Raw genomic sequence first — 139,816 nt, 5'->3', positions numbered from 1 at the left:
ATCCAGACCTCAAGGCCCAGCAGCCCCGAGCCCTGTGTCTGGGCCCCCGGGAGGCAGGCGGGACAGGCCGGCGTCCTCCTTGGCCCTCTTCCTGCCCAGAAAATTCGGGCTCCAGGCCGTCATTAGGGAGAAGCAGGGATGGGGGTGTCCCATGTGGGAACAGGACACAGAGCAGCTTGTGCACGTGGACGTCCACGCCGGGAATGGGGGTCGGTGGGACGCGGGCACAGGGAGGGGCAGGTGGTGGGCCTGAGGAAGCATGGCGGGGCCGGGTGTCCCGGGGAGGGTACGAGCTTTGCCTGTGCCGGGCCTCAGACTCCCCGGGGCTTCCCTCCCCTGGTCACTGGAGAGGAGGGTCCGAGCAGCGTTGGTGGAGGGACCCCTCACGTCCCCAGGCCCTGACAGCATCAGCCCTCCAGGCTCTGGGTCGGGGAGCCTGAGGGGCGCAGGCCCAGCTGTGCCCGCAGGGAGGCCTGGAGGGGTCAGGCAGGAAGCACGGATGTGGTCTCACCTGTGCAGAAGCTCCCGAGCCAGTGTCCAGTGGGAGCCTTCACCTCGCACGTGGGTTTCAAGTCCACGGCTCAAATCCGCTTCTAGCGGATTTTTTCTAGACACAAAGTCCTAATATCTCCTATGTCCCCTGCCCGTGAAAAGCGGATTTTTTTCTAGACACAAAGTCCTAATATCTCCTATGTCCCCTGCCCGTGAAAAGGCACGTCTGATCTGGCACCAGGTGCTGCCTCTGGTCCCCCCTGACTGGACGCCCAGCAGCCAGTGTCACCGCGTCACGACTGTCAGGGGTGTCAGGCGTGGGGGGACGAGAGCACACGGTCCAGGCCCACGAGGGGCCGTGCCGTCCAAGGGGCCGGTGCTGTGGCTGTAGGTGTTCCCTAGCCCACGGGCAGAGACCACCGTCCCCTTACAGACTGTTACCAGGTGAAGTCATGTGGACCCTGCTCGGGCCCCCGCCTGCGAGGCTCTGTGCCTCAGCGGGGAAGGTTTCCTTTTTGCATGTGGGTTCAAGTACGCAAATAACAGAACCAAAGCCGAGACCAACACAGCACAGGCTCTATTCAGTGGCCAAAGAATGGAGAAGCAGGAACTAAGTTCACAGATCACCTTCTCGCCCTCCTGGAGACAGTGGTTTAATTTTAAAGAGTAAAGACAAAGGGAGGAGGAGTGAGGCTAGTGGTGGGATGAAGAGGCCTTCCGGGGAAGGGGCGGGGCTTCTTCCAAGGGGCTGGGGTACCACCTCCTTTTACCCGTTTCTGGTCCTTCATGTCTATTCATGGCCGCCAGTGGGTGTGTCATCTAATATGCAGATATAGTAAATTCAACACGTGATGAGACTCGGGGTCGGTTGGAGGTCACATTCCTTGCAGTCTTGGTCCCAGCTGGTTCCACGTTTGTTTGTTTGTTTGTAGCTTCCTTTCTTATCTCTGGACCCCTTCACTTAAACACTTAGGTGAACTCCTGCTGACGGTGGGGGTGCAGGACAGCCCTGTGAAAGGTGGGTGCACGGGGCTTGAGCAGGGCCTGGAGCAGCTCTGACAACAACAGGAGGCTGAGACGGGTGGTCAGTCTGACGCCCGCACTGGGGCCTGTGCTCGGCATGCGGAGGGGGTCGGCCGGGGGCACGTGTCAGGGAAGGTTCTCGGTGTTTACACAGAAGATGTGAACGTGGGTACAGATGCAGAGCTGCCTGCAGATGCTGCTACAGAAACCCCTGATTCTTTCCTGAGAAAACTGGTGGGCGGTCATTCAGGCAACAGGGCAAACTGCTTGCTCTGGAGGCTCTTGTGGGGAAGTGGGGACTTAGCAACAGGGGCTCAGCCTGCATAACCCCAGAAGCCCTCCCAGGACAGCCCCAGAACCGCTTCTGGAATGGCAAGGAGAAGTGGGTCTTCCACCTACTAGACGTGCAGGAGAGGGCTGGGGTCTGCAGGGCCGCCCTCACCTTCAGGTACCGGCTGGGAGGCTCACAGGACCCAGCACATGCTTGTGGCTTGTGTCCTCACAGCTGAGGTGGGTCACAGCACACAGTAGGGATGCCCGGGGGGGAGGGCCCCGTCTCCGGTCACCTCGTGACCCTTCATGCCCCCTTCTTCCCTCGAGGGTCTCTAGGGTGTCTCTTCCCCCAGCGACGAAGGGCAGAACCACGACAGTTACCCGCACCCCCGTGCCCCCAGGGAAGCTCATTAGAGGCTTGGCACCCGGCTGGGGGCTGGTCACGTGGTGTTCTCTGCCCTCACCCTCCAAAATGCCGGTGCCCAGAAGGGGAGCCGGGGTTCAGCATGAACCACATGGTTTGTGCAAACAGCACGGGCGCAGGGGGCTGCCCCTAACGGGAGGCGGGAGGGTTTAGATCAGGCCAGGGAGCTGCTCACCAGCTGCATTAGCTTCCCAGGGCAGCTGTGACGAACGACCACAGAGGCTCAGAGCAACAGAAACCTGTCCTCTCTCAGTCCTGGAGGCCAGACGTCTGAGATCAAGTTGTCCCAGGGCCGCCCTCCCTCTCAAGTCTCCAGGGGAGGGTCCTGCCTGCCTCTTCCAGCTTCTGGGGGCTCCAGACGTCCCTGGGCTTGTGGCCGCATCCCTCCCGTCTCTGCCTCCATCTTCACATGGTGTCTCCTGTGTGTCTGTGTCTCTCCTCTTGTCTCTTCGAAGGACACTGTCACTGATTCAGGGCCACCCGGATCCAGGATGACCTCATCTTCAGATTCGTAACTAATTATACCTGCAAAGACCCTACTTCCAAATAAGGTTCCATTCTCAGATTCGGGGGGGGGGGCAGGACATGGATATAAATTTTGGGGTGACCCCCCCATTCAACCCACTATAGCACCCAGTTCCCAGATGCCAGCCGACCTTCCTCAGGACAGCATCAGGCTGGTGATGTTCTGTCTTTCTGCACGGAGTTGTCTCTTGTTTCTTGTGGTAACAGTGAGGTTGGGTGGGGGGCACTTCTGGCTGACCTCCCGGTCATTCCAGGGACCATGCTGACGTGTCCTTCCCGGGAGAGTGTGAGCACGGCCGGGGTTCCCTGGGAATACTCTACACTGACCGCTCGGTGGTCAGACACCTGCATGGGCTGGACCGGTCCCCGGACCTCTGCACCTTCTACCACATCCACAGCCTGGTGGACTCTGTGCGGGCCTATGACTGTGAGGTATGGACTGGCAGTGTCGGTGGGAGCCCTCCTGCCTGCCACGAGGCCTCCAGCCCACCACAGACCCTCCAGTCCTGCCATGGACATGCCCATCACATTAACCCCCAAGAGGGCTTCTGGGAGGGGTGAGAACTTGACCATGAAGAAGACAGGGCAGGCCCTAACTGCAGCAGGTGGAGGCAAGTACTGGGGGTGCCTGGCTATTTGTCCCCAAAAGACCCCGAATGTGGGCTCTGACTTGATGGGTCCACCTCCACCTGGACTCACCTGGGGGGTCACTGCAGGGAGAGTGTGTCCTAGGGTGATTTTCCAACTCTCCCCACATCAGCCTCACTCCCTGGGCCCCCCTGGCCCCATTAATAGTCTTTAAATAGTGTCTCTCACCCATCAGGCCTGCGTGGGAGATTTTAATATTGTGCGGGAGTCCAGTGACCAGCGCCCATGTGTCCTGTGTGTCTTGGGAGGGGAGGGAGCCTCGCTCTCACATTCCTGCCCCAGTGCACCTGGGGTCGGGGGCAGCAGACCCAGGCTCTGTTCCGGCAGAAGCTCCCTTTCTGTGAACAGGTCTTCCCCCACTCCCATTATCCTCACTGGAGACTCAGGAGGCCACAGCATCGGGGCACCTCCAGCACCAGGACCACACCCTAGGGAATCTCTCAAGAGCAGGGACCAGGCCTGCAGGCGGAGGGGAGGAGGGAGCCTGCCGCTTTGGGATCCCCGGGGCTAGGAAACCTCTTACGCAGGAGGGCCTTGGACTCAGCTTAACTACCACCCAGGGTCTCCTACCCCTCCCCTGGTAGGGGGGCCCTTCAGATTCCAGGGCCCCAAGATCCTCCCCACCGACTTCTGACCCCAACTGCAAAGTCGGGGACCCAGAGACCCCCTCCGTGGCTTTTTTCTTGGAGGCTCCCAGAATTCCCTGAAGCTGTTATACTCAGGGTTTATTATGGTGAAGGATGCAAGTTAAAATCAGCGAGGACAGGGGGACGAGCGGGGTCCAGCCTCCTCGGCTGTGGCAGCCCAGGGAAGCCCACCTGAGTCCTGAGGTGCAGGGCTTATTGGGTCTGTCAGGTCGGCGTGAGGGACCCAGGAAGCCCCACCAGGCCTCATGCCATCAGCACAGACCAGCCTGGAGCGAGGCCCACGGAGCACAGACACTCCCGTCAGACTCAAGGTGACGTCCCGGAGCCAGGAGCAGAGGCCCGGCCTCTCTGTGGGCAGATGAACCCACACCGCACGGGCCCTGGTGCAGTGCCCGTTCCATGTGGTCAGCACGGGTGCGCACAGGTCAGCCAGTGTCACTGTTCTTCAGCCTGTGACCGTTGACCACACTGTCCCGCTCTGCTCACAAGAGTGAGGCCAAGTGGAGGGACAACAGGGGTGGGAACAAAGCCAGGTCACGGTCCAGCTGGGTGAGAAATGGTCAAAAGAGCGAGAACCCGGCTGCCCTTGCCTGGTGAGCCGAGAGTGGACGTCCGCCCTGTGGTCGGTCTGTCTCCCCACATCCCGCAGGAGGGCTGGTTTTCCTGCACCCTGGGGCAGGGTCATGCCTGTGTATACAGCAGGACACACAGCAGAGCATGCAGCAGACCTGATGCCCGCCCTTGCCATGTAGTTGGGGGCTTGGTGAGGGTGGAACAACCTGACGGGATATGGGGCCGACCCTGGGGAAGATGTTGGGGTGAAATGTTTGGCGCTTCCAGAGGGAACATTCACCTGTCCCCATGGGAGGACTGAGGACACAGACCAACGGTGGGCAGGCGGGGAGCCCAGGGAGGGTCCTGGACCATCCATGAGGCAGGACCAGGGGTGTGGAGCTAGGGTTGGGGGCGGTGGGGATGAGAGGCTGATCGCCAGACAGTGAAGGGACGGACCATCCGAGGCAGGGGGGAAGATGGAGACCGTGCCTGACGGGAGGACGGAGAGACCAGCAGGTGGCGCTTTAGGCGCGGGATCAGGGCTGCTCCCTGCAGGGTGGCGCCCGAGCCCACACCGCTGGAAACCACCCGGTGCCCGACCAGACACCCAGAGGATGGGGGACCGTATGGGCGGGAAGAGATTGGAAAAGTCACCCCATCTCCACATCTGCTGGTGCTCGGGTTTCCCCTCCAGCCTCTTTCCTTAGAGTCTCCCCACCTGGGGAAGTCAGCACCTTCAACAGCCGGATGCATGGCTTGGAATTTGTCCAGGGGATGGAGGGGAAGGTGGGGAAGGAATGAGACAAAATCCCTACACGTTTGGACAGGCACATGCCACTCTAAATTCCAATCAGGAAGAGGAATTTCCCTAAGGCTCAGGTTGCCCCAGTAACCAGAATGGGGATTGAAGCAATATTAAGGAAAAACCCTTACACCTTTTTGGGCCAACCAGACATGCAGGAAATGCAAATCAACACTACAAAGAAGTATCACTTCCCACCAGTCAGAAGAGCCAACCTCACAAAGTGTAAACACAAGAAATGCAGAAGAGGGCATGGAGAAAAGGGAACCCTGCTAAGCTGATGGTGGGAGTGTAAATTGCTAACAGCCACCCTGGAGAAGTGTATGGTGTTTCCTTAAAAATCTAGAACATAGAGCTACAGCACATATGGCACTTCCACTCGTGGGCGTATACGTTGGGAAAACCATAAATGGAAAGGACATGTGCACCCCAACGTTTAGGGCAGCCCAGTTTGCAAGAGCCTCGACTTGGGGGCAACCCAAATGTCCTTGGAAGGAAAATAATGATAAAGAAGATGTGGTACTTATGTACAATGGAATATTACTCAGCCATGAAATGAATGAAATAAGGCCAGTTGAAGCAGCTCGCATGGGACAATATAGGATCATAGTGACATAAGTCAGACAGAGAAAAAGACATCATATGATGTCACTTATAAGTGGATTCTAAACATGGATACAAATGAACTAACATACAAAACAAACAGAGTCACACATTCAGAAAACACACTTATGGCTGCTAAAGGGGAAAGGCGGGGTGGGGGGAGGCATAAACCAGGAGGTTGAAATGAGCATAGATACCCTTCCACAGGCAAAATAGGTAATCGACAGGGACCTACTGTATAGGACATAGAAGTTGACTCAACACACTGTAATCACCAGAATAGAATCTGTAAGACTGGTAAGAATCTGGAAAATAATACGTAGATGTCACTCTGTAAGTGAATCAAGGGCATATACGCTGGAGGGAGACACAGCATCGCAAATCAGCTATACTCCACTATAAAAAAAAAAAGATAATTAAAGAAGACAGAGAGAGGGAGTGAGAGAGAGAGAGAAATTCTTAGTAAATTCTTCAAGGGCAGTGACCGAACCTAGTGTCGCATCTTGCAGACGCATAGCTGTCTAGGCCCCTAACAGTGGACACTCGTGGGGCTGCGTGACCTGGTGAGGACGTGCCAGCAAATGCAGCCTCACTGCAGCTGTACTGCCCCATCATCACTCCATGAGCCCTAAATCTCCAGACACGGGGAGCCGACCTACAGCTAAAACACGCGTGGGACACCCAGAGGGTGGTGGACCATCTGGGTTGGAAGAGTTTGGAAAAGTCACCTCATCTCCACATCTCCCGGGGGTGGGGTTTCCCCCTCCATCCTCTTTCCATAGAGTCTCCACACCTGGGGAAGGAAGCCCCCTCAACAGCCGGTTTGCACATCTTGTAATAATTCCGGGTGATAAAGAGGAAGCAGGGGGTGGGGAAGGAATGAGACATAAGCTCAGGTGATTGGACAGGCACATTCTACTCTAACTTCCAATCAGGAAGAGGTGTTTCCCAAAAGTTCAGGGTGCCCCTGACACCAGAATTGGGCGTGAAGCAATCCTGCTCTTTTGTGGTCGGTAACAACAGTGTGAAAATCGGTGCTCAGGGTCACTGCAATTCACAAAGCCTGCAGCGATGTAAATGACACCTAGTGTCGAAAAATGTCTCGGGGTACTTAAGAAAAGGACTTGAAAACAAGGCCCAATTGCTGGAACATGATTTCAAGGGGTAGATTGGACTGGCCATTACAGCACATGAAAAGCTGCTCAACACCACCGCCGTGGCCAAAAAGGGCTTAAGGAGTTTTCCTTAAAGCCGCATGCACTTTTTGCGCAACGAGACAAGAGCGAAAAGTAAATCAGCACTACAAAGAGCTATCACTTCACACCACTCAAAACGGCCCTCCTCACAAAGTGTAAAAACAAGAAGCGAGAGAGGGAGTGGAGAAAAGGGATCCCTGCTACCCTGATAGTGGGAATGTACATTGCTAACAGCCATTCTGGAGAAAGGTATAGAGTTTCCTTAAAAAATCCACAAAATAGAGCTACAGAGCACACGGCATTCCACCCCTGGGTGTATATCGTGCGAAAACAATAAATCGGCAGGACACAGGCACCCAACCTTTAAGGCAGCCCCGTTTACAGGAGCCTCGACCTGGCGGCAACCTCAATGTCCTTGGAAGGCAAAAATGGATAAAGAAGATGTGGTACTTCTGTACAATGGAATATTACTTAGCCATGAAGTTAATGAAGTAAGGGCAGTTGCAGCAACTCGCATGGACCTAGATAGGATCATACTAAGTGACATAAGTCAGACAGAGGAAGAGACTTTTCATACGATATCACTTATAGATGGAATCTAAAAATGGATACAAATGAACTAATCTGCAAAACACAGAGACCTAGATTCAGAAAACACACTTCTGGCTACTAAACGGGAAAGGTGAGGTCAGGAAAGACCTAAACCAGGAGGTTAAAATTAGCACACATACCCTTCCACAGGCAAAATAGGTGATCAACACGGAGATACAGTATAGCACACAGAACTCGACTCAACACACTGTATTCACCGGGAAAGAATATATAAGACAGGTAAGAATCTGGAAAAGAATACATAGATGTCTCTATGTAAGTGAATCAAGTGGATGTACACCAGAAGGAAACACAGCATTCAGCTATACTCCACATTAAAAATAAAGAGAGAGACAGAGAGGAATTCTAAGTAAATTCTTTCAGGGGCCACCACCCAACCTGGTGTCACGTCATGTACACCCAGAGCTGGCTAGGGTCGTAAGGCTGGACACTCGTGGGGCTGAGCGACCTGGTGAGGATGGGTCAGCAAATGCAACCCCGCTGGAGTGGAAGTGCATGTCCCCGCTGCATAGGTCCCTAATCTCCAGGTGCGGGGAGCCTACCTACAGCTGAAACATGCCAGGGACACACAGAGGGTGGTGGACCATCTGGGCAGGAGGAGATTGGAAAAGTCACCCCATCTCCACATCTCCTGTTCGTGGGGTCCCCCCCACAGCCTCTTTCCTTGGAGTCTCCCCACCGGGGGAAGTCAGCACCCTCAACAGCAGGTCTGCGCTGCTTCGAATTTGTCCAGGGCATGAGAGGGAAGCGGGGAGAGGAATGAGACACAAGCCCTAGGTGTTTGGAAGGCACATACCACTCTAATCTCCAATCAAGGAGAGGAATTGCCCGAAGGCTCAGGTTGCCCCAGTAAGCAGAATGGGGCCTGAGGCAATCCTGCCGCTTTGTGGCCGGTTCCAGAAACAAGTTGAAAACCTGTGCTCAGGGGCACTGCAATGCACAAACCTGCAGGACTGTAAATGACACCTAGCGTTGAAAATTGGGGTAAGTGTTTGAAAAAGACTTGAAAACAAGGCAGAACTGCAGGAACCGTATTTCAAGAGGTAGATTGGACTCTCCGTGAGAGCAGATGAGAAGCTGTTCAACATCGCCTACGATTCGGGCGGCCAAAAACACCGAACGCCCTTTTTGGCCACCCAAACCTGGGGAAATGCAAATCCACAGTACAAAGAGGTATCATTTTGCGCCAGTCAGAATGGCCACCCTCACAAACTTAAAAACAAGAAATGCAGGAGATGGCGTGGAGAAAAGGGAGCCCTGCTACGCTGATGGTGGGAATATAAATTGCCAACAGCCACTCTGGAGAAGTGTACGTTGTTTCCTAAAAAATCCACAAAATAGAGCTACAGAGCACACGGCATTCCACTCCTGGGCGTATATCGTGGGAAAACCATAAATCGCCAGGACACAGGCACCCCAACTTTTAGTGGAGCCCTGTTTACAAGAGCCTCGACTTGGAAACAACCTTAATGTCCTTGGAAGGTAACAATGGATAAAGAAGATGTGCTACTTACGTACAGTGGAATAATTCTCAGCCATGAAATGAATGAAATAAGGCCAGTTGCAGCAACTTGCATGGAACTAGATAGGGTCATACTAAGTGACATAAGTCAGACAGAGAAAGAGTCTTATCATATGATATTACTGACAGGTGGAATCTAAAAGTGGATACCAATGAACTTACAAAACAGAAACAGAGTCACAGATTTAGAAAACAAACTTATGACTACCAAAGTGGAAAGGTGGAATGGGGCTAGGCATAAACAAGGAGGTTGAAATTAGCATGCATATCCTTCCATAGAGAAAATAGATCATCGATAAGGACCTACTTGCATAGCACAGAGATCTCGACTCAGGACAATGTAATCCTCGGAAAAGAACATACCAGAAACAAACACACAGATACAGAAAGCAAACTTGCGGTTGTCAAGAAGGGGGTGAGGGAAACATTGTGAATTTTGGAGTAGCAGATGCACACTATTATACATAGGATGGATAAACCCAAGGTCTTACTATATAGCAGAGGGAACTATATTCAATATCCTGTGATAAGCTATAATGGAAAAGAATATATATATATATATATATATATATATATATATATAACTGAATCACTTTGGTTCACAGCAGAAATTAACATAACATTGTATATATGCTGGAAAGGGTGTGGAAAATAGGGAACCCTCCTGAACTGTTGGTGGGAATGTAAATTGATACAGCCACTATGGAAAACAGTACAGAGATTCCTTAAAAACTAAAAATAGAACTACCATGTGACCCTGCAATTCCACTACTGGGCATATACCCTGAGAAACCATAATTCAAAAAGATACATGTACCACAATGTTCACTGCAGCACTATTTACAATAGCCAGGACATGGAAGCAACCTAAATGTCCATCGACAGTTGAATGGATAAAGATGATGTGGCACATATATACAATGGAATATTACTGATAAAAAAGGAACAAAATTGAGTTATTTCTAGTGAGGTGGATGGATCTAGAGTCTTTCATACAGAGTGAGGTAAGTCAGAAAGAGAAAAACAAATACCGTACGCTAATGCATATATATGTAATCTGAAAAGTGGTACTGACGAACCTAGTGACACGGCAGTAATAAAGACACAGATGTAGAGAACAGACTTGAGGACACAGAGGGCAGAAGGGGAGGCTGGGACGTAGTGAGAGAATAGCATTGACATATATTCACTACCAAATGTAAAATAACTAGTGGGAAGCTGCTGCATAGCACAGGGAGATCAGCTAGGTGCTTTGTGATGACGTAGAGGGGTGGGATAGTGAGGGTGGTAAGGAGGCTCAAGAGGGAGGGGATATGAGGAATATATGTATACATATGGCTGATTCACTTTTTTGTACAGCAGAAACTAACACAACATTATAAAGCAATTATACTCCAAAAAAGTATTAAAAAGAAATTCAACATTTTAAATCATCTATACTTGAAAATATTTCCTAAATGTAAGTTTTTTGTATGTAGGTACCACAGGTTCAATATATAAATTATGTCAAATTGATTACATTGTTTTCCAAAGTCAAGTATTTTTGATATTTTACATCAGCTTCATAATATAAATGCAGAAAAACTGTATTATTTTTTCTTAAAGTTCAGAAGTAGCCACTTTGCTCATTCTGTACACTATAAACCACTAACTTTATTAAAAACGGATTCGTGACCTCTTCACCCCAAAGAAGTATTTCTCCACTCTCACAAGTTTAATAGAATGTTCCACTAGGAACTGACTTCCCACCTTAGAGACATGAGATTTGCATCCTGAAATCTCTTTCTTGCAAAAATGCCCAATTCACATCCAAGCATTACAGAAAGGAAACGCTTTTTTACAGATCTCAAATTCCATGCAACTTTACTAAGACACCATGTAGTTTTAAATTATCAACACTCACTTGAGGTCTTTAAAAATCAACAAAAACATAATTTTGTGTTCTCTTTCATTTATTCTGGTTCTAAGTTGCCATTTCTAAATGAAAGTATTTAAGTATGTTAATGTCACCTTATAACATCCTATTTCAAATGACTACCGTCTGTCCAAAGATGAAATATGAGGAACTTATAACTGGGCTCTCCAAAGTATTACTCTCTGAATCTGTCTTACCCTTCTGCTGAACTCCACACTGTTCATTATTCTCTGAGAATAGTCTTTTTCTTGTATGACCATCTCACATGGTGTTTCATTTCCCGTACCTTTTTGCTACAATTTTATGCCTAGTTTATTTCTGGGAAAATGCATTATTTCAAATTGATAATTATAGACATAAAGACTTCTCTATAATTCCCTGATTGTTTCAAGAACTCTTTTTTTTTTTAATACCTAGATTCTGAGGCTCTCCACAAAGCATTACTAAAATTGCATCTACATAAGTATCTATATATTAATCACACAATAATGCATTTACAATTGTATTATGATTTATTGCTAATTTTGGAGGATAAACGTAGCTGTCTTATTTACCACCCTCTTGTAAATCACTTTACTATTTGCACTTAGGACTTGAAAGAGAAGATAAATAAACTGAAGAATATGCAAATACAATTTATATATTTCTCATAAAATTAGGTGATTGTCTAAGCTTTATCCAGAAAAAAAGAAGAGCCCAGATATTCTGCAGGCATGATACTTGAGAACGGAGGGTCTTACAGCAGGAAAACATACAATAATCCATGCAGCAGAGTTTACCTGTGACCAGCTGGGGTTAGTGACCTATGCATTCCTTCACGAAACATATCAGTAGTGGAAAACGGAATTTGTCAGTTGTGGAAATAAGTATAATGAAATATTGTAGCAGGTCATGCTCAAACATTCAACACAGGTACAATCAAAATTATACTCAATTCTAGTAAATCTAAGTCTGTATCTGTTACTTTGTCTTTAACTATGACATGTCAGAACTGACTGACAAAAAAAAAGGTGTTTGTTTGTTTGTTTTAATTACGGTCTTGGTAAGACATAGCCCAGCACTGCTAATGTGACTTAGTGATTCTCTCATCAGGAAACAGTTTCTACTTCTTGTTTATTCTCCACATCCTGTAGTAAGTAAAGTTTCAACAAAAGATAAATCTACATGGCGAAAAGAAAAGAAAACTTACGTGTGTTGATAAGATCATTTCTGACAGGTTTTACCACCTGTCAGTGTTTCTGGCGATGGACACAAGCCAGAGTTTGTGACATTTTCACTGATGTCATTCCCCTTGATCCTCAATGTGAAAGTGGATAAAAATGTTTTCTATGTTTTCTTCTTTAAGAGATTAATCTCTCCTGATTAGAACATTTCAAGGTCTCTCCCTGTGCTAATTTAGTAAGGGTAAAAGAGAAACAAGAAAGAGCAAACTATGCAGGAAGCAATATATAGGATTCCTTTACTTAATGTATTTATCTGATATACCCAAATATTGAGAAATACAGATCCATTTCATAATGGTCAAGGAAAGAGGAGGAGGGACCTCCATGCCAACAGTATATATAAAATGGAATCAATATTGCATAAGCTCCAGCTTAAGCTTGGCTACCAGGTACTAACTCTTCTCATAGAGAAGCAATAACTCTCCGTCATTTGAAGCACACTGAGGACTCAGACAGCTGGACTCTGAGGGTGTAGTCTCCTCACTCGAATTCTGTACCTGCATCACAGAGCAATGAAATATTCCCAAAGAATTATTAAGGATGAGGTGGGAGGCCGAAATAAGAAAGATGAATCCACAGTCTGCCCTACCATCTGTTCTGTGGGATATTACCACCATCGTGGCCCAATATGACCTTCCCACTTTTCTCTGGGCCTCCCTACGTTCCACCTCCAACCTCTCATTATATCTTACCTACACTTGGAAACGACTCTAGTTTTTCCACTGATCTTTATCAACAAGTAATCCAAATAGCAACTGAATGTATAACCGCTTAGAAATCTCAGGTCTGACTCAGTAATCCATGACCTTAGAAGTCTAAAGTTTTCCTAATTCTCTTTATTATTTTTTTCCTAATTTCCATGTACTTACACTCTCAGGGTCTCCACTGTTCTCAAGTTCATCTTCCCTGCAAAATCTGTCAACCTAGACATAGACTTAAGTACCACCCTCTAATTATCCCATAGGGAATCTAGTTTTTTAAAGCGTCAGCAAGCCTTATGGACTTTATTAAACGTTCTTTAAGATGATGCACGGTGGCTTCCCGGGTGGCGCAGTGGTAGAGAGTCCGTTTGCTGATGCAGAGGATACGGGTTCGTGCCCCGATCTGGGAAGATCCCACATGCTGCAAAAGCGGCTGGGTCCGTGAGCCATGGCCGTCGAACTTGCGCGTTCGGAGCCTGTGCTCCACAACGGGAGAGGCCCCAACAGTGAGAGGCCCGCGTACCACAGGAAAAAAAAAAAAAAAAAGATAGCGCATGGGAGATAGCAGTACACCCATAAATATCTATTTAATACACCCTCAGAGTAATAGTTTTTTTTATAAAGTCTCTTCTGGCCAATGAAACTCTCAGCTCTTCTTCTTCAACATAGGCAATGTCTCACCCTTCTGACTGCTCTCTGCTCTACCCCAGGTCCACTCCTTTTCCTGATAGTACATTCTTTCCCAATTTTTTATGTTGGTAAAATCAAATAACATAAAATATAACATGTTTATTATAAAGTGCACTGTTCAGTGATATTAAATACATTCACATTATTGGGCAACCAACATCACCATTTATCTTTCTAACTCTTTTCTATCTTTTAAAATGGTAACTCTATATCCTTTAAACATAACTTCCCTTTTTGTTCCATAACCACCTGAAAAGCATCATTACCCTCTCAATTTCTGTGATTTTGACTACACTAAGTGCTCCATATAACTGAAATAAGTAGTTGTATTGTTATGACTCGCTAAAAGTCACAAAAATGGCATTTTTGGTAGCTAGATTTTCTCAAGATTCATCCATGTTGTAGCTTATTCCTAGGTCTTTTCATTCTTAAGACTGAATAATATTTACTATATGGGTATACCACATTTTGCTTATCCAGGTACTGGTGGATAAACACTTAGGTTCCTTTCATATTTTAGCTACTGTGATTATTACTGCTATAAACATCGGAGTACAAATATTTCTTTAAGACCCCGATTTCAATTCCTTTGGGTATACCTCATAATAAAATTACTGGATCATGTAGTAATTCTATTTTTCAATGTCTGAAAAATTACCATACTGTTTTGCAAAGCAGCTGCATCATTCTACATTCCCACTGACATAGCACAAGGGTTCCATTTTCCTTCACATCCTCACCAATACTTGTTTTCTGCTTGTGTGTGTGTGTGTGTGTTTGCGTGTGTATGCACGCACACAAGTAGACAAACACGCATTTAGTGATATGGAGCATCTTTTCAAGGGCTTAGTCATTTGTACATCTTTTCTTGAAGAACCATCTATTCAAGTCTTTTATCCATTTTTGAATCAGGGTGTTTGCTTTTTGTTGAGTTGTAGGAGTTCTCTGTATATTCTGAATAGAAATCTCTTGTCAGATAGATGGCTTTCAAATATTTTCTCCCATCTTGTGGGTTGCCATTTTATTCTGTTTACGTTTCTTTGATACACACTTGTTAAAAAAAATTATGTACTGCAAATTGTTTATTTTTCCTTAGCTGTGGCTTTGTTGTTCCTTCGTTTCATATTGAGGGAAACACTGCCAAACCCAATGTCATGAAGCTCTTGTGTCCTGTGTCTTCTTCTAAGACTTTTTCTCTTATTAGGTCTTATATTCAGTTTCTTGATACATTTTCAGTAATTTTTTGTATATAATGGTAGCTAAGGGTCCATCTCCCTTCTTCTGCATGTTGACAACAAGACTTCTCAGCACCCTTTGTTGAAAAGACTACCCTTTCTACTTTGAAAAGCTTTGGCAACTTGTCAAAAATCATTTGGCCATATATCAGGGTTTATTTCTGTATGTTCTATTCTGTTCTATTGGTCTTGAATAAGGGAGAAAATAGTATAATCTATCCAGGTTGATGAAGAGCATAAAGACAGACCAGGACTGAGAATTAGAAGGGCAATATAAAACAGCAGGGAGTAAAAGACAGTGTGAGAGAACATCTTGTACTTGCAAGTTCATGGAAATATGATCATGCTAAAACCACTAAAAGCCTGACTTTGAACAACAGAGTAAATGTTTTAGCAAGAAACATAACATTTCCCCACCTCTGGGAAATATAGTACGGGCATAAAGATGAACCACACACAAATATATTAAAAAAGGGAAGGGTTTTCATGGTGTGAGAATATTGTGGCATTTGAAATACAATTTAAATCTGTTCTACCACTGTCTCTAAAATTTATCAAAGTGTATATACAAGCAATTCCAATTCTGGTGATGTGTTTGACAGGTTTATATCTGAACTTCAGCAGAGCCAGTAAATGTACATTCATAGTAGGACTATTCCCTAAAGCAAAAAAAAAAAAAAAAAAAACCTGGAAAGACTATCATTCACTTTGTCAACACACATACAGATGTAATGATGGTTAACAGTCCAAAACCAGAGGGTGAGCATGGGTGCAAGAGGTTAATCCCCAGGCTGGGGTCAGGTGCAGAGTTTGCGGGTAACAGGTAGAAAAGGCTCTTGTCATATCCTTGATTTTTGAGTTATGGAAATTCACAGGTCACTACCTTCATTCCAAAATGAATGAACGCACTCTTCAATTTTTTAAAACAGACAAGTAAATGTGAGTTATAATAAATTTCAAACTGTCACAAATCAAATAGGATACTATGAAAAATTACATAATATGATTTAAGAATGAAGTGGAGAGATTGTCCAAGATGGTGGCGTAGAAAGACCCAGAGCCTTGATGTCTCTCATGGGCACACTAAAGTCACAACTGTTTACAGAGCAGCAACTGATGAAAAAGGATGGGACCTACCATAAAACATCTTTTACAGCTAAAGACAGAAAAGGACACCACAACAAGACAGGAAGGAAGGGCGAAATCTAGTATAGTTAAGACCCATACCACCAGATGGGTGGTCCACAAATGGGAGAATAATTACAGTTTCAGAAGTGTTCCCATGTAGCAAGGGGTATGAACCCAACATTGGGCACCCAAGCCCAGGGATGCTGTGCTGGGAAGAAGAGTCTCTAGAAAGCTGGGCTTTGCAGACCAGTCGGGCTTATTTTCCAGAGAGCCAGAGGACTGTGGGAAATGGAGATTCCACCCTTAAAGGATGCCCACAAAATCCCACATGCTCCGGGAATCAGAACGGAAGCGGTAATTTGAAAGGGTCCCGGGTCACACCTACCTCCTCATCTTGGACTCTCCCGGAGAGGCAGGAGGCAACTACAGCTCACCCTCAGGTCACAGACAGTGGCAGCAGCCATTTTTGGGAGCTCCTTCCACCTCGTGGACACTGGTACCAGCAGCTTAAGTTCAGAATCCTCTCCCTAGCTTATTAGCCTCGGGACCTAGCCCCACCCATTTCCACCAGTCTACAGACACAAGTACTAGCATGCTGCAGGCCAAGCAACTAACTGAGCAGGGGCACAGCCCCATCTACCAGCAAACAAGCTGCCTTAAGTCCCCCTCAATGCACAGCTGGCCCTGGACATGGCCCAGCCACCAAAAGCCCCAGGACCAGCCTCCACACCTCAGTGCACAGGCACTAGACCCAGGACCCCCAGGACCTTCCAGCCAGAGACCCTGGATCTCAACTCCACCCACCAGTGGGAAGGCACCAGCCCCAGAATCCCTGGTCACTCAGACAAGTGAGCCTGCTCTGGCCTTGGAATCAGCCTCACCTGTCGGCAGGTGATTACTGCACAGGGACTGGATGGAGCTTTGACCTACCCAACAGCAAAGCTGCTCTAGCCTTGGGATCAGCCTCATACACCAACAGGTACACACCAGCTCCAGGAATACCACAGCCCAGCAGCCTGTGTAACCAGGCCACTCAATTGCAGGCCAGAAACAGCCATGGACTCAGCTGGGTCCTGACCCTGCCCATCAGAACGCCAACACAAGTTGTGGGATACCCCAGACCCTGCAGATAGCTGTGTCAGGAACAGCGATCCAACATCAACTCTGGGACTCCTGGGCCCTGCAGCCAGAGCTCAGGACCTGTGTCTTCCTCCCAGAAGCCAGCATAGCCCCAGGAGCAGTGACTGGGCACTAGCCCTGATATCACCTGGACTGCAACTCTACCCATAAGTGAACCAGCATTAGATTTGGTGTCCCCCAGCACTGTGCAGCCAGCTGCCTTATGATTTAGTCCCAACAAGCAGCACAGACAGCCTCCATACACGGCAGAGCCTGGAAAACCAGCAGTCTGTGGGCAGCCAGGCCTACCAGACCACCCACAAGAGTCAGCCCACCACAACAGAAGAGCCCAAGCAGTCCACATAGGGGGTACAACTAGAACATATAGTCTAGTGACCAGGGACAGTGGGCTGCTGGGACACATTGGACCTCTCCTACAAAAGGCCACTTCTACAAGGTCAGGAAATGTAATGAACCTACTGCATACATAGCAATAAAAACAGCAAGTTAAGAAAAATGAGGTGACACAGAAACACGATCTAAATGAAGGAACGAGATAAGAACCCAGAAGAAGATCTAAGTGAAGTGCAGACAGCCAATCTACTCAAGAAACAGTTCAAGGTAAGGGCTGTAAAGATGATCAAAGAACTCAGGAGAAGAACCGATGACCAGAGCAAGAAGTTAGAATTTTTAAAAAAAGAGTTAGACCATTAAAGAACAACAAAACAGAGATGAGGAATACAATAACTGAAATGAAAAATACACTAAAAGGACACTACTGTAGACTAAATGATACAGAGGAATGAATCTGAAAACTGAAGGACAGAGTACTGGCCCTCACTGAAGATGAACAGTAAAACAATAAAATAAAATGAAACGAGGAAAGTTTAACAGACCACTGAAACAACATCAAGTGTACTAACATTTGCATTATACTGGTCCCAGAAGCAAAAAGGAAAGAGAAAGGGGTGGAGAACATACCTGAAGGCATACAAGCTGAAAACTTCCCTAACCTGGGAAAGAAAACAGACATCCAAGTCCAGTGAACACAGCAAGGCCAAAACAGGATGAACCCAAAGAGGACCACATCAAGACACATTGTAATTAAAATGGCAAAAAAAAATAAAGATAAAAAAGACACTATTAAAAGGAGCAAAGGAAAAACAATACAAACATGGGAACTTGCTTAAAGTTATCAGCTGACTTTTCAGGATAAACTCTGCATGCCAGAGGGAATGGCATGGTATATTTAAAGTCATGAAAGGGAAAATCCTATAACCAAAATTACTCTACCCAGCAAGGCTCTCCTTCGGATTTGATGGAGAGATCTAAAGTTTTACAGACAAGCAAAACTAAAAGAATTCAGCACCGCCAAACCAGCTTTATAAGAAATCTTAAAGGGGCTTCGCGAGGTGAAAAAGAAAAGGCCACAACTGAAACATAAAAATAATGAAGGGAAAATTACTAAAGGCAAAACCTCATTGGTCAAGGCAAATATATTCAGTAAAGGTAGTAAATCAACCATGTACGCAGCTAGTAGGAAGGATGAAAGAAAAAAGGAATAAAATCATCTATATCCACAATAAGAAGTTAAGGGACACACAAAGCAGGTAGATGTAAAACATAATGTCAAATTCAGTAGCTGTGGTGAAGGAGAGTAAAAATGCAGCTTTGTTCATGTGCATTTGAAATGAAGGGATCAGCAACTTAAAATAATCACACACACACACACACACACACACACACACACACACACACAACTGAAAGAAATCCAAACATAATATTAAAGATAGGACTCCCCTGGTGGCGCAGTGGTTAAGAATCTGCCTGTCAATGCAAGGGACAAGGGTTCAAACCCTGGTATGGGAAGATCCCACATGCCGCGAAGCAACTAAGCCCGCGAGCCACAGCTACTGAGCCTGCGTGCCGCAACTACTGAAGCCCGTGTGCCTAGAGCCTGTGCTCTACAACAAAGAGAAGTCACCACAATGAGAAGCCTGCACACTGCAACAAAGAGTAGCCCCCACTCACCACCACTAGAGAAAGCTCGTGTGCAGCAACGAAGACCCAACACAACCAAAAGTAAATAAATTAATTAATTAATTAAAAATATGTATATTAAAGATAGTCCTCACATCACAGATGAAGGGAATAAAAGGGGAAGAAAGGAACACTGAAGAAATGAGAAGACAGAACAATCAACCAGGAAGGTGAATTTACTGAGAAACAGTCATTCTTTCTCCCTCTTCCTTTTCTTTTCCTCCTTTTCCAGGTCTCTTTCGGTTCCAATCGAGAGAAGTCTTGAGAGTTCTGAGAATATTTCTTTGAGGGCTTCAAATCACCATACCTACATCCTCCGTCACAACTACACACACGGGAACAAAAATAATCCTCTGCTATCTACTGTGTAGGAGGGATTCATGCAAAATAAACTCCTACATGGAGACCGACAGGTGAGTTTTCCACCTGTTCTTTATAATGTCCTTCCATTATAGTGAATCCCACATATTATGAGGCAGAAGCGGTTATGTGGACTTTTCCTTGAAGTCAAAAAACTTGCAGTCATTTCAAGTACCTGGTGATCATAGGGTACAGCCAGGGAGGGTGCCGTCCCCCTGGGGGGGTGGGTGGATTGGCGCCCGCACCTGCGCACCCTCTGATGTACAGCTTCTGGAGAAACAAAGGGTGGTCACACCGCAGACAGCCTGTCAGGCTGCCGGGCCACTGGGCAAACCGACCAGCCTGGAAGTGCCCCATCAGATGCTGAAAGCAAAACTCTGTCCCCCCTGTGAAGCCAGGCATTTTGGGCCAGAAGGTCAGAGGAGACCAGTAATCAACACCTCCTCTCTGCTCACCTCCTTGGGGTTACAGCAACCCCATCACCAAACCCAACTCTGATCCTGGGGTGCCAAAGTGGGAGCCACAGGTGGGCTCTGACGGCGCTTCTGTGCCCTCTGGGGGCTGTCTGCTCTAATGGCAACTCTCAGCCCCCCTCCCCCCTGCTTCCCTAGTCCTGGGGGCTGCATGGCTTCTTGCAGCTGCTGGCCTGATTTCATTCCTCTTCTTCCTCTAATTGCAATGAAGTGTCCTACAGAGGTTTAGAATCTCTTGGAGAAGGAAGATCTTTTAGTCAATACACCTTAACCGTGAGAAGTTGGTTTCAAGAATGAACCTGAAATACTGTATTTTTCTCCTGATGGTTCCAAGGAGAGACAGCTCATTTTCTAAGTCATAAGAATAACCAAGTTATAAATATGATATTCCGAGCCAGAGATGAAAAAGAAGTTCTTAGCACCCTGCCTCATGTCATATGACCGGGATTTAAATCAATCAGCTGCCACTTTTTTTTTTTTCCTCTGGCTGTGTTGGGTCTTCGTTGCTGCAGGCGGGCTTTCTCCAGTTGTGGTGAGCGGGGGCTACTCTTCATTGTGGTGCACGGGCTTCTCATTGCGGTGGCTTCTCTTGTTGAGGAGCACAGCTCTAGGCATGCGGGCTCAGTAGTTGTGGCTCGCGGGCTCTAGAGCGCAGGCTTCAGTAGTTGTGGTGCATGGGTTTAGCTGCTCTGCGGCATGTGGGATCTTCCCTGACCAGGGCTTGAACCCGTGTCCCCTGCATTGGCAGGCAGATTCTCAACCACTATGCCACCAGGGAAGTCCCCTGCCACTGGTTTTTAAATCACATGACCCGACTTTAAATCCATCAGCTGGACAAAGAGGAGCCTGAACCAAGATGGCAGAGCAGAAGGACGTGCTCTCACTCCCTCTTGCGAGAACACCAGAATCCCAACTAGCTGCTGGACAAACATCGACAGGAAGACACTGGAACTCACCAAAAAAAGATACCCCACATCTAAAGACAAAGGAGAAGCCAAAATGAGACGGTAAGAGGGGCACAATCACAGCAAAATCAAATCCCATAACTGCTGGGTGGGTGACTCACAGACTGGAGAACACTTATACCACAGAAGTCCACCCACTGGAGTTAAGGTTCTGAGCCCCACGTCAGGCTTCCCAACCTGGGCGTCCGGCAACGGGAGGAGATTCCTAGAGAATCAGACTTTTAAGGCTAGTGGAATTTGATTGCAAGACTTCGACAGGACTGGGGGAAACAGAGACTCCACTCTTGGAGGGCACACACAAAGTAGTGTGCACATCTGGACCCAGGGGAAGGAGCAGTGACCCCAGGGGGGACTGAACCAGACTTGCCTGCTAGTGTTGGAGGGTCTCCTGCAGAGGTGGGGGGAGGGTGCTGTGGCTCACTGTGGGGACAAGGACACTGACAGCAGAAGTTCTGGGAAGTAATCCTTGGCGTGAGCCCTCCCAGAGTCTGCCATTAGCCCTACCAAAGAGCCCAGGTAGGCTCCACTGTTGGGTTGCCACAGGTCAAACAACCAACAGGGAGGGAACCCAGCCCCACCCATCAGCAGTCAAGCAGATTAAAGTTTTACTGAGCTCTGCCCACCAGAGCAACAGTCAGATTTACCCACCACCAGTCCCTCCCATCAGGAAACCTGCACAAGCCTCTTAGATAGCCTCATCCACCAGAGGGCAGACAGCAGAAGCAAGAACTACAATCCTGCAGCTTGTGGAAAAAAACCACATTCACAGAAAGATAGACAAGATGAAAAGGCAGAGGGCTATGTACCAGATGAAGGAACAAGATAAAACCCCAGAAAAACAACTAAATGAAGTGGAGATAGGCAACCTTCCAGAAAAAGAATTCAGAATAATGATAGTGAAGATGATCCAGGACCTCGGAAAAACAATGGAGGCAAAGATCGAGAAGATGCAAGAAATGTTTAACAAAGACCTAGAAGAATTAAAGAACAAACAGAGATGAACAATACAATAACTGAAATGAAAAATACTCTAGAAGGAATCAATAGCAGAATAACTGAGGCAGAAGAACAGATAAGTGACCTGGAAGACAGAATGGTGGAATTCACTGCTGTGGAACAGAATAAAGAAAAAAGAATGAAAAGAAATGAAGACAGCCTAAGAGACCTCTTGGACAACCTTAAATGCAACAACATTCTCATTCTCATATAGGGGTCCCAGAAGTAGAAGAGAGAGAAAAAGGACCCGAGAAAATATTTGAAGAGATTAGAGTCGAAATCTTCCCTAACATGGGAAAGGAAATAGACACCCAAGTCCAGAAAGCACATAGAGTCCCAGGCAGGATAAACCCAAGGAGAAACACGCCAAGACACATAGTAATCAAACTGACAAAAATTAAAGGCAAAGAAAAATTATTGAAAGCAGCGAGGGAAAAATGACAAATAATATACAAGGGAACTCCCATAAGGTTAACAGCTGATGTCTCAGCAGAAACTCTACAAGCCAGAAGGGAGTGGCATGATATATTTAAAGTGATGAAAGGGAAGAAACTACAACCAAGATTACTCTACCCAGCAAGGATCTCATTCAGATTCGATGGAGATATCAAAAGCTTTACAGACAAGCAAAAGCTAAGAGAATTCAGCACCACCAAACCAGGTTTACAACAAATGCTAAAGGAACCTTTCTAGGCAAGAAACACAAGAGAAGAAAAACACCCACAAAAACAAACCCAAATCTATTAAGAAAATGGTAATAGGAACATACATATTGATAATCATCTTGAATGTAAATGGATTAAATGCTCCAACCAAAAGACACAGACTGGCTGAATAGATACAAAAAGAAGACCCATATATATGCTGTCTACAAGAGACCCACTTCAGACCTAGGGACACATAGACTGAAAGTGAGAGGATGGAAAAAGATATTCCATGCAAATGGATATCAAAAGAAAGCTGGAATAGCAATACTCATATCAGATAAAATAGACTTTAAAATAAAGAATGTTACAAGAGACAAGGAAGGACACTACATAATGATCAAGGGATCAATCCAACAAGAAGATATAACAATTATAAATGTATATGCACCCAACATAGGAGAACCGCAATACATAAGGCAACTGCTAACAGCTATAAAAGAGGAAATCGACAGTAAACACAGTAATAATGGGGGAGTTCAACACCTCACTTACACCAATGGACAGATCATCCAAACAGAAAATTAGTAAGGAAACACAAGCTTCAAATGACACAATAGACCAGATAGACTTAATTGATATTTATAGGACATTCAGTCCAAAAAGAGCAGGTTACACTTTCTTCTCAAGTGCACATGGAATATTCTCCAGGATAGATCACATCTTGGGTCACAAATCAAGCCTCAGTAAATTTTTAAAAATTGAAATCATATCAAGCATCTTTTCCAACCACAACGCTATGAGATTAGAAATCAATTACAGGGAAAAAAAGTAAAAAACACAAATACATGGAGACTAAACAATACGTTACTAAACTACCAAGAGATCAGTGAAGAAATCAAAGAGGAAATCAAAAACTACTTAGAGACAAATGACAATGAAAACACGACTATCCAAAACCTATGGGATGCAGCAAAAGCAGTTCTAAGAGGGGAGTTTATAGCAATACAAGCCTACCTCAAGGAACAAGAAAAATCTCAAATAAACAATCTAAACTTACACCTAAAGAACTAGAGAAAGAAGAACAAACAAAACCCAAAGTTAGCAGAAGAAAAGAAATCATACAGATCAGAGCAGAAATGAATGAAATAGAAATTAAAAAACACAGCAAAGATCAATAAAACTAAAAGCTTGTTCTTTGAGAAGACAAACAAAATTGATAAACCATTAGCCAGACTCATCAAGAAAAAGAGGAAGAGGACTCAAATCAATAAAATTAGAAATGAAAAAGGAGAAGTTACAACAGACACCACAGAAATACAAAGCATCCTAAGAGACTACTACAAGCAACTCTATGCCAATAAAATGGACAACCTGGAAGAAATGGACAAATTCTTAGAAAGGTATAACCTTCCAAGACTGAACCAGGAAGAAACAGAAAATATGAACAGACCAATCACAAGTAATGAAATTGAAACTGTGATTAAAAATCTTCCAACAAACAAAAGTCCAGGACCGGATGGCTTCACAGGTGAATTCTGTCAAATATTTAGAGAAGAGCTAACACCCATCCTTCTCAAACTCTTCCAAAAAATTGCAGAGGAATGAACACTCCCAAACTCATTCTGTGAGGTCACCATCACCCTGATACTAAAACCAGACAAAGGTACTACAAAAGAAGAAAATTACAGACCAATATCACTGATGAATATAGATGCAAAAATCCTCAACAAAATACTAGGAAACAGAATCCAACAACACATTAAAAGGATCATACACCATGATCAAGTGGGATTTATCCCAAGGATGCAAGGATTCTTCAGTATACGCAAATCAATCAATGTGATACACCATATTAACAAACTGAAGAAGAAAAACCATATGATCATCTCAATAGATGCAGAAAAAGCTTTTGACAAAATTCAACACTCATGTATTATAAAAACTCTCCAGAAAGTGGGCATAGAGGCAACCTACCTCAACATAATAAAGGCTATATACAACAAACCCACAGCAAACATCATTCTCAATGGTGAAAAACTGAAAGCATTTCCTCTAAGATCAGGAACGAGACAAGGATGCCCACTCTCACCACTATTATTCAGCATTGTTTTGGAAGTCCTAGCCACGGCAATCAGAGAAGAAAAAGAAATAAAAAGAATACAAATTGGAAAAGAAGAAGAAAAACTGTCACTCTTTGCAGATGACATGGTACTATACATAGAGAATCCTAAAGATGCCACCAGAAAATTACTAGATCTAATCAATGAATTTGGTAAAGTTGCAGGGTACAAAATTAATGCACAGAAATCTCTTGCATTCCTATATACTAATGATGAAAAATATGAAAGAGAAATTAAGGAAACACTCCCATTTACCATTGCAACAAAAAGAATAAAATACCTAGGAATAAACCTACCTAGGGAGAAAAAAGACCTGTATGCAGAAAACTATAAGACACTGATGAAAGAAATTAAAGATGATACCAACAGATGGAGAGATATGCCATGTTCTTGGATTGGAAGAATCAATATTGTGAAAATGACTATACTACCCAAAGCAATCTACAGATTCAATGCAATCCCTATCAAATTATCAATGGCATTTTAAATTGGTATGGAGACACAAAAGACCCCAAATAGCCAAAGCACTCTTGCGGGAAAAAAATGGAGCTGGAGAAATCAGACTCTTTGACTTCAGACTATACTACAAAGCTACAGTAATCAAGACAATAGGTTACTGGCACAAAAATAGAAACATAGATCAATGGAACAAGATGCAAACACCAGAGATAAACCCACACACCTATGGTCAACTAATCTATGACAAAGGAGGCAAGGACATACAATGGAGAAAGACAGTCTCTTCAATAAGTGGTGCTGGGAAAACTGGACAACTACATGCAAAAGAATGAAATTAGAACACTCCCTAACACCATACATAAAAATAAACTCATAGTGGATTAGAGACCTAAATGTAAGACCAGACACTATAAAACTCTTAGAGGAAAACATAGGAAGAACACTCTTTGACATAAATCACAGCAAGATCTTTTTTGACCCACCTCCTTAAGTAATGGAAATAAAAACAAAAAGAAACAAATGGGACCTAATGAAACTTCAAAGCTTTTGCACAGCAAAGGAAACCATAAACAAGACAAAAAGACAACCCTCAGAATGGGAGAAAATATTTGCAAACGAATCAATGGACAAAGGATTAATCTCCAAAATATATAAAGAGCTCATGCAGCTCAATATTAAAAAAACAAACAACCCAATCCAAAAAATGGCCAGAAGACCTAAATAGACATTTCTCCAAAGAAGACATACAGATGGCCAAGAAGCACATGAAAAGCTGCTCAACATCACTAATTATTAGAGAAATGCAAATCAAAACTACAATGAGGTATCACCTCACACCAGTTAGAATGGGCATCATCAGAAAATCTACAAACAACAAATGCTGGAGAGGGTGTGGAGAAAAGGGAACCCTCTTGCACTGTTGTGGGAATGTAAATTGATACAGCCACTATGGAGAACAGTATGGAGGTTCCTTAAAAAACTAAAAATAAAATTACATATGATCCAGCAATCCCACTACTGGGCATATACCCAGAGAAAACCATAATTCAAAAAGACACATGCACCCCAATGTTCCTTGTAGCACTATTTACAATAGCCAGGTCCTGGAAGCAACGTAAATGCCCATCGACAGACGAATGGATAAAGAAGATGTGGTATATATATACAATGGACTATTACTCAGCCATAAAAAGGAACGAATATGGGTCACTTGTTGAGACGTGGATGGATCTAGAGACTGTCATACAGAGTGAAGTAAGTCAGAAAGAGAAAAACAAATATCATATATTAACGCATATATGTGGAACCTAGAAAAATGGTTCAGATGAACCGGTTTGCAGGGCAGAAATTGAGACACAGATGTAGAGAACAAACGTATGGACACCAAGGGGGGAAAGCTGTGGGGGCGGGGGGGGGTGCTGATTGGGCGATTGGGATTGACATGTATACACTGATGTGTATAAAACTGATGACTAATAAGAACCTGCTGTATACAAAAATAAATAAAATTTAATTTAATTTTTTTTAAAAGGTACAGAACTCTAAAGGTGATTTTACCATGTGTAAATTATATCTTAATTTACAAAAGGGAAAAATCCACAGTGAGATACCAGCACACATCTGCTAGAATGGTTAAAACCGAAGGACTGAAATACCAGGTGTTGCCAAAGATGTGGATGAGCGTTGCTGGTGGGAATGCAAAGTGGTGCAGCCAGTCTGCAAAACAGCCTGGCCGTTTCTTACAAAAGTTAATCTGTACCTACCACACAAACCAGCCGTCCCACTCTTACTTACCCAAAAACTTGCCCATGAATTTTTAGAGCAGCTTTATTCATTGTAGCCAAAAGCTGAAACAACTCAAATGTTCATCAGAAGTCATAAAGAGATTAACATAAATAAATTGTAGACAAGGCAAACTATATTGATATAAACCGTATCACTGGTTTTCTGGGACTGGGGATTGGGGGGGCCAGGGGAGGACAGAGATTGACTGTAAAGGACCACAAAGCAGCTTTCTAGGGGGACAGGACTGTTCTATATCCTGAGGATGGTAACGGTGGTTCTATAACTGCAAACATTTGTTAAAATTCAATGAACTGTATGCTAAAAATGGTTTGTAAGTTATATGTCAATAAAGCTGACTTTAAAACTAAAAAAATAATAATAAATTATTCTCTTCAATATGCCATGGTTTAGGCACAAGTTTAGAAAACCATCCCTGAGAAATAGGGATGTAGAGAAACCTAATTTATCATAGAGATGGTGCTGCAAATGCCTGGGGAGAGCAAACAGCACGAGGATGCGTAGTCATCCACATGAGAAGCTAGGATGACTGAAACCCTAACACACGTTCCTACTGAAAACTCCATCCTGCAAAACTCCATCCTCCTGTGTGTTCTTCTCCAAGAAGAACACACAGGAGACCATCATTATGACCTCAGAGCTGGGGGGAGGGGAGACGATGTGATACTATTCGCAGCGTAGTAAAGATAGGTCAGTGGAACTACATAGAGTAAAACTAGCCTCAGGCTTACACAGTTACTGGATTTTGACAAGATGCCAAGGTAATTCAGAAGGCAAGGGAAGCTGTTTTCCAAAAATGGTGCCGAAACAACTGGATATCAGTGCAAAAAAAATGAACCTCAACCCCTACCTCACTCCATATGCAAATATGAATTTGAGATGAACGCAGACCTAAAGGTAAAAACTAACACTATATTCTGCACAGTGAAGGAAACATCAACAAAATGAAAAGGCAGCCTACTGAATAGAAAATGTTTATTTGCAAGATATTTATCTGATAAGGGGTTAATATCCAAAATATATAAGGGACTCACTGAACCCCATAGCAGAAAAAAAATAGCCCAATTAAAAGTGGACAAAGGACCTTTATAGACATTTCTCAAAAGAAGACATACAAGTGACCAACAGGTACATGAAAAGATACTCAATGTCACTAATCATCAGGGAAAATCAAACCAAAACCACTATGAGATATCACCTCACTTCTGTTAGAATTGCTTTCACTAAATTTTTTTTTTAAGGTAAGCGTTGGTGAGGATGTGGGGAAGAGTGAACGCTTGTACACGGTTGGTGGGAACATAAATTAGCACAGCCATTATGGGAGTTCCTCAAAAAATTAAAAATAGAGCTAACTTCTGATCCAGCAATCCCACTTCTTGGTACTTATATATCCAAAGGAATTGGAATCAGGTTATCCAAAATACGTCTGCGCTCCCATGTTCACAGCAGCACTCTTCACAATGCCAAGGCAGGAAACAACCTAAATGTCCATTGACAGAGGAATGGATAAAGAAGATGTAGTATATAAAGGTATACAGTGAAGTATTGTGCAGCCTTTAAACAGGTGGAAATCCTGCCATTTGTGACAACATGGATGAACTGGGAGGACATTATGCTAAGTGAAATAAGCCAGACACAGAAAGACAAACCTTGCATGATCTCATTTATGTGTAAAATCTAAAATAATGAAACTCAGAGAAGCAGAGTAGAATGTTGGTTGCCAGGGGCCGGGGGAAGGGAGAAAAGAAAACAAAAGAAGAGAAGAGAAGAGAGAGAAGGAAGGAAAGAAGGAAATGGTAACCATGAGAGGTGATGGGTATGTTATTTAGATTGTGGTGATTACTTCACAATGTAAATGTGTATCAAAATATCAAGTTGTACCCTTAAAACATATATAATTTTTATTTGTCAGCTGTACCTCAATAAAGCTGCGGGGAGAAACAAAAATTGTAAAGCTTCTAGAAAGAAACGTAAGAGAATATCTTTGCAACCCTGTAGTATACAATATTTCTTAAACAGGGTTTTAAAAATCACTGACCATAAAAGGAAAAAGTAATAAATTGTACATCAAGGTTACACATAACTGTTAATTCAAAAAAATGTTCTAGATCTTCTCTAACCATCCTAACTTCAATACAAAACTTTTAATAGTTTTTGTTTGTTTGCTTTTTTGTTTTTTGGTTCCCAGAGGAGAAAGAGGGAGGGAAAAGAGAGCAAAAATTGGGAGAAGATTCAAAGTGGGGAGGAGAAAAGTTTTTAGTTCAAAAAGTTATGCCCTGTTAGAAGGCTACAGTTTTTAGATAGATGGCCTTGTCAAAACAACACTATTATGGATAAAGAAAATGTGATAAAGAAATAGATAGGGGCTTCCCTGGTGGCGCAGTGGTTCGGGGTCCGCCTGCCTATGCAGGGGACGCGGGTTCATGCCCCGGTCCGGGAAGATCCTACATGCCGCAGAGCGGCTGGGCCCGTGAGCCATGGCCGCTGGGCCTGCGCGTCCCGAGCCTGTGCTCTGCAACGGGAGAGGCCACAACAGCGAGAGGCCCGTGTACGAAAAAAAAAAAAAAAAAAACCATAAATGAAGGGACTTCCCTGGTGGCATAGTGGATAAGGCTCCGCGCTCCCAATGCAGGGGGCCCAGGTTCGATCCCTGATCAGGGAAGTAGATCCCACATGCATGCTGCAACTAAGGAGCCTGCCTGCTACAACTAAGACCTGGTGCAACCAAATAAATAAATATTTAAAAAAAAAAAACAACATAAATGAGGAGGTTTGTAGTCTTTTTTTTTTTAATATATTCTTTTTTGTTTTAATTTATTTTATTTATTTATCTTTGGCTGTGTTGGGTCTTTGTTTCTGCACAGGCTTTCTCTAGTTGCAGAGAGCGGGGACTACTCTTCACTGCGGTGCGCGGGAGTCTCATTGCGGTGGCTTCTCTTGTTGCAGAGCAGGGCTCTAGGTGCGCGGGCTTCAGTAGTTGTGGTGCGTGGGCTCAGTAGTTGTGGCTCGCGGGCTCTAGATCTTAGTTGCTCCACAGCATGTGGGATCTTCCCAGACCAGGGCTCGAACCTGTGTCCCCTGCCTTGGCAGGCAGATTCTTAACCACTGCGCCACCAGGGAAGCCCTGTAGTCTTTTTTTGGTTTTGAAATATTTCCTAAATTTAAACTTATGAAAGAAATCTTTGACTATAACTAATTGTCTCTCACTGGGATATTTATTCTCCCAATTCATTAGAAACAGAATAACATCATGGGATACCATGTATACATCTAAGAGAGATAAAAATTCCCATGTTCCATGCATTTTGTGTTGACCAGTAAAATGAAAGCAAAGTCTTAGGGTGAGGTTTCCATTTAAACATTCCAATAAGGGCTTTTTCAGCTGACAAAAACCTTTTTTGCATTGGCCTGGTAATTCTTTACCTTGTTATTTTGCTATGGCTCTCAATCAGACGCTATGTATATATTTGTTCAGCTGTTCTAGTTGTCTTCACTGAGAAGTTTCAAATTACCTAGATTGCTATTCTAAAAAAACTTTTATGTACGACTTGAAGAGATCTTCAAGACACAACCGTTAAATGCAAACACTCAGGCTTCAATACAGTAGATTCATTACAAAATTATTAATTAATGCAAAAAAAATCTACACATTTCTGTTCAGTGTAATTACAAATAAAGAAACTACAGAAGATTCTGTTACTGGTGGTTTGTCTGACTATGAACCCTATAAAAACTCTCCTGATTAAAACAACTAAATATGCTACACGTAACACTTAAAAGCCGTTGTTATGTGTATCACTGGAATGAAAACAATATGAGAAATTCTCAGAGACCAAAAAATTAAACAAAACTAGGACTCCAGATAGGTAAATAAGGCCTGAAGCTGGCTTTTGTCCTGAGGGAATTAGTCAAGTGCCTGTGACACTGGGCTGAGCAGGGTGCAAGGGACGGGAAAAGGTCAGGATAACCTAGGATTTCAAGATACGGGAGACAACCACGTAAAGACGCAACAGCAAGGGCTGCACATTCAACAGAGAGAACTAGGGAAAAATACACACCACTGAACGGGACAGAAACAAAATCTACTAGAGGGGAAAATACCTCCCCTGATATTCCCAAATACAAGCTGTCCCTTGTGTAGATTTGCAGCCACCTGAATCAACACTACGAGGTGATCTCAGAAATCTCCAGCCAAGATAATATTTTCAATTGGCCACCACTCAAGTTGGTAATTTCCGCCAAGATGCCCGGAAAAGGCAAATACAAATCTTTTGAAGCATTTAGGACTCAAAGAATCCTCACAAAGTTCTAAAGAATAGAAGCTCATAGTAAAAAAAAAAAAAAAAAAACACAAAACACACAAGGAAATAAGACACCATAGTGAGAACCAGAAGAAAAAAAGATCATTATTGTATTAACTTCAAATATTAGGTTAACATATTCACGTTAAATTTCTAGGATAACTCCAAAGGCTAGAAAGAGTGTTTACTGCCAAAACCAGAGAGAGGGAGAGAAAAAAAAAAAGTAATGAGAAAGAAAAGAAAAATTCAACCAGGTCTCCTGAAAGGCAAAAAGAGAGGGAGAAAAAAGAAAAGTAGAAGATACTTGATGTAATAGCATAAATTCATAAATATAAATATTACCTGATAGATGAAAATGAACCAAACTCATTAGCTAAAAAAGATTGTCTTAATTTAAAAAAATATACAGCTTTTCCTATTTATAAGAGATAACAGAAAACCTAATAGAGAGATAACCTAATAACAGAAAAGAGATAACCTAATAGAGATAACCTAATAACAGAAAAGAGATAACCTAATAACAGAAAAGCTGCAAGAAACAGCATGGAAAAAAGATATACCTGGCTAATACAACTAAAATAAATGATATCCGACAACACAGACATTAAGGGGGAGAAAAACAGAAGCATCACCAGAGATAAAGAAGATCGAGACATATCTTAGGGGTTGTTTGATGAAAGATGAACCTTATTAGGGAGCTAAAACAATGTATTTAACTGTAGACTTTACCTCAAGGAGACAAAATTAGTATTAACAAAACACCCAAGGAGAAATTGCTAAACTCACCATCGTAGTGGGAGATTCTAACATATCTCAGTAACTGATAGATCTACAATGCTCTCCCCAGCCAAAAAACAAAATTAGTAAGGTTGGAATACAATCAACCAGCTTGATCCAATGGGCACATATAGAACATTGCATCCTTTATAATTTTTTTAAAGGCATACATGGAACATACATGAAAATTGACTGGGAAGCATCTCAACAAGTCCCGAAGAATTGAAGTGACACCCCAAGTTCACCGACAACAATACAATTAGCTTCTAACCTACCTGTTTTCTAAATTAATGATGAAAAGAAAGATTTTTAAACCCATATTTTTTAACAGACACACATATTTCTAAATAATTCATAAGCTAAAGAAAAAGAGTAATGGAAGTTAGAAAATATTTAGAACTGAACCATAATGGAATTACTAATAGGAAAAGTTGGGTCATGCAGTTAATCCTGTTCTTGAAGGAAATTTATAGGCTTAAGTGAAAATAAGTGAGACTATAAATTATAAAATAAACAAGACTAAAAATTAAACAGGTAAGCATCCATCATAAGAATTTAGTAAACTAGAAGAAACAAAAGGCAATGAAAATATAAGGAAAGAAATCTTCAATATAGGCTGAATTTAATGGCATATGAAGAAACATCATGAAGAGAAAGAAATGGCAAGCCACGCAGTGGGAGGAGTATTGTAGTACATAGAACAAGGAACGTCCTCCCAGAAATGTATAAAGAACTAGTACAGATGAATGAGACAAAGGCAGGCAACCCAGTGGGCCAAAAACTTCAACAAGGAGCTTTGCAAAAGAAGAAGTGTTTCAAAAGGAGCTCATCTCATTTCTCCTCAGGGAACAGCAAATAAAAATTTAAATGGCTAAAACTAAAAAGACTGAAGTGCCGCATGTTGGAAAGGATGTATCAGAGAACAAGGATTGGTAAACTGTGGCCCATGGACCAAACACAGTCCACCAACTGCTTTGCAAACACAGCTGTATCGGAGCACAGCCATGATCAACTGTCTATACATTGTCTAGGACCGCTTTCATGCTGCAAGGCCAGAGTTGAATAGCAGCCACAGAGGCTGTATAGTTCATAAAATCTAGACTATTTACTGTCTGGCCCTTTACAGAAATATTTGTCAACTTCTGATGTGGAAAAGCAAGGCTTCTCATCACTACCGGTGGAAGTGCAAACCGGCCCAATCACTTTAGGAAACTGTTTGCAGAATCCACTGCATCAAATATCGTGCACCTGACGATGGGGCAATCCCATTCCTAGGTAAACACTCATTCAAGTACCTGTGCCCCAGGAGACATGTACCACAGCATATACAGGAGCATTATTTGTAATGGTCACAAATTGGAGGCAACCCAAATGAACGTCAGTAGTACACCGGGTAAATAAATTTGATCTAATCATACAACGGAACACTACTCAGCAATGAAAATGAATAAACTACTCTCACAACAATACGGATAAATCTCACAAACATAACGCAAAAAAGAAGCTAGATACAAAAGACCACATACTGTACGATCCCATTTATATAAATTCCTAAAAGAGGCAAAACTAAGAGTCACCTCCACATTATTTGAGGCCAAAACCCAAGTCTTACCTACTGTGGAAGTTTCTCCCTACAGTCACTTTGCTCAAAGGAGAAGCCAAGAAGAAAGTCACCTAAGAGAAAAATCAGTGGGACACAGAGACAATCAATGTCCTTCAGAGTCACATATATAGTTGTTTTAATCAGGAGAGTTTTTATAGGGTTCATAGTCAGACAAACCACCAGTAACAGAATCTTCTGTAGTTTCTTTATTTGTAATTACACTGAACAGAAATGTGTAGATTTTTTTTGCATTAATTAATAATTTTGTAATGAATCTACTGTATTGAAGCCTGAGTGTTTGCATTTAACGGTTGTGTCTTGAAGATCTCTTCAAGTCGTACATAAAAGTTTTTTTAGAATAGCAATCTAGGTAATTTGAAACTTCTCAGTGAAGACAACTAGAACACCTGAACAAATATATACATAGCGTCTGATTGAGAGCCATGGCAAAATAACAAGGTAAAGAAGAATTACCAGGCCAATGCAAAAAAGGTTTTTGTCAGCTGAAAAAGCTCTTTTTGGAATTTTTAAACGGAAACCTCACCCTAAGACTTTGCTTTCATTTTACTGGTCAACACAAAATGCATGGAACATGGGAATTTTTACCTTTCTTAGACGTATACATGACTGAGAAGGGTGGTTGTCTCAGGAGGCTGGAATTAGGGGGCTCTTCTGAGCCTGGAGCTTCACCACGCATTGTCCAGTCTGGTGAAGACCATTCTGAGCTGGCCTGGAACATGGCTGGATGGTGGCGGATGGGGCCACGTGCAGGCCTGGGCAGGAATCAGGTGACTTCTCTGGTGGGTAGGCTGGAGGTCAGTGCTCGTCACCTAAGCAGTGTCCTTTGGGTCACTTGGGGGTGTCTCTCTGTGTCCAAATCCAGACTGGAGAGTCTGGACGGCCTCCCAGAACAGTCTCTGAGTACTTTTCTGTGGGTCTGTAAGGGGTTGCGTATCAGCTTATTTGAGGGATTTTGGCAATCCTGGATGAGGATCTACTACCTGTTTTTGTAAGTAAAATTTTATTAGAACGTAGTAACTTTTATTCATTTACGTATTATCTATGGCTGCTTTCATGCTACAACAGCAAAGCAGAATAATTGTTACACAGGCCGTATGCCACCAAAATATTTACCATCTGACCCAAACAGAAAAAGGTTGCCAACTCAGACACACACAGAACGAAGACCATGTGAACGCACAGTGAGAAGAAGACGGGCATCTACAGGCTAGGGAGAGAGGCCTCAGGAGAAATCAAGAGCAAACGTCAGGGTTTCCCTGGTGGCGCAGTGGTAGAGAGTCCGCCTGCCGATGCAGGAGACACAGGTTCGGCCCCGGTCCGGGAAGATCCCATATGCCGCGGAGCGGCTGGGCCCGTGAGCCATGGCCGCTGAGCCTGCGCTTCCGGAGCCTGTGCTCCGCAACGGGAGAGGCCACAACGGTGAGGGGCCCGCGTACCGCAAAAAAAAAAAAAAAAAAGAGCAAACGTCAACCAGGCTGGGAACTGGGTATGAGAGGGAATGGGCATCTCGGCCGATGTGTGGCTCCTGGTCCTCAACATCTGTTACCGTCTCCTCCTGTCCCCCGCCTCTGCTGCCAGCAGGGCTCAGCTCGAATCTCTAGCCGGGCATCATCACTGTCTGCAGAGAGTCATTGTAGCAGCTGACATCTGTTGAGTGTTTTGTTCTATGACAGGCCACATGTTAAGCACATTACATGCCTCATAGCACTTATCTATCGGTAGACAGGAATCAGAAAGAAGTTGAGGAAGTCGTCCAGGTTCTGATTCAGTCCAGTCTGCCCCCAAAGCCAGGTCTTTGGCCCCGGGGGCTGGAGAACCTAGATCCAGATGAGAAGCTTGATCTGGACCCAAAAGGAGCTCCTGAATGAGCCTGATGGCATGAGGACCTGGCCATGTGAGCAAAACCAGTCACGGAAGCAGGAAATGAAGATGCCACTGTCATTCCCGAGGAGACTTGGCCAGCCTGTGAATCCTCTGGTTGAAAGTCTGCCCTTTGAAGAACTAACGTGACAACACAATGATCAGTTTCAGGCCCTCCTGCTCTACTTTGAGCTTGTCTCTCTCTGAACGCCAGATTCCTCCCTGCTAAGCAATTTGCAGACTTGGAGATTTCCAGTTCCAGCTTGGTGTGGTTCTACGTTTGACAGGACTCCCTCCCTGTTCGACGCTAAGTGGTCTTAGTAGCAGGAACAGAAGGCTGGGGAGGAGGGTCTGGAGCTGCAGCCCCTCCTTGTAGGAGTACCTGGGAGCCGAGTCCGGAGGAAAGAGGTGGGGCGCGGAGTGACCCCGCCCCCACCGGGCCCCGCCCAGCCATGCCCCGCCCCCTCCATGCCCCGCCTCCTGCCCGCCCCGCGGCGCATTGTGGGATCTGGGCGCTGGCTGCGAGGTGGAGGACGCGGCTCTTGAAGATGGGGTTGCAGACGGTGAGACCCTCGCTCCGTATCCCGCACCAGGGGACTCCGCCCCTTCTGGTTCCCGGCACTCAGGTCCGGACCAGGGGCTCTCACCGCCGACCCCGCCCCGCAGGGCTTTACACCCGCCCTGGATGCCGGGGTCTCGGTACCGCACGCTCGGGCTGGGGACCCCACCCAGGCTGCCCCCTGAGCTCGGCTTGCTCCTGCGCTGGAGTTCGGGGTCGCCACCCGGGGTGCAGGTCGTAGGGGCCCGTCACCGCCCACGCCCTGGGCTCTTCCCCGGCGCGACGGTCACGCTGCCCCCTCTGCCCGCAGAGCCCAGTCCTGCTGGCCTCCCTGGGGGTGGGGCTGCTGACTCTGCTCGGCCTGGCTCTGGGCTCCTACCTGGTGCGGAGGTCCCGCCGGCCGCGGATCACGCTCCTGGACCCCAATGAGAAGTACCTGCTGCGACTGCTAGACAAGACAGTGAGTTGTGGAGTAGCGGAGGGGACCTGAGTTCCGCTCGGCTGTGGTTGGGATGCCCCGGGGAGTTGGCGACACCAGACCTGCCTGGTGAGACGCTTGTCATCCATCCTCCAGACCGTGAACCACAACACCAAGAGGTTCCGCTTTGCCCTGCCCACCGCCCACCACGTTCTGGGGCTGCCTGTGGGTAAGAACTGCGGCGTGGGCTCCTTTCCCTGGTATTCTAATAGGGTGAGCCCCCTTCTGGGGTCTCCTGAAACGCGCTGCTTCAGTCTTGTGCCTCCCCACCCCATCACCCTTTCCACACCAGGCTGCGTATCCTCCAGGCTGTGAGGTGCCCTGGGCCACTCTAGGGTGTGGCTTCTGTGCCCCCAGACATCTTCAACTCTCAGCAGTCCTCCCTCCTTCCTGCAGGATTTGCTTATATCCCCGCTGAGCAAGCACTAATCTTTTCCCCATTGCCCAGACCCTCAACTCACTGCTAAGGTCCTGGGCAGTCATTGATAAGAATCTCAGCAGAGGGGAGTTTATGAGGGATCCAGCTGGGGGCTCAAAGGGGTGAATCCTCCCTGCTTGGTTGCTCACTGGGACCCCAGCACGGAGCAAGACGCTTCTGTCCTCTCAAACCTCCCAGATTATTTTGAAAGGTAACAGGAATGCAGCACCTCCACAGGAGTCCTTATGTAGCTCTGCACGTGGTCCCCAGGCCAACATGTCTACCTCTCTGCCCGGATCGATGGCAGCCTGGTCATCAGGCCGTACACTCCCATCACCAGCGATGAGGACCAAGGCTATGTGGATCTTGTCATCAAGGTAAGAAGGTTGGAAGGAGCCCCAGGAGCCCCTTATCCTCCTCCCTCTGGGACCTGTAGAAACTTCCAAGATGTGTTTGATAGGAGGAGATGCGTGTCCTTTGTGGACCTGAAGGAAGTATGTGGAATGGGAAGAGAGAGCATGTGTGTCATCCCTGCCCTGCTTCAGGCAGGTTCAGTCAACAGGGGGCTCAGAAACCAGGGACATTCCAAACAAAGTACTTTCCATTCTGTCTTATCAGGTCTACCTGAAGGGTGTGCACCCCAAATTTCCTGAGGGGGGAAAGATGTCTCAGTACCTGGATAGCCTGAAGACTGGGGACATGGTGGAGTTTCGGGGGCCAAGTGGGTTGCTCACTTACGCTGGGAAAGGTAACGGCCTAGCTCCCACGTCTCCGGTGCCCGGCGTCCTCTCCACACGGTGTGGTTCTGTGTGTCCGTGTGTGTGTGCACGTGGGTAAAGGCCAGCTGCCCCTCCTGTAAACACAGCCCTGACATTATAGAAAGGCGTGTTCCTCAGCCCCTCTTGACACAGGGATCTGTTCTCCATCCACATGAATTCACCCACTGTGACAGCCCTGGAGATGACTAATGCAAATGCGGGCCTCTCTTTCTCTCTGCCCCTCAGGCCGAGCTATGCAGAGAGCCAGAGATTACGTTCAGCCCTTCCAGTGGGAACAGCTGGGTGCATTAGCAAGCCTGGGAGCTGCTCTGTGCCACTTGGGAAAATAGATTCACACCTGGCCTCATGCCGGTCGCCCTGAGCAGGGAGTGACCCTCTGTGGGAGTTAGCTTATGACTCACTGTGTGTTCCTAAACTGACTCGTAGCTCATAATATGGGACAGACAGTCCTGGCCCCATTGCCCCTGAAGTGTCTTGTTGTCAGGGCTGGCTCAACACCTAAGCTCCAGGATCAGATTCCACAGCAGCTGCAGAACTGGCCTGGGACGTATTTTCGATTTTGCATTTGTTTACTTAGTTTCCTGAATTGACTGTTCTTTCACCCCTCTCTCCACTCGACTTCTCAGGGATGTTTAGCATTCAGCCCAACAAAAAGTCTCCACCAGAACCGCGAGTGGCCAGGAAACTGGGAATGATTGCCGGCGGCACAGGTTCTTGTCCCCTGCTCCCTCCCACCATTGTGACTGTTGCCGTGGCAGCTTCCAGGTGACCCTCAGAAGGTTTGGTAATCATGGCCAGACTTAATCAGGGCATTCCCAGCAATGCCTAGAGCTCCCCAGTTGCTGCAAAACAAAATCATAATGAGGTAGAAACCCCCCAAAATCTATTTTAACTGACAGAATGAGAGAAACAAATCGTGTGGGCTCTCCGGAGACCTCAGATGGAATGAATCTAATAAATTTTAGGTGAGAACAGAGAAGCAGCTAAGAATAGGACAGTGGAGAAGATAGAAAATTAACATTGGACATTTCCCTATGTTAGACACTCTGCTGGACTCTGTATGTGTCTATGACATAGGTACAAGCCTTCCCATTTTACGGATGGGAACACAGAGGTTCAGAGAGGTTGAATCATTTCCACATGGGTAGAGGCAGGGTTAGTGTGCAGCTCTGCTCAGTTCCAAAGCACGTGCACTTAACCTGTGTGTCCAGGGCTCCAGGCATCTCAGCATTGAATCAGTAGGTACTTGCAGTCATCTGTGATACTGGAGCCTTAGCCTCCAAGGGACTTCCAGAGAGTCTTGGATTGGTTCCTTAGAAGGATTTCAGCAATATGAATTTATGTGAATTTTGAGCACGTGACCACAATTCACCTACAAGATATGAATTTTAGTGAGTTTGGGGTAAAGGGCCTATCTGTCCAGAAATGTAGGTGCTGTGAAGACACAGGGGGAGTGTAGAGAATTAGGACACAAAGGAAAACAGAGTGAAGGGGTGAGTGAGTAGAATTAAGATGAAAGGGTTGGGCAGCTAAGGAGCAGGGATGGGGAGGGTGGCCACCGCATCTCACCGTGGGGCATCTGTGTGCAGGAATCACCCCAATGCTGCAGCTGATCCAGGCCATCCTGAAAGACCCAGAAGATCCAACCCAGTGCTTTCTGCTTTTTGCCAACCAGGTTGCGTTGCTTTTCTCAGTCCTGGGACTTCAGAGTTACTGTGTGGGGAGAGGTATGGTACCAACGGGCAAAACGAGCCCAGTGCCTGGCTCAGCCTCTGGCCAAGGCCTCCCTGCGGGCAGAGGGTCCTCTTCCACAATAAGGAGGACAGAGCACTGAGCCACATTCCCTCCCTGGCCCGCAAGGAAAGAAAAAAAGAAAACATTTAAGGAGTCTAGTCCTGAGTATAGAAACTTGCTCCTTGAGTCTCCTTTGTTAAATATTCTGTCTTTATTCCTTCATACTGTGTAAATAAAGGCTGTTCCCCTCTCCCTCCCCTCATCCTAGCTCCCTAAAACCCTCGCTTATTCCCTAGAACTTCAATTTTCTTTTTCTTTCCTGGTTGGAAAGTTGTTACAGCAGAGAACTTTATGTTGTTGTGCTTAGGAACCTGAGAAGGTTCCTAAAGACTTTGCTTCTCCTCTTCATTTCAGACTGAAAAGGACATAATCTTACGGGAGGACTTAGAGGAGCTGCAGGCCCGACACCCCGACCACTTTACGCTCTGGTTCACTCTGGATCACCCCCCAGAAGGTACCCTCCCCATTTCTGGACATCCCCAAATCAGGGCCTCGCCCATCTGTGGGTTCTGGTTTCAGTGAAACCGACCCTGCCCGACACTGCCAAACTCTGAGCTCATGGACACAGTGGTCTCTTGGACTCTTCCCCGCGGTTCCTGTTTACCGGGTGGGTGCAGGGCTGGCCGTGCCGCTGAAGCAGGCTGAGTAGACCCATCCAGCTGCCGCTACAGCTCTGTACCCTCTCAGGAGCCTTTCTGGACTGCCACCACCCCACCCCGGCCCCGCACTGCACCCCACTGCCAGCATGGATCTGGAGTGTCATTCTCTCCTCTCCCCATGCAGATTGGGCCTACAGCAAGGGCTTTGTGTCTGCCGACATGATCCAGGAGCACCTGCCCGCCCCAGGGGAGGATGTGCTGCTGCTGCTCTGTGGGCCACCCGCGATGGTGCAGCTGGCCTGCCACCCCAACTTGGACAAACTGGGCTACTCGCAAAGGATGCGATTTACCTACTGAGCATCCCCTCACTTCCCTGGTCCCGCTGCCGGCACTTGCCCCCAGTCAGCCCTCAAATGCTATAAGCCCTAGATGCCCTTCCCGACAGTGTCAGCCTTTTCGTCTTTCTCCGGAGCTGGAATCTGGATGGTCCCTGCGGGAACAACATCCTTATAGCCGTGGAAGAGGGCCAAAGCCGAGTCATCTCCTGGAAGGCTCCCCAGTCTCCCTGTGATGAAGCATCCAGGTCAGGCTCAAGGAGCAGACTCTTCCATGGGTCAGAAAGAAGGGAGCACGTACATTTGTTCCAAGACTGGCCAGTTCCTCGTGGCATCACACTCTTCTTTGTGTCTGTGGTTAAAGAGCGACCTGTTTAATGGGTTTGATTTAACATTTGGTGCTTAACCCATAGCAGACTGTGTGTGCGGTGGGGGGTGCAGACTTAGAAAGCTAATCTTTTAGAGGCAACAGGAGAGGAGGAGATGGTCTCTTCAGACCTCAGAGAAAGGGATCTGAAAGATGTGTTTGTGTGTCTGTCTCCCTCTGCCCCTGCCGAGGCTGGAGGGAAAGGGCTCCCCACGATCTAAGACTGTTACTGTGGCAGAAACCTCTGGCTTATGCAAATAAATGGGGCTAAGGCCCTTGTGTTCTACCAAAGCGGTGGTTGTGTCTGGGGTCCTTTTTTCCAAGGCTTTTCATGCCTGAGAATCTTGGGAGGAAGGGTTTCCCAGCACAGAATTTCCCCCGGGTCTTCCAAAGAACCTTTGAGCGGTTGTACCCTGTGCTGAAATGTGAGCCGCCACCAAACTCCACACTCATCTTAGCAGCTGTCTCTGCAGAGCCAGAAGCTCAGCTTCTCCCTGGAGAACTTCTAAGGTGGAGGAAGGAGAATACAAGTGAGAGGGAAGCTTTTGGAGCCCAGGTACCCCTCACAGTGGTCCTTGGTTTGGCCACTCCTTCCCTCCTTCCTTCTCTTGGCCCTTTCTTCACTGCATTTATCCTTCAGGGTACCTGGCAAATAAGTCAAGGTATTGTCTTTCTATTTGGAAGAGAAGCCTTGTCCTTTAAAAAGTAACCTGACACCACCAGCCCTAGCCAGACTGGTTGGTGCCTGGACAGAGTTGGCCCCCAGGTACATCTGTCCTGACCGCCCTTCTCCTGCTCCAACAGCCTGGCCCAGTCCACTCCCTCCCAGCGTCACACCAGGGCCACCTCTTCAGATCTTCTCTTAGTCACACTGGAAAAGAACAATGCATCAGGTCAGGAGGAAGGTCGGCATTGTTTTTCTGCATGGAACTGTGTACTGCTTCCCCTGGGGCCCCTGGAAGAAAGGCTTGTGGACGCTCCCCAGGGTAGAACCATCACTAAATTGTGTTCCTGGTATTCCATCAGACATGTCTTGATCAGCTGGTGTGTGTGTGTACTGGGCTCTGTGAGACACACTCGGCTGCCTCACCTCCAAAAAGGAAAATCTTGCCTAGGGTTGTTGCGCTCACACAGTGAAGCAGCCCAGCAAAGAGAATTTCCCACACAGAAGCTCATTCCTTGTCTCGCACGGGTTCCTGCCTTATCCACTCAATATACAAACATTAAGGACCTGCCACATGCCAAGCACTGTGCTCGGTCCTGAGGATTCAACCATGACCAAGACTGTTCTTAGACCCCAAACAACTCATCGTCTAGAGTAAGACAGCGATAAATAATTACAACACAGTGTGGTTAATACAAGGTGCAGATGGGAAGGGTTTGGAAAAGATTCTGAGAAGGAGGAAGAGAAGAAAAAAAGTTTTTTAGTTAACAGCCTCGTAGCAGGCGCTGTGCTAAATGATCATTGTGTAATTGAATCCTTATTATAATCCTGTGAGTCTGAGATTAAGGATATGCAGAAGGTCATACAGCTGGTCAGTGGCTGGCAGAGCCTGAATATGAAGCTAGGATTGTCTCAATCCAAAGCCAAACCTAGAACTGGGAATTGTAAGTTGCTGGGATCCTTTGGCAGAGAATGGGGGCATGAGCAATCCAACAGAAAGACCAGCATGTGCAAGAGCCTGAGGAGCAGAAGAGAAGTTCACATTTGGAGAACCAGGCAAGTTCATTGAGGCCCAAATGCCAGAGGGAAAGTGGAGGAAGACGAGGCCTGGGAGCAGGTAAGAGCCTGGTAACGCCATGCTGAGAAACACACTCAGTCCTGTGGACAGCACACGTTTCTGAGGGTTTTATACAGCGGGCAGCACATAATAGCTAAGGTTTGTGAAGCATTTACGATTTGCCAAGCATCAAACTAAGAGCCTGCATAAATTATCTCAAACCTGACAAAGAGCCCGTGAAACAGCACTATTTTATTCCTGTTTTTCAGACGAGGTACTTATGATGTGGAGCGTTCGGTAACGTGCTCAAGGTGAGAGCCTGGCCAGGGACAGAAGCCTGGGTCTATGTGACTCCAGAGCCTGCTACGCTTTTAACCAGCACCAGAATTAATCCCACTGCCCTGAAGCATCCATACAGGATCATACTAAAGTACCTTCTCTCTGCATCTAGAATAGACTGGTCACGTACCAGCCTTGGGAGAAGTGAGAAGTGTCAGTCGCCCAGGCGAGGGCTGCAGCACCCCGCGGTCGCCCTCTGGCCGCAGCGGGAGCCCGGGGCGGAGCAGGGAGTCCCCGAGGAAGACCAGTCAGCGCCGCCGCGCTGTTTCTAACCAGGAGCCTGCCTGCCTCGTGCCTCGCACACGACTGGCGCTCAGTAAATATTTACGGAAGGGAGGGAGGAGCCATGAGGTTGAAAAAGAGAGATTAAGAAGTGCCCAGCCTAGAGGACAAGGTGCAGGGTAGGAAATTCGGCATTCCTTCGCAGGGTTCGGTCTAATTCCCTGAAATTCCATCCCCATCACGCGCCCGAGTTTGCAACTTGGGGGCGTGGTCCCCGCAAGGCCTTGAGAGGGGGTTTTACGATTGGAGCAGAGCGAGGGGGCGGGGCCCGGGCGCAGGAGGCGGGGCCGAGGGGAGAGGACCTGCGATTGGGACTTGAGGCACCGCCGAGCCGCGGAGGGGGCGGGGGCCGTCAGGAGGGGCGGGGACCCGCGATGGGGAGGCGGGGCCGAGGGAGCGGGCCTGTGATTGGGACTGAGGAAAGATTGTCGGGCTGGAGGGAGTGGGGCTAGATGGAGGGGCGGGTCCCGCTCGGGGCGGGGCTGAGAAGCCGGCCTGTGACTGGGCCTCGCTGAGGCCAAGGGGGCGGAGCGCCCGTGAGGACGTGACGCTCCCGCGGAGGTGACGCCGTGCGGTTGCGCGCCCCTTCCGGCGCGGGGAGGGCGCAGAAGATTCGGGCCGCTCGGCCACAGGCCGTCTCTAGCGCCGCGGGATGTAGCGCGGGGTCCGCGGCCCCGAGCAGAGCCCGCCGCCCACCGTAAGTTTCCCGGGGCTCCGCGGCGAGCGGGTGGGAGGGCGGGGGTCGACCGGAGCGCGAGGACCCCCGGGAGCCTCGGCGTGGGCCTGAGGCGGCAGCCGTGGAGCCGGCCTGCCCGGGCGTCCCGAGGGCTCCGAGGGCCCCGAGACCCCCGCCCGAAGCCGGCCGCGCCTCCGGCCACTCCGCGTCGGGTGTCCACGTTCGTGGTCCCTCCCGTGCGCGCCGCGTCCCCCGCTGCCAACAGCCGCGGTGGCTGCCGTGCCTCCCAGTCGTCGGGGTGAGACGTCCGGATTTGGGCTCCGACTCGGGCCCGCCAGGCCGGAGCTGAGCCTGGTCCCAACGCCGCGCGAGGCCAGCGCGGAGGGGCTGCAGGCCTGGGTCGCGGAACCGCCTCTCGGCTGGGAGTGCCCGCCTGTGGTGGCCTGAGGAGCTCCAAGGTTCCTAGACCGTGAGTGTGCGCCCACCTTGATGGGGGAGAAGGGGACGTTGGTGGACAATTTGCCTTTGTTTAAGGTAGTCCCAAAAGCTGCAATGTGAGCAAAACCTAAAGTACGTTAGGGAAAAACGGAATTTCATTCCCTCAGAAATCTCTCATTGATGCCATCCTATGTTTGAGATTTTTGGTCAAGCCTTCGAGTTTGAAGAAAATAGGTATGTTTCTCCTCGGTTTCTGGTGCTACATTGGCGAAAGGGAAACTGACAAGGCGAATTTCATTTACATAGTTTCAGGTGTCAGAGGAGCAACAGGAGGCTTACTAAGTACTTAGCTGGATTAACCAGTTTCCCCCCAGTATGTAGAAGAAAGGCTAGAAAACACAGCAGGGACTATATAGGCCACTGACTTAACTCAAGCGAACGCTATAATGGCTGGTTCTTTTCTGAAACGAAGTGATCTTGGGATCTGTCTCCAGCTTTTCTCTCTTAATAGGGGTTGCGGCACCGGTGATGGAGCAACTGTTGTTCCTTAGGTTTTTCAGCATCCATACAGTACTAGGAACTTAGGCAGGGTGGTGTCAGACAGGTTGCAGCGTCAGGGTAATAGTTCCCAATTTGCAGCCACTAAGTTTCTTTATCCCAGGAGTAACTTCTGTGTTACCTTATAGTGGTTGATACTTGGGGAATCAATCTTGTTCCCTGTGAGCAACGTCTTAGGGTTAGACCTCCACAAAACTATACCTAACTTCTGAGTAGAATCTGAAAGCATTCCATGCTCAGTGGCCAAGAAATTACATGATCCCCAGGGGATAAACAGAAATTGTAAGCAAACACTTTGCCTGCAACTAGGAAGGAAACTCAGACAAGGGCACAGCCTTAACCCGGTAGGCTCCCCATTGCTAATGGATAAAGTGCACCACCGTAGGTGGGCTTTTAGGCTGTCTCCAGTTTCTTAAGTCTGGCCTCATTTTACCTTTCCAAGACTTCCTTATGGAAGGTGGATTATTCACTGCCCTGGGGACTTTGTTCTTTCAAGCCTGCCTAGGTTCATAGCACTACCCTTCTGGAATGCCTGGATCGCATCTTTACTTATCAAGATCCTTTCTTAAAATCTTCCACCATACCTTTCCTGATTATTCCAACTAAAATTAAGCTTTTCTTCTGAATTCTTCCAGCACTTTATGGCATTTAGCCTTGTAGTGGTTTTAGTAGAAAACAGAAGTTACTGCCTCCTCTTAAAATAGAGGCCAGCAGCCATGCGAAGCCACTAACTGGTCTCTTTGCCTTCTCTGTAGCCGGACAGTGCCACGTGTGTTGTGTATAATCAATAGTATTCGCAGATGGATAAAAGACATTTGAACTTCGTTCTCGGCCCGAAAGTTTTTTCTCCATTTTTCCCTAAGAAATCTCCTTGACTCCTTTACTATAAAGCCACACGGAAAGTCTTTAACACGTTTGCTACAGTCTCCTGTCCCATCTACTTGTGATCATGCTGGTGAACTGAACAGTCATCTTTAAATCCAGAAGCTTTATTAATACTAGTGGGGTATTTTCTGGTGCTGGTACTCATCAAAGTTGTTACATTTTGTCCTTAATGTCCATTTGTCCCTCATGGCACCCACTGGACTTTGTTCCTCTCACTGAACTCAAAGTTGATTCCCTTTTCCCGCTCAGAAATGTTGGGGACGTGATTAATGTTCATAAAGTTTTAGCTATCTTGGATTGAAGAGATCCTTGAAAGTGCCCTCTAGGCAAACTGATTCCAAGTGATTGGCTTTTAGACGTGCACCTAGTTTGCTTTTGTTTCATCGGGGCTTTCACAGTATAAAGTTATCACTATAATGTGTAACTATAGTGGCCATATATGTGTAATTTACTTAAAAGCCAGGTATTAAAAACAAGGACTGGTACGAAACGCCTTCATATTCCTGTATACTTTACTTTTTTTCTTTTTGTCATGGCATTTGAAAAGCTTACCTGTCTCTGGGATCAAAAAAAACAGACCCCTTCTGTTGGGATAGCTTTATCTGGAGAAGAGCTACAAAGAAAGCTACGTTGTGATTTTTCGCTGCAGACTCTAAGTCAGTGACACTGTGATCAAAGAGGAAAGCTGAGGCTCCCTTACTGCAATTTGATAGTTTTCAAACATAAGTCTTTGCCTTGACTCATTTACCCCCCAGCAGTGCTATGAAAGCACCTTCCCTAAGAAAGAGAGCAGATAGAGGAGAAGATGGCTGTGCTCTTTGTCTTTACTGCTAGGCTAGCCTTGCTTTAGAACAATGTGAGTCACGTAGGCCTAAGATGGAGCTTACCCATGGAACCTCTGAGCGCCCAGGGACCCCAGATTAAAAACTCCTAGAAGAAGCTTTGTGCCTTTGACTCCAGGGAAGGAGTGTGCTGTAGCCTGGAAAACTTGGGAACTGGTTCACAAAATAAATGTCTCCAAAAGTGTGAGCTAAATAAACTCACCAGTAAATGCTGGCAGTCAGGGATCCGTCCTTTCCCTAGTTTGGCACCAGATGATCTTAGTTATAGGAGCACAAGCGCCTCCACAGCTTTATTCTCTAGTGTCATAGGGTTATCCAGCTGGAAAGCTTAGTGGTAAAGATTTATCAGCGTGAATTGAAGAAATCCCATCAAAAATGCACTCAGTGCAGTCTGGCCCAATTATAATTGCTACATTGGGTGTGGCGAGTTTGAGGGAAAATGTGTTTCCTCTAAAATAGGTAAGGATAGGAAAGCTAGTAGAAAGCTGAAGTACCTTCCGCTCTCCTGAGGTTCCCAGAGTCAGTCTTAACACTTTAGGGGCGGAGGCTGGTGGTATATAGTAGAAACTGAAACGCTTGCTTGCAGTAATTCCCAGCTGTTTGTGAGTGGCCCACTCTGTCAAGTGATATTTTCAGGTCCTAGCATTCATCATTGGCTTTTCTTTCTTGCCACACCTCCGACCCCTCTCTCTCCCTTTCCTGTCCCTGTGTTGTTACAGTTTAGAAGACCCAGCTGGACAGTGGACTTTGCTCACTGTGGTGACATGACAGCACTCAAAGCAACTGAACTTAGTGTGTGGCCATCCTAGTTTAGGGGTTCTCCGTCCACTGTCCTCCTGGAGCAGTGCAGTTGTATCACTGGTTTTGTACATATCACAGATTACCTTATGCCATCTGATTACAGGCTCTTCCAAGACAATGACTTAACTTGTTCAACTTTGTATTTTGCACAGTACCTTAAAGTGCCTTAGGGTGCTGGCCCTAAATACATTTGTTAAGTATTCAGTGAATGTGTTGGCTTACTCTGGGGAGAGGGACAGGAGGAAGCCCTACAAGCACAAGTCCATAAACCCTTAGCTAGCAACAGAAGCTAATAGGTCGTATGCTTCTTGCCTGGAATGCTGCCTCATTCATTCATTCATTCATTCATTTTGAAATACGTGTTCTGACCAAAATCAGGGATATGTATAAATTTGTGATCCATGTAGTGTTGTATCCCAGAACCCGAGAATATCTGTATCTATATATCTGGCTTAAGCCTTAATGGCCACCCCTCAAATACTGGCAGCAGTATTCTAGAATAGCTGAGTATATTCCCCTTTTCAGACTTCTCCAAGATGCCCAAAGCTATTTATGTTTTTGCCCCAGTATAAATTATTTCTTATTTAAGCTGTTTATTCAGTAGTACTTCACTTTGAGGCAATATGTTTTGTGGTCAGCTTATTGAGAAAGATTTCCCAATGTTTCTGCTTAACGTGGGTTGCCTATCTCTTGAGGTTTCAGAGGCCTCCAATTTCTTGTTCTCCTTGGGCTCAGTTGTTGGCTATGACTATGGGCTGGCGTCTCTCTTGTCAGAGTCTTGCACATTTGGAGGAAGAGGAACTGCCTGTGTGTTGACACCGAAGACAGGTCTGCGTGCACTGAGTTATGGGCGTCTGTTCTCTTGAACCAGCTCTGCCAGTAGCTTTCAGCTGTGCTTGGTGTGTTGAGCGTAGCATGACTGTTTTCAAACTTGAGGATTGCCCTCACCTGACTGCATATATCGCATGATAATCCCTGAGAAGGAATTGAGATCACTGTTGGGTCAACAAAGAACTGGTACAAGATGCCAAAGGTGGATGTCTGTGAACAGCCACCGGGGACGGACACGGTGCGCAGGGCTGTGCTGACTGCCCATAGGAAAGGTGTGGGTTGCCCGAGCTTCCGTTTCCTCCCCGTCATGCAGCTCGCCCCGAGTGCAGGTGTTGCCTGGCTCTCTTTGCACTGCCCTGTGCTTTTCGGGGCTCAGGTGACCCCAGTGCAAGAAAATGTGGATATTCTGGCTCCTCCTGCTGCGAGCAGGAAACGCCTTTGTTGCGGGGCTGGAAATCTTGGGGCACTTTTCCCCTCCTTTCCATACGCCTTCATCTCCCTGGGACCTGATTAAAGACTACTTCCTTACAGGATCTATGTGCCTGTCTCAGGTCTCTGAAAAACTCGTCTGAATGGGGCGTAGGTCATCAGCTATGGCTACTGGGACAACTCGCTGAGCCGGTTGTTTGGTGGCAGAGGGCAAGGCTGGGCTGCCTCCTGCCTTCAGCCTCCCGCATCCAGGCAAGTTATTGCTGCTGTGAGGGGCGGCTGTGTGGAAAGCTTGCTGTCCAGGTGTCGAACCCGGGCTGTGATCCTATAAGAGAAGTAGTAGACCTGGCAGAGAAACTAACCACTGGGCACCTAGCCCACAGCCGAGTTCCTTTTGTGTGCGAGGCACACGTGTCAGCATTTGTAGGTAAGGCCCACCGAGTTCAGTCGGCAGTTAGCTCACGTCTAAGCCGGGGGCCTCGCAGTGGTCACAGCAGGTGTCGGCCTCCTCGTCTGCCTCCTGAGTCTCAGGGCCAGGACTTTGCAGGGCAGACTAGCTCTGGGGCTGGTGGGCTAAACTCCGCTCCCTGCGCGTGGGAGGGACTTGCGGGTGGGTAGCTGCTCTTCTGTGGTGACCGTTTGGTGCAAAAAACAAATCCTTTGGAGGCAAGCAACTAGGTTTTCAGCCTTATCTTTAAGATTAGTGAGGTTCCAAGTAAAGGGTGATAGTTAAGAGGAGAACAAAAGCACTTAACTGGCCTCTAGGACTGGAGGGGCTGTGAGTCCAGGGGCTGTGTCTTAGTCCCTGTGTATTGTGTTTGGTGTTTGTGTTTGCTTTCAGTGTCTTCCATCACAAGGAACTCTCTGCCCCCTGGGGCCGAGAGACCCCACCCTTTCCCCAAGCTGAAGCCGCAGAGCATTGAGGTACCAGCCAGATGTCTTCTCACAAAGGACCTGTGGTGGCCCAGGGCAGTGGGGCTCCTGCCGGGAACAGGGAGGCGGACACAGTGGAGCTGGCTGAGCTGGGCCCCCTGCTAGAGGAGCAGGGCAAGCGGGGCGTCGCCAGCCCAACCAAAGTAAGTTGTCCCCCCAGGGCCCGCCTCTCCCCTGTTGGTCTCCCAAAGGGACTCTCCCTACCCCAGTCCTCATCACGCTGTAGTGTAGCTCTTTTTATCTGTTTTTCCCACTAAGCGGTTGCTTATACCCCAGTGCTTAGCACAAGACCTGAAATCCTGCAAGTGGCCAGTGCCTGTCTGTGGTTGAAGCAAGGAAGCAGTCAGGCAAGATTAGGCTTCGTATAATGAACAAACAAAAACCCCTGTAGCGAGTGAAGTAAGCCAGAAAGAGAAAAACAAATACTGTATGCTAACACATATATATAGAACCTAAAAAAAATGGTTCTGAAGAACCTAGGGGCAGGACAGGAATAAAGACGCAGACGTAGAGAATGGACTTGAGGACACGGAGAGGGGGAAGGGGAAGCTGGGACGAAGTGAGAGAGTGGCATGGACATATATACACTACCAAATGTAAAACATAGCTAGTGGGAAGCAGCCGCATAGCACAGGGAGATCAGCTCGGTGCTTTGTGACCACCTAAAGAGGTGGGATAGGGAGGGTGGGAGGGAGATGCAAGAGGGAGGAGATATGGGGATGTATATATATGTATAGCTGATTCACTTTGTTATACAGCAGAAGCTAACACAACAGTGTAAAGCAGTTATACTCCAATAAAGATGTTTAAAAAAAGCCAACGTGTAGCTTTGACAAGGTGGAAGTCTCTCTCATAGAGAGAGAGTCTTGGAAGTAGCCGCCACAGGCTGGTATGGACGCTGCACCCGGGAGGCACCTGTCCTGCTCTTCCATCTCATTCTTACTGTGTCACCGAGGGGCGGGGCTGGGGGAGCAGGGCCCACCCTTTCTGAAAGCACCTGGCAGCACTTCATGCACATCGGTGTGGTCTTTTCATTTTGCCTGAGCAAAGTTGCAGTAGCATTGCCACCCTGAGTGAAACCAAGGACTCCGTTACGGAGGGGGAGACGGGTCTGCATCAGTCTGTGTCGCGAAATCTAAGAGGAAGCATCACAGGGGAAAGAACAGCCGGGAGGAGGAGCTGCTGTCCGCACACGGCCCCGAGCCTCTCCTTGGGAGGCGAGGGCTGTCGGACTGCACGCTGTGTGTCAGGCTTCTGTGCAGCTCAGGAGGGCCTGCAGCTTCTTTCCGGAACCAGTTCTGAGGCCCTGCTCCTCCTGGGAGCTGCTGTGGATGCAGAGTTTCAGTCGCCGTGGCACCCCCAGGGCCAGTGAACAGAGAACTGCACAGATTTAAATTGTTAGGGGAATCTCTGAAACTCCGTCTTTTTCATTCTTTTGAGCATTCAGTGATCTGGAAGAGAGAAATATTCGGGAAAATGGGGCAAGTTCAGAACCGCTGTGTTAGCGATAAGGGTGGGCTTTTGGGACTTGAAGAGCATGTAGGCCTGGTGCGCTAGTCCCGTGTGCCTCGGGTGCCAGTCTCCATCCGTCTGTCCCCCATGTGCTGCGTTGGGCTTTCGCTCCAGCATTTACGGAGTTGTAAACTCGTGCACTGTCATGCCGTAGGAGAAAAGGCCACAAGGCCGGTGTGTGGGAGAGACGCTGGGCAGAGAGCAGTGAGTTGGGGTGTCTCTGGATCGCTCACTCTGGACTAGGGAACTCCTGGGGTGTGTGTGTGTTTCCTTCGTTCCTGCAGGCCGAAGAAGAGCGGGCACGCGCAGTGCCTCAGGAAGAGGAGGAGGAGGTGCGGGTGCTGACGCTGCCCCTGCAAGCCCACCATGCCATGGAGAAGATGGAGGAGTTTGTGTACAAGGTCCTGTCCTGGAACGGGGAGGGCAGGCTCACCTGGGCTCCCCGCACCTGGCGGGCACGCCCTGGGGGGAAGAGCTTTCGCTCCTGTGCGTGGGCTTGCTTTCCTTTACGGTGAAGTAAATCAAGGGGAATCTGGCTAAATTTTTACTGCCTACTGTGTTGGCGTTGCTCAGAATATATTCTAAAACAGGAGTTCTTACCTGTTTTTGCTATTAGTCCCTTTGGCAGTCATCAAAGTGTTAGAATGTGATATAGTAACACGGCACCTTTATTAATACGTTAGCTATGCATGACAAGCTATAATGTATTTTATTAGAATTTATCATTTCTAAGTGGTAATCAGTAGAAATAATATTTTGATATCTGCAAAACTAGTGTATGAAAATATCTGTGATTTCTATTGGTGACAGAGTCACAAATTCTAATACTAGACTTGCTCACACTTACAACTGGGGGAAATGTTAAATTTAGTTAGAAGTGATTGAAAATAAAAATTTTTTTCCATCCAAATATCCAACACAGTCCATTGTCCGTACGTCCCAGGTTAAGAAGCCCTGCTTTGAAAAGTCATAGGCTCAACCCAGTGAGAACGTAGTATCTAAAGGGGGGAAAGGATGGACAGGCGGCCACCAGAGTCTCCGGGGACAGAGGGCAGAGGGGTAAATGTATATTTTTAAAACCATATATATAATTTCTATTTCCTTGTTTTCATTCACTACATCTACTGAATTTTAAAACTCAAGTAGCTGAAGGGAGGTCCTGCCATATTCTCTTTAAAGACTGAGAAACACTTATCTACTTACCTAAGCGTATCCAGGTGAACTATCATGACACAGAACAAAGCCATTCACAAGTCGTCGGTCCTGGGGCGACCTCGCTCGTGCTGTGTCTTGGCTTCTCTGGCCTCAGGCTGGCCCCACCATTCCCTGGGCCCCTCTGGAGCCAGCCTGACGCTCTCCTTCACCCCTTGTCCTTGGGGCGGCTCGCGTCCTCGGGGCCCCGCTCAGAGAGTGTGTGGTTGCAGGTCTGGGAGGGGCGCTGGAGGGTCATCCCATACGATGTGCTCCCCGACTGGCTGCAGGACAACGACTACCTGTTGCACGGCCACAGGCCGCCCATGCCCTCCTTCCGCGCCTGCTTCCAGAGCATCTTCCGCATCCACACGGAGACCGGCAACATCTGGACCCACCTGCTTGGTGAGTGGTATGGGTGGAGGATTGGACTTTCTGTCTCCTTAAACGCCAGCACTTGTACAGGCTTTGTCCATGGGAAAGAAAAGCAACGTTGTTGTGACAGTTTGACAGCTGGCATCGTGCCTTTAAACTACCAGTGAGCTTGCTGGGCCCTTCGTCGCTGGTCTGTAAGGCGGGGGTAGGGGGGCCTAGAAGCGGAGGAGATGACGTCCTCTGTGGTCAGAACCATCCCCGGTGCAGGCAGCTCCTCCCACTTCACAGTCCCCGCGGTAGAAACAAAACGCCAGCATTTCAGAGGATGCTCTTTCTGTCTAGGTTTGTGTGACGGGTGCCGTTTTCTCCGGAAGTTGTCGACTGCGGTGCCCACAGCTCAGCCTGTAGCTTTAGTGCTGGCTTAAATCATCACACGTTCCCTTTTTCCTCAGGCCTCTTTTCTCTCCGTCCTGTAGGTTTTGTGCTGTTTCTCTTTCTGGGAATCCTGACCATGCTGAGACCAAACATGTACTTCATGGCCCCCCTTCAGGAGAAGGTGGTGTTCGGGATGTTCTTCCTGGGCGCGGTGCTCTGCCTCAGCTTCTCCTGGCTCTTTCACACCGTCTATTGTCACTCAGAGAAGGTCTCTCGGACCTTTTCCAAGTGAGTGAGAAGAACGTCGGTAGGGACACCTTGTGATCCAGGTCCTGGCAGCGTCCTGGAAACTCCAGCAACTCCTAAAGATTCCCTGATGTGCCAGAGGAAGGGCTTTCTGTTTTGCTGGTATAAGAGGATCAGGAAACTTTTCTCTTAAGTCCTTCATGAGAAGTTTCACTGCAGCCTCCTTAACAGATGGAGCCCAGTTGTGGGTATATTTTCTCCCTGTGCAGTGCTGCCCTTTGTGAAACTTGGAGTACCAGTGGGCTGCTCTCTCGGACCGAGTACCCAGTCCTGTCCTACCTTCCTGGTGGCCCAAGCCGTTCAGGGCGTGGCAAAGTTTCTGTGCTCCGTCCTGCTGGAGCTCCGACCCACCGGTCCAGTGAAGCTTATCTTTGCTGCCCGCCTATTGCTGGAAGCCCCAGATGTCCATCCTCTAAGGCTCTCCTTATTCCCCAGTTCTGAGCCTGGAGTTCTGTTTGTTTGCTTTTTTTGTTGTTGGTGGTGGTGGTTTTGGAGGTGATGGTGAGTTATTTTGTTTTTCTCAGTAACACCAGTAACAAGAATACATTTTTATCTTTAAGAAGTCGACTAAAACAGAACAGTACACCTTAATAATACTCCCAATTTAAGGGTTTTGTTTTTAGAACTCAACCTATCCGAACTGGGGAATACTCAGAGCCCTTCCTGCGTGGAAGCTGGAGACTGGCTGGAATATGGTGGAATTCCTGAATTTAAGTATCCATGAGGGGGATGTAGCTGTTCACAGCCAGGGGAAAGGGATACAGTTCAGACTTTTCCACTGCAAAATAGAAATGCTTGACCTCATGGGGTTTTGATTCAGGATATAGGACAGATCGTATGGGAAGTGAGGGGCTGGGGGCGGTCACGTCTGAGAGCCGCTGCAGAACAGAAAGCCCTAGGAGCTCTTCACTTCTCCCACCGCTCCGCTCATTCTGTGGCTTTTTTCAGGCTGGACTACTCAGGGATCGCCCTGCTCATCATGGGGAGCTTCGTGCCCTGGCTCTATTACTCCTTCTACTGCTCCCCGCAGCCACGGCTCATCTACCTCTCCAGCGTCTGTGTCCTGGGCATCTCTGCCATCATTGTGGCCCAGTGGGACCGGTTTGCCACTCCTAAGCACCGGCAGACAAGAGCAGGTGGGTCGGAAGACAGAGCGGAAACCTCATAGGTATTTGGACCTTGAGTCCAAGGGGGTCAACCCTGGGCCCTGACCTGTGTTTAGAACTGATCTGTGTTTAGAACTTTCAAAACAGCGTGCATTTTCAAAGCTCAGTTCTCCCCCAGGTTTCATACTATTTCAGTAAAATGTTAATAGGACAGGTAATTACCAAACTGGTCAATGAGCTACAAGTATAGAAATGACTGCTCTTATATTTGGTTTGAGGAAGTTAAAAAATGTACAAAGCAGTCATTTTAGTAACCTGAGGGTCGCTGAGCTCAAACCAAGGGGCTAAAATTAAACCACCCAAAGTTATTTTACTAAGGAATGGAAGGCTTGGCTTGGTAAGTAAAATACCTTGGGCATAAACACTGTTACCAAGTAACATGATGGCTGTGAGCACAAACATCTTCCTGTTGTCTCATCCAGACTCAAGCTTTATTACTCGCAGCAACACAGCGATTAGCACTAGTCTTCGGTCCCTTTAGACTTAACATCTGCTGTGTTTTAACCTTCATTTAAAATAATTAAGTATTCATCAAGTGCCGACCATGTGCCAGACTGATGCTTTACCAAGGCCGTCTGCAGAAACGGAGAGGCAGTCCCTGCCCTGCGGTTGCGTGTATGGCCGTGGTGTTGAGCCGGCACCCATTCTGTCCGTCCGTTTACTTACTTTGTGTCCAGTGGCCACTGACGACTTCCAGTCTGGGTCTCTCTGTCTCCTCAGGAGGTCAGGGTCCTGACCTTAATGGGAAACCTGTCTTGCTCCTCCCTGGCTGGCAAACTACCTGAGGCCTCACCATGTCGGTTCTGTACCCAAGGCAGCCATCAGGAAGTTCTGACCTACATGGTCGCCTCGGCTGCTTCACGGATAGTGAAGAATGTGAGACGTTTGTTCTTGGCGCTCCTTAGGAGGGAATAGCTATATCAGCATCTACACAGCCTTCTTCCCATTCTGAATGTTAAAGAAGTGTCTGCTGAGTGTTCTCCATCTTGCGCTAAATTTCCAATAAACATGTACTGTTCACCAGAAAGTAGCTCATCAGAGTGAGACAGCAGTGCCTTCCAAGCGGTACTGTTTCCATGCCTGACGCTCTTGTGTCTGCTTTGTTCAGGGGTGTTCCTGGGGCTTGGCTTGAGCGGCGTCGTGCCCACCATGCACTTTACAATCGCGGAGGGCTTTGTCAAGGCCACCACTGTGGGCCAGATGGGCTGGTTCTTCCTCATGGCTGTGATGTACATCACCGGAGCCGGCCTTTATGCCGCGCGGATTCCTGAGCGCTTCTTCCCTGGAAAATTCGACATATGGGTAAGAAACGACACTTCAGTGGGGCCTGTGGTGGTGAGACCGGCCCACAGGTAGAGCTCGGAGTCAGAGGCAGTGAGAGACATGGGTCAGGTAGTGTCTGGGGGTGCACACGAGTTCCTACATGCATGTCCATGCATGTAGGTGGGAGAATGGCGGGGAGGGGAGTGACCGATAGTAACATTTTGGCGTATCCCTGACAGGGCTTAAAAATTTTTTTTCTCCAACAAATCTATCACTTTTATGATGTAAAAAACTTTAGGGAGGAACGAGGAGAGGCGAGTGCCTTCTCCACTGCCTCCAGCCTTCCGTGCCGTCACCCTGAGGCCCCTCTCTTGTGTTCCTGCAGTTCCAGTCTCATCAGATCTTCCACGTCCTGGTGGTGGCAGCCGCCTTCGTCCACTTCTACGGGGTCTCCAACCTTCAGGAGTTCCGATACGGCCTGGAAGGGGGCTGTACTGACGACTCCCTCCTCTGAGCCGCCCCGCAAGGGCACAGCAGGAACTTCCCAAGTGCTTTTAAAATAACTTCTTTGCTGAAGTGAGAGGAAGAGTCTGAGTTGTCTTGTTTCTAGAAGAAACCTCTTAGAGAATTCAGAACCAACCGAGCTTCAGCCCACTTCACACTCACCGGGCAATAAACTCTCCATTCCCTCGCTGAGAGCAGTGGGGATGGGCAGACGTGGCCGCACGCCCCTCGGTAAGGCGACCACTGTCCCCTCACAGAGACGGGGCTTTGAAGCTCATGTTGAGAGTTTACCCCTCCTCCAACCGTTCTGGGGAAAAATGATGGACTGGGACTCTTCAGAAATTCTGTTTCTGGAAGAAACTGTCCCTCCCTCACCCCTGTCTTGACTTTGTAACCTGGCTTATAACAGGCCATCCGTTTTTGTAGCACACTTTTGAGAAACAGTTACAACCTCGTCCATCTTTCTAGGGCCTGGACTTGCTCACACAGCAGGAAGAGCAAAGCCACCAACTTTTACACAGCTGGCTAATCATGGAAGTGTGTCCAGGCTTCAAATAACTTGAGTTTTAATGTTTTCTTGGCAGAGTAATGTAAAATTAAAGTGGGGAAAGATATTTAATATTTAATACTAAGCTTTAAAAAGAAACCTGCTATCATTGCTATGTATCTTGATGCAAAGACTATGATGATAATAAAAGAGTACAGAAGACACTTGGCATTCAAAGATTTAACATGTGTGGTCTCAGCTATTTGCAAAGGATTAAGTCCAAAGGATTAAAACCAGTAAAATCATTGCAGATTCTGCTGAGGCACAAATCTGCATCATAGGTATTGACAGGCTGGCGTGTGCAGGCCAGCGAATGAGCCTAACTGAACTCCTAGCACGTGCTGCTCCAGGCCGCTTTACGTGTCTCCACTTAGCGCACAGACATTTCCTGGAGAAGTTGGTGTCGTGCTGCAGTAGAGTTCAGTAATTAGAAGATACCGGGCTTCCCTGGTGGCGCAGTGGTTGAGAATCTGCCTGCTAATGCAGGGGACACAGGTTCGAGCCCTGGTCTGGGAAGATCCCACATGCTGTGGAGCAACTAGGCCCGTGAGCCACAACTACTGAGCCTGCGCGTCTGGAGCCTATGCTCCACAACAAGAGAGGCCGCGATAGTGAGAGGCCGCGCACTGCCATGAAGAGTGGCCCCCGCTCGCCACAACTAGAGAAGGCCCTCGCACAGAAACAAAGACCCAACACAGCCATAAATAAATAAATAAAATTAAAAAAAAAAAGAAGATACCTGCCTTGTGAGCATCAAGGGTCTACTACATGATATTAATACTCTAGACTTTAGTTCTTTTAAAACTGCCCTGATTAAGGTCTCTTCAAGAGGTTATTCCATGCCTTTTTGTGCCTTTGCAAATTTTCCCCAGCCTGACAACGAGTTCTGTTCATTGGATGCAAAAGGCCTGCAGTAGTCACTTCTGAGCTAGTGTAGGCATTGGACGGGAATCTTTTTTTTTTTTAATTTAATTTCTGGCTACGCCGGTCTTAGTTGCAGCACGAGGGATCTTCGTTGCAGCATGCAGACTTCTTAGTTGCAGCATGTGGACTCAGTTGCAGCATGTATGCGGGATCTAGTTCCCTGACTAGGGATCGAACCCGGGCCCCTTGCACTGAGAGCGTGCAGTCTTACCCACTGGACCACCAGGGAAGTCCCCACATGGGAATCTTATTGAGTTGCAGAGTTGGGTTCACTTTAAGGGTCAAGTTTGTACAACTAGGAGAACAAGTGATCCTTTTAAAACTAATCCAACTAGGCCAACAAATCTCTACCTCCAGTGGTAATCAGGGAAGTGTAAATTAAAACCAAACTGATAAACCATTTTACTCCTACCAGATTGGCACAAATTAAAAGTCCTAAGACTGAGTGTTGGTATGGATGTGAAGCAGACCAGATGCTGCTGGTGGAACCATAGGACCACTTTGGACATGGTGGAGTATACATGTTACAACATTCAAACATTACATGAAACAATACAATGTGAGATGCATCTGATATCTATCCTAGGTTACTTCATTTAAAAAATGCTGGTTCTGGGGTTTCCCTGGTGGCACAGTGGTTGAGAATCCGCCTGCCAACGCAGGGTACACGGGTTCGAGCCCTGGTCTGGGAAGATCCCATGTGCCGCAGAGCAACTAAGCCTGTGTGCCACAACTACCGAGCCTGCGCTCTAGAGCCCGCAAGCCACAGCTACTGAAGCCCGCGCACCTAGAGCCCGTGCTCCGCAACGAGAGGCCACCGCAGTGAGAAGCCCGTGCACCACAATGAAGAGTGACCCACTGCTCGCCGCAACTGAAGAAAGCCCGCGCACAGTGACACAGCCAAAAATAAATTTTTTTTTAAATGCTGGTTCTGACCCACTAAGTTTCATAACTCACCAATGGGTCACAACTCACATTCTGAAAAACATTACCCTTGAGAAACTCAGCTTGTACTAACAGATTCATTGTAGCTTTGCCTAGTAGCAACATACTGCAGACAAGCCAACCATCCAGAACTTTGAGTGGAAAAATAAATCTTGGTTTATTCTTATGATGAAACACTATTTAGCAGTGAGAGCTAGTTACAGTGATGACAACATGGTTGAATCTCAAGATTCGGAGGAGGGAGTGGGGCTGCTTGGAGTAATATATCTGGTGTGATTGCACTGATGTACTGTTCAGAAATGTGCAAAGTTAATGATAGCTTAAGGGTATAAACATGGTAAATACTTTAAAAAAGGAAATGTTAATTCAGAAAAATGGTTACCTCCGAAGGGGAAAGGACAGGGTAACATACTGGATATTTCTAAAGTAAAGCTTATATTTATTAAATTGGAGGTGCATACCTGGGTATTCTTTATACTGTGATCACTTTTTCTTGCATATATAATAAGTATATCTGTTTAATACAAAACATTTTTAAATTTAAAAAAGTACTTAGGGAGCTGATAGCAGAAGTCTCAAACTGCTGACCTGCAGGCCGCAAACATTCACAAACGTGACCTGTTTGGAAACAGTCAACCTCGGCCCAGTAGCGGCTGTGTCTTTACAGAGGGCTGCACTCTCAGGTTCATCCTCGGCCCTACCCAGCAGTGTGGTCACCTGCTTGGCCCCTGGAGGCATCTGAGTTTGCAACCACTAGTATAGAAAGAACTGGAAGGAAACAGACCCCATCTGGTCCAACTCCATCCATGTTGTGCTTGAGGAAATATGAGACCCCCAGCAATTGGTGAGACCCCATGTGTATGTGCTTCATCATCTTCCAGTAGACAGGACCAGGGAAACAGTCTGAGCGAGACATCTTCTTTGATGTCTTGAGCATCTTCTTTGTACTTTTCATGTTATTTTGTCTTTATTTTTAACCCTATTAAGTAGGTGGTATTATCCCATTCCACAGATGAAGAAATTAAGGCCCCCAAAGGCCAAAACTTTTTCACAAGATGACAGGATTGCAGTATCTGAATCCAGATCATTCTGACTTAAACCCCAGGTTCTAAAGCCTCAGATCATTTAAAAATCCTGATTTCACTATCCCTTACCTTTACCAAAACTGCTAATTAGCAGCAGGTGAATATTACCTTCTTTCTCTAACTGCATGCTATGGTTCATTCACTTCCTAAATACTTGTTGAGGACCTGCGGTGTGCCAGGCAATATAGGAGAAAAGTAAGTGATGACAGAAACATTGGTAAGTTTTGATTAAAGAGAGGCCAAGAATAAAAGCTAAGAATCTGACTCTGTCCTCTTCCTATCAATAAGTAAACAATTAGGGAAGAGACTAATCTGTAGCTGTAGAACATCTATTGTCTTGCAATCTAAAAAAGGTTCAGCACCTTTGGAGAAGTTTGGGAGAAGTCCTTGATGTAAAAGCGGTTCACAGAGGAGTCCCATCTCCCCCAGAAAGTGCCTTCCTTAGTATCTGTGTTATCACTGGTCAGGGGCAGGAACCAGCCCTTGGGAGGCATGAGGTAGGCCTGGGTGCAAATTCATGATGAATTTCAAAGCAGCAGCTGGGCCCCTGCTGTGATTACATTCAGTAATTAAGAGGCACATTCTCATTTCTGCCATACTCTGGTGGCACAAAAATGCAATGCACTCTGCCTAGCTGGTTTAGAGATTTGACCTATATTCTACGTACCTGATCTAGAGTTCCACAGCACATCCCCGTTTTCCCTTACTGAAACCCTTCAGTAGCTGTAAACACCCAGAGTCATCCCTGGAGTCCAAACAAAAAGGCAGGGCAATGTGTGGAACCTGGGTGATTTGACTCACCTCATGCAGACACAGCCCTCCAACAACGGACTTAAGAAACTCAGAATCACTCTGGGCTGTAGCGTACTGAGTCAGATGTCCAAACGATTCGAAATATTCTCACTTGAGGACTGTGTTCCCACAACTTAAGCACTCAGAACATGCTAGGGCTGTACCCTTGAAGAAAACAGAAGCCTGAACTAGTTCCCACAGTGTGCTGGCTTTCTTGCTAGCAGTTTCTCCATCTTTTACTCTCAGGAAAAGGAGTGCGCATATTCTAAACAAAGCCTCTTTTATTAAGTTCCCTCTCATATTTGGAAAAACTCAGTTTAGCAGCCAGGAATTAGGCAATATCATTAAAGCATCTGGGTGCTATTCTGCAACCAGAAAACAAGGTATTATTTTTATTTAAATTATACATATTTTTAATTCACATGATGCAAAATTCAAAAGGCATAAAAATATACAGAGGAAAAAATCTCCCTCCCGCCCTGTCTCCCAACCAACCAGTTCCTCTCTCCAAAGAAACTAATGTTACTACTCTATTTTGTATTATTCCAAATGCAATTTTTATACATATACAGGCAAGTACGACTATTTATATTTCCCCAACCCTTTTACACAACTAATAGCAAAGTATGCACACTTTTCTCAACTTCATGGTACTGAACTGTATGGATGTACTATACATTACTGAACCAGTCCCCTACTGATGGGCGTTAAACTTGTTTTCAATACAATCTACAAACAACCTTGCACACACATCATTTTACATGTGTGTGAATGTATACACAGGATAGATTTATTAAAATCGCTGTTAAAGGATATCTGCATTCATCACATTTTGGTGAACTTTTCCAAAATGCCCCCCATAAAACTTGTACCAATCCTGCACTCACAATATGTAAATCAGAGAATTTTAGATCAGAGATACGATATGAGAGATGGAAACACTACGTAAAATTAGACTGCTACCCACTTGGCTATAGTTTTATTATCCCTAAAGAATCAAAGGCCCCACAGAGGAAAACAGTACAAACACAACTGGTTTGGACCTTCACATGAACTGAATCAAGGAACCTCATTCCCTTCTGAGCTACTGAGATAAGTGCGCCGAAATCAATCAGAAGCTCCGCATCCAAGAGCTGTGAAAGGCAGCAGAAGCGGAATAGGGAGATGAGGACTCCCGGGACTTCTAAGAAGATCCTTCGCAATCTCCCTCGCAGTGTGCAGCTTCTAGAGACCGCCAGTTCCTTCCACTTAACTGTCTCGGAGTGCAGAAGCAGAGGAGAACCACCCAGTGGTGATGACAGGCCCGACTGTGATGCAGAGAACGCTGAAGTCCATGGTCGAAGGACTCAGAGGATTGTCACCACAGCGATGGTCGGCCCGAAAAGGCCATTGTGGACAATGGAAGTGAAGAAATTGGAAGCCTCCGTGGGTTTTCTCGATGTAAGAGGGCTCCTGAATACCTGTCAGGTAAAACACGCCCTGCAGTCAGCCCCTTAGCTTAGAAAGCTCTGGAATCCTCTCAGTCCGCCGCGCCTCGCGGCCCTGGGGAACATCGTCTCAGCCGGTCACCTGGCTGGGGCTGCACCCAGGCCCTCGCGCCCGAACCCCCCTCCGCCCCCAGTTCCCCGCCCCCAGTCACCCAAACCCTCCTCGCTGCTTTCTCCAGACTCGCAGAAGCCGGCAATGCACACCCGCGGGTCACGTGACGTGGCCACTCACGTGACAGGACGGGCGTGACGTCATCACCGCGCGCGGCCGCCGGGACCGCGCCGGAGCCTCCGGGTCGGGGCGGCGGCGCTTGGGTTCTTCCCGGGCCGCCCGCTCGCCCCGCGCCCAGCCCACGGGCCGGAGCTCAGGTGAGTGGCCCGGGGGCGGTGGCCGAGGCCCTTCCCTCCCGCCCCTCCCACCGTCGTCCCCTCCGGGCGAGGAGGAGTCTACTGGCGTGCAGCGCCCCGACCTCCGCCTGCAGGCTGTCGGGTAGGACAGCATCGCTCCTCGCCCGCCGGGAAGGCGGCCCCTCCGCAATTCGACGCCGCCCAAGGCTTCCGCGGCGCAGCCGCTCCACCGGGAGGCTGGCGGGAGCCCTGGGCCAGGTCACCTCTGGGCGGAGGGCGGAGGTCGAGAACCCCGGGAGGGAGACCAAGCCGCGTTGGGGTAGCGTTGGTTTGACAGGCCGAGCCAGGTCGTAACCCCCCGAGAAGGTCTTCACCGTAAAGGGGGGAGGGGGGGGTCTGTGCAGACTTTTCTCACATCTCCAGAGTTGAAACTAAGTTGACTTAAGGAAAATCTTTTTGAAAATCATCTTATGCTTTGATGAATCACCTTTTCTGTAAAATGGGTCTTGCGGAGTGGTTGGAGCGCTCATAGAAGAATAATACGCTAAGTATAAACAGGAGTAGATGAGAATTTAGGATCTCGTTTTTCCTATTCATATGAAATTATGGTTGTGAGTTGTGGACTCTTGAAAACCATAGATGGGTTTTATTTTCTTGGATCCTTTCAGAAAGTTTTGGATTCCACATAAGACAGACTCTTAATAACCACCCCATTTCATTCCCCAGAAATTGTCCTGGAAGCAAATAAACAACAACAACAAAAAAATAGTGTGACTAAAGCCTGTCAACAACCACGAAAGTACTTCTTACATTGATTCTTTTTTATATGTAACCTGTTGATATTACTGAGTTCATTTAATTGATGCATACAGGTGAACTTTACAAGTGACTGGCTATGGCCGTAAAATTAGTAGTAGAATTTTGATAGGTTTCTATCCTAGTAAGTCTCTCTCTCTCAGTATAGAAGAATTACTGCAAATATTGATTTGTTAATGCTGATTGATGTTTACAAATAGAGTAGGGAGACCCTTCTATAGAAGAGCTTCAGTAGCTTAAGAGAAAGTTCATAAATAAGCTTGCATGGTTTCCATTATTCAGTATAGGTATTGGGTCCTCATTTGAAGTTTCACTTTAAGAAGAAATCCAGATATAGTTGGAAGTCATCATAAATAATTATTTGTGTGCTTCTTTAGAAAAAAGTTTATTTTTACTGATACTGGCCTTTATTGCCCTAGGTTGAATATGCAGTTTTTCTTTTCTTGTGTTCTATTACTAACCATTTATTATACACTTGCTAGGAGAGAAAAAAATATATAAAACAGGGTCCCCACCCTCTAAATATTTACCTACTTAATCTACTTAAGGGTTAGGGTTATATTAAAAATAGCGATGTCACACTGTTAAGAAATTTTATCTTCTCACTTTATCATGTGAGACAGCAGCCTTGTGAAGATAGGCAGGAAATGTATAGTCTCTTTCTACTTACAGTACAGTTGCATACTGATTACAATAAATGTCAAGTGGTTTGGACACTCGATGATAATGGAATTCAGAGGAAGAAGAGATCATTTTTGCTCGGGATAATTAGTGGCTAGATTGTGTTGGTAATACCAGGAATAGGAGTGCTTCCTACTTGTGGATGTTTGAGTCTGATGGAGCCTCCTTAATTTGTAAAGCTAATTGAATATATTTAGTTTCTCCAGTCCTTCAAATATGCTCATTTTTTTTTTTTTTCTCTCTCTTGTACCTGCAGAATCCAAGGATCCCTTTCATTCTCTCTCCATATTGCCTGATGGGAGGCATTATGGCCCCCAAAGACATAATGACAAATACTCATGCTAAATCCATCCTCAATTCCATGAACTCCCTCAGGAAGAGCAATACCCTCTGTGATGTGACACTGAGAGTGGAACAGAAAGACTTCCCTGCCCATCGGATTGTGTTGGCTGCCTGCAGCGATTACTTCTGTGCCATGTTCACCAGTGAGGTAAGTGGTGAGTCATCTCCTCACAAGTGGAACCTCACACATGTCACTTCACAGTTGTCTCATTTCACTGAATAAAATAGTAGAAGTCTGATGTAATAGTGAATTTCTATAGTATGGTGTTAAATGGGCCAACTCTGGATAAGATCTGCCACTTAGTTTTCTCATCTCTGAATGAGGGATAATAGTAACACACAATAGCATACGGTTACTGTTACAGTTACTTGAGAAAATTACATATGACGTGCTTAGAACAATGTCTAGCATGTAGTAAAACAAATACCAACTATTGGATTTTACTTACTGCCTTTTTAATTTAAATTTATTTATTTATTTATTTTTGGCTGTGTTGGGTCTTCGTTTCTGTGCGAGGGCTCTCTCCAGTTGTGGTAAGCGGGGGCCACTCTTCATCGCGGTGTGCGGGCCTCTCACTATCGCGGCCTCTCTTGTTGCGGAGCACAGGTTCCAGATGCGCAGGCTCAGTAGTTGTGGCTCACGGGCCTAGTTGCTCCGCGGCATGTGGGATCCTCCCAGACCAGGGCTCGAACCCGCGTCCCCTGCATCGGCAGGCAGATTCTCAACCACTGCGCCACCAGGGAAGCGCTACTTACTGTTTTTTAAATTTGTTTTCCTTCTTCTAAAGTTTAATATTTTAAAGTGAATACTGGGGAAGAGGGAGGGGGGAAGGAAAGAGGAGTGAGCCTCAGTCCTCATCCCATTCCTTCTAACAATATGTGGAGAAAATCAGTCTTCATTCTACCAGTGAAGGCTTTAGAGTAATTGCAAATGAGAGGGAGAGGGCTTAGTGCCTGACTCTGTGGGTGTTTGAAGTATCACCTAGAAAAATATGCTGGCTCTGGAGCACAAGCCTTTAACAAGGGAATTAGAAACAGGTTGGCTTGGCAAGAAAAGAGGTAGTGCTCTCAGAGTACTAGGAAAAAGACTGCCTTAGTAATTGCCTGGCCAGACAGCTAAGATGTGAAGGAGGCTGCTTGGTGAATCGTGAGGGACTCAGCTGAGCAGAGGGGACCACTGCAGACCTCAGCTCCCAATATCTCAAGTCTGATTTTTTAATTTTAAATAAATTGTCATTTCTTTTTAAGCTTGAATGGTGAGTACACCACTTGATTATATCATTTATCTCTACTTATATGTATGGCTGACATATTTCATTACAGTAACACTTTTTAAAAAATCCTCTCAACCACCAGGGTTTTATCAGTGCAGGTGTTGCTGCTGACCTGAGTGGGAGAGATCGTGTCATGAGAATGTCAGTAACTGCCTTTTACGGGCAGATGCTGTGTTAGGTGATTGTCGCCTCCCACTCACCCCAGGGGTGGTTGTTACCATCTCATTTTGCAAATGAAGAAATAAGGTCTCAGGTGCTAAATGCCTTATAGCTTGTAAATGGTAGAGGGGATTTAATCCTAAATAAACTTAGCTTGATTCTGGTTTTGCTGTTCTAGTTGTAAAGCCAGAGTCGTGTGTGCTGCTGAACCAGCGCTCAGTCACATGGCTGGTGGGGAGAATGCGGAAGCCTGACACGTCGCCCCAGCAGACCCAGGCTAATTTTTTTCTTTTAATATTTATTTATTTTTGGCTGAGTTGGGTCTTAGTTGCTGCACGCGGGCTTTCTCTAGTTGCAGCGAGCAGGGGCTACTCTTCATTGCGGTGTGCGGGCTTCTCATTGCAGTGACTTCTCTTGTCACGGAGCACGGGCTCTAGGTGCGTGAGCTTCAGTAGTTGCAGCACTTGGGCTCAATAGTTGTGGCTTGCGGGCTCTAGAGCGCAGACTCAGTAGTTGTGGCTCGTGGGCTCTAGAGCACAGGCTCAGTAGCTGTGGCGCACGGACTTAGTTGCTCCGCGGCATGTGGGATCTTCCCAGACCAGGGTTCGAACCCGTGTCCCCTGCATTGGCAGGCGGATTCTTAACCACTGCGCCACCAGGGAAGCCCCAGGCTAATTTTAAAGTGACCCTGTGCAGGGCGACATTACAGACCCTGTCCTGTACGGTACCCCAAGGAGCACCAGAAGTGGTGATATTTATTTAACTGGGCAAATGTCATGGCTGCCAGCAGGAAGCACTGAGGACTCGGACTGCTGGCTGCTCACTACATGTTGTGCATCCTGTCTTCACTCTTTCTCTGCACATTCAGGAATTAGTGTGGAGTTCTGTAAAAGAACTCTCTTTTATTTTTTTTTCTCACCAGTGATTATTTTATAGTCTTTCTTTAAAAACTGACATCAGGCAAGAAAGTGTCAAATGGTCTTGTCTTTTTCAACTGAAGTATAATTAACCTACAACACTATGTTTGAGGTGCACAACATAGTAATTCATTATTTCTATACAATATAAAATGATCACCGCAACAAATCTAGTTACCATCTGTCACTGTTCAAAGGTGACAGAAGGGGAAGCCGTATGTAGATATCCAGGGTTTAAAGTATTATTCACTTTATTCCTCATGCTGTACATGTCATCTCTGTGACTCATTTATTTTGTAATTGGAAGTTTGTACCTCTTAATCTCCCTCATCTGTTTCACTCATCCTCCTATCCCCTTGAGGTTTGTTTTTTTTTTAATTGAAGTATAGTTGATTTACAACATTGTGTTAGTTTCACGTGTACGGCAAAGTAATTCAATTATACATGTGTGTTGTATATTCTTTTTCAGGTTCTATTGCATTATAGTTATTGCAAGATATTGAATATAGTTCCCTGTGCTATAGAGTAGGTCCTTGTTGTTTACCTATTTTATATATAGTAGTGTGTATCTGTTAATCCCAAACTGCTAATTTTCCCTCCCCCCAACTTTGGTAACCATAAATTTGTTTCCTGTGTCTGTGAGTCTATTTCTGTTTTGTAAATAAGTTCATTTGTATCACTTTTTAAGACTCCATACAGAAGTAATGTCATATGGTATTTGTCTTTCTCTGTCTGATTTACCTCACTTACTATGATAATCTTTAGGCCCATCCATGTTGCTGCAAATGGCACAATTGTTTTTATTACTGTTTTATGGCTGAGTAATATTCCATTGTGTGTGTGTGTGTATACATATATACACACACACAATATATGTATACACACCACATCTTCTTTATCCTTTCATCTGTTGATGGACACTTAGGTTTCTTACATGTCTTGGTTATTGTAAATAGTGCTGCTATGAACATTGGGGTGCATGTGTCTTTTCAAATTAAAGTTTCCATCTTTTCCGGTCACATGCCCAGGAGTGCAATAACTCTATGTTTAGTTTTTTAAGAACCTCCATACTGTTCTGCATACCCTTGCATTTAAGTTGTTTAAAGGAGTGGTTCCAGAGACCTGGATTTTTTTCTTTAACATCTTTATTGGAGTATAATTGCTTTACAGTGGTGTGTTAGTTTCTGCTGTATAACAAAGTGAATCACAGCTATACGTATGTATAGCTGAATAACAGCTATACATATACATATATCCCCATATCCCCTCCCTCCCACCCCTCTAGGAGGTCACAGAGCACAGAGCTGATCTCCCTGTGCTATGCAGCTGCTTCCCACTAGCTATGTTTTACATTTGGTAGTGTATATATGTCCATGGCACTCTCTCACTTCGTCCCAGCTTACCCTTCCCCCTCCCCGTGTCCTCAAGTCCATTCTCTACATCTGAGTCTTTCTTCCTATCCTGCCCCTAGGTTCTTCAGAATCTTTTTTTTTTAGATTCCATATATATGTGTTAACATACAGTATTTGTTTTCATCTTTCTGACTTACTTCACTCTGTATGACAGACTCTAGGGCCATCCACCTCACTACAAGTAACTCAATTTCGTTTCTTTTTATGACTGAGTAATATTCCATTGTATATATGTGCCACATCTTCTTTATGCATTCATCTATTGATGGACACTTAGGTTGCTTCCATGTCCTGACTATTGTAAATAGAGCTGCAATGAACATTTTGGTACATGACTCTTTCTGAATTATGGTTTTCTCAGGGTATATGCCCAGTAGTGGGATTGCTGGGTTGTATGGTAGTTCTATTTTTAGTTTTTTAAGGAACCTGCATACTGTTCTCTATAGTGGCTGTATCAATTTACATTCCCACCAACAGTGCAAGAGGGCTCCCTTTTCTCCACACCCTCTCCAGCATTTATTGTTTGTAGATTTTTTGATGATGGCCATTCTGACAGGTGTGAGGTAATACCTCATTGTAGTTTTGATTTGCATTTCTCTAGTGACTAATGATGTTGAGCATCCTTTCATGTGTTTGTTGGCAATCTGTATATCTTCTTTGGAGAAATGTCTACTTAGGTCTTCTGCCCATGTGTGGATTGGGTTGTTTGCTTTTTTGATATTGAGCTGCATGAGCTGCTTGTAAATTTTGGAGGTTAATCCTCTGTCAGTTGCTTCATTTGCAAATATTTTCTCCCATTCTGAGGGTTGTCTTTTTGTCTTGTTTGTAGTTTCCTTTGCTGTGCAAAAGCTTTTAAGTTTCATTAGGTTCCATTTGTTTATTTTTGTTTTTATTTTCATTTCTCTAGGAGGTGGGAGAGACCTGGATTTTAGGTTCAGTTCTCTTAGTAATTCTGTGTGAACCCTGGTGACCATCTAACCTCACTGGGTTGTCTGTAGAACAGGGTGATTGAACTTGATGGCTTCTTCGTTCTCTTCCATCCCTAAATTGTTCCTTAAATGTGGTGCAACTGAAAGAGCACAGGGTGAGGCAGGAGGCCTGGCTCTGATCTGTCGCTTATTAGTTGAGGCCTTGGTTAAGTCACATAACTTCTCTGAACCTTAGATCCTTTATGTCTTAAAGGGCAGTAATATCGGACCTAACTGCCTTACCAGGTTGCTGTGAGAATCAGATGAAATAATAGTAAATGAGAGGCACCCTGAAAAGTTGTAAAGCAAATATTAATGCGAAATACTACAGTTCCTCTAAGTTATTACATAGTGATCTCATTTATATAGTTAAGCTATTTGGCTAATGGGAATATAGTTTATTGACTAAGAAATTCCTGACATAAATGTACTCATGTTTCTGTTTGTAAATACTGTGTTAAATGTTAGTAAAATGTTTTTCCAAAATAATGTACTGGTGACTTTTTGTATTGTTAGGGATTTATTTTGTTCTTGGCTTTGGTAGGGAATACTTTCTGATTATTATTCTAGGCTGATGATAAAGACATTTAGTTCATAATGGACATGCCCTGGAATTTTGTAAGTAATTGGAATCTCTAAACTAAGATTACAATCTAATAAAATTTTTGTAAGGTAATCAGTTTTCAGATAGTTTACTATCCTGTAAAACTGAAGATTTCTACCCTTAGCTAAACCATTTTCTATGATTATCTGGCCTCAACTATACTCATAACTCCAAGGATATAGTCTAGACTAAATGTACCACCAGTAATTCGGTAATCCCAAAAGAGAGTCAACCCAGTATTTGAAAAAGTATCAAACAATCCTGTTGTCTTCAGTGGCACAGCAGAAGCCCTCTCAAGATGACCTGCGTGTTGTCTAGGGACAGATAGGACAGTGCTGGCTCATCCTGGAGGGTCTGGAGCTGCAACTCCTGGGGCATCTACAAGCATGAAATCTCAGCGAAGTTTGTATTTCATCTCAGAAGCTCATGGACACTAGTGGCATGCTCATGGCAACTTTTGGTTCTATCTGGTGTTACGTCTGTATTTGTTTTAATATGAAAGCAGCATTTAAAATTATTCACAAGTAAAATTAATATTCCAGGAAGGTGTCATCTCTGTATCTTCTTGGGTTACACATAGCTCCCCCCTATTTGAAAAGCTACAAATATATGCCGTGTTTGCTTTGTACAAATCAAACAAAATAGTCGATCTTTTTTTTTAGATCTTTCAGCACATAGACAAAAATAGGATTTGAATTCCCAAAGCATAAAATTTCTAATCTGATTCTTAGGCGTTGAGCCAGGGTTCCTCCTTATATTCAGTTAATATTGTTAATGTCCCTTCCAGCTTTTGTATATGAGACTCTGCCTTAATCTTGTGGAATTATAACCACCATGATTTCATACCCTTTGAACTTTCAGCTTTCAGAGAAGGGGAAGCCGTATGTAGATATCCAGGGTTTAACTGCCTCGACCATGGAAATCCTGTTGGACTTTGTGTACACAGAGACCGTGCACGTGACGGTGGAGAATGTCCAGGAACTGCTCCCTGCAGCCTGCCTGCTTCAGCTGAAAGGTACAGATGCTAAGTTGTTCGTGCCACAGTGACCCTGGAGATGTTTAAAATTCGTGATGTAAACTTAATCGTGAAAATTAAGGAGACAGACTGTGGGCCTCATGTTTACTGCCCATGGCACAGAAGTTGAGATTTCAATTGCGGTATAGAGTAGCCTCCAAATGTGAGTCTTTGGCTCTTTGGGAGAGAGCATTTACTTTTTGTTTTTAAAAAAGGGGAGGAGGGGATAATAGATGCCTTTCCTTCCATGTATGTGCACAACAGTCCTGCAGGGAAACACAGAAAACTGATACGCGTCGTTGCCTCCGTGGAAGGGAACTAGATGGCCAGGTGGGTAGGGAGGCTAGGGGGACTATTCATATAAACCCTTCTGTACCTTTAGTTTGTTGAATCATTTAAATTATCTATTAAAAATTTAAATTGGGGCTTCCCTGGTGGTGCAGTGGTTGAGAGTCCGCCTGCCGATGCAGGGGACACGGGTTCGTGCCCCGGTCCGGGAAGATCCCACATGCCGCAGAGCGGCTGGGCCCATGAGCCATGGCCGCTGAGCCTGTGTGTCCGGAGCCTGTGCTCCACAACGGGAGAGGCCACAACAGTAAGAGGCCCGCGTACAGCAAAAAAAAAAAAAAAAAAAATTAAATTGACACACAAAAATGAAAGTGTAAAGTTTTCACAGGATTAGAGATGATCCCCCTTCCAGTTCCCAACCTGTCTGTCCTAACCTCCAGTTCTGTTTCTGTTATTTTCAGTTTTTGATACATGATTGAAACAGTGTGAAGTTTTTGTATTAGTGCACAGCTCCAACATTAATTTTATACTCTGAGCTTTTCAGTTAGACAAATGTGAGATTGTTATCCATATCTCCTATTTTTCCTTCACCGGAGTCTTTTAGTAAGTTTTCATGTGGAGTAGAAATTAGGTACACTGTGCTAAATTAAGCTGATTTTATAGCTTGATTCCGAGGAGTTTTGTAGGCATGTTTGTTTAATTGTGGCGGTGTCCACAGAAGCAATTCGTCTTGCCGTACTTGTTCTAATGCAGCAGCAGACATTTGTAAAGTCCTTGCAGAAGGCCACACAGCACATAAGACAAAAATAGGATTTGAATTTCCAAAGCATAAAATTTCTAACCTGATTCTTAGGTGTTGAGCCAGGGTTCCTCTGATACAACGTGATGTTGTGATCCAAGAATATAGGCCCATCCACCTGGCCGAGTGTCCTCAAGGACTCACTGTTTTTGTCTGTTCTAGGCGTGAAGCAAGCCTGCTGTGAGTTCTTGGAAAGCCAGCTGGACCCTTCTAACTGCCTGGGTATCAGGGACTTTGCGGAAACTCACAACTGTGTTGATCTGATGCAAGCAGCTGAGGTTTTTAGCCAGAAGCATTTTCCTGAAGTGGTGCAGCATGAAGAATTCATTCTTCTCAGTCAAGGAGAGGTGGAAAAGCTCATCAAGTGTGATGAGATCCAGGTACAGACTTGGCTTGGCATTAGCTCTTGTCAGGACTGGGCCAGAAGACCAGAAAGCAAGGCGGAGTTGTTGTACTTCTGTAGCAGGGCCCATATTAAGCTCTGAGGTTTCATTAAATGTCCCTGAAATTGCATGCCAAACGTATTTGCCTATTTACGGAAGGGAGTTCGCTACCTCCCTCAATGAAATTTGTGATCCCAGCGGTTAAGAATCACTATTAAACAGTATGGAATAAGCATTTTAAAACATTTACCAAGAATATCTTCCTGTATAGCCGTCGCCATGCCAGGTGCTGGGGAGCCAAGAGTGCGTAAGAGACAGTCTTGTTTCCAGAGAATTCACAGTGTAGTAGTGGCGACAAACAGGAAGACAAAAATGATGACTGAGTGTCAGGAGAATAATGAGCCTGTTCAAGGCGAGGAAATTCCATAGAGGAAAGAAGAAAACCTTCTGGATTTAAACGGGATCGTAAAGGGAGCGGGTCAGAAAGGACGGGGCAGCAGGTTGGAGATGGTGAGCCAGAGGCAGCTCATCAACGCCCGTGGGAGGAGAGGGCCCTGCAGACCGGGTGTTGAAGCGATAGGGTCCCGCCTCCGTGTGCGAAGCGCCCAGGGACGCGGCCCAGCAGGGAGCGAGCCTTCGTCCTCCGCTGAGCAGAGCGGGGGTGGGGGCTGGGGTGCTGCGTGTGGATCTGTCGTTAGGCTGGGAGCTGCAGTGAGTGCAGCGGGGGCTGTGCATGTCGCGGCAGCCAGGCATTCCTCTCCAGGGCTCCAGCCCTCTGGTTAGGAGCTTCTGGAAGACACCTAGCAGAGCCAAGTGCTGGGGAGGAGTCCACCTGTTGGGTTTGTTTTCCCCAGTGAGGAGACATTCGATTCTCTAAGGAGGCGAAGAGTTATTTTATTTTTTTTTCCTCTCTCATTCTGAGATAATAATGAGAAACGACTTTAAACGTTTACTTATTTATTTATTTATTTGGCTGCGCCGGGGCTTAGTTGCGGCATGCAGGCCCTATCTAGTTCCCTGACCAGGGATCGAACCCGGGCCCCTACGTTGGGAGCACAGAATCTTAACCGCTGGACTGCCGGGGAAGTCCGGCATTTGTAAATCTTGTTCAATTCTCAGAACTGGGTCCATTTTTCAGAGGAGGAAACTGGCGCTGTGATTAGTCACCACCCTCACACAGCTGGGAGGGGCAGGACTTGTGCCGCCCATCTGCATCCACAGTCTGTTCTCTTCACCACGGAGCTGTGAGCTGTGTTTCTATTTGACCAGATCTGGAAGTAGTCACAGCAACCATTTATTTTAGAACAGTGGAGACTGGGGGATAAAACCGGATGGAACAGGGAGGGCAAACAACTGACCTCTGCAGAAGCCGGGATGAGCTCTTTTGTACGGTCTTCCTTAAGTGTCCAGCGAGACTGGCCTTTGCTTTTTTTCAGCAAATGACATTTTTTCTCTTTCATATACCAGCCAGAAGCAGGAACCAGATGTCTGGCCCTGGGGCTAACGCTTCCTCTGGACCATGTAAAACAATAGTACTTGAAACAATGGAGGCAGCATGTCACGTTGTTTAAAACAGCACGGGCTTCAGGGTCACGCTGGGGTTTGGGCTTGGCTGTGTGACGCGTGTCCCCTAACCGCTGACCTTCAGATCCCTCTCCCATAAAATGTAGATAACAGTCGTACTTACTACGTAGGGCTGTTCTGAGCGTTAAATAAGAATGTCAGTGCCTGATACATAAACGAAGTCTCTGGGAAAATTTATTATGGAGACTATTTTCTCCATAGTGAAGCATTAGTATTGGGGGTTTTTTCTTCCCAGTTTAGCTGTTTCTCTGCAATTCTAGTTTATTCTGTCCTCAGTAAGATCAAGGATCTCTACTCATGATTGAAAAACCCATTTTAAATGGATATATCTAATTTAAACCTAGAATGTGTCAGAGTCTAGCATGCAGCTGTTCAGAACTATTAGCCTGTCATCCTTGCCTTTAACCAAAGTTTATCTAAAAAATCATGACCACCCTTCTGCACCCTCACCTGCATGTAAACCGTGAGTAGGCTGGGTTAGTTTGACCTCCCATAAATTTGCTTACACAGATTCTGTCATCACTGTCGTAGTCTAAGCATCATCACCTTTTGCCTGATGGACCAGAGTAGCCTCTAACTGGCCTCCCAGCTCTTAGCCCTTCTAAACCGCCCTCCCGTGGCTCTCGGAGTAATCTTTACCAGACATCAGTGTGGCCCAACACTGGCCTACTTGAAGCCTGTTAACGGTTTAGAGTGAAATCCAGTCTCCTGATGCTCTGTTTACTTCTCCAGCTTGACCTTTTTCGTCCCCTCCCTCATTCATTCTGCCACACCAGCCTCTGTCGTTTCCCAAGCTGTCCAATAGAAAGTTCTGTGAAGGTGGAAAGGACCTGTGTCTGTGCTGTCCAGTTCACTGGCCACTAGCTTGAAATGTGGCCAGTGTGACTAAGAAGCTGAATTTTTTTTTTTTTTGCCACGTTCATTGCTATTAAGGACAGACTTTGGGGGTGTTGGGGGGGTTTTTTAGCCATACCACACGGCTTTCGGGATCGTAGTTGCCCGGCCAGGGATCGAACCTGTGCTCCCTGCAATGGAAGCATAGAGTCCTAACCACTGGACCGCCAGGGAATTCCCGAAGCTGAATTTTTAATTTAACTTCATTTTAATTAATGTAGATGTAAATAGCACATGTGGCTCATGGCTACTGTGTTGGATGGTGCAGTTGTAGGGCTTTTCCAAGTGCTTTCTGTCTGCCCCGAGGCTAACTGCTACTCTTCCATCAGGTTTAAACCTATTGCTCCTGCAGGGAGGCATTCCCTGTCCCATCAGCCTAAATGAAGAAATCTCGTGTTATTCTGTCTCATAGCCCCTGTACTTTTCCTGTGTGGTACATAATGACAGAATGGGATTGTTCGTTTTTCTGATTTAACAATTATCTCCCCACTTAAGAGGAAGGTTCATGTCTGATTTGTTCACCATTGTATAATTACCCTCCACAATTCCTGGCACTAGTAGGTGTTTGGTAAATCCATCAAATGAATGAACATTCTGAAACATTTTCTGTATTTTCAGCTCTTGAGAGAAGTCCACAGAGTGATGTCTTTGTCTGGGCACTGTCACACTCTGAAAGTTATCTCAGAACAGACACACTCCAGGGGCTGATGGAGGGACACAGGCCTAGTCCTCAGGTGTCAGTCTCGGGGAGGTACTAGGTGTTACTGTACCTTGTGCTTGTCCAGGGACGTAATGTAGGTTTTCTAGGGTGTGTCTTATCCAGTCTGTCCTATGTAGCTTAGACCTAAGTTCCCCAAATGATTAATTATATGTGTCATCTCAAATAGCATGGTGACTAATACAGAGTAGTTGCTCAAATACTAATTGACAGTGTTTTGCAGACCCTGCACTCTTTACGATGCCGTAAGGGAAGTTCCTGCTCACAGCCTTGGCTGAAGCGTCCAAGAGTGAGCACGGAGGTCCTTAGACAACACCTATGAATATAAGTTATTTTAGGAGCCAGTCTCGGGGGCTTCCCTGGTGGCGCAGTGGTTAGGAATCTGCCTGCCAATGCAGGGGGCACAGGTTCGAGCCCTGGTCCGGGAAGATCCCACATGCCGCGGAGCAACTAAGCCCGTGTGCCACTACTGAGCCTGCGCTCTAGATGCCGCGAGCCACAACTGCTGAGCCCGCGTGCCACAACAACTGAAGCCCGTGTGCCTAGAGCCCATGCTCCACAACAAGAGAAGCCACCGCGATGAGAAGCCCACGCACCGCAACGAAGCCTAGCCCCCCGCTCGCCACAACTAGAGAAAGCCCGCGTGCAGCAACAAAGACCCAACACAGCCAAAAATAAAAATAAAATTTTCTTTTTAAAACAAAGAGCCAGTTTCAAGTAGGGCAGCAGATTCCCCCTTCCCCTGCTGAAGTTTCAGAAATGACCAGAAAAAAATTCAGGAATGGGGAAAATTCTGAATTAAAAGCCGATTTGTGACTGATGGTCTATTAGGTACTCTCTCTCTTAGGTTTTTTCCACCGAATCTGACTATAACTCTCTTCATGATATCAGCAAGTTGTGTCTGAAATGATTGTTTTCCCAAGAGCCTACTTATTTCTGGGAGATGGGAAATAACGGTGGCGGGAATGGGGCGGGAAGGAAAGGGAAGCGAGGTTACAGAGCAGCCCCACCATGTGGTCACGCACTCGCAGGTGGATTCTGAAGAGCCGGTCTTCGAGGCCGTCATCAACTGGGTGAAGCACGCCAGGGAGGGGCGGGAAGAGTCTCTGCCGGACCTGCTGCAGTACGTCCGTATGCCCCTGCTGACGCCCAGGTACATCACGGATGTCATAGATGCCGAGGTGAGCCACACAGGACCCAGGGCGGTGGGCGTCTCTTGTAGCTTCATGTCGTGAACTCAGAACTGGTCACCTCAGAGGAGGCACGAGCATCCTGGGAAGCATGTCCTGGGGGGCCTGGGGCGGGGAGTCTGCAGGCGGTCACTTGGCCGGTCAGTCTCCTGGCAGAAATGAAAGTCTATGGCTTAATTTAATTTTGTGCTTTGTCTTTTCATTTTACGTGCTCCTCAGTGTTTTGCATAAGCAACATCGGATGATAAATTTTGTCCCCTTCTCTGTTAAACAGAAATTTTTCCAAATTGCCTTGGAAAAGATGCTTTGCTCACCTAGTCTCTATTTTTGACTTCTGGTGAGGCCAGCATGAAAGGAGTTTGATGCATTTATTGGGTTGGCCAAAAGGTTCCTTCAGTTTTTAAGTAAAAATAAAAGACACATTTTTCATTTTCACCAAGAACTTTATTGAAAGACATATTCACCGTTTTGTTCCACTACCTTCTGCCGTTTTTCAGGCAACTTCATAATTCCATCTTCCCAAAACTTTTTATATTTTTGAGCAAAGAACTGTTCCAGATGCATTTTACAGTATTCCAGGGAATTGGAATTTTTTCCATTAAGAGAATTTTGTAAAGACCAAAATAAGTGGAGATCCGAAGGTACAATGTCTGGCAGGTGAATCAGAACTTCCCAGCCAAACTGTAACAGTTTTTGCCTGGTCATCAAAGAAACATGCAGTCTTGCGTTATCCTGATGGAAGATTATGTGTTTTCTGTTGACTAATTCTGGATGCTTTTCGTCGAGTGCTGCTTTCAGTTGGTCTAATTGGGAGCAGTACTTGTTGAAATTAATTTCGTTTTCCGGAAGGAGCTCATCATAGAGGACTCCCTTCCAATCCCACCATATACACAACATCACCTTCTTTGGATGAAGACCGGCCTTTGGTGTGGTTGGCTGGTGCTTCATTTCGCTTGCCCCACGATCTCTTCCCTTCCACATTGTTGTACACTATCCACTTTTCATCATCCGTCACAATTTAAAAACGGAACATTTTTGTTACCTTTCAGTAGAGAATCGCTTGCGGTAATACGGTCAAGAAGGTTTTTTTCCACTTAATACTGAGCCCAGACATCAAAGCAATTCACGTAACCAGGCTGGTGCAAATGGTTTTCAATGCTTGACTTGGATATTTTCAGTCCGTCGGCTGCCTCCCGCGTGGTATAACGTTGATTTTCTCAATGAATGTCTCGATTTGATCACTATCAACTGGTCTCCCAGACTGTGGAGCAGCGTCCAGTGAGAAATCTCCAGCACGAAACTTCGCAAGCCACTTTTGACACATTTGATTAGTGACAGCACCTTCTCCATACACTACACAAATCTTTTTCTGCGTTTCAGTTGCGTTTTTAACCTTTCTTGAAATAATAAGGCATGATATGCCAAGAATGTTGCTTTTTTTCTTCCATCTTCGGTATTAAAATGGCTACAGAAAAATTCACCAATTTTGATAAGTGTTTTTTAATGCACGCTATGACAGCTGTCACAATACAATCTAAAAATATTGTTTCAAATGAAGTTAAAGTCAGCTAGGTGCTACTAGAGCCAGCTTAGGAGAAAACCGAACGAACTTTTTGGTCAACCCAATAATATCAACTTGGATCATATCATGTTTGTTTATAAGTGTTTCTCCAGCCTGAGATCTCGGTGGTGCGTTTTCTGACCTTCACCATGCACATTACCTGGACGCTACCCTGGGGGCCGCTGATTTGTAATGTGTAGGTGAGGCCCAGACAGGCGCCTGCTTCTGGCCCAACCCTGGTCTCTTTGGAAGTTAATTATAGACACAGCTTTGCAGTCGTTTGCATTAGAAAAGATGCCTGTGCTTAGTGTCACATCTCAAATTCTTTGCCTCCTGTTTGTAATTTCTTCCTTAATAGTCCACTCACATACCCCACACATACCTTTGAATCACGTAACGTCTATTCAAAAAATCTTTTTTTAATCATTCCGGAAGCCCATAGCATAATTATTACCAGCAGCCCTCCTGGAACCACAGGGCTTTGGAAACTGGTTTTCTGTGTTAAGAATTTAATTCTTTATATGTGCCATTTATGCTTTTATTAGAGGTGGTCCTGCAGCTCACTCTCCTACCTGCTGTATTTCAGCCTTTCATCCGCTGTAGTTTACAGTGCAGGGACCTCGTTGATGAAGCAAAGAAGTTTCATCTGAGGCCTGAGCTGCGCAGTCAGATGCAGGGACCCAGGACAAGGGCGCGTCTAGGTAAGCTGGCATCTTGTATTAATTGTGTCAATTTGTACAAGTCCCTTTACCACCCGGAGCTTTCTTTCCTATAAACCAAGGATATCTTCCCTTCTATTTCACATAACTCTTTGGAGGATTACATGAGATAAAGTGTGTGAAAGCACTTCATAAATTGTCAAGTATTATGCGACATAAGTTACCACTGTTATTTCAGTATATTTGGAGCCTGTGAATTAGAAATATCTCAAATGCCATGTAGTGAGTAAGTGGTCTGCTTCCCCCACCTCTGCCCTTCTCCACGTGAAGAGGAAGGGGAAGCAGCAGCGTGGTGAACTGCAGAGGGGTCCAGGGTGGTCAGAGGCAATGGCATGCAGTGGTCAAGGGCCTGGACTCAAGCCAGACTGTGGGTTGGGTGCAGGTCCCCATTTACCACTTGCCAGGTGTTCGGCAGGAAACTCAGCCTCTCTGTGTCAGTTGCCTCATCTGTAAAATGGGGGCCATCATAGCTCCTCCCTTGAAGGTTGTCGTGAAGAGCAAGTGAAAGGCTGAGAACGGCTCTCGGCACACGTGAGTGCTGTGCACGGAGGCTGTCATGTCAGCAGACAGACCTGGGTTCAGATCCCAGCCCAGCCAGTGACTGGCTGGTTGTGAGCCTGGGCAGGGTGTCCACTTGTCTGAGCCGATGCTTCCGCCTCTGAAATGAGGACGCTAATGTCTTATCACACTGGTTATTGTGGAGGCCCAATGACATCACGCATGTAAGATGCCTGACATTGCAGCTGGCATGTAATCTGTGCTCAAATGTTACGTCATTTCCATTTCACTGTCCCAGGATCCTAGATACTGTATGTAATAGCATTTCATAGGTTATAAATTACTCTGTGTATATGGGGTGGTATCTTGTTTTTATCACTTCCTATTTTTGCTCTTATCTGACTGTGGACTCATGTGTGCTAAGGTGTTAATTGATAATTAAGCCTTTCATTGATAGATTTAAGTAGAATGATGATTTATCTCATTTTTTAATCGCATAAGTAGTACATATCTGTAGAAGTTTTAGAAATACAGAGAAGCAAAAAATAAATAAATGAGTCATCCATAATTGCACCACCCAGAGATACTACTTTTTGTTATTGTTGTTTTTAAAGGAATACTGTTCTGTTAATTCCTGGGAGATGACAAAATGTGATCTGTATCGCTTGTTATATACAGAGATATGTAATCAACACAAGATAAATGGAAAAAATACAAAAGGAAATTTTTTTTAAAAGATTGAAGGGCTAAGTGAAAAATCATGAAAATATTAGAAGAAATTATACGAAAATTATTTGATTAACTTCTGGGTGGGAGCCTTTTTTTTCTGTTTTTAACTGTGGTAAAATATACATAACATAAAATTTACCATCTTCTCCGTTTTAAGTGTACAGATCAGCGGTGTTAAATACATTCACACGGTTGTACAACCCGTATCCAGAACTCTTCTCATCTTACAAAACTGAGATTCTGTATCCATGAGAGAGCAACCTCCCTTCTCTCTACTCCTGTTTTTTAACTAAAACAGAGAAACCTAGAACTCTTCAAGGTTACTTGACTGCATCAGTTTTTTGGGGGTTTTTGTTTTTTTTAAATTGATGGCAAAAGACGTAAAGTCAAGAGACGGGGACTGGGAGAAAATATACTCAATATGTATGACAAAAGGTTAACATTTCTACTGTAAAAAGAACCCATATGTATCAACAAGAAAAAGAGCAGTGACCCCACAGAAGGCGGCACGGGAGGTGCACAGGTAGCACACAGAGGAGGACGCGTGAGGGAACACCGTGCACTTAAAAGATGCTCCACTAGGAGGTCTGGAACCACAGATCAGAACAAGGTAGTCACTGGAGTTTAAAATGAGCACACCCTGTGTGTCCCACCTCCGGGAATCTGTACTGTAGAAACAGCGTGTCAGTACAGAAATAAGCACATATGAGGAAAGACATATGCATAAGAATGTTTACTATAAATTGCTAATATCCAGAAAAAAATGAATACAGCCTGAATGGAATGCCAAGTAAAGGGGGATTAATGGTTGACTGAATTATAGCACAGCTGTACCATGGAATGTCACGAAACTGTTAAAAGCATTGAGTCAGATACACGTAAGATTAATTGTGCACGCTGAGGGGGGGAAAAGAAGGAAGCAAAACCTCCTACATATGTGTGTTTGCCTGAGCATAAACAAACGATATGTGTACAGGATAAACACTAAACCTTTAATAAAGTGAGATTGCAGGGGAATATTAACTACTAGTGTTTTGTTTCTATACCTCCGTGTTATTACCATAAGCTGACAGAGAAGATAACAGATATATATTCTGTAAGTAGCAGGTGAGCCGGTGATGTAGAGGAAAGAATCTGGCACTAGGAGGTAAGACATTTCGCTTACTTTGATGTTTTCCTCCCGGTTCTGTTAGTCTGCTAACGTGCTGTTTGAACTTGGACAAGTCCTTCAGCTTCTCTGGATTACCATTTCTTCTTCGGCATATGAAAGGAGTTAAATTCAGCCACTGGAGCTCTTTCCAATACAGAAGATGTGTTTCTTTCTTGTAGAGCCAGCCAGAAGTGTCCCAACCAGTACATAATTGCTTGTTAAATCGAACTAAGTCCAATAAAAATTTGTGTGAACCACCAAACCCAGAAGGTTCTCTAGAGTGCATTTCCTGCTTTTCTTTGAACAGGCTGCAGAAAGCTCCTACTTGCTCGGAGAACTTGCTTATTGTCCTGACCTTGAGGGATTAGAATATGACTCTACACGCCCTCATAGTTTCGAGGTCATTTTTTCAAAAGTTCTAGGAAGGAAATAATGAAACTGTTCCCTACGAGATTCTTAATTTAGCATCTCCACGTTAGTACCTTAGAAGTAAATTGTTCCAGCCATCCTGTCCTCTGCCCGTCTCTATTCATAGAGGTTGCTAAGTCAGTTACCAGGATGATGGCTCTTTGCATACAGCATAAGGAAATTAAATATACAGCTGAGGAAAAATAGCATGCCAAATTATGTGTGGGGATTTTGTTTTAATTGTTAATCTTACCCATTACTCTCTCATAAAAGATATAATAGAAATTGTAGTTCCTACTTTGTCACTGGCTTCTCGTCTGAGCACGTGGAAATGTCGGTCCCTGAACCTGTTCTTAGCAGTCCTGCAGCCTGTCTGCACTTTCCTCCAACAAAACACCCCAGCGCACACACGTTCCCCCCCCCTCAAAAAAACAGTGACTGGCACTGTCCTCTGTGTGAGTAATGTGCCTTTTCACACTGCTCTTACCAGGTGTTTTAGACACATTTTCCTCATCATAAAGATAAAAATCTAACTTGGCAAGTGCCCCATTCCTTGGCAGAGAACAAACAGGCTTCCTTCTGGTCAGCCCTTCCCCTGGCTCTTTCTCACATTAGTAAGTCTGCTGGAGTAGTGGTCCGAGCTGAGGGTCCAAAGACAGTGAAACCCTAGGAGTTCCTCTGAGGGAGGAAGACTTTCTAGGCACAAAGCAATAGAAGAAGTTGCAAAAGAAAAGGCCAGTGCACTTGACTAAACAAAAATCATGTACAACATTGTAAGACAAATCAGGAAAATAAATCTGCTGCAGCCACAGCAAAAGGTTAAAGTCGTTTGCATGCAAACAGCTCATAAAAATGCACGCAAGAAAGAAACACTAGAGACATGAGTGTGCGGCTCATAGAAGCGGAGTCCTGCTAAATAAAAGGGGCGAGATTCAGCCGAAGTAGTTATAAAGTCTTAGCAGTGCTAAGGCAAGAGTTAAAACAATAAATACAATTTTTTGCCTTCCAAAGTATCAAAGAATAAAAAGACAATACCAGTGCTACAGAGAGTAGAATGGATTGGCGCCTTTAGAGTGTTGGTGGGTATGGAATTTGTTTCAACCTCAGTATCTTATAATATACATCCAAAGACTTCTTTAAGGTTCATGTTCTTCACTAGGCAGCCCTCCCATTACTGTGTTAAGAAAATGACTGGGAAAAGTTTCATATTCAAGGATGTTTATCATAGGATTATATGTGATTATTTATAACCCCAAATCATGAACTCCTGAAATACCTAAGAATATTAAAATCATATATTAAAGGATTTTGTTAATATTTTGAGAAAATGAAATAAAAACAGGACGCACTACAGTATGGTCCCGTTTATGTTTTATAAATATTTAGAAACAAAGCTGGAAGGAAATAATCTTATGTTTTGCTGTGTCTTCGTATTGTGGAATTATAGCTAAATTTTTTCATAACACTTTCTTTTTAAGCTTTTTAACAGTGAAAATGTATTTTATATATTATATGTTTTATAATCACAAGACATAATATTCTTAAATCTTTTGAACCAAAGGGTGGGTAACATGTGAGTGAGGATGACAGTCATACTAGCCCTTGAGTTATTTTTTAAACTTTTTAAAAGAAAATCATTTTTGTGCTAGAAAAAGCTACACAGGCTAAACAGACATCAGAACTGACTAAAATAACACGTTTTCAGTGTTAAAACACTGGCCCTCTTGTCCTTATCAAAAGCTCTGTCGGCACTGACATGAACTCCGGCCGCAGTGGGGAAGTTAAACTCACGTGGCAGGCAGTCTTTCAAAACACAGGATCTTTCAGGGAAAGTAATGAAAATAGGCCTTCCTTGCAGAGAGGTTTGGACACCCCAGCTTCTAGTGGTCTAGGAGCCCCAGGGTTCAGAGCCATAAGTCGCTGAGCGACTTACGCTGACACCCTGCCCACGTTCCTCTGTGGATGCAGGTTACCAGGACGTTTACTGAGAAGCCTGGAGCCACGGGAGCACTATTGGTCCTCCAGAGTTTGAAATTAAAGCTGAAAATCAATGGTATTTTTTTTAATGTGCAAAGCATAGAAAATCCCCTCGGTTGTTGTGGGTGCTTTCGGGACTCATCACTGTCTCACCTCCTCTGCTCAAGTCAGAGGGGGAGAAAGGGGCCGATGGCGGGGAAGTGCTGCCAACGCAGGCCCTGGCCTGCCCCAGCTTGGAGGGATTTCAGAAATAAAATCTGCATCATACAAAAGGGCCCTTTGTTCAAATGCTTTGTTTTCTAAAAGAAGATGGCTGCTCACGTTGGAGAAGGGGCCACATACTTTATTTGGCAAGTTCACAGACAGGTGCCCTCTCAGAGGGGGAGGTTAAAGTCCGTGCTTTATGTGTGGGTTTAAGAAAAATTTCAAACATGTATAAAAACAGAATAATATAAGGATTTCCCCCATACCTATTGTCCAGTTTCAACAATTATCAACTCATAGCCTATGTATTTTGAAGCAAATCCCAGACAGGATAAACTTCCATCCATATATATTATGCTTTTGTGTGTATCTCTAAAAGATAAGAAATACACAGCCAAGTATTTATCTTCATCAGATATCAAGTACACATACACACTTCCTCAGTTTTCCCGTAATTGATTTTTCTTTGTTTTTTATACTTCAGTTGCTCCAGTCAGGATCCAGACAAGGCCCACACGTTGCACTGAGTTCATAGCACTCTTTTGTCTCTTTTATTTTATTTTGAAACTATTTTTTTCCACATATTTTTTGTTGGGCTTTATTTATTTATTTTTGGCTGCGTTGGGTCTTCGTTGCTGCGCGTGAGCTTTCTCTGGTTGCAGCGAGCTGGGGCTAGTCTTCGTTGTGGTGCGTGGGCTTCTCGTTGCGGTGCGTGGGCTTCTCGTTGCGGTGGCTTCTCTTGTTGCGGAGCCCGTGCTCTAGGCGCACAGGCTTCAGTAGTTGTGGCACGTGGGCTCAGTAGTTGTGGCTCGCAGGCTCTAGAGCGCAGGCTCAGTAGTTGTGGCGCACGGGCTTAGTTGCTCCGTGGCATGTGGGATCTTCCTGGACCAGGGTTTGAACCCATGTCCCCTGCATTGGTAGGCAGATTCTTAACCGCTGCGCCACCAGGGAAGTCCTCTTTAGTCTCTTTTAATCCATAGTTTTTTCCCTCCTGCTTTGGTTTCCCTTTGCAATTTATCTGTTAAAGAAACCTGTAGAATTTCCCACAGTCTAGATTTTGTTGACTGCATCCAAGTAGTCTCATTTAACACATTCTTCTGTCCCCTATATTTCCTGTAAACTGGTGGTTAGACTAGACGCTTGATAAGATTCAAGATTCAGCCTCAATTTTTCTGCGAGAATACTTCATAAGTGATGGTGGCGTGCTTCCTGCTGAGTGTTCTGAAGCGGTATGTGAGCTTTCCCCTGACGGTCATAGCCGCTGTGGATGACTGTCACAGCCGTGACTTCATTAGGGGCTTGTCTGTATTCCTTGTCAGTTTAAAGGTACTGCATTTGCTCTTTCAAGTCCAGGTCAACAAAATGCCCTCCTGGGGACTGAATTTCCCTAAATGCTCCGGATAAGTGTTCTCTCCAGTAGCACAATACACGGGGGATTTCCTCAAAAGAAATATTATCAGAATAAGATTATCCAAATAAGTCCTTAGGGGAAAGGGGACGATACAAAAGCTATCAAAATGCCTTGTTTGGGAAAATAGTAGAGAACAAGACTCCCTTTAAAAGCCTAGTCTTATGATTACCTGGCAGTTTTGACGAATTAGCAGGGAATGTGGTCGTATAGTTGGCTAATTTGGAAAAATAAAAGTCATGGAAAAGACTTTTTTTAATCTATCATTTGGTTCCTAAGCCACAACTCTCAACTTTTTGGGGACAAGGTTAGGAGAGCATTCTTTGCCATGGCAAAAAAACTCCCCTTTTGAGTTTTACGGGGTGAGAAGGGCAGAGAGAGCTCCTCCAGCCTCCAGCCTGCACTTGGAGCCTGTTGTGAAATCAGCCAGAGTTGTCTAGATGGGTTGAAATGGTGCAGGGTGTGTTCACGCTTGCCTTCCGGAGTTTTAATGTTGTCCAGAAATTTAAATTTCAGAGATTCAGGTTCTCAGGAAGAAATAATTTCCTATTAGGCAGCCTTATGATGAATCTCCTATTTCAGATGGCTTCTCTGGGCTGCAGAGAACAAGGTATCCTAGCCCTGTTTCTCCTTCTCCTTCCCTGTGAGGAGTTACCCAGCAGCGATGGGGAAGTGACCTCTCTCCTTCTCCCTTGTCCTCAGGAGCCAACGAAGTGCTTCTGGTGGTCGGGGGCTTCGGAAGCCAGCAGTCTCCCATCGACGTGGTAGAGAAGTATGACCCCAAGACTCAGGAGTGGAGCTTTTTGCCAGTAAGTAGTGGTGGAACCAAGCCTGGGGAAAGAGCTTAAATGCAGTCCCTGGCTCCAGATCATAACGAATCCAGCCCTTAGAGTAGAAAAGCCTGGTAACAGCATCGTGTTCCTTACAGCAGTTAGTTTCAGTAGTTAGTTATTGACTAATTAGACATAAGAAATATTAATGACCCTGTGCCAAGTTACACTCAGCTGGCCGCCACCATTCCCACGCCTTCCCAAGCTGCCTGTGCAACTCGCAGGGTGCTACCCTCGTGCCCTGTTAACCTGAACACTGTGTTAAACTGTGCTAAGCTGAACTGGTATCCAGTGGAACTTGGAAGTTTATATCTCTCTCCTTTGGTGTGTCTCTGTTTCAGTGCTGAATGAACAATAGTAATTCTGAGAAAACTTGGAAATCTTTTGATCATTTCTCGTAACTTTTCGGGTCTTCAGGTCCTGGCCCTTAGATAGCACTGTGGTAATAGCTTTCTACTTTATGGAATGATACCGGTCTTTAGCCCAGTGCCTTATGGAATAGAGAGGAATCGGATACTGGATAACAGAAGGACATTAGGTCCTTTGGAAGCCTTGGAAGGAGGCAAATGTACAGAAGGCTTTAATCTGTAAGAGCATCACAACAAGCAAGAGGTTTTCATCCAGACAGCAGACGAACCTCTGCGCAGAAGGCTTCACAGTGACAGGTGAAGAAGCAGAGGTGCGCAGATAAAAACAGGAAGGACAGCAAAAGGTGAGGCCTAAGACTGGCATGACTGAAATGACAGAGGCACCTCTTCCCTCCTGAATCCTAGAGCATCACTCGGAAGAGACGCTACGTAGCCTCAGTGTCCCTCCACGACCGGATCTACGTGATTGGCGGCTATGATGGCCGTTCCCGCCTCAGCTCAGTGGAGTGTCTAGACTACACAGCAGACGAAGATGGGGTCTGGTATTCTGTGGCCCCTATGAATGTGCGACGAGGCCTGGCCGGAGCCACCACCTTAGGAGGTAGGCTGGTGCACAGGGCAGTGTTTGCATTTTGGGGTGGCTGGATCGGGGTTCATACCTCTCTATGAAAATGTGGAGGCTACTGGTAAGATCAGATACGCCTTTCTGCTTTCAGAAATACCCATGGGTGTTTCAACGCTGACAACAGAGTTGGTAAATCAAGTTCCACTGTGCTGAGTGGGGAATTGGCACTAGTTGTATTTTTGCAAATTCCCATCTAGTCTTGGAATGTTTCTGAAGATTCCATCTTACCCCATTCTTTTTACATGTCTCGATTGTGCTGTCCTCTTTAAAAAGGACTTAATTGACTTATCCCTTAAAAAAACACTTGTTTTTGCCCCCAAACATTGGAAAGAGTTGTGGGAGATTTGTAGAGAAAAGAGTTACTAGAAGGCTCTCGTTCTCTAATAGCTGTGACTTGTTCATTCTGAGCAGATATGATCTATGTCTCTGGGGGCTTTGACGGAAGCAGGCGTCACACCAGTATGGAGCGGTATGACCCAAACATCGACCAGTGGAGCATGCTGGGAGACATGCAGACGGCCCGGGAAGGCGCAGGCCTCGTGGTGGCCAGCGGGGTCATCTACTGCCTAGGTGTGCGGGCTGGGACGCGGGGAGAACTGATGGGCGGCAGCCTCGGGGTGGGATCCTTTTTACCAGAATGAAGTTCGTAGACTTCCTTCCACTAAAACCCTGGTCTGCCACAGTATATTTTTCATTAACTGGGATTCTCCTTTTCATGGAAGCAGAAAACAGGGTACTGCCAGATTTCTTTTTGGATTATTGGAACCCTTGAGGGAGAACTGGAACTAAAAGACTTAGTTGAAACACTCGAGAAAGGCAGAATGGGAATGGGCATCAGGACTTACCATTCTTTCTGGAGTGGGGTCTGCTTTGTCTTTCAGGAGGATATGATGGCTTGAATATCTTAAATTCAGTTGAGAAATATGATCCCCATACAGGACACTGGACTAATGTCACACCGATGGCCACCAAGCGCTCTGGTAAGACCAGTCAGATCTTGGGGGGCAACAGACGGAGCTGTCCAAACCTTGTATGTGCAGTGAGGGTGCAGCCACAGGCCAGGCATCGGACCAGGGCTGCAGCCCCGTCTTCACTGGAGACAGAGGGGAACATGAGTCAGGTCCATTCTCCTCCAGCCTGTTGTCTCTAAATACAGTGAGACTAAAGGCAGCCTAAACTTTGACTAGGGTACAGTTTGAGGGCGAAGGCTTCCTGTCTTACTCGTTTTTTGCATCTGGGCCCCTCCCTGCATCCTAGCAGCCAGTCCAGCTCTGTGGATGTGGTGCACACTGCCTGAGGGAATGTGCGTGTGCAGCGAAGGGGCTTCCTGAGCCCCCAGGCTGGGGTAAGGTAAGGAGAGCACCCTTCCTCTGGGCAAGATGTGCTCCAGAGCCAGTCACAACTCCTTTCCTCCCTTTATTGCCTTCTTTTTTCCACTTCCTTCTTTTCTGCTGATAAGGGTTGGGCTGTGAATTAACGAAGGTGAAGATGACAGCCAGTTCGAGAGGGTTTACAGGCGGGTAACCTGTGCAGGACTAGATTCTTCCAGGCCTGTCTGGCCCCGTCCCCATCCCTCGGCCATTCTGGAATTCAGCTAGCCATCAGTGACAGTGTTTTGTTTCTAGAATTCAGATCCTGAGCTTAGCAGTATTCATTTGCTGTACCTTTTCTTCCCCAGGTGCGGGAGTAGCCCTGCTGAATGACCATATTTATGTGGTTGGGGGATTCGATGGTACAGCCCACCTTTCTTCTGTCGAAGCGTACAACATTCGCACCGATTCCTGGACAACGGTCACTAGCATGACCACCCCGCGATGCTACGTCGGGGCCACGGTGCTTCGGGGGAGACTTTATGCAATTGCAGGGTGAGGGTTAAACCAGGCATCTAGAGTGGTGTGATCCGAGCCGCATCGGGGGTGGAGATGGGGTTTGGTCCGGGAGGGAGACGCCTTGTGCGGGAGGGGGCCATGCGGCTGCAGAGCTCAGTCCCGCCTCTTCCCCCTCAGCTACGACGGGAACTCCCTGCTGAGCAGCATCGAGTGCTACGACCCCATCATCGACAGCTGGGAGGTCGTGACCTCCATGGGAACCCAGCGCTGCGACGCTGGCGTGTGTGTTCTCCGCGAGAAGTGACCGGTCCGACACAGTTGGCAGGGAACCAAGGATCCTTTCCAGAACGTCTGCTTCTCACTGTGTGCACAGGGTGATTACAGGCACCAGTGCCGCGATGATTGTGCTTATTTGACGCCCCTCGCACTGGTGGTTTTCCCTGAGGAGGGTGGGCTGCAGACCCTCAGGGGAGGAGGCTGCACGCTGAGTGGGTGTGGGAGGCCAGACCACCTCTCCTCCCGGCCGCGGGGGCACTCTCCCCTCGTTTCTGACTCAGCGTGCGCTTGGGAGAACATACATTTAAGTTGTGCCTCGCGTGTTGCAGAGAACTAAGGTATGAGCGCAGCGCCGGGGTGTGGGCGGTATCCAGCCTCGATCATTGGAAGGGTACCAACTCTTGTTTCACAACAATAAATATCTTACCTAGTCTACAGGTAGCAGGGGCAACACAGTTCCGATCTGGAGGGAAACAGAGGAAAGAGCCCTGTCAAAACTTTGGGGGCCTGGGGACAGGGGGACAGGGTTGGCGTCAGAGCTGGGTGTAGAGTGTGGGAAGGGAGCTGGACGTGGTGGGATGGGAGTGAACCTGCGACAGCCGGAAGGCTGAGGAGGGAGTGTTATTTGAGGGTCTTTCCGTGGTCCCCTGGGCCCTGGGGACTGAGAGAGTGACAGAGCCAGCACATGTTGGGTGAGCAGAGGTGGAGGAGAATGGGCCTTCAGTGGGCCAGGGATAAACCAGAAGTTCCTGTGATTTCACAGTAGTCCTCCCTGCCGTGACTCATCTATACGGGGAAGGTCTTCCTCTGTTGAAGCAAATGCTACTCACTCCACTGTTATGCGTCCATACTGTTTAGAGGGGGTGGGGGAGGGGCGGGGGGGCAGCTGCCTAGAAGTTCAGCTGCCTCATTACTCCCTCATTCTTTTAAGGACATACTTCTGCTAAGGTGTGGTTTTTACTGCTGTGTTTTGTACATGTAGTTCTTTGTTATTAGAATCCCCCTTCCCTGTCTTTAAAGTGGATTTTATTCATCCCAGGACAGAATAATCAGCGACAACTAAACTCCTTTTGTTAGTTTCGGTACCCGCTGTCCCTCCAAGGCTCCCCTGTGCTGTGCAGTGACATTCCTGCTCTGTGGGTATTGGGAGTGTGGGGACGTGATCACCTAAGGAAGGATGCATTTTCCCTTTGCTCTGAAATTCCTTTTTTTCCTCTTTCCCTGAGTTGTACTGACCTCAAGTTCATTTGTTTGTATTTTTTTTAAGAAAATATTGAAAATCAGTGGTCTCAAGTGCCTGTCTTGCAGACATTTTGGGGGACCAGGCATAGGGATCAGCTGCAGGTCCTGTCTCTTCAGCCCGTTCACCTGTGTGTTTGCCAGCTAGCTCTGCTGTGTCTCTGTTAGACAGGTAAGAGATCTCTGGAGACTCCCATCAATACAAGGTTAACTGAATTGCATATTCACGGACTCTCACAGTTGGACTTTACTTAGAAACCACAGGGGATAAAGAGGAGGCAATCTTGGGCTCGTTTTGTAACCGCTTGAATTTTAGGGTTTTAGTCGCCCCAGTCCTTTTTCCGTTTGCCTCGATTTGTGCCACAAACAGCTGTTTGTCATGCAAACAGCTATGCGGAAGGCTTGCAGAAATGCAAAGATCCTGATACTCGCAGAGCAAAGGGAAGGGGGAGCCAGAGAGCTTCAGCAAAGAGGCCGGCCGGCCTTTCTCCAGCAGAGGGATTGTGCCTGCCGATTAAATCGAACTGTGAGACATGTGACTTGTTCTCTCAGGAAGAGACCAGGGGAGGCAGAGGAGGGGAGGGGGTGAAGAACCCATGGCTCTGGGCTCTGGGCTGTCTTCACGGCTGACTTCTGAGTTTCAGACCAAATTCCCAAATAGTTCTTCGATGGCAGCCACAGCTGAATAGCCCCCTCCATCCCTTTCCACTCTTTCCCCAATCTTCTGTGCTTTCCCCTGCTCATGGACCTACACACAGCTACCCCTTATTTGGTGGTTCCTCCTGTTTTTCTAGCTCCCGTTAACTGGCAGGCAGCCACTAAGTTATGCAACCTCTGAAAGCTAAAGCTACCTTCATCTTGTGTCACCTGTCACCTCCACCACAATAGACATCCGATTAGTTTTTAGGTTGTACATGAGTTTAATTTTTCCAAATCCATTCCTGTGTTTTTTTTCCCTATCTTTTGCCCAGACTCATGGAGCACCGTCTCCTGATACCCTTACCTCTACTCTTCTCTTGCTTTCCAGTCTAGCCCCTCCATTTTGTCATCAGTTATCTTTCTAAAGCACGGACAGGGCCATTACAATACGAAACATACAGCACATTTTCAGTAAATACCAAACAGATATTTCTGGCCTAAAAGTCCATAGATTCCCGTTGTCCATGTTATAAGGTTTGAATTCCTTAGCATGACATTAGACCCATGGTGATCTGGACTCACGGCACCTTTCTGAACTCGCCTCCTCTACCACCCTCACTCCCCCCAGGTATCACGTGCTTCATCCACAGTGGTCTTAACCATTCCTAAATCTGTTCTTACCCTCGTGGATATATTACACCGTTCCTTCTATCTGAAATAATCTTGCTGTCCCGGCAAAATCCTAGTCACCTTTTAATGCCCAATTCAAGTGTCACCTAGGTAAAGCCTTTTCTGACTCCCCATGTGGCATTACCCCTGATCTGTGCTTCCATTTACTTTGTTCCCTGGATTGTCTTTATCACATGTCCTTGGGTTTGGGTCTGTCTTCCTGTTTAAACTGTGTTCTCCAGTACAAAGTGCCTATCGTCGTAGTATCCTCGGGGTGTAGCATATTCTGTAATTGCTCAGCCAATGTTGAATTAATGAAGGACAAAGAGGAAGAAGAAAAACGTGCCGCCGACAGGGGGTGCTGGGTAGATGAGACGTTTCTCAGGTGGCTTGGCTCCCCTTCTATCTGCCTCCCCTGCCATCTCAGGAAGGCCACGCCTGCCGCTCTACAACTAGTAAGCTAGACATCCGAAGACGAACCGGAGAGCGTGAGACACAGCGTAACGACCCAGCAGTGGCTCTAGGGCCATGCCTGGACCCGTGGGCCCTGGAAGGCAGCCTTTCCGACTTCTACCGCTTCACTGCGCTACGACCGACCCATAGGGAAACTGGGACTCGAGACGTTTCTGGAAGCGCGTCAACACCACGTCTTGCCACGTAGTTAGTGGTCCGTATGATGAGAACAGAGAGCAGCAACTGAAGCTTCCAGGCGCCTGCCTCCGCCCACAAGGCAGGTGTCCCTGTAGGTCGCGTCCCGTGTGAGCCACTGCGGCTGAGATTTGCTGATGGGGGTCTGACCCCAGGACGTCCCCGTCGTTCACGGGACTAAACGCACACTTGGACTGGCTCAGGTTTCACTCAGTGTAAGGGAAGCCCAACGCCCAGGTGAGCCTGGGCAGAAGCTCTGTCACATCCCAGGAGACATCTGTTACAAAACCACGCCGACCGCCTGGGCGGCAGCGAACGGCCGCGCCTGCGCACTGGCGTCCAGGGCCGGGAAGCGGCGCCTGCGCTGAAGCAGCGTCGCCGCGACCGCGCCTGCGCGGTACGAAGAAGTCGCCCTGAGACCGCGCGTGCGCGTCGCCGCCAAGGGCCCGGGTAGAGGCCATGGAGCCCGCGGCGCCGCCGAGCGACCTGGTGTCGGCGGAGGGCCGGAACCGGAAGGCGGTGCTGTGCCAGCGCTGTGGCTCCCGCGTGCTGCAGCCGGGCACGGCGCTCTTCTCCCGCCGGCAGGTGAGGGGACGCGGGGGGGGGGAGGGGCGGCGACACCGGGTCCAGTTCGGCTTGGACCCGGACACACGACCGGCCACTGGCGCCCCGGGGCCGCGCCTGCCGACCGCGGGGTCCCGACGCCGGGCCTCTGCAGACCGACCTTCTAGGGAGCCTGAGTGTTACTTCCTCAGGCTCAGGTGTCGGTGCCCTTCGTCCAGCTGTCACGTTCCGCAGCCTCCTTCCCACTGCGCCGCCACGCCCCGCCCCGGGAGTGGGCGCGGAGTCCCGGGGGGGGGGAGTGGGCGGGGAAACTGGGGGGCGGTTCGCAGGGACTGGGCGGGTGGGCACGGGGTGGGGAGGGACGGGACGCGGGGGCCGTCCTGGGGGCGAGGCCCGAACCCTCAGAGCGCTCGCTCGCTCCCGGGTCTGTGATCCCCGTCGACGTCGTGAATCACTAGGAGTGTCGTTCACACCGCTGCACAGACCCCGTGTCCCGCGCCCGCTGCCCCGAGACTGCGCGCGCGTGAGGGAGGACACAGACTTTGGAATATTAAGTAAATGAGGGAGTGAAGTTCTCAGTCCGTGAGACTAAGGGTTAGAGCAGGCGGAGCGAATCCGTGTGTCGCAGGCGCCATCGATCACCCGACGTGTCCTTTTTTTTAAGTCCTGTGAACGGTTTCTTTATAAAATGTTCAGACCCCCGACTCGGTCCTTTGTGAAATCTCACCTGCAGTCTGGGGCAGAGGAGAAAATTACAGTCACAGAGGAAAGAAACACCAAAGAGCTTGATAATGTAGGGAAAGGGTGATGAGTTAGAGAAGGGAATAGTTGCTTTCTTACCTTTTGAGGGAGAGGGCAGTTGGGGCAGGAGAGGGGGGTGGAAGATGAGATTGTGGGAGAGAAAGGATAGAGCACTGTTGGGGTGAGAATGAGAGCAAACCGAGACATTATTCTCAAACTAAGCATGCACCTAACATAGGACCCAGCAAGTGTTCTCCGGGCCTTTATCCCTGGCGGGATGAAAACATGTTCACACCAAACCTGTGCACAAATGTTCACTGCACCTTTATTCCTAAGAGCCGAAAACCAGAAACAGCCCAGCAGGCATTCTGCTGGTGAATGATGCCACACCACGGGCACCACAACTTGGATGAGGATGAATCTCCCGGGAATTATGCTGAGTGAAGAAAGCTGGTCCCAAAAGATTACTATTGTGTCATTCCATTTATATGACATTTTTGAATTTTAGAAATGGTCAACAGATTAGTGATTGCCAGGGTTTAGGAAGCGGGGGCGGGTCAGGGGTGTTGGCAAGTGTGGTTATAAAAGGGTAGACGGATGGTGGTGATGGTTGCACAATAATGTGAATGTACTTAATGGCACCAAACTGCCCACTTAAAAATTATTTAAATGGTACAGTTTATGTTATGTATAGTTTATCACAGTGAAAAATCAGGAATTAAAATGGAACATGCCTCAGGTGTGTTGGGCAGTGTTGTTCTAGTTATTGCTGCATAACAAAATCACCCCAGACAGTGACTTAAAACATGAACGTTTATTTTGCTCACAAATTTGGGGGTTGGCAGGGCCCAGCTCGGCAGTTCTCTCATTCATGGTGTTTCATGGGGCAGCAGTTAGAGGGGTCATCTCAGAAGCTTGCCCACTCCCATGTCTGCCTGTGGACTGAGAGGATTCAGGCACCTGGGACAGGCTGTGATGGGCCGCTCCTCCCGGTATCCGCCAGGAGGCCGCAGGGTAGCCATGGTTCTTCCAGGGTCACCAGGGCTCCCAGAGCAACTGTTCCAAGAGCAACCTGCGAAAGTGGCCCAGCCTTCCCTAACCTAGCCTGTCCCACCCACCTTGGCCTGCCCAGGCTCAAGGGGAGAGGCATAGTCTCCACATCTTGGAAAGGTTGTCAGAGAATTTGTGGACATTTGTGTGGTTTTAAAACCACTACAAAGGACTTCCCTGGTGGCGCAGTGGTTAAGAATCCGCCTGCCAGTGCAGGAGACACGGGTTTGAGCCCTGGTCCTGGAAGATCCCACATGCCGCGGAGCAACTAAGCCCGTGAGCCACAAGTACTGAGCCCGCACACTGCAACTACCAAAGCCCGTGCGCGTAGAGCCCGTGCTCCACAACAAGAGAAGCCACTGCAATGAGAAGCCCGCGCACCCCAACGAAGAGTAGCCCCCACTCACTGCAACTAGAGAAAACCACGCGCGGCAACGAAGACCCAATGCAGTGATAAATAAATAAATAAATAAATATATATGTGTGTGTGTGTGTATATATATATATATATATATATATTTATGAGACGGGTTCTTTCCCCATGTCAGTATTTTTAAAAAAATAATAATAAAAAATAATAAAACCACCACATGTACTCACTGAAGGGGGAAAAATTACAAAAAAGGTTAACAGAAGTTTACTTTGTACTGTGACAGTTTTTATTCTCATCTATAGTACAGCATGCTTGCCAAGTTCTCTATAATGAGAATGTATTTTTACAAAGAGAAAGAAAATATTTTATTTTTTAACGGGTACTGTTAATAGTTCTTGAAGAAAGCAAAAGAAGTTTCAGTGAGACATCAGCAGAATCTCAGCGTCGTGGTGTTCGATGCGTCTCAGAGAGCTGGCCGGGATCAGGGGTGCTGGCCGGGGCCCTGGCCGCACAGCTAACCCACCTCGTCAGGGGTCTGGCGACTTTGGCCCCCAGACAGCCGAGTTGGCCACCTCAAATTAGGTATTAATTTCTAGATTTCCACCCCAGTAGTCTGTCCAGAAAGCCTCATTGTGTCCCACATGATACATCCCACAGCGTGGCCCTAGCGTTGTCCTCTACTTTGTTGAGATCCAGGCACAGATACACAGACGAGTGCAAATACATGGGTCTGACTTAACAGGATTTCAGTAAAAATGGGCATGTTGAGGAAGAGCGGGAACAGGACCCAGTGTGACTGACCCCTTGAATGAATGGGTAGTAATAGTCCTGCCCTTTAGTCACTAATTAAATGGGAGACAGCAGAGGTGGCCTTATGCACTGCAAACGGGGACAGTGTGGGGGATTCGTGCTCCTTTGCTAGACATGTCCTGAGGGCTAACGCTTATATAGTCTTTGATTTTCTCCCCTCACATTTCACTCCTCTTGCATTTAGTTAAGATGTGATTTCACACCGACGGTATAGGAGGTAGGCTGGAAATGTACCTAGGGACGTTTAGGCCCACAGAAAATTACTCATAGGACTGGAATTCAGGTTTTCTGGTTCCTGAATTTTGATTCCTACCTCTCTTTGCCTCTGCCTGTTCCCATTTTCACTCAGGGTAAAACAAAGCATTAGGGACTCATTTAACCATCAGATGAGGCAAAAAGAGTGGCTGGAATGACAATATAACAGGAAGAGGGACTATCATATTTTATGATGTCCTCAGATGAAGCCTCAGGTGACACAGCAAAGGGAAATGCACAGATGTGTTTTAACAAGCCGAGTGCTTGGAGGACAGGGAGGGGTAATGTTCTGGATCAGAGCTCCCTCCTCCCTGCCAGGGATACCCTACCAGCGTCTGCAGGCCTGGAGTTCAGAAGTGCGGGCTCCAGGGTGTTTCACACACTGGCGGCTCTTGTGGCCTTCCTGACGTTCGCATCCCCACTAGAGCATTGATGTCAGTCGAATTTTTAAAAAACTTTTTAAATTGTTTGCTTTTGTCCTCATTGCCAATGCCAGGCTAGCACATTAAGGCCGTCCTATTTTATTAGAGTTTGGGGGTGCGTTGGAAGTGAATTAAGGGGTGGGAAATACTCCGCGCCTTGGCGGCAGCCATAGTGTGGAGCAGGGAAGGAGCTTGGCTGACGTGTCCTTCAGTGGGCGGCAGCTGAGGCGTCCGCTAACCACGTGGAAGAAGTCAAAGGGATTGCATGCGTGCGTGCGTGTGTGCGCATGCTTTCTCCTCGTGAATGGGAGATGCAAGGGTCCTAGAGATAATATTGCAAATTCTAGAACTAGATTTTCCTTTTTAATGTTCCTTTTATAAGATAAACCCAGTATCTTCGTAACAACAGTGGTGGAATAGCGTGAAGCCAGACATCCTGTGTTTACCCTTGTCCCAGATATTTGCGTTCTGCTCTGTGTCTCTTGCTGTTCCAGGCAGTGGGGATGTGGTAATGAACAGGAAAAGTGAGCTGGTGGAGGGAGCCCCCTGGTAAGTAACTGAGCCAGTAAACTGATGATTTCAGAAACAACGAGTAGGAAATGGAGCAGCATGAGGAAATTTGGGGGTGACGAATACGCTCGTTCTCTTGATCGTGGTAAAGCTTTGTTGGTGTGCGGTATACGTGTGCCAGAATGTGTCAGATGTCCACTTTGGATCTGTGCAGTGTGCGTCAGCTATGCCTCAGCCGAGCCACTTTGAAGAATACACATGCAGTGGGCAGCATGGGAAGCTCGTGCAGGTTGTCCGGTTGGGGGGGACCCTGAGGAGGCCACGTGGGAGCCGAGTGTCCGGGAGGAGCTGGCCCTGGAGGGTCCGGGGGCGGGGGCGGGGAGGAACAGGCTGGTCCTGAGGACCCAGGGCGTCCCGGTTACCGCGGTAACCAGGCAGCGCCTCTCCCCCTTCTCCTGAGAGGCGGGCGAGGACCGGGGCAGCCTGGGGCTTACTGCCGGGCGCCTGGGCTGGGGGAGCTTCGGGGGCCGGCCGTGCGGAGTGAGCAGGGCTCTGCTGTGTTCTGTCCACCAGCTCTGCCTCCCGCCCATGAGGAAGAAGCCGGCGCTGGCCGACGGCGGCAGCCCTGAGGGCGACCTTCTGCAGGACCACTGGCTGGTGGAGGACATGTTCACTTTCGAGAACGTGGGCTTCACCAAGGACGTGGGCAACATCAAGTTCCTGGTCTGCGCAGACTGCGAGATCGGCCCCATCGGCTGGCACTGCCTGGACGACAAGAACAGTTTCTATGTGGCCTTGGAACGGGTTTCCCATGAGTGACTGAGGGGAGGGGACTCAGCTCCACCCCCACTATAAAATCTACTCCCCACAAGGACGGCCGCGTCGCCTTCTCTGCACTAACGTCAGTCACGGGCGTCAGCCCGCCCCGTCCAGCACGCGTCCACGTGCTTCCTCACGGCCTCAGCGCCGGCCTCCTGCTTAGTTCACAGGCGTTACCGCCTTTGCTCAGCCCCCTTTCCCCCCGGGTTTAGGACACGGGGCGCTTCCACAGATCTGCTCCCCTCCCAGCCTCCTGCTGTCCTGTACCCTGGGACTCTCACCCTCCGAGCAGTTATGCAAACTTTTAGCCGTGATGACACGTGACGGATGGTGCTCATGAGGTGCTGACGGTTGAAACCCGCCTTTTTCTCATTCAGGAAAGTGCACGGACGTCTGCTGTGTGGCTAACTTTACAGTAATTTATTCTTTCTAAAAGTAAAACATTTCCCAACTGCAGTATTTAAACCACTAATCAGAAATACATTCCTTTGGACATGCCTCTAAGACCACGTTTAGGGGCCTCTCCTCTAGGCTGACAGCGACTTTATTGTCAAGGTGGGTGTGGCCACTCTTCCCTTCAAATCTTGATGTAGTTTTTCTTTGTGTTAGCTCCGCACTGCTATATATAGCCTGTAAGCTGAAAGTCAGATTTCCAACCCCATCTGTCAGCTACCCCGAGGAAAACTCAGCCCTGGCTGTGTTCCCAAGATCTCCTGGAGTCAGCGGAGAGAGCAGGACATAGGGGGCGGGCCTTTGCCGCATCATACATGACTTCATTGGTTTGTCTTACGTGGACTCACATGACTCTCATATAACTCTCTCTTTGCTCCTAGGACAGACTTCTTAAGTGGATGGTGGCATCATTACTGCATGCGCTGGGCGTGGTCCTCACAGATTTCTGATTCAGTTGGAATCTCTAGACTAACCCAGAATACAGACTTTCCATCCAGATGCCTCTCTTTGTAGCTGTGGGGTTGCGCTGACAGTTTGATGTTCAGTACGATTGAATCTCAGTCTGTCATTTCTCTTCTGGAATGACTCACCATCTCAGAAGGAATCTGTGAAACCAGGTTCCCGGCATCCTCCCATCTTCCGTGCCTCTAAGGCTCAGGAGACCTAGAAAGCAAATGAGGGCTAAGTGGAGACCTTACAGGCATTCCTTCGGACCTGTTTTCCAGTTGCTTCCTCCCTCCTTCTCCCCAGAACTTGGTCTAAGGGCCCCCCAACTAAAGTGCGGGCCTTGGGCACAGTTTTGCCACCAACCTCCTCCCCTAGAAAGGTGGCTTCCGTCCCCGGCCGTAGCCTCACGAGCTGTGGTAGAAAATGAGAGAACTGTTTTCTAGACGGATGGTCAGATGTCCATGATTATGGCATTTGCAGAAAAACTGTGAGAATATCCACTCAGGTCAGAAGGAACAAAACCACGTAGATGCCTCTGGGGACGTGTGGCCCCTCATATCATGAGCCAAAACCTGGGCAAGGCGTTTTTTAAATTAGACTTTTACTTTTCTTTCCTTTTTTAATCACAGAAATAGCAGATAAATACAAAAGTAGGTATACGGGGATATGTGTATATGTATAGCTGATTCACTGTGTTGTAGGGCAGAAACTAACACACCATTGTAAAGCAATTATACTCCAACCAAGATGTTAAAAAAAAAAGTAGGTATAAAAATGTTTTTAATCATTCATATTTTCACCATGCAGAGATTGCCGACGGTAGTGTGGTGTTATGTTCTTCTCAGTGTTTTTCAGTATGTACTGTATAAATAAACATAGGGTTTTTAAAACAAATATGAGATCATGTGGTACTCTCATAACTTGCTTTTTCCATTTAACAAAATACTGACTTCCCACGTAGGTGACGTCCATCTCCGCCGTCGTATTTCTGTACTGTAATTTATTTTACAGTCCACTGTTAGATTGTCTCCAGCCTCTCCTAAACCATGTGATATAAGGTGCAACCTTGTGGCTGAATCTGTCCAGGCTTTTCTACTGTTTCCCCGGCTGCGTCAGCAGCAGCGGGCTTGCAGGGTGTGTGCGTCTTCACGGCTCTGCTGACTGACACGCACAGCTCGGAACGGCTGTGCGGCTTTACCCTCCTCCCCAGCAGTTCCTAACACTGGGTATTTATTGTCTTAAATGAATATGTTGATACTTTAATAGTAGGAAAAATAGCGTCTCATTGTTTTAATTTGCATTTATTTTATTTCTAATGAAATTTTTATATATTTACTGGTCACTTGTGTTTCGTTTCTTGAGAATTCCCAAACTTTGTTCCTCCAGTAGCCAAAATATCAAGTTGTTATTCTGCCTTTTCAGCTTGATTTGAAAGAAATAAAGGCATTTAAACAGTGACAATTAGATTCTTGCACGTCCTTGGGAAGAATGTATAACTGGAAACAGAGATGACGGCTGAAACCTGCGCCTTAGGATTTACCCTGGGGTCTGTCGGCTGAGGAATCAGCCCTTCGGTGTCTGTCGTGGAATGAAGGTCGTCTCCCTGCCCCCCACACATGGTGGGCTCTGGGGAAAGCCTTGTGAGTCAGGTCGCTGTGTGCGCCGGGGCACAAGGGGGAGCCCACGACCGCGGCTGTGAGTATCGAGGCTGCAGCTGCAGTGGGGGAGCAGTTGATTTTTCCAGGGCCTTCCTGTTTCGACACAGAATTAAAGGTGGACAGCGGTGTACTGACACTTTACTGCTGTTAGCGCACTGTATGAGGCTCCTCAGAACTCCGCCATGTGGCTATGAGGACCTCTGCTCCCAGTACTGGTGGACTGACCATCCCAGTGAGGGCAGCTCGAAAGGCTGGATACGTACTTTAAAAGTCCGGAGGCATCAGGGCGCTAACACAAGTTTGGAGAATTACTGGATCTGGACCACGGAGAAGATGGAGGCCCCGGGCAGTGGGCTTAGCGTAATGGACGCTCTCCTCCTGGGGGTGTTTCCCAGCTTAGAGGAGGCAGTTCGGAGGGTGATGGGTGGTCCTGACGGCCTTGCAGAAGGCAGGGACAGGGCCTGTCACAGGGTGTGGACCAGGCGGCCTGCCCTCACTTCGGGTTGGTGCCCTCGGTCCTTTGCCCCCGGAAGCAGGGCAAGGCAGGTTGGGGAGTAGAAAGTTTCTAAGATGGATTGCAGCTCAGCCTCAAAATCTCAGCCCTTGAAATTGGATTAAGGTGATCCCAAGTGGTCGTTGCCCCAGGCCTTTGGCATGAGCAAACAAAAACCCTCTCTAGAGGAAGATGTCGCCATCCTAAACTTCAAATTCTTTCTGCAAAAAATTTTGCTAAGACAATATACTGAATATAATAAAATGTAACCAAGCATATGAGACAAGATGATAAAACCAGTAAAACAAAAGGCCATGGGAACAGGCCCACTGAGGCTGGGGAAACAGGAGCTTTCAGAGGTAGACGGTAAAGTAACTGCTTACTCTGCAAAGGAGATACCAGACATGTGAGAAAAAAAAAAAGTGAATTCTAGAATCTAAAAAAATCCAAAACCAGAAGTGAGAATTCACCGGAAGGTTTTAATAGAAGATTAGACACAGCTGGAGAGAGAACTAGGAAACTGGGAGCTGCCAGTAGATTTGCAAGCCCGCAACGCAAGACCTCATACGGCGTTACCCAGAGAAGTTGAAGGAAAACAAGCAAATTCACAGGGCCAGATAACCACAGCCCAGATCCATTCAAGCTGACATCTGATTTATTGAGATTCGAGAGCCTGTGAATTAAGGATGGTTTTTGCCCAGATAAAATTCTCAGTTTTGCCTCTTAGCCCACAAAGCCTAAAATATTTATCTGGTCCTTAAAGAAGAATTTTGCCAACTCATGACTAATTGTAAAGATGTTGACTTTTCCCCAAACTGATGTATATAAATTTAATAAAACCCCAATCAAAAATCCAACAGGTTTTGTGTGTGTGAAATTCAACAAACTGATTCTAAAAGTTATATGTAAGGGGACTTCCCTGATGATCCAGTGACTAAGACCCCGAGCTCCCAATGCAGGGGACCCAGGTTTGATCCCGGGTCAGGGAAATAGATCCCACACGCATGCCACAACTAAAGATCCCGCACTCAGCGATGGAGATCCTGAGTGCTGCAACTAAGACCTGGCACAGCCAAATAAATAGATAAATATCTTTTTAAATAAAGTAATAAAATAAAAGTTATATGTAAGTGCAGAGGACTAAGACTAGCCAAGACGGTCAAGGAGAAAAAGCAGATGCGAGAGTTTCTCCTTTGGAGAGACAACCAGACGGGAGAGTTTCTCCTTTGGGGAGACAACCAGACGGGAGAGTTTCTCCTTTGGAGAGACAACCAGATGGGAGAGTTTCTCCTTTGAAGAGACACCACAGTTTGTCACAAGGGTAAAACAAAATCTCCCAGAAACAGCACCATGCATATGGATACTTGATTTATGACAAAGATGGGGGTCGTGATCTGGAAGGGCAGGGTCAGGAGGGCTTCTGCAAGGTTGGTAACGTTCTAGTTTTTAAATATCTGCATAGTGGTTATGTCATAAATTAAGCTGTACATCTTTTGTGCGCTTTTCTGAACACGTTATATTTTCATAATAAAAAGATTTTTAAAAGAAAGTAACTAATGGTCCTATACAGAGCCCACTTTTGTAAGCAATTCAGTCATTTGAAAGCAGGAACCACCTGCACAGCCTTGTCACTGGCTCAAGAATGATGAGCCTGGGCATGGCCCTGGTGTCTCCCTTGTACCCTGATTGTTCACCAAGAGGATAATCTTCTTCCCACAAAGACTCTCCCTCTTCCTTTGCCCCTCCCCTGCCCAGGCTCACCGTGTTTGTCATTTCAGTTACATGTCATTTTGTTGCTACGTGATGGGGGAGCATGGGGCAGGGGTGCCGAGAAGAAAAGGATGCAGACTTGTCAGGATTCTTCAGATGGCTTGAAAACTAGAGTTGACCGTGGGCCTTCCCCTCCAACCTTGGGAATATTTTAAATTCCTGGAGCTGAGATGAGTGTGGGGGGGGGGGTGTGAAAAGAAATCAAGGAACCTCACCTCACATGGAGTGGGGAGGCCGGAAGGGGGGCCTTTCACGCTCGTGCCTGCATCACCAGCAGGAAGAGGGAAGATAAGATGTTGCTTTTTTCCCTCTGGTACAAGGGAGGGCATTTTTCACATAGGCAGTTTATCTCCTGCTTAAAAAAAAAGGGAAGGAAAGTCCCTCCCTGCCCAGTGGTGGTCCCACTCTGACCACCCCTGGCAGCCAATGAGAAGCCTCACAGCCTTGGACCCCTGTTCTTCCCCTGTGTCCTGTTCAGAACACATGTCCCCAAGCTCCTTCTAAACCTGGTGAAAGCACGTCCCTCCGCGCTCTCCCAGCTTACCTGCGATTCACCACAGCTTGCCTGTCCCAAGTCTAAATTCTCTGCCATTCCTGAGTAAACCCATTTTGCTGGTAAAATAACTGCCTCTTTTATTTTTCAGGTTAACAGGAGATATAGAGAAAGGGAGGAGGAAAAGTCAGAAATAAAAGTCTAAACTTGGAAATAGTCTAGATAGTAGAAATAAATCCAAATACCTTGTAAAAAGGACTAATTTTAATTGGTGTGATGTAAAGAAGCATGGTGTCAAGGGGGCGGTGTCATTTCCACAAGTAACACTGAGGATGTCACTGTTTCAAATGTATTTATAATCCCTGGGTCGGAGGGGCTCTATCCAGTTGGGGGATGGAAGGACTGTAACTGGGTGACTCTGCCAGCGGGTGGGATGAATGCCAAAGAGGCAAAGGCAGAGACGATGGTGTTGAGTTCATGGCCAGGCAGCTTCACTCTGATCATTGAAGTGCCCGCCTTCAGCAGGACACCCCGTGAAAATTGTTTTGTTCAAGGCAGTGACAGGCGATAGGTTACATCTGAGCTTTGTGCACGTGAGGTTTCAAAGCACTCACTTGAACGTCCACCCACACATTCTCCCCTCATCCCTCGACCGGAACATCCACTTTAGCGTTGGCAGCCTCAGAAAACCCCACAGTTGAGACCAAATGACACTTTTCAGAGTTCCAGGTTCAGCTGGGCACCCTGGACTTAAGCCACCTGAGACACCTGGGCATTTAGTTTTTTGGGTTTTTTTTAATTAATTAATTTATTTATTTTTGGCTGCATTGGGTCTTCGTTGCTACAAGCGGGCTTTCTCTAGTTGTGGCGAGTGGGGGCTACTCTTCGTTGCAGTGCGCGGGCTTCTCATTGCGGTGGCTTCTCTTGTTGCAGAGCACGGGCTCTGGGCGCGCAGGCTTCAGTAGTTGTGGCACGTGGGCTCAGTAGTTGTGGCTTGAGGGCTCTAGAGCTCAGGCTCAGTAGTTGTGGCACACGGGCTTAGTTGCTCCGTGGCACGTGGGATCTTCCCAGGCCAGGGCTCAAACCCATGTCCCCTGCATTGGCAGGCGGATTCTTAACCACTGCATCACCAGGGAAGCCTGGGCATTTATTTTTTTTATTTTTATTTTATTCTTTTTGTGGTACGTGGGCCTCTCACTGTTGTGGCCTCTCCCGTTGCAGAGCACAGGCTCGGGACGCGCAGGCTCAGTGGCCATGGCTCACGGGCCTAGCCACTCCGCGGCGTGTGGGATCTTCCCGGACCGGGGCACGAACCCGTGTTCCCTGCATCGGCAGGCGGACTCTCAACCACTGCGCCACCAGGGAAGCCCCCTGGGCATTTAGTTTTAAAATATTTCAGGATACTTTCAAATGACATGGCTAGTGTCTTGTGGGTAAACAGGTGCAGGAATCCAGGGGCACTGGTGGGTGACCCTAACTTTGTCTTCCTGAGCTCTACCAGCAGGAAGTCATTACCGCTGCAGGTTTTCCAAGGCAAGAATCCAAGCCTCCAAGCCCGACCCACATACACTGGGTGCAATCACCTGTCCACAGGAGATGACAGGTGCGTGAGGTCCTTTGGACGGCGCTGCACAATGGTGAGGGTATCATTGCGGGGGCCCCAATCATCTTTTAAAACCAGACAACAGGGCTTCCCTGGTGGCGCAGTGGTTGAGAGTCCGCCTGCCGATGCAGGGAACACGGGTTCGTGCCCCGGTCCAGGAAGATCCCACATGCCGCGGAGCGGCTGGGCCCGTGAGCCATGGCCGCTGAGCCTGCGCGTCCGGAGCCTGTGCTCCGCAACGGGAGAGGCCACAGCAGTGAGAGGCCCGCGTACCGCAAAACAAACAAACAAACAGAAAAAAAAAAAAAAAAAACACAGACGACAGCCAGCCTCTCACACTACAAGATGGACCAGCGAGTTTCACTTAGGTATTTAGAAGTAAAACTTCATCTCAGAGGTCCCTCAGTTGACAGCTTGGGGAGAGGGAAAACGTGTGTATGCCCTTCATCATGGAAAAATACGAAACCACTACTGGGGGAAAAAAAAGTACATCTGTGTACTGTCTAAAATGCTTCTCTGATCACATCACTCCTCTGATCAAAACCCCTCACTGGGGACTTCCCTGGCGATCCAGCGGTTAAGACACCGCGCTTCTAATGCAGAGGGCGAGGGTTCGATCCCTGGTCAGGGCACTGTGATCCCACATGCAGCGTGGCCGCAGCCAGAAAAAAAACCCCAAAAACCTCAATGGCGCCCCATCGCCGGTGCAATGATGTGCATACTCTCCCGACTAGCATCCAAGGCCCTTTCCATCTCCAGCCACGAGTCCTCTTGCATCTGCCTCAGGCAGCCTGGACCCCTCGCCCTTTGGGGGACTGAAGTCACCTGAACTGGAGCAGGGGCCCCAGTCAAAGGGCAGGTAAGGTTTTTTGTTTTTTTTTTTTTTAATTGATTTTTGGCTGCGTTGGGTCCTCGTTGCTGCGCAGGGGCTTTCTCTACCTGTGGCGAGCGGGGGCTACCCTTCGTTGCTGTGCAGGGGCTTCTCATGTTGCCAAGAAGGGCTCTAGGCGCGCGGACTCAGTAGTTGTGGTGCGCGGGCTCTAGAGCGCAGGCTCAGTAGTTCTGGCACACGGGCTTAGTTGCTCCGCTGCATGTGGGAATCATGCCGGACCAGGGCTCGAACTCATGTCCCCTGCATTGGCAGGCCTATTCTTAACCACTGCGCCACCAGGGAAGCCCCCAAGGGCAGGTAAGTTTCAGTCACCAGCACCTGCGATGCTCTCCCCACAGCTGTCTGCCACCCCTCCCCCAGCCACATTCTGTCCCGCCTTCGAACCTCCCCGCACCTGGTTCTCATCACAGCATCTCTCCCTCTCTGGTGGTTGCGCACCTCAAGTCTGCACCACCCTCCGGTTACGCACTTTTCCGACAGGTCTGCGGTGTTACCCTAAGATAAAAACGGAACGAAGGCTCTGGCCAGCGCTTCAAGCTCTCAGCCCGGCACACAGGCCACCGGGGAAGTGGGTCGAGCTGGCCAGAGGGACTCGACGCTCGCGGCTTTCCCTCCCTTGGGCTACAACCTGCCCAGTGACCGGCGGGGCGGGGCTCTTTCATAATCGGCCGCCCAATAGCGGCGCGAGGGGGCCTCGTGTGGGCGGGCAGCGCGAGAGCGCGGGGTAGGGGTGGCAAGGCGGCCGCTGCGGGGAGGTAGACCCCTCTAGGCCGCCGGTGCCTGGGTTGGGGGCGCCGCTCGGGGTAGCGCGTCTGCTTTGAGGTTCTCGGAGTCCGCGGTGCGGGGCTGGGCACCGTCGGGCGTCCGCAGCGACTGCACGCTGCGCGGAAAGGCGTGTGGCGTGGGACGCACGCGCCGAGGAGCCCGAGCGCAGCGGCGGGAGTTCGCGGGACCTCTCCGCCCCCGGGTGGGCGGGGCTCCCGCGGGCTGTCCAGTTCCGAGCCGGCTCTTCTGCACTCCGGCCCGAGGTCAGAGGCGCCCGACCTTTGGCCCAGCTAACCAGGGTGTTCCCGGCGGCCCTCTCTCCGCCGTCGGTGCCCAGGACGCGAAGTCCCTCCGTGGAACGAAGAGCCCGGGTGTCTCCCCGGGTCCCGGCGCCTCTCGGGAACCTGTGATCCCACCCCGTGCCGAGCCCCTGCCAGGGCCCTGAGGCCGTCCTGAGGGAGCTCCTAACTAAACGGTTGAACGGCTGCGGGTGTAGACGATCCGACCAGCTCCAGCGGGCTGCGCGCAGGACCAGAAGCGGGAGTCCGCCGGGCTCCGGACTCGCTGGATTGAGGAGAGCTGACATTGGGGGTGAGTCTTCTGCCTCCGCGGTGACCCCCGGGCAGTCCTCATCTGGATTAGCTCTTCTGCACTGCAGGGGACCGCGACAGGTGTCCAGAGTAGGGGCACAGCCCCCAAAAGAGGACCGTGTGGGCGAGCTTTCAAACCGGCTTCACTCCGGAGCCTCTGCCTCTGTTAGCCCACGGCCCTGAACTCAACCCTCTGCCCCTCGGGGTGTAGGGGTCACAGGGTGCCGGCGTGGAGACCCCTCTCCGAGGGACCCGGGGCTAGAAGCACGCAGGGCTCTGGGCCTCCCCAGCCGCTCCGACCCAGCAGACAGGGAGGGGGGCCAAGGGGTGCTGCTTGGTGTCGGTTTTCTCTAGTTCCTGCCCCTGGAGACCTCAAGCCCTGAGCGCATGAAGAGAAAACGAGGGCCTTAAAGCAGGGAGGGAGGCCTGGAAAGGGAGTCCAGTCTCTGGGTTTCAGACTAGGTAACGCACTAAGAGGCGTCAGACTCCTGGAGAATCTCAGGCCCCCCTCCTCTCCCCACGCCCTGCTCGGATTCCCCCGCCCCTACCTCCACCCGGGGGCGGGGCCAGGCGGGCAGTGCCAGCCCGAGGGCGCCATGCCCAGGCACACGGCCTGGGGACCTAAGAGGCCCCTCACCACCCTGGCCAGGCCCGCACAAAGCTGCCTCCTCTGTGGACCTGGAGCCTGGAAACTCTCTCTCCTACCCTCAGACTCTTGAGCATAGCGTGGCCGAAGGAGAACATTCCCAGGGGCCCCTGCTCGGCCTGAACTGAGGCGGCCCTGGTAGGATGTGCCGCCAGCTCCCGGGGTCCTGGCCGTCTCCCTTCTGCATCTGGATCCTCCTCAGTTTCCTGTTCCTGGAAAACCCTCCCCGTCTTTCTAAAGACATGTTGTAGGTGTTAAGCTGTGGCCTGGGCTTTCTACATTAGCCTGTGTTCTTATCCCAATCAAAAGTCAAGTGAGGGGCTTCCCTGGTGGCGCAGTGGTTGAGAGTCCGCCTGCCGATGCAGGGGACGCGGGTTCGTGCCCTGGTCCGGGAAGATCCCACATGCCGCGGAGCGGCTGGGCCCGTGAGCCATGGCCGCTGAGCCTGCGCGTCCGGAGCCTGTGCTCCGCAACGGGAGAGGCCACAACAGTGAGAGGCCCGCATACGGTAAAAAAAAAAAAAAAAGTCAAGTGAGATCTCCCTAAACACCCCGATTCCTCACCAAGCAGGATGAGGTGTCTGTGATCTGAGGGACGGCTGGTACGGGACCTCTGAGTCCCCCTCCCTGCCCAGGCAGGAGGCAGGACTGGCTGAGAAGTGGGCCTCGGGTCCCTCACGCCCTGTGGTGGGCTCCACCTGGGGGCTTAGCCGCACAGTCCTCGTGCCCCGTGTCCTTGTGGGGGATGGACCTCGCTTCGCCTCTGGATGGGGTAAAAATTGGCATTTACAGGCACCCACCCTGAGCCGCTGGCATCTTGTGAGGAAGATGCAGCCAGCAACTCTGCCCGAGGCCACCGCACACAGGGAAGGAGATGCTCCAGCCAGTGCTGGACCAACTGGACATTGGTGAGTGGACCATGTGCCCTGGGCACCTGCAGGAGATCAGCATGTCTGGAGCCTCCTCTCTGGCCCAGGAGGCTGGATGCATGTGGAGGCAGAGGAACCACAGGATGTGGGCTGTGGCCGGTGCCAGTGGCATCCACATGCTTCCTCTGGCCTGTCTGTCCACTCAGCTTCCCCTGGGGCTGCTGTGTGTCCCGGGTGTGGATCAGGGACAGAAGCCTGAGCTGCCAGCCCTGCCCTGAGACTGTGGACGCAGGCCGTGCCGGCTGGCTCCTGGCTTTGCCGTCTGACTGTCTGATCCGAGCCTCCTTTGAACTCTGGTCCGTGTCTAGCCCAGCAGGTGGGAGGAATTGGCCGTGATGCTCTGCTTGTTCTTAGACTCCTGAGCAGGGCTTTCCAGGTGGGAGGGGCTCCTGCTTACCTTCTAGCCCATTCTCCAGGTCACCCCATCCCCTGCCTGAGGCCTGGAGAGCCAGGGGTGGGGCCGGCTGGGAGCCAGCAGTTGGTACTGGACCTTTAGAGGCATGTCCAGATACTGTCTGCTGCTTGGTGACCTGAGGACATAACACACCCCTAGGCTTAGATCTTTCTTAAAAGGAGAATTTTCTTTTTTTTAGTCAACAGCTTGCATAAAACCTGCTTTTTCTTTCTTTCCTTTTGCTTTTCTTTTTTAAAATTTATTTTTACTGATATACAATAGGCAACATTCTATTAGTTTCAGGTGCACAACATAATGACTTGGTACGTGTATGTATTGTGAGTAAATGGAGAATTTTTATACTGGCACTACTGTGTGTCTGCTGTAGATTGGTGCTTTTCTAGTCCAGGGGACACCAAGGGCGCTTGTTAAACCTGCAGGTTCCTGGGTTCCCATCTGAGGCGGGGCCTGGGAATCTGCATGCTCTACAAGGTACCCCACCCCCACTCTACCGCAGCAGGGTGAGTGGCCAAGCTCTGACGACATGCCCTCTGTCCCCCAGCCCTCATTTCCCCTACCTCACCTCCCCCATCACACACACACACACACACGCACGGCACGGCACGGCCTTCCACGTCGTATGTCTCCCCAGGACTCCAAGCCCCTGTGGGCATTCTCTTGTCACCTCTGAACAGGTGAAGCAGCATAGCGTGAGAGAGAGGGATGGGGATTTCTATATCTTCTCTGGCTTGTTCTCTAGGTCCATACATTTGTCGTATCGCTCACTGCACATATAGTAAAGCATATGCACTTAAGTGTAAAGTATGCTTCAAAGTCTTGTTTTTGACATACAGAAGTGGACACAGTTGTATTAGGTCACAGTGGTTTTCTAGACAGAAAAGGGCCCTGTCTGGAGAAGAGGGCTGGGCAGGTGATGTGCCATCTGCATCCTTACGGTGTTGCTCCCACCTTGGACGGACCGGGGCACTGGCTTCAGGGTTTCCTGTTTCCTGACAGCTCTGGGGGTGCTCAGGCCCCGAGTCCCTGCTGGTGGCAGTGGCTTTCTGCTGACAGGACAGGAGGTCCAAGTTGAAGTTTGCTACTTACCGGCCCCCAAGTGTCTACAGCAGTTGTAGAACCCTTCCAGCTCCATCCCGAGCACCCAGACTCTGTCCTCATGGTGGGCAATGAAATCATCCATGATGCCCCGACCTGGACACCGAGTTCCCCACCTGTACCAGCCTCAACTGGCTCATCTCTGCCTCCCTGCTTTGAGGATGGCCTGACCTGGACCTCACGGAGCTCCAGGTGCCTCTGGTCACTGACTCACCCGTTATCTTGGCTGCAGAGGCCGACCGGAGGAGCTCTCAGTGTCCGAGATCTCCAGTGCCTGCTTTGAACCCTCCAGCCAGAGGGTCGAGTGCGGCCCCCGCCATGGCAGATCCACAGTGGAGACCCGGTGCCCAGGATGGGAGCTGCCGTGGCTATGGTCAAGGGCAGGCACCTGTCCGGCTGGGCTGGTGTCCCACGGCTTTCAAGGCAAGTAGGAATGAAGGGAGGGATTGGCGGCGGCCTGTGGACCCCCTGAGCGGGGCAGGTCCTGCAGAGCTGGTGGCATGAAAACAAACACACTAGGGATGGGAGAGTCCTGCAAATTCAGCTTCAGAGGCTGTCTTTCACTTAACAGATCCCACCGTCTCTGGAACCCAGGTCTTTGGCCTGTGCCACAGGGTCGAATCTATCTGAAAGTTTGCCTTTGTGAAAGGAAAAGTGTTTCGTGCCTGTTAGCCTGGCAGAGAGGCACCCCCGGACCTGCCAATCAGGCTGGGGCGAGGGCCTCACCGGTCACATGCCGGGGACACACCCGCTCACTGTGGCTCCCACAGGGCCTGGAGCGGGGCGGGGCGGCCGTGGGGGTAACAGAAAGGCCTCCATTCAGATAACGGACAACACAGGGTCAGAGGTCTAAGAACACGTCTCTTCCTTTTGAGTAATTGGTTTCCCCTCCACCCTCTCGTCAGTTCACAGTCCCAGAGGGAACCTGGCGTTAAGACCTGGTGCAAGTTTTATGGGTTTTCTTCCAGGGTGAGACTCTAGCAGCTGTGGCGTTTAGGAAACAGGCAGCTTTGCCACCCTGTTACCCCGCTGCCCGCGTGAGCATATGAAGGGAGGGCAGGCAGGGCTCCTGATCACAAAGGTAACAATGAAGAGGTGTCTGTAGCTCAGCACGAGGGCAGCAGGGCAGCGTGTCTGGGAGGCTGCACGTTCGGAAAGCTGTGGCTTCTCGGGGCGGAGCAGCTGCCCTCAGGAAGTAGCACCCTTGCCGTCCTCAGAGGCTTTGAGGCCTTTTTTTGAAAAAAATTTTTTTTTATTGAAGTATAGTTGATTCACAAGGTTGTGTTAATTTATGCTGTACAGCAAGATGATTCAATTATACATGTATCTATCCTTTTTCCGATTCTTTTCCCATATAGGTCATTACAGAGTGTTGACTGCAGTTCCCTGTGCTATACAGTAGGACCTTGTTGTTTATCTGTTTTATATACAGTAGTGTGTATCTGTTAATCCCAAACTCCTAATTTATCCCTTCCCCACCTTTCCCCTTTTGTAACCATGAGTCTGTTCTCTATGTCTGTGAGTCTGTTTCCATTTCGCAGATAAGTTCATCTGCGTCGTATTTTAGATTCCACATGTAAGTGACAGCATGTGGTATTTGTCTTTCTCTGTCTGACTTGCTTCACTCAGTATGATAATCTCTAGGTCCATCCACGTTGCTGCAAATGGCATCATTTCATTCTTTTTTTATGGCTGAGTAGTATTCCCTTGTGTGTATGTACCACCTGAAGTTGCCCTTTTTTTTTTTTTTTTTTTTTTTTTTGCGGTACGTGGGCCTCTCACTGTTGTGGCCTCTCCCATTGCGGAGCAATGGCTCCGGACGCGCAGGCTCAGCGGCCATGGCTCACGGGCGCAGCCGCTCCGCGGCATGTGGGATCTTCCCGGACCGGGGCACGAACCCGTGTCCCCTGCATCGGCAGGCAGACTCTCAACCACTGCGCCACCAGGGAAGCCCGAAGTTGCCCTTTTTTAAAACACATTTCCTGAATAAGAAATGTATTTATATATTCTGAACAGAGCAGTGTTTAAAGTAGGTTAAGTTTAGATCCAATTGGAGATTGTCACAAGGTTTTATATTTTTTAAACTATTAATTTTCTAAACTACAGGAAAGTGGTGAGACTAGTGTAATTAATGCCCATATATCCACTACCTGGATTCAATATGAGTCTACTGTGTTTATTTTGCTCTGCTGACCCACTTAAACTCACTGATAGCTATTACATAACACACAAATCTGTTTTTTGTGACTAACGAAACTAATGATACTTCCCCAAATAATACCTAATCAGTATTCAGACTTTCCCAGTTGCCACAAAATTTGAGTCAGTTTTTCAGTCAGCATATAATCGAGGACCAAGTGTTGTATTTATTTGTGTCTTAAATTTTTTGCCATAAAGCAGCCACCCTTTTTCTGGACTGTGATTTTGAAGGGACTCGTCTCGCCGTCTTGAATGCCCCACGTTCTGGAGTTCTGTTCCCTGGTGGTGGGCAGCACGTTGCTCTGTGCCTCCGTTTCTTGCAGGCTGGCAGACCAACCGCAGGTGACCGCCCTTCCCAGTTATAAGAACCCTTATACAGACAACTTCCAGGGAACACAGACGCAGGCACTAGTGCTACTTGCTGGTTCTCCTTAGCTCGACATCAGCCACCAGCCCCGCGGTGGCGCCGGGAGACAGCGGAGTGGGGCGGGGTCTGCATGGTCGGCTGAGGCCCCAGTCACGCCCCCCCCGTGCCCAGTGTGTGGGTGCCAGGGGGGAGGACAGGAGTCCCCTGAGGACCTGGCCGCCTTGGAAGACCGTGAAGAGGGGCACAGGGTGGGAGGATGGCGAGGACGAGAGTGAGGACCCGGATGTTAAGCCGTCTCTCCGCACTTCTGCATCCTCCGTCCGCTGTTCCCACGCCCCGGGCGGGCGGAACTGTGATGCGGCATTCCGCCGGGCAGTGGGCCGTCTCCAACCTTCCAACGCCCTTGCCCTCCTTCCAAGGTAGCGCAGGGTGGCCTCCGCCCGCAGCGGCGCCCGTGGTCCCGGTTGAGCCCCACGGGTGTTAGGACCGGCCTCAAGGAAAGGTGAGCCGCGCCGCCTAGGGGCTCCGGCTGGAGCTGCTGCGGGTGCGCCTGCCCGGGAGCCGAGGGAGAGCGTCTCAGTCCCTGGGCCCCGGAGATTGTCCCCGCGAGGGCAGTGGAGGCCGAGGCCCTGTGCACTCGCAGGCCGGCCCGCGAGCGTCTTACCACGGCTCCACCCGACACCTTGTTAAGGCACGGCGTCCAAGAACCGGGATTCCAAAAGACGAGCCCCTGAAATGATTTACAAAGTGCCCATGAGCCTCTTACGCGAGGAGGTCTATAGCTTTTATTCTCAACGCGGTCCCCAAAGAGAAAGGAACTACTTTTCTAGGGTCTGTGGTCCGAGAGATCAGTGTGTTGTCAGTGCAAGGGCACGGCAGGAGGCAAGGACTGGGCGACGCCCTGCCAGCGCAGCCCGGGGTCCAGGCGGCTGGAGAGGCCCCTTCGGCAAGGGGCGTGGGGTCCCGTGCTCTCGGCCTGGGGCTCCCTGCTCTGATTTTTGGACACCCACTTCTGGCCTATAGCTCAGGATGTGTGTCTGCGCCAGTGAGCCCTGGGGCTGCCTAGGAATGTCACTGGAGGCCTTGCCTTGGGTTCAGGGGACGAGATACTAGCGTTAACCTAGGAACTGACCCCAGCATCTGTGAGCCCTGCCTGATGGACCCCTGGGAGGGGTTTGCTGAGAGGATGGTGCCCAGCCCCACCCCGTGACCCCCACGGGGCCCGCACGTGCGTGTCATGGGGGCTGTCAGACCCAGGCTATGGCTCTGGCCCCCCAGCTTCCTCTGTCCCCACAGGTCTGGGGGCAGAGGTCTGACAGTCCCCGCTTGACCAGGCCCTCAGCCTATTCTACTGGTTTGTCTTAATCTTAAAAAGCCCAGCTCTGGCCCTGGCCTGGGTCTTCCTTACCTGCACCCCTTTCTTCCATTTTAGGGAACAGAGTCTCCCTTGCTAGAGGTGTTAACTTTTTTTTTTTAATCTTTGGCTGCGATGGGTCTTCGTTGCTGCACGCAGGCTTTCTCTTGTTGTGGCGAGCGGGGGCTACTCTTCTCTGCTGTGCAGAGGCTCCTCATTGTGGTGGCTTCTCTTGTTGTGGAGTACGTGCTCTAGGTGCGTGGGCTTCGGTAGTTGTGGCGTGTGGGCTCGGTAGCTGTGGCTCGCAGGCTCTAGAGCGCAGGCTCGGTAGTTGTGGCTCACGGGCTTAGTTGCTCCTCAGCATGTGGGATCTTCCCGGATCAGGGCTCGAACCCTTGTCCCCTGCCTTGGCAGGCGGATTCTTAACCACTGTGGCACCAGGGAAGCCCCTAGAGCTGTTAACTTTCTACTTAAGAACCTTTTAACCTCCTGGTTCCTCTAGGACTCTGGGGGCTGGGATTGGAGGGGCAGTTAAGGAACAAGAGGAAAGGGGGGTGGTCAGAGAAACCTTCCCCGGGGACACGTCAAGGATCTGGGTCTATGTTGGGTGGGTCCATCCAGCCTGCTCTGCTGGAATCTTACCTGGACACCAACAGCCGACATTCTCTTTCCTCTCTTCCTTTCTCTGCTTTTTCCCTTGCTGGGCACATGAATTCATACATATCAATGTTAGCAGTCCTTCTGTTTGTTCAAAGCACCAAGGAGCGCGACCACCCCTCATCACACAGGAGCCCAGGCAACGGGAAGGAGGAAAGGCCAGGGAGGGTCAGACACGTCACCCTGCACCGAGCCGCCCCCCCAGCCCCCGCCGCGGTCCCGTACCAGATAGTGAGTCAGTCACTGGTGGGCAGAGCAAGCCGCGTGACTCACCTGGATAAAGTCCCAGCTGCCGTCTCCTCCTCTCGTGGCCCTAAACTGGAATAGATGTGAGTCATGCTCTTTTCCCACCTCCCATCCTTTTCAAAGTCTTTAAATAAGCAGGGAGGATCTTTGTTAAATCTGTGCTGGACCCCACCTCCAAGACCCAGCTGGAGCCAAGTCCCTCGGTCCCCAGGGAGAGCCTTGCCCGGGTTCCTTTAAAGTAGGGAGCCCTTGGCAGGGTGAGGATGGAAGGAGAAAGCATTGCCTTCGGAGCTGTGGCCCGAACTGGAGATACCTGAAGCCAGTAGGTGCTCTGCCTAACGCGTGAGCGTGAAGTGACCGCTTCCCCGGTGGGGCTGGGATTTTCTCAAAGCTGCTGTTACTGGGCTGCAGTTGGAGCTCTAGGACCGCGGTCCTGGCCACAGCAGAGGTCCGAACCCAGGAGGCTTCCTGCAGGCACCACCACCTCCCCTGACCCGGCCCCCGGGGGAAGTTGGTGGTTCTCCTGCTGATGGCGCAGGGCAGAAGACGACAGGGAATTAGCCCCATACCTGCGGGAAGGCTAGAGCACCTGGCCCGTAGCCCAGGCAAAAGTGAAAATTCCTGCGCTCGGAGACCCTATGGATGGGGCGGGAGGCGGTTCCTCTCCGTGGTGCCCGGTTTCAGGCTGGCTCCGCACCTGAGCTGTGCCCGGGTGCCTGAGACCAGAGCCTTTAGATCTGACCCCTCTCAGGGGTAAGTTTGTCTTCTGTCGGACGCGTTAACAGGTTTCCGCACGTATAAGGTGAAAGACAGGCTCCCGGGTGGAACTGTTCCTTTGTGAAGCTTTTAACAGTCTTCCTAGTCTCATTTCCCCGCCTCCTCCCCCGGGACAGCTGCGATGTGAGAACCTGCTGGCTCTGTCCATCCTTAGAGCTCCGACGAATTGCATGAGAACTCTGTGGATGAGCCTGGAGGGCACGGGGGGCCCCGGCCCAGCCCAGGGGAGGCTTCCGGGAGCCGGGTGCTGAAGGTGGCAGAGGCGGGTGTAGGAAAAGGTGCGGGAAATGTGGGCACACTTATGCTCAGGTGATGCTGAGTCGTTTGTAGCTGAAACTCGAGGTGGAGGAAGAGGCAGCTAGAGAAAAGCTTACAGAGCTGGATGACCTTGGTTTTGCATTTCTTTCTCAAATATTTATTGAGCATTTCTACGTGCCATGGATTTTTCTAGACGCTATAGGGAACCAGTGGGGAACAAAGGAGTTTAACTTCCTCCTGTATGAAATCTTCAGGTGCCGCACTTGGGAAGAACCTGTCCTCAGGACAGTGGTTCTCAGCCTGTGGTGAAGCCGCGAGATGTTTTAGGTTGTCACCCTGTGGTAGGTAGAGACCAGGGGCGCTGTTCTACACCCTACAAAGCACAGGACAGGTCCCCACCACAAGAATGACCCCTCCCCCAAATGTCATTAGTGCTGAGCTGGGAAGACCTAGCCTCAAAGGATGGCTTGGTGTTTGCAGGAGGGGAGCTTTCGGGGTGGGCAGGTCTCCACGCACGGGCGGTGAAGGGACAGAGGCAGCTGTAGTGACCAAGGTGGTGAATAGGCTTCACTCGGAGCAGTGAGGTGGGGGAGGGAGGGGCTGGGGTCACGGCACTTGGTGGCCAGATGACGTGTCACGTGGAGCGGAGCGTGGTTGACTTTAGATTCCTGCCTCGGCCCTCACGCGATGCTGTCCCTGCCATGTGGTTGCATCTGGATTTGGAGATGGATTCAGCTCTGGACGTTGTATGACTCCCCTGAGGCTGCCGTAACAGAGTCCCACAGGCTGGGAGCCTTCAACCACAGAAGTTAATTTTCTCACCATTCTGGGGGCTGGACGTCCACCATCAAGGTGTCAGCAGGGTTGGGTTCTTCTGAGGCCTTTCTCCTCGCTTCACAGACAGCCGTCTTCCTCCTGCGTCTTCCCTCTGTGCCTACGTCCTAATTCTCTCTTCTGTAAGGACACCAGTCATACAGGGCTCACCCGATGACCTGTTTGTCCTCATCACCTCTTTAAAGGTCCTGTCTCCAAACGGTCCCATTCTGAGGTGCTGGGGCCAGGACTTCAGGGGCATAGTTCAGCCCCTAGTAGCTCGTTCAGCTCGAGGTGCCCAGGGGCTGCTCTGGAGCCTGAGGTCAGGACGAGGTCAGCTGTGGGGAGTGTGGAAGGACAGAGGGGACAGTCAGGGTGTGGCTGTCCACAGCGGGAGAGACGCCCAGCCACGAGAGGAGAGCCACGGACGGCTAGAGCACAGGATGTGTTCTGGTGCAGAGTACGAGGCTCAAAGACGCGGTGACAGCTGGGTGCTTGGACAGGTGCGTCTGAAGGTGGGAAGTTGGACTTCCTGGGAGAAAAATTCATTTTATTTATTCACATGAATGCAAGACACAAGTCAGACAGTCTTCAAGACTTTCGATCTTCTTGGGGGAGGGGAAGAAACACCTGCAGCGAGATGACCCCCCCAGCACCCTCAGGGCCCATGACGTCAGCTCCTCAAGCAGTCCACGTGGCCCCACCCCCCGAACCCTGGGGCCTCAACACAGCCACTACCAAGGGGTCCCTGGCACAGGGGCTGCGACACCTGCCATTGGAGTCTAAGCTTAGGAGGGAAGAAACAAAGTCAGGGGAGGAAGCTCTGTGAACAGGCCACAGTACAATGTGACTGTGAACCTGGGCAGACAGTCCCCGTGGGGTTGACTGAATGGGTTTTCAAGGCTGCATAGGAGTTGACCAGGCCGATTGGAAGGAATGAGGCAGAGGGCACAGCCTGACATCTCAGAACTACACCCAGCTTTCCCTGGAGGAGCAGGGCAGAGTGGTGAAAAAAGGTGAAAACTACGGAGCAGGCAGTTCACGGGAGGGGGACCCCTGCCCAGACAGGAGCCCCCTGGTGAGGAATGAGGGCCCCGGAGGCAGGGCCTAGTTGCGGCGAGCGGGGGCTACTCTTCTTTGCGGTGCGCGGGCTTCTCATTGCAGTGGCTTCTCTTGTTGCGGAGCACAGGCTTCAGTAGTTGTGGCACGCGGGCTCAGTAGTTGTGGCTTGTGGGCTCAGTAGCTATGGCTCGCGGGCTCTAGAGCACAGGCTCAGTAGCTGTGGCGCACGGGCTGTGGAGCACAGGCTCAGTAATTGTGGTGCACGGGCTTAGTTGCTCCGCGGCATGTGGGATCTTCCCGGACCAGGGCTCGAACCCATGTCCCCTGCATTGGCAGGCGGATTCTTAACCACTGCGCCACCAGGGTCCCTGTGTGGGTGCATCCCAGGAGGCACGTGGCCAGCTCGGAGCCAGGTGAAAGGTCTCGGGGCAAGGTGAGGGGGAGCTGTGGTGCTCGGCTGTGGGCAGAGAAGGGCAGTGACCCCACCTGAGACCTCAGGAGTGCAGGGGTTAAGGTTCAAGGGGCGGTCATAAAGGTTGGTCCTCCCTGTGTCCCTGACACCTCAGCCCCACCTCACCGTGAGGCCAGCTCATCGCCTGGGGAGATGCAGCTGGTGACCCAAAACCTGCTCAGAAGGACCCGCAGGGCCCAGCCGAGGGGCGTTGTGGGCCCCCCTGGGGTTTCCTCCCCTCTGCACCCCCGTCCTCGGGAAGAAAGCCCGGTGAGTGTGCTGCTGGGAGGAGGAATTCTTTCCTCGGGTCTCTCCTCCTCTGTAAACTGAGGGGTGTGGACTAGATCTCCAGCTGAGGACACCCCTGTGTCTCTCTGGACGAGGATGCAGAACCCAGGCAACGGGGGAGAAGTTGAAGGAGGGCTCGTCTGCGGTTCTTCCCAGCAAGTCCAGGCCACTGCCGGCCTCTCCCGGGAGGGGCGGCTTTCCTGCCATCGGAAGGGCAGCAGGCGAGTCCCACGCAGGATTTCATGCAGCAGCAGCTAGTGGGGAGGCGGCAGACCCTGGCCCGTTTGGCCATCTTCTTCTAGAGAGCAGCTCGGGGGCAAGAGGCCCCACCCCTGGTGGCCGGGCCCCTCGGTGTGGATTTTATTAGCCCTGAGCACAAGTCACATCTACTCGTTGCGTTTAAGGCTCTGCAGAGGTGTGAGGGGCCGCGTGGGAATCCAGCAGTGTTACTCGTGCTTGAGAGCACACACTCTGAAGCCGGACTGGCCAGATGTGAGTCCCAGCTTTGCTGCTCAAGAACTGTGTGTGGCCCCTGTCCAGTCGCTGGGCCTCAGTTTCCCATCTATAAACTGAGACCGGAACAGTAGGACCCGCGGCTGAGGGCTGTGGGGAGGATTAAATGCCTAGAACAGCACCTGGGGCACCTCGAGGGTCCCCGGTGTTGGCTGTGGTCAGCGTGGCCGTCAGCAGAAGCCCGCCCCCAACCCCCGGGACTGATCTGAGGGGTCACCTTCCATCGGTGCTCTGCACACAACGAGCCTCTGTTCTGATTCGAAGGACTCCCTTCTTTGTGCTTCCCTGTAGCTCTTCCTTTCCCCCAAATTAAGCGCTTTTGAAGACACTTGCTGTCTGGTTCATTATCCCGATTTGTGCAGCCGAGGCCTCTCGCCAGCCGTGCTCAGTGTCCGGAGCCGCGCGACTGGCCCCGAGCGTCCGGGCTCATGGCACGACGTGGCTCCCGGCCCCTCCCGCTCGCGCTCTCACTGCCAGACACGCCGCCCGCCCCCGAGCTCCCAGCAGCTTGGACGTAGGTCAGAGGGGCCATTCATTAGGTACAGGCAGAGCTCTGTCCTCATTCCCAGCCACTCCGCCAGCAATGAGACCCGAGTACTTTATCGGAGTGATGGGCCGGCGCTGGTTCCTGGCAGAGGGGCCTCCGACAGAAGGAATGCGCGTTAGTGACCAGGCTCCGGGCCTGAGGCTCGTGGCACTCGTCTCACGCCTTGTGACAAGCCACCCCAAATCTGGTGCCGGGCAACCACCACCGCGTATTCGGTCAGGACTGTGTGAGCGGGCAGGGCTTGTGGAGGTGGCCTGCCGCCCCCCTGCCCCCCAGGTAGGGTGGGCGGGGCCACCTCCACTAAGGTGGCTGGACCGTGGCGTGGTCTGGGCCTCCCTCCCTCTGCCAAGCCTCTGGGTCCAGGGCCCCCCCCCTCCAGCAGGGGGACACTTTGTTCACGGACGGCCGCTTCCAGGGGGTGCACGGAAACCAGGGGGACTCGAAGGACCCAGGCCCAAGGCCCAGGTTCAGCGGGACGTGTTACACGCCAAACACCATCCCCCCTCCCCGCGGCCAAACCGCATGCTGAGGTCCTAACCCTCAGTTCCTCAGGACCTGAACGTCACTGGAAGTAGGGTCTCTGCGGATGTAACTGGAGGAGGGTGGACCCCGAATCCGACCTGACTGGTGTCCATATGTAAGGGGGAGTTTGGACACAGACACGTACAAAGGAGAAGGTCCGTGAAGATTGGAGTTATGCGCCCCCCGTTACCAGATCCTAGGAAAGAGGCCTGACAACCCCTCGACCTTGGAATTCCGGCCCCCAGAACTGTCAGACAATGAGTTTCTGTTGTGTAAGCCACCCGGTTTGTGGCGCTTCGTGACCACAGCCCAGCAAGCTAATACCGAAGGGGAACGACGGCCACGCTTGATGGGAGGGGTGCCCTCCGCGTCCAGGCTGGGGCACTGCGGTGGCTATGTTTGCAGACCCCCTGCTGCCCCCCGAGGGCTTGCCGGCGGCCGTGGGGAAGCCGTCCCTCCTTCTCATCCTAGAGAAGACGTGCTTCTTCATTATCCAGCTTTAAAACTTTGTGCCTCCCTGAGGGTTCTTTCGCCTGGATCAGAATCTCCTGGAGGGCTTGTCCACACAGACTGCTGGTCCCACCGCCCAACAACTGTCCGACCCAGCAGGTGGGGGCCTGACGCTCTGCCCTTCTGCCAGGTTCTCTCAGGAGCACACGGGGAGCGGCCTGGAGGGCCTGGCGTCAGGGTCACTGGGGCTCGCCTGGCGTGGCGTCCAGGCTCTGGTGTTGAGAGAGCTGAGCTGGGGGACAAGCGCTGCTCCCGGGGCCCCAGACCACGAGGGGCCTGCGCGACGGGACCAGGTCAGGGCACACCTTTTTAGAAAAACTTTCCTCAGTGACACACACAGCCCAAGCAAGACAGAGCTTTAATAAAACAAAGAGAAAAGTGTTGCCGGGAGTTCCCTGGCGGTCCAGTGGTTAGGACGCAGTGCTCTCACTGCCGAGGGCCCAGGTTTGATCCCTGATCGGGGAACTAAGATACTGCAAGCCGCGTGGCAAGTGTTCCTGACTCCCCGAGGTTACAGACCTGACTGCCCTGCAAGTCCTTGTGTCCTCCTCCCGACACTCTGGACCTGCCTCCGGTCCCAGCCACCAACAGTTACAGGCCAAGAAAGGGCGGGGCTCACTCCTCGAAGCCAAGAAGAGGGTCCCTGCCTCGGACGCGGCCTCGTAGGGGCCCCACGTGGGCGCCGGGCTGCGCCCTTCCCACTGCGTCAGTGCCTTGTGGGCCAGGATCAGAGTCACCTGAACCGACCCTGGCCTGACAGGGCCAGCGTGCGGGTGGGAAGGAGCCCCGAGGACGCCGACGGACTCTAAGGGAAACAGATCCATCGTGCTGACACGCTGCCGAGGTGCTGGACGGCCTGACACGCAGGCAGTGATTGCGTCCCTCGAGGTTTCAGCTCCTTGGGGAAGTGGCATTCCTGTTTCTCAGGTGCGGAAACTGACTTCCAGCCAGGAGAGGCGCTGCTCCTAGGTTGGCAGGGAGGGGAGGGAAAGCCTGGAGGTTGGCCGACGGGCTAACCTGGCAGTGTGACCTGACGCGGTGTGTCTCTTGAGACTGACCCCTCACACGTGCAGCCTTCATTTTCTCCCTCAGCAGCCCTGAATGTCTTCGTCCTACAGATGAGACCACTTGGGATCACGGAGGTCCAGAGCCCACCCCATGCTCCTGCCCCGCAAGGGAGCTGCCCCAGTGCCCGAGGAGCAGGGAGCCCTGGCTGCCCTGTCTGTCAGCCCTGTGGGTGACGGTACTGCTCCAGGGATCCAACCAGATCCTAAAGCAGCCCAGCCAGAAAGAGGAGGTGCGCGCCCTGAGGCCTTTTGGTGGGAAGTCTGCCCCTCCCCGCCCACCTGGGGTCAGGCAGGCAACACAGTGGAAACTCCTACCTGCCCGGGCCTGCTGAGGCTCCCAGGAGGGAGGGAAGGAGCTCAGACCTGTAGTAGGAGTCCCGGGATGCGCCAACAGGGAGCCCCCCAGACACTGCCTGGGAGTGAGTGGAGGCCTGGGGTCCTCCTTCGTGGGGGTGGGGGGAGGGCTGGGGGCTCTACACGCTGAGCCTTGGCACCCAGAGTGAACGGGCAGACAAGCTGATGCACCTGGGGGTCTGGCACCTGCCTCACAGGTTTGATTCCCTTTAACCCTCGTGCCAACGCCGTGTGGCGGGTGGAATCCTCGGTCAGAGTGGGGAGACGGCTCCGAGGGGTTAACGACGTTTTAAGATCTCTCAGCTCGGAAGTGGAGCTGGGACTAAAACCCAGGTTTGGTGACAACAAAGCCTCCGTCCGGGTTTTCCATTGAGGCTGGTTAACCCGTGGATAGAGCCCAAGGCTTCAGGAGAAGGGAAAGTTTGCACAGGTGCCTGGCACCCCTTGGGTACTCAGTAAAGGTTTGGATGAATGAAAAGCTGGAAGCAAAGGGTTGCTGCTGGGTCCTGGATTGGGGCCAGCGTGGGGGAATGGAGGCAGTGGGCTCTCCCCGGCTCCCTGGTGATGGGTGTCCAGGCCTCCCCAGTCTCACCGGGAAGCCAGGTCCTGTCCTGCCGGGCCAGCACTTGGGAGCAGGAGCCCAGCTCCCAAGACACAGAGGCAATCCATGAGGACGCAAAGCAGAGGATGTGGCAGGCGTGGAGGGAGGGAAAAGGTCAGTGGGGACTGACCTGAGGGGAGCCCGACAGGCTGCTGAGGGACCACTCGGAGGGCGTGGGGGGCTGGTGGGAACTTTGATTCCTCCCCACCCGCACCGAAGCCCCACCTAACGACCAAGATCCCCAAGAAGCGGGGAGCTTGCTGTGAAAATTAGCAGAAGCCTCAATGAAAAGAGAGTCAGGAGGCCATCAGGGGATTGCAAAGCCCAGAAGAAGAGAGCCTGAGTGGAGCACGGGCTCTAGGCATGTGGGCTTCAGTAGTTGCAGCCCGCGGGCTCAGTAGTTGTGGCTCATGGGCTCTAGAGCGCAGGCTCGCTGGCTGTGGCACACGGGCTTCGTTGCTCCACGGCATGTGGGATCTTCCCAGACCGGGGCTCCAACCTGTGTCCCCTGCATTGGCAGGTGGATTCTTAACCACTGCACCACCAGGGAACTTCCCTTCTGGCAGGAGCTCAGCCAGCGAGAGGCCTCCAGCCTTCCTGACCTCCCTGCCCCTGTAACAGAGCTCTCTCCCTGGTGTGGGGTCCTGCACGGGGCTCGCCAAGGCGGCAGACCCTCGGGCCCCGGAGACGCGGCGGGGAGGGGAGGCCCTGGTGGGACCTCAGGCCGCTTGCTCGCATGCTTCCTTCCACTTCCCTGTCTGAGGACACCGCACCTGTTGGCTGTCACCTCCTCTGGGAAGCCTCCCCTGATCCCTCTCCTCTGCCCCTTTTAATTAATTAATTAATTAATTAATTTATTTATTTTTGGCTGCATTGGGTCTTCGTTGCTGCGTGTGGGCTTTCTCTAGCTGCGGCGAGCAGGGGCTACTGTTTGTTGTGGTGTGCGAGCTTCTCATTGTCCTGGCTTCTCTTGTTATAGAGCATGGGCTCTAGGTGCAAGGACGTCCGTAGTTGTGGCACGCGGGCTCAGTAGTTGTGGCTCACAAGCTCTAGAGCGCAGGCTCAGTAGTTGTGGCGCACGGGCTTAGTTGCTCCACGCCATGTGGGATCTTCCCGGACTAGGGCTCGAACCTGTGTCCCCTGCATTGGCAGGCAGATTCTTAACCACTGCACCACCAGGGAAGTCCCTTCTCTGCCCCTTTAATGCAGTATTTCACTTGTCTCTCTCTCTGGACTAGAAGCTCTTCAAGGCCAGAGTCCACAGGCTTTTACTCTGTCCCTGTGCCCGGGGCCTGACATGTAGTGGTCAGTCAGGAAAAGTTTGGACATGAGGCTAAGCGGCAGGCCTAGACTGGGGTGGATGGGAAAGTAGGAGCTTACAGCAGTTGAAGCACTTTGATGGGAGAATGAGCAAGGTTGGGTAAAAGCATTTTAAATAAGCAATTCCAGGGGATTCTGATGCAAGTGGTTCATAGACCATTTTTTCAAAGCACTGTTTTAGGACTTTGAGTTTATGTATGTAAGGTAACCATTGCCAGAAACACATACAAGCTAAAGAATTTGGTGTCAGACGTGCTGGGCTGAGGTGACAGTTAAACCCCAGTGGAGAGTGTCGTCATCAGCTGGACACGGGACTCGGAGGCTCAGATTGGACACCCCAGAGGGTGATGTCGACGTGGGTGGTGCCTCAAAGTTCATTCAGGTAAGGCTCTGACCGTGATTGAAAGTCATCAAAGAAAGAAGATACGGACAGAGTGAAAGACCTCGGAATTTTCCCACATTTAGGGATGGCGGAGATGGAGACCACGACTAGTCAGAGAGGTAGGTGGAAAAACAGGTTAGTTTATGATTGATTGGTGAGAAGAAAGCTGAGGGCTAGAAGGAGGAAGGGGAGGGAGTGCCTGTCCCGAGCCGAGTTCTCATCGGCTGCCTATCCTGACCCCCTGGCTGCCCCACCGGGATGCCTGGGGTGACCCCCCAAAGCACGAACAGTCACTCCGCTCTCCTGCTCAGAACTGCTCCGTGATTCTCTGTTGCCACCAGGGTGTTCTAAACCCTTTCATTTGCTTCTACAGCTTTTAAACAAACAGCTGCCTTACTGAGATATAATTCACATACCCTAAAATTCACTCTTCTTGAAGTACACAATTCAATAGTTCGTAGTCTATTCGCAGAGTGCAGCCATTACCACAGTCAGGTTTAGCACATTTTCATCACCCCCATAGGAGTCCCTTTGGACCTGCTTATTGTGAACATTTCATACAAGTGGAATCATATACTATGTGACCTTTTGTGACTGATTTCTTTCACGTAGCCCAGTGTTTTGAAGGTTTGTGCGTGTTGTAGCGTGTATCAGTATTCCATCCTTTTTGTAGCTGAGTAGTATTTCATTTTCATCATCTGATATACCACATTTTGTTTATTCATCCATCAGTTGCTGGACATGTGGATTGTTTCCACATGTTGGTTATTATAATGCTGCTATGACCATTCATGTGTAAGTCTTTGTGTGGATATATGTTTTCATTTTTTCATTCATTTTCATTCCTACAGACCTAGGAGTGGAATTGCTGGATCATATGGTAACTCTATCTAACATTTTGAGGATTGTTCAGTGGTTTTCCAAAGTGGCTGCCCCATTTTACAACCCCACCATCATGTATGAGGCTCCAATTTCTCCACACCTCGCCAACACTTATTTTCTGTTATTTATTTATTTATTTTATTTATTTATTTTGGCTGCATTGGGTCTTCGTTGCTGTGCGCGGGCTTTCTCTAGTTGCGGCGAGCAGGGGCTACTCTTCACTGCGGTGCACGAGTTTCTCATTGCGGTGGCTTCTCTTGTTGCAGAGCATGGGCTCTAGGTGCACGGGCTTCAATAGTTGTGGCACGTGGGCTCAGTAGTTGTGGCTCGCAGGCTCAGTAGTTGTGGCGCACGGGCTTCGTTGCTCCGCAGCATGTGGGATCTTCCTGGACCAGGGCTTGAACCCGTGTCCCCTGCGTTGGCAGGTGGATTCTTAATCACTGTGCCACCCGAGAAGCCCTTATTTTCTGTTTTTTAAATAGCTGTCCTAGTGAGTGTGAAGTGTTATTTCACCGTGGTTTTGATTTGCATTTCCCTAATGACTAATGATGAGTGTCTTTTCACCTGCTTATTGGCCATTTTCGTATCTTCTTTGGAGACATGTCTATTCAGATCCTTTGCCCATTTTTAATTGGGTTATTTGTCTTTTTCTTATTGTGTGTAAGCTTGCTTTATATATTCTGGACGCCAGTCTCTCATCAGACATATGATTTACAAATAATTTCTTCCATTCTGTGGGTTGTCTTTTCACTTTATTGATAGTGTCCTATGAACCACAAAAATTTTAAATTTTGATGAAGTCCAATTTATCTATTCTTTGATGGCTTGTGCTTTTGGTGTCATACCTAATAATCTATTGCCTAATCCAAGGTCACAACGATTTACACCTGTGTTTTCTTCTAAGCGTTTTATAGCTTTTAGCTCTTACAACTAGGTCTGTGATCCATTCTGAGTTCACTTTTAATACAATGTGAGGTAGGAGTCACACTTCCTTCCTTTGCACATGGGTATTCAGCTGTTCCACCACCACTTGTTGAAAAGACTATTCTTTCCCCCACTGAACTGTCCATGGTCCTTTGTAAGCAGGTCTTTTCTTAGTCCTGTGGCCTCATCTTCTGTCCCACCACTACTCCAGCTTGCCCTCCATCGCCAGCCCCACTAAATGATTTTTTTCCCCAAACGAGCCAGGTTTCTTCTCACCTCTGGCCCACTTCTCTACATGCTGTTTCTTTTACTGGAAAATTTCCCTGACCTTCTTTCCTCATCACCTGGCTATCTTCCCCAATTATCTGGCAGGTCTAGGCTTACACGTCTTCCAAAAAGCCTTTCCTAAGCTCCCAATAAAGTTTCAACACAGGTCTGTACTCCCCCAAGGGCCCTGTACTTCTTAACCCCAAGAGGAGCTTTTTTGTCCCTGGCACACAGTGGGGATTCAGTCATTCTGATGAATGGATGAAGCCCAGAAGTCAAGGAAGAAGACTGATTTGTACTGTGTACCTGCTGCAGCGAGTGAAGGAGAATGAGATCTGAAAACAAAAATGCCACTAGGTTTTGACTATTTTTGTCTTTACAGAGAGGAGTTTCAGCAGCGCTGGGATGCAGAAGCCAGAATGCAGAATGCGGAGGAGAAAGTGAAGCTTCGGTTACAAGCTGTTTGTGCCCGAGTTCGTTTGTGAGGGAAGAAGGGAACTAGATTGGCGCCACGGAACAGCTTAAAAGGACAGAGTCAGGGGCTTAGTTTTATTGGTACGCGTCCATCTGCTGCATTCCAGAGCCTCAGAGAGTTCGACTTCTGATGAGAGGCCCTTCCTTGGCTTCTTATGATGGAAATTCCAGGGCCTGGCCATGATTTCCCCTCCTGCTACCCCTCACCCCTGGCCTCTAACTGTGTGCGAACACACACACCAACACCCTGTATTTGTGCTGATCTCAGCATCCCAGGGATAGATTCTGGGAATGACCAAGGCCTTGTCCCAAACTGGGCTAAGCTATATCCAGCCCAGAAAAAGACAACCTATAAGAGTCACTTGTTTGGGTAGGAAAAGGAAGGAACAGGTCTAACATCTCGGCGGCACCAGAAGAATGACCACGTCTTCCCTCTCTGCCCCTCATTCCCTGGCATCCCCACCCCGCCCCCGGGTCACTCAGATAGGCTAGAATGACAGAGCTGCAAGACTTTCTGCAAGTTTTCTTCGCCTTATTGAGTTATCTTCCTCCTGAGTGGCCCCCATGTCCCCGGCATGTTCCTCCCAGAGGTCGATGTGCCGGATGCTGAGCCCACCCACCTGGTTAGCGTTCGCCACCAGCCTCACGCAGCTCACCTCGTGCCCCACGCTCTGTGGAACTACCTCCTGATCCGGCTGCCCTTCCAGGAGGTGGCCCAGCAAGGCGAGGCTGGTGCAGCGCTGCGGTGTCCCCTCGGGCTCGTAGCCCAGCTCCACCTGCCCCTTCTCCAGGGCGTGCTTGCCATCCACGATGGTGCCCGGCAGCACCTGCACCCTCCTCAGGTCCGCTGGGTGGTTCAGGATGACAGTCAGGTGGTTCCCTGCGCTGTGGGCCCAAAAGAAGGACTCGTCCAGACTGTAGGCCTGCCAGGGGAAATGGACCTCAAAAACCTTCATGTCTGTGAACGCGGCTCCTGGTGGGTTGTCAGGGGCTTAGGGGCTCTTTTTCTGCGTGCCCGAGGCCTTCTGGCTGTGTCGTTCGGCGCATGGTAGGGGACTCGGTGGTAGAACAGGAACGGTCTGCAGAGGATCGGGTCCTTCTGGGCCAGGAGGGTGCGGAAGTGAGGGAGGAGCCTGGCGAGGGGCTTCTCCCCGTAGAAGAGGAGGAGGAAGTGGGCCAGCACCGGGGGTCCCCGCTGCGGAAGAGCCTGCCCTGGAAGCCCAGGTTGGAGAACTCCAGGAGCGCCCAGGGCTGGGACCCCAGGGTGTCCGCTTTCCACCGAACGTGGTGATGAAGTTGGGGGCGCACGAGGTGCCGTCCTCCAGCAGCAGGAAGTACTCCGAGAGCTTCGCGGCGCAGCTCATGAGGAAGGCGTGGTCCGTGGTCCGCTGGGAGTAGGACTCCTGGCGAGAGGCCCCGCCCCGACGCCGCCCTCGTGGGGATGGGCCTCCGGCGGGGCGGGAATCGGCGCTGCCCCGCCGAGACCTGTGGGCCGAAGAGGCTGGAAATGCGGAGGCCGGCCTCCCTGAGCCAGGCCAGGCCAGGCCAGCGCCCGCCAGGTGGGCAGCAGTGTGTACGGGAGGCCGCTGCGGTCCGACCGGGGCCTCGAGCAGGTGCCGACCGTCAGCCACGCTGGGGCGGCCAGCTGCGCGGTCAGCGTGCAGGCGGGCCGAGTGGATGCTCTGCGGCACCAGCAGATGCTCTTCCCGCAGATGCTCGTCCCGCCCTCGCTGCTCGGCTATTTCCCACCCCAGGGGGCAGGTTCAGATCCTCGCTACGCAAAGCGTGGGCGTTAGTCCAGCAACATCGCCCCGTTTGGAAGCTTATTAGACGTGCAGAATCTAGTGAAGCAGAGTCTGCATTTTAACAAGGTCGCCAGGTGCCTGAGCTGGGGTGCTGCGTCCCCACGGGCCTCTGAGGCTTCTCTGAACTGGAATTTTGTGGCACATTGTTTAAGTACTCAATAAATATTAGCTTTTTTTTTTTTTGTCTGTGCCACTCCGCTTGTGGAATCTTAGTTCCCCCACCAGGGATCAAATCTGTACCCTCGTCAGTGAACGCGCCGGGTCCTAACCACTGGACCGCCAGGGAACTGCCAATATTAGCTATTTTTATAGTCATTATCATTCCTTTTGATTTTACCCAGCTCATCTTCCCAAAGCTCTCCTTTAAAGAAGATCTACTAGAAAAAGCCCTTCTCCTGGGACTCAGGAGTCCAAGACTATTGTCTCAGCTCTGCCACTGACTATGTGGCCTCCAGCGGGTCCCTGTACCCCTGAGCTTAACACTGGGTGAACTGGACACGTGGCCCAAAGGCCCCCTCGCCCCCCAGAGTTCTCTCACGCCGTGATCCCACCCTCCTGGAGCGGCCGCGTTACCTCTTCCCTCCTTCCCCCTCCACACAAAGGCCTTGGCAGGGAGAGGACTGTCTGCCGGGCCCGATGCCCCCCACCTTCCCCCCTTCTTCCCTCTGAGCCCCTTCTTCTCCTGATGCTTCTTCCCCCCTGGGGAGCCCACTCCCCTCCTCGGAACGCACTCTTCTTTCTCTGCTGGATTTTTTCCAAATATTTGCAGGTGAGATTCTGCCAGTCTTCTAGTGGTTCCAGATCCTTCCTTCTCCTATAACGGCCCTCCTGCGGCCTGGGCAGAGGCAACTCCTGGTCCTCCTTTCGTAAAAAGACAGGGTTTAACCTCTACTGGTTTCCCATGAGCCTTTCCAGGGAAATAGCGGGTCAGTCTCCCCAGGGCAAGCCCAGCACATTCTCAGGATGTCTGACCACTGGCCAGAGTACCCAGGGCTCAAGCAGTATCTGCTGTCTTCCTTGCCTTAACAGATATGGGGGGGAATGCAGCTTCTCTGTGGGCCAGTGGGTCCGGCCAGCTGCGCACCCACCGCCTCGGAGTCTCCTGCTCTCCGGTGAGAGGTACAGGGCATTTCCGAGACTCTACCTGTCCACGCCCACCACACACCCTTAATCCCCACAGTGAGAGCAACGCTGCTACTTGGGCTTCGATAGCCATCCTGTTCTGGTCGTCTTCAATTTCCCTGGGGACTTTCAGAGTGAACGAGAGTCACAGGAACCCACCGCCCACCAAGGTGACGCAGCAGTGCCGGACGGAAGCCTGCATGGCAGTTCCTACAGCAAGAGGGCAGGAGGGCAACAGGATGGCAGGGGGTGCTCCCTGGTCCACGCCTCCACCTCCCCGACTCCTGGGAGCCTGGCCCTCCCGACGGCCCTATTCCAGCCTTCCTCTCACCATGGTTAACTCACTTCCCAGGCTCGCCTTTCTGCCTGACCTGGGAACCTGAGCCTTCTTCCCGGCCTCAAGAGGGGAGGCCACCTGTCCTGGGACGTTTGCTGTCTTCTCTTTGTAGGTTTGTCTGGAGATTCCACTTCCCCAGGGCTCTCCCTGCTCCAATGATAACAGTCTGCTGGGCCTTCAGTGATGAGGGCCGTTTATCTTAGAAAGATGGTCACCACCCACCCCTACTTTTTTATTTTTAATTTTTATTTTTTTTGCGGTATGCGGGCCTCTCACTGTTGTGGCCTCTCCCGTTGTGGAGCACAGGCTCCGGACACGCAGGCTCAGCGGCCATGGCTCACGGGCCCAGCCACTCCGCGGCATGTGGGATCCTCCCGGACCGGGGCATGAACCCACGTCCCCTGCATCGGCAGGCGGACTCTCAACCACTGCCCCACCAGGGAAGCCCCCCCTACTTTTTTAAACAAAAGTCAAACAATTTATTAAAATAGCTGAACTTGAAGTGTTGCTAAGTGCTAAGCAATTTGGTGCCTTTCTTACTTCTTGTAAAGGGCATCCTTAATTTATCCCAATTCTTAATCTCATTCACAGACCTTGATTAGAACATGATTCTGGGACTTCCCTGGTGGCGCAGTGGTTAAGAATCCATCTGCCAATGCAGGGGACACAGGTTCGAGCCTTGGTCCCGGAAGATCCCACATGCCGCGGAGCAACTAAGCCCGTGCGCCACAACTACTGAGCCCGCGCTCTAGAGCCCGTGCTCCGCAACAAAAAAAGAACATGATTCTGTTAACTCAGAGTAAAAAAAAAAATCCTTTTGTGAGTGGTGGGCTGCTGGAATTCAGGCTGGCTCAGACTCAAAAGCACTCGTGGGCTGCTTTTTCCCTGTCAGTGTCTTTTCTCCGGAGACAATGTGGTTTCTTGATTGTTTCTAAATGATCAGAGGAGAGGCTCTGATGTACCTTGTCTCCCGCTCTCGGCCATTTGTCTGCCTAGTCAGGACACAAAAGTAAAGAAATCGTAGTAATTTCTCTGCCCCCAAGGCTAGACTATTCTCTAATTTCCCCATTTGCATGGTTCCCTGCCAGTTTAGTATTTTGGTAGAGGTTACCATGCTTCCCTCCCTTAACCATTTAGCCTTTTGATAAGAGTTACAAAAACAGTACTTATATATGGTAGGAAGGCTTAAACTTTCCTTACCTGGTTTCCTTAAGTCAGATAGGTCATTCAGATACAAACCACTACATGTAACAGAAATAGGCTTCTTTTTTCTAGAACATAAATACATGCACACAAATACTGACTGAATAAAAGGCTCTACAACTACAGCCGGAGGAATTCACCCTCAAGGGAACAGCCCTGTCCCCTCTGCCCCTCCTGTGCGGTTCACCTGTCACACCAGCAGGAGCGCTGCCCTCGCCGAGCCCTGAGTTTGACAGGCTCCTGGGAGACCAGGAGAGAGAGAAAGAGGAGTTGGGGTGCTGAGGACCCGCACAGCGACTGGGCCCCTCCCCCCAGCTCTCCAGCCCCGAGCTAAGCTCCTCTGTGACGTTGCTCTGTGTCCTGCCACCTGTCCCATCATCAGGGCTACACCCGGCCAGGACTTACCTGTGGGCGGTGCTTACCTGAGAAGCACGGAACTGCCCCCCAGCACGCCCTCCCTCTACCCCGTCCCTCCCGCCCTCGGTGGTTGGCTGGCTCCCGACTCTCATTCCCTCTCACCTTCTGACTTTGTCACCCCTGCAGTTACCCTTTTTCACTTCTGCGATGTTGCCACTTCTCCCGGTCTCCTGGACCATTCCCGTCACTGTAAAAAGGACGTCTGCTATCTTCCGGTGGGTAAAAAAAGCAAAAAGCAAATCCCTCCCTGAATTCATGTTCTCTCCAAATCCTGCCCCGTCCCTCTGCAGCCCTCAAGAGCAACACCCCTGGAAAGCTGTGTCGTCATCATCAGTCTCACTTCGCCGCCATTTCCTCCTGCATCTCACTCAGCCCCTTCCTCCCTGAGACACCCTTCCCGTGCAGCGCTCGCCAGCTTGGCCTTCCTTCCCTGGTTCTTTCCCTGGCTTCTCCTCTTCCCAGCCAGTGACTGTCGAGCGTCCCAGGGTTCTGACCCAGTCCCGTGGCTTTAAGTGCTGTGTACATTACAGGCGTGTGCATACACGTGTGTACATACATACACATATAAGGTGTGTGCATATCTACATATATCCTTTCATATATACGTACGTTTCATATATACGTGCACGCGCACACACAGACACATACACACACACATGCACACACTGAGAACTCCTAGGGCTGATCTTACCTCCAGCTTTGGCCTCTGTCCTGAGCTCCAAATTACCTGACTCTTCACCACCTCCTTTTGGATTACAGGTATCTCAATTTTAACAGAGCCAAATAGAATTATAGACTCTTCCTATTTCCCAAATCTTTTCCTCCCCAAGTTTTCCCCATCTCAGTAAATAGCACCACCATTTTTCCAGCTACTCATGGGAAAAATCCTCAATGCCTCTCTCTCCTTAACACTCCACGTTCAATCTACTCAGTCCTGTTATCTTTTCCTCCAAAACGCGTCCGGAATACGACCCTTTCTCTCCATCTCTGCTGCTACAACCCAAGTCCACACCACCATCATCTGCTGCCTGGACCACTGCCACCACCCAACTGGTCCCTCCTCTCCACCCGTGTTCTCCTGCAACCTTCCCTCCACACGGCAAAGAGGTCTTTTACATTGTAGACCGAGTGATATCCCTTCGCGAACTCCAGACCACAGCCTCCTGGGTCCTGCCTGACTGGCCATCTGTCTCTTTGACTCCATCTCCCGTTCCCCCCCACTCCCCGCCCCTCCTCCCCCTTGGGGGAGGGGGCATCCCTCGGACAAACCAAGGTGTTTCTCAACTCAGGCCTTTGCATTTGCTCTTCTTCTTAGAACTTTCCTCCGGAGACTTTCCGAGAGCCGACCCCTCCCAATACCCACATCGGAGCTCAGACGTTCTTTCTCCGGCCTCCAGTCATCGTGGCTAAAGTCGCCTCCCGCCACCTCTCCCGTCCTCCCGTTGCGCTACCACGCCTTCTATTTTCTTAGCATTTCTTGCTACCAGAAGCTATCCTCCTTGTGTGTGTCGCTGTCTGTCTCTATCCACTAGGCTGATGGCCCGGCCTTTGTTTTGCCCAATGCCACATCCACAGCACTTCGCACGGCACCTGGCCCAGAGAGCGAGCTCAACAGGTGTGTATTAAGTCACTAGTTATCGGGATGACGCGATACGGTGAGTGGTCATCTGCCTCTTCCACACACATGTGCTAGGTGCCAGGGACACAGCAGTGCCAGGAGGACCGGGCAGTACAACAGAGGAGGGCAATACGTGTGCGATGGTTAAGAGCTCAGATTCTCGACGTAGACTCCGACTCGGGCCAGAATGTGCTTCTGCTAAACTTACTGGCCAGGTGACCTTGGCCGAATGACTCAGTCTCTCTGAGCCCCAGTTCCTCATCTAGAAACTAAAGATAACGATGGCTACTCTCAGGTGTTCTTATGAGGATGAGAAGAAATCCTCCACAGGAAAATGCCCAGCATACAGCAAGCGCTCAATAAATGTCAGCACTTTTCTGCTAACAATGACTGTTTTTCGAACACGGAGACCAGCAATGCCTTCCTTTATGTCATATTTGAGACGCCCATCTCCCTTTATTCCTAAATCCCCACCCAAGTTTTTACTTTTAGACTCTTAAACAGACGCACAGCACTTTGAGAACACTTCTGCATCTTGGCACCTCATTCGCACTCCTCTGAGGGCCTTAGAGGGGGCAAACAGTGGAGGAAGAGGGGAAAATAGGTATTTTTTAATTGAAGCACAGTGGATGTAAAATGAAAATAAATACTAAACAAGCCCTGGCAGGTCCCTCGGCAGCAGCGCAGATCAGGGTGAGCCATCTGAGATGCTGTACCTGTTGCCATGGTGTGTCCCAGGTGTGGGCTCCAGACTTTGCTGCAAGGTAGAGCTCTCCTTCCAGCCTAGAAGCATGAACTCGAGCCCCGGCAGGGAGGTGGGGAGATGGGCAGGAGCTCACCTCCAGCCCTCAGCATCTCTCTCTGGTGCTCCCTTGGTAACCATTGTTCTCCCGGAAGGTCAGCAAACTCATCATCCCACCAGCCTCTCCAGGGAGGTGGCTCCACGCAGAACACACTCGGACCACAAGCACGTCTGGTTGGGCCACACACTGTTTTTTAGAAATTTGATTGAAGATTGAACATCTAAAAATTAGGAGAGATTGCATAAATAATTAGACTTCTGGCTTCTCTGGAAAATTGCAACTTGCTGCCACCCTGGCCTGAGCAGTGGTGGCCCCGGTCGCCGGACGTGCATTCTCTTCTTCAGAGTCCACCTGGCTGGTTTCTCTCATTTATTTCTGTCCCCTGAAGGCATTGAGTCTTTGGCCTTTGCTCTAAGTCAGGTCTTGGGAGACTTGAAGACTATGCTAGGTCCTGGTCTTATACTGGGCACCTGAAAAGATGGGGCACAAAGTGACCCCTTGAGTTGAAGGGCTGTGGGCAGAGGTAGGAGGGAAATGAATAGAAGATTGCAGCCAAGTGAATAATCAACAGTACAAAACAGACCGGAGAGATAAGCAATAGGGATTGATCTTGTATGTGATGTGGACAGCGTTCTGGAGGATGTAGGGAAGACATGGCAAGGAGCAATGGTTAAACCTTGAGCTGAGGTGGGTGTGAAGAAACTACTGCAGCTCCATCTTCTTGAAAGCTAGCAAACAACAGGAAAAACTAACCTCCAAGCAGCATTTCTCCAACTGAGGGTCAGAATCCATAATAGGTTACAAAGCCAACCTCATGAGTCTCAACCGGCACATGCGTCACTGTATAAGGGCAAGTATTGTTTTGTGAAACCGTTAGAATGTAAGTGAAGGTACTATAGATGACAGTCCAGAAAGTGTGAAACCAGCGTGGCTTAGAGGGGAGAGAATGGACACATGTTGGCAGCTGCAGGGCCAGCTGGTGGTCAGATTTGGGATGGGGTTTCCATGTTCTCTTTCCTCAGCTTGGTGTTTAGGGAAGATCACAGGCTCCAGTGTTCCCATTCCAGTCCTAGCTCTGTTGTTACCTGTGTGATTTTGCCTAATAAACTCTTCTGAGTCTCAGTTTCTCCATTTGAAAAATGGCGACAGTATCACCCATCTACTTCACGGGGTTGGTATGTCCCATAGACTATGAATTACTCCCCAGCCACTGGCGTGGTCCTATTCCTGGTCGCACAGTATCTCTAGGTGCGCAGGTAGCATCCCTTCCTGCCAGGGGAGAGAAGAAAGGGACTCAGCGTTAGGATTTTGTGTCAGACCCTGTGCCGGACGTGTGACAGGATTTGGTTGAACGCTGGATTTCAAACGAGCACGGTGGATTCGGGAGTGCTCTGGGAAGTTCAGATATAATTAGTGTAGAAGTCCTTTTATTCCTGTTGCAAGACTTTCATCCTGGATGCAGAGAATTTCAAACATTCCAACCATCCAAGGCCCTAGAGCATGCTGAGAGGGGTCCTCAGTCCAGAGACCTTCCTTAGGGGTGACGGTGGCGGCTGCAGTGTGAACAAGGAACTTGAGTTCTTCTCTCTGCCTCTCACCTTTTCCCAGCAGAGTCCAGAACCTCCAAAGTGGCCCAGCCTGAATGGGAGGAAACACCCCGAAGGGAGTGTGGGTAACGCTGCTACCCTGCCCCAGCCCTATGGGCAGGGCTGGCGGCACCAGGACTGAGGTTCCCTGGGGAGGGACCCACACACCCAGGTAAACCAAAGTTCTGATCCTGGATCCCTTTGGGCTGAGCCAGAGAGAAGGGGTCCCATGACTGGAGAGGAAGAGAGGATGCTCCCAGGGACAGAAGCCCAGGGATGAGACTCTTGTCTCCGTGGGAGCTGATCTGCAAGGGCAGCCCCCATAGCTGTGGCTGGGGCAGAACCGGGAGCACAGAAGTCCCACCAAAGAGATGTCCAGCAGAGCAGGAGGGGTTGCTGGTTCCAGGGAAATAAGCAGGGCAGGGGAGCTGGGGAATGTCAGGGGCGCATCCCAGTGCGTGCCCCCCCCCCCCCCACTGATCTGTTGTGAGACCTCTTCCTGCTTACCCTGGGCAACCAGATTCTTCTCCTTGTCCGGTCCAAAACTCCATCCTCGGCCAGACAGAGCCACAGACACTAAAAGCCATTTCCCTTCCCCTTCAACAAACGTGTGGAGCTCCTTCCACGTGCCTGGTCCCGGGCTGGAGGCCGTGACTCCCTCCCTGCAGCGGTTTACAATCCGGTGGGGACCCTTGCCTGTGTAGGGCACGAGGGCAGGGACGGCAGTGGAAAAAGACAAATGCCTGGTTAAAGGAACAGGAATAGAGAGACGCCGTGGGAGTGCACAAAATAAAGCAAAACACGGAGACCACCAAGGCGGCAGCTCATCCTGAGATCTCAAGGTCTGTGGGTCTGTCTCCACAGGGGACATCTGACACCAAGCATTCGGGCCCCCAAAGGGGTGGGAGAGGACGACAGTGGACTAGAGGGAGGGGCCGAGCTGGATCGTGAGGAGGCTAAGGAGAGGCCTGTGCGTCGGTGAAATTAGGGGAAAGGAGAGGAGAGAGGAGGTCCAGCAGCGTTGGGGAGGGACGAGCGCTGTGCAAGGGACGCTCGCAGAGACCGGGGGCCGCGCGGAGGGCAGACGCACGCCCACCCCCCGCGCCAGGAAAGCAGCCGGAGGCGGCGGCGGCCTTGGGGCGGGAGGTGCCCTCCACGTGCGCTACGTGCCGCGCGGGCCGCCCCCTTCGCGGCCGCCGGGGAGCCGGCCTCCCCACTCCTGGAGCCCAGTCCGGAGGTGGGCGCGGGACCAGGTCGCCCCCCCAGTTTGCGAGTCTGCGGCGCCCGGAAGGAACGCGGCGGCGCCCCATCACCGGGCGGCCGGCCCGGGGTGCAGGATGCAGAGCCAGGGGCGCGGGCCGGGTGGGGTCGGGCAGGCTGTTCGGGAGGCCTGGGGGCTGAGCGGGCAGGAGGAGGATAGAGACCCCAGGGACGTGTGCGAGGCTCCGGGGCCGCACACAGGCGGCGGCTGGAGAAGGAGCCCGGCGGGGCGGGGTGTCGTCCCGGGTGAGGAGGGGTTCCTGGACACGTGGCACCCGGACAGGGCTCGGTTACGCTCCGGCCGCCGGGACTGCCACCCACCGGCCGCGGCACCGGACGCGGCCGCGACGCCGGCCCACCCCTGCCTCGCGGCCAGCTGCCCAGAGACCCGGACCTCCGACCGAGAGCGCAGCACAGCCACTGGGGAGCCCTGCGGCCGCTGAGCAGACAATGAGGCGCGTGCCCCGCCCCCAAGCGCCGCGCCGTCCGGCCAATCAGCGCCCACGCCGGCCGGCCAATCAGCGCCCGCGGCCGGGCTCTTTAAAAAAAGAAGGACCGGCGCGGCGCCGCTGTCAGCTGGGTGGATCCCTCCGCGCATGTAAACACACATCATAAAGGGCCGGGAGCGTCTCCGCCTCCCCGCGGGAGGAGCGGCCGCGGGCGCAGCGCCTTTTTCCGGAGCAGCTCTATGGTCCCCTCGCCGCCCGGCGGCCGACCCTCTCTCAGCGTCACGACGCGTCCGCGGGGAGCCGACAGCCGCTGCGCCGCCTGGAGCCACGAAATCCCGTGGCTGGGGTTGCTACCGGAAGTTGGGGACGCGAGGCCGGGAGGGGCGGGGGCGGCCCGCGGGCAGCTGGGGACTGGAGCGTTTTCCGTGGGTTCGCTGTCCTGCATCACGGTCGTAATCCGTACGTGTCTAGAGTTTTCCTCAAAGTTATGCCTACCTGGCTTGGCGGATGCCAATGCTGTGTGAAAATAGTCTTAACGTTGCTCCTAGGAAAGAGCACATGACAGGAAATCAAGTCTAGCGAGACCCTCTAAAGCACAGACCGCCCAAGGCAAAGAGCAACAACGAGGATTTTTTCTCCCCAACGTTTTACTGTGAAAAAATTTGAAAGATTCAGCAAAGTTAAAACCATCTTTTGCAGCCGACTCCTCTATCCCCCGCACCTAGATTCTAACTTGCTATCTCATATCCTTCTTACACCGATGACTTTTTCTCTACTAGGATGCCAGCTGCCCTTGGCCTCAGTCTCCATTGTCATGGCTTAGGTAGGTCCCAAAGCCCTAGACAAATAAGGCCTGCCTTCTCCAAGGACCTTTCGGTTTACTTAAGAGTTTACTGAAGAGGAGCTTTCTCCCCTCGCCGGCCTCTTAGTCGAAGAATCCTCAAGGATGAGATTTGTTTACTCCAGGTGAATCTAAAAGCAGGGCTAGAACTCTGTTGACACCTACCTACGAAGGAGGCCCTGGCAAACGGTCCCTCCATGGGTTTGGCTGCTTTCTGGATAAAAGACATCTTTTTAAATGTTGAAGTCCTACTTTTTGAGTTCTCTCCCCTTTTCTGGGGAAGGACATTACCTGACCCCCCCCCCCCACCATGTGTCAAAATTGTTCTTACCTCTTAAAGTGCCTTCATGATCTGCTCTGCAAAATGGGGGTAATAGTGCCTCCCAAGCGGGGTGGGAGTGAAGCTTCAAGGAGCGAATATACCACTACACACAAGGCATTTACAAGGATGTCTTACACACAGTAAGCATCAGATAAAGAAGGGCTCTCATTCAGGCTAATCACTCCCAGATTTACATCTCCACTTCTGATCTCTCCCCTTCTGATTTACACGCTGAGCCTGTTGGGTATCTCCAACTGTCCCAGACACCTCAGACTCAACATGGCCAGAAGTGGACCCACGAGCTCCCTCCCCAGACTGACTTCTTGTTCCCCAGCGATGCCAGTGGCCGCACCCACTCAGGCATGTACCTATACCCCTGAATCGCTCCTCCCCAATTTGTCACTTTTATGCCCTCCATTTGCATTCCTCCCTCCTAATGAATAGCATCACTGCCTTAATTTAGGCCCCATCATTCCTCATCTGGATTATTTCAAGGCTCCCGCTCTTCTCATATCCAGCTTCGCCGTGTATTGCTCGCGGACCACACTTCCCTGCAACATCCTACCTTCCAATAAGTGAAGTCTCCACCACTTGTTAACCTAGGAATTTGGGCAAATTTCTTAATCAACCTATGCCTCTCTGTCGTTATTTGTAAAATGGAAACGAGTACCTGCCTCGTAGGGTTGCTGTGTATATTAAAGATTAATCATGAAAGCACGTGGCACAGGGCCTAGGAGATGAAGTGATCAGAGTGTTAGTTTATTATCCTCCTAACTGTTGTCTCACCTACAGGCTGTTGTCACGTTCAAGCTCTTCCCTCTACCTGTTAAAGCCTCCTCCGTCCCCGACACCCTGCGCCCCTCGGGGTCTGACCAGGTGTCCTTGCACTTCCACCACGGCGCTTCCCACGGGGCGGGACGGGACGGAGCGTACACCCGTGGGCCCGGCTTTTCCCCCAGACCT

The 139,816-nt window shown here is 49.2% G+C and overlaps 4 protein-coding genes, 4 long non-coding RNA genes and 1 pseudogene across 16 annotated transcripts; 5 read left to right on the top strand and 4 right to left on the bottom strand.

Annotated features, from left to right (window-relative positions):
• The first annotated feature begins 36,227 nt into the window (after positions 1-36,227).
• CYB5R1 (cytochrome b5 reductase 1) lies at positions 36,228-41,382 on the top strand. Of its 3 annotated transcripts, none has more exons than XR_003430648.1 (9): positions 36,228-36,321; positions 36,628-36,777; positions 36,892-36,964; positions 37,484-37,590; positions 37,832-37,961; positions 38,619-38,757; positions 39,582-39,719; positions 40,141-40,240; positions 40,570-40,684. XR_003430648.1 is itself a non-coding variant. In XM_027096004.1 (9 exons), exons 1-9 carry the CDS (start codon positions 36,307-36,309, stop codon positions 40,740-40,742), a joined length of 918 nt encoding a protein of 305 aa, XP_026951805.1. In that variant the 5' UTR covers positions 36,232-36,306; the 3' UTR covers positions 40,743-41,382. The 3 variants fall into 3 exon arrangements, 2 of the variants coding, with proteins under 2 accessions (XP_026951805.1, XP_026951807.1); XM_027096004.1 differs by having other exon boundaries at positions 36,232-36,321; positions 38,619-38,702; positions 39,582-39,667; positions 40,570-41,382; XM_027096006.1 differs by having other exon boundaries at positions 36,287-36,384; positions 38,619-38,702; positions 39,582-39,667; positions 40,570-41,382.
• A 2,611-nt stretch (positions 41,383-43,993) lies between these two features.
• ADIPOR1 (adiponectin receptor 1) lies at positions 43,994-57,242 on the top strand. Of its 3 annotated transcripts, none has more exons than XM_027096001.1 (8): positions 43,994-44,126; positions 49,731-49,965; positions 51,619-51,735; positions 52,759-52,930; positions 53,377-53,563; positions 54,530-54,717; positions 55,856-56,049; positions 56,396-57,242. In XM_027096001.1, the coding sequence occupies exons 2-8, from the start codon at positions 49,825-49,827 to the stop codon at positions 56,522-56,524; spliced, it is 1,128 nt and encodes a 375-aa protein (XP_026951802.1). In that variant the 5' UTR covers positions 43,994-44,126; positions 49,731-49,824; the 3' UTR covers positions 56,525-57,242. The 3 variants fall into 3 exon arrangements, with proteins under 3 accessions (XP_026951802.1, XP_026951804.1, XP_026951803.1); XM_027096003.1 differs by lacking the exon at positions 43,994-44,126 and adding an exon at positions 44,214-44,574; XM_027096002.1 differs by lacking the exon at positions 43,994-44,126 and adding an exon at positions 44,798-49,141.
• Positions 57,243-61,073: 3,831 nt separating this feature from the next.
• LOC113614477 (uncharacterized) lies at positions 61,074-62,643 on the bottom strand. Its single transcript, XR_003430650.1, has 2 exons — positions 62,527-62,643; positions 61,074-62,267 (listed from the first exon to the last, which is right to left on the bottom strand). It is a non-coding gene; the product is annotated as an uncharacterized LOC113614477 (long non-coding RNA).
• Positions 62,206-89,703, top strand: KLHL12 (kelch like family member 12). 5 transcript variants are annotated; one of them, XM_027096012.1, is made up of 12 exons: positions 62,206-62,270; positions 64,386-64,629; positions 70,677-70,830; positions 72,080-72,297; positions 76,528-76,677; positions 78,834-78,948; positions 86,043-86,149; positions 86,944-87,139; positions 87,575-87,733; positions 88,045-88,143; positions 88,842-89,028; positions 89,170-89,703. In XM_027096012.1, exons 1-12 carry the CDS (start codon positions 62,206-62,208, stop codon positions 89,294-89,296), a joined length of 1,821 nt encoding a protein of 606 aa, XP_026951813.1. In that variant the 3' UTR covers positions 89,297-89,703. The 5 variants fall into 5 exon arrangements, with proteins under 5 accessions (XP_026951813.1, XP_026951809.1, XP_026951812.1 ...); XM_027096008.1 differs by lacking the exon at positions 62,206-62,270 and adding an exon at positions 62,562-62,663 and having other exon boundaries at positions 64,396-64,629; XM_027096011.1 differs by lacking the exons at positions 62,206-62,270; positions 89,170-89,703 and adding exons at positions 62,562-62,663; positions 88,421-88,513 and having other exon boundaries at positions 64,396-64,629; positions 88,842-88,958.
• Positions 89,704-90,178: 475 nt separating this feature from the next.
• On the top strand, positions 90,179-100,365 carry RABIF (RAB interacting factor). The gene is made up of 2 exons (XM_027096013.1): positions 90,179-93,048; positions 97,762-100,365. The coding sequence occupies exons 1-2, from the start codon at positions 92,923-92,925 to the stop codon at positions 98,005-98,007; spliced, it is 372 nt and encodes a 123-aa protein (XP_026951814.1). The 5' UTR covers positions 90,179-92,922; the 3' UTR covers positions 98,008-100,365.
• Positions 100,366-112,592: 12,227 nt separating this feature from the next.
• LOC113614495 (uncharacterized) lies at positions 112,593-114,363 on the bottom strand. Its single transcript, XR_003430661.1, has 2 exons — positions 114,230-114,363; positions 112,593-113,551 (listed from the first exon to the last, which is right to left on the bottom strand). It is a non-coding gene; the product is annotated as an uncharacterized LOC113614495 (long non-coding RNA).
• Positions 114,364-114,531: 168 nt separating this feature from the next.
• On the bottom strand, positions 114,532-128,454 carry LOC113614493 (alpha-1,3-mannosyl-glycoprotein 4-beta-N-acetylglucosaminyltransferase-like protein MGAT4E; annotated as a pseudogene).
• LOC113614494 (uncharacterized) lies at positions 123,938-129,078 on the top strand. The gene is made up of 2 exons (XR_003430660.1): positions 123,938-124,662; positions 126,999-129,078. It is a non-coding gene; the product is annotated as an uncharacterized LOC113614494 (long non-coding RNA).
• A 5,025-nt stretch (positions 129,079-134,103) lies between these two features.
• On the bottom strand, positions 134,104-138,027 carry LOC113614481 (uncharacterized). Its single transcript, XR_003430651.1, has 2 exons — positions 136,489-138,027; positions 134,104-136,033 (listed from the first exon to the last, which is right to left on the bottom strand). It is a non-coding gene; the product is annotated as an uncharacterized LOC113614481 (long non-coding RNA).
• Between the last annotated feature and the right edge of the window lie 1,789 nt (positions 138,028-139,816).

The sequence above is a fragment of the Aethalodelphis obliquidens genome, unplaced genomic scaffold (assembly GCF_003676395.1).
Source record: "Aethalodelphis obliquidens isolate GAN/ISIS:26980383/991018 unplaced genomic scaffold, ASM367639v1 scaffold97, whole genome shotgun sequence".
NCBI lineage: Eukaryota > Metazoa > Chordata > Mammalia > Artiodactyla > Delphinidae > Aethalodelphis > Aethalodelphis obliquidens.
Note: the sequence above shows the minus strand (reverse complement) of the source record. Positions and strands in the feature narration are given on the sequence as shown.

What these genes read in the sequence shown, in the direction of transcription:
- CYB5R1 (XM_027096006.1), top strand. Translation starts at nt 36,307, where the DNA reads ATGGGGTTGCAGACGGTGAGACCCTCGCTCCGTATCCCGCACCAGGGG. An exon ending in TGCGACTGCTAGACAAGACA is followed by an intron (nt 36,778 to 36,891) that starts GTGAGTTGTGGA and finishes TCCATCCTCCAG; the next exon opens with ACCGTGAACCACAACACCAA. An exon ending in ATGTGGATCTTGTCATCAAG is followed by an intron (nt 37,591 to 37,831) that starts GTAAGAAGGTTG and finishes CTGTCTTATCAG; the next exon opens with GTCTACCTGAAGGGTGTGCA.
- ADIPOR1 (XM_027096001.1), top strand. Translation starts at nt 49,825, where the DNA reads ATGTCTTCTCACAAAGGACCTGTGGTGGCCCAGGGCAGTGGGGCTCCT. An exon ending in GTCTCTCGGACCTTTTCCAA is followed by an intron (nt 53,564 to 54,529) that starts GTGAGTGAGAAG and finishes GGCTTTTTTCAG; the next exon opens with GCTGGACTACTCAGGGATCG. An exon ending in GCACCGGCAGACAAGAGCAG is followed by an intron (nt 54,718 to 55,855) that starts GTGGGTCGGAAG and finishes TGCTTTGTTCAG; the next exon opens with GGGTGTTCCTGGGGCTTGGC.
- KLHL12 (XM_027096012.1), top strand. Translation starts at nt 62,206, where the DNA reads ATGGAAGTGAAGAAATTGGAAGCCTCCGTGGGTTTTCTCGATGTAAGA. An exon ending in GTGCCATGTTCACCAGTGAG is followed by an intron (nt 64,630 to 70,676) that starts GTAAGTGGTGAG and finishes TTGAACTTTCAG; the next exon opens with CTTTCAGAGAAGGGGAAGCC. An exon ending in CGGGGTCATCTACTGCCTAG is followed by an intron (nt 87,734 to 88,044) that starts GTGTGCGGGCTG and finishes TTTGTCTTTCAG; the next exon opens with GAGGATATGATGGCTTGAAT.
- RABIF (XM_027096013.1), top strand. Translation starts at nt 92,923, where the DNA reads ATGGAGCCCGCGGCGCCGCCGAGCGACCTGGTGTCGGCGGAGGGCCGG. An exon ending in CGCTCTTCTCCCGCCGGCAG is followed by an intron (nt 93,049 to 97,761) that starts GTGAGGGGACGC and finishes TCTGTCCACCAG; the next exon opens with CTCTGCCTCCCGCCCATGAG.